Raw genomic sequence first — 125,523 nt, 5'->3', positions numbered from 1 at the left:
TGGTTTTAAGCTTGAAGCAAGCTGCATGGCGTAAAGGTCGCATATTTTATTAATTTGTTAAAATAAATGGCCTTGACCTTCATTGTTGGTCACTGCTGTAGTAAAATGGACTGAATTGTTTTTTTATCAAATTCTTTTCATAACACAATGTCTGATAATAACCTGATGTTGGTCCTAACTTTGATATACTTAAACACTAGACTCTGTAACAGCAATATGATTGTTCAAGTGAATGATCTTCTTTAAAGGTCACATTCTGGGATTAAAGAGGCTTAAGGTCTAGACAGCTGATAGGATCAAGACTTGGTAAGGTGAATGGACAGTATAATGATGCAATTCCTAAAAAAAATTTCCATCTATATGTGTGTTAAAGAGTTATCTGCCCTGTACGATAATTGTGGTGTTTCTCCTTGTTACATGTATGATGATACACTCACAAAAGGCTTTTACTTTCCAACATGTGAAAATATTAAAATATGCATATGCAGAATTTGCAGACTAATTTTGTTATTTCTAAATTGGTTAATTAAAAAGCTTCACAGCAGAAATTCTTTTGATACAAAATTACAAAGTCTAATGTTTCATACACATTTTCTGGTATTCACTTTGTGAATTGTTGAATTAGTTTGAATTATTAGTCTGACTAATAATATTTGTAACTTATAATCATATTGATTGAAAGTTGCATGCTCTGGTGAATGTAGAAACTAAGCTATAATTAAGATTTTTTTTAATATGAAAAACACTGCAATACTTTATGGACTTCCTATCTCCTAAAATATGTGTTTTGTTAAGTCATAAACATTGCTGTATGGCTGGTTCATTTTATACCAAATTCATCGACATTTTCATACGCATGAACAAAACATGAAGTTTGAAAGAAATAAATCTTTCGTTGTTAATTAAAAAGTGTTTGTTTTTGTCTTAAGTTAAAGGAGTAAAAGTATATATATATATAATGGCATACAATTATTGTAATTCAGATGATTACAAAAACTAAAAATATTTTGCCATTAAATATTGCATGAGCAAGACGCCCACGATGGCCAAATGGGAATTCTTTTGTCAATGGTCTGCCTGCAGACAAATAATAACTATGTATATGTTGGTATACATCCAAATTTTGTACTGTATTTTAGGTTGAGATAAATAATGTTCAAATTATGATTTTTTTATCAATGTAGGATTTAAACAGCTTGAATTGGTACTAGTTTTACACTTGTCAGGCCAGGATCTCAGTTTCCCTTCCTCTTTCTTATTTGATAAACTGATACAGCTGCATAAAGAAGCCAGGGAGGGAGACAGAGACATGTATTTACTTGGCAGTTTGGACAAAGAATGGAAAACTACATGACAATTGACCACAAGGATATGCAGTATCTGGTGTTGTATGGTTTAGCAAAATTGAATTTTCTATATACGAGCTCTGGTAAGATTAATGTTTCATCCATATTAAACATGAAATTCTATTTTTTTTTTTTTAATTTGGGTTTTATAAGGTAAACATCCTATTAACATCCTGGGTCATGTAAGGACGTGCCAGGTTTGTTGGTGGAGGAAAGTTGGAGTACGTGGAGAAAAACCACATCTAAAAGTCAGTACCTGACAACTGCCACACATAGGATTAAAAGTCGAGGTGGAGGGCTTGTGATATTGTGTCAAGACATCTTTTTAAACCACTGCGGCCCCCATTTCTAAAGGACTTCATCAGATTAACACAAGACAGCAAAAATAATTGTACATTTATACCATCAGTTTAATGACTTCAATATGAACATATCTTATTCTTAAACATACGATTAAAATATCATACAATTTGTTCCTTGTATACAACATTCACTATTCCTTGTGCACAACACATTGACCATATTCCTTGTATACAACACTTTCAATCTTCCTTGTGTGCGAAACATTCACCATTCCATCTGTATTGTCACCAATTCATACATACATGATCACTCTAGCTCCTTTCAGTAACTCTTAAGACTAGATCTTTCTACTTATTTTCTGGACACGTCACAACCCATTGTTTAAAAGAAAATTTAACAATGATCTGAATAGTGACCACGTTCTACAGCATGACAGTATACATTATATATTTTCTCCAGTATAGTCACCGAGCTTAATTTTTTCCCATTATCGTCAGAAGAGCTCTGACTTACAAACAAAGGTTAATGTAATAATACTTTGAATTGTGATGGTCTATTTGCATGGTCTGCAATAATAAAACATTGCATCATTTTAACATTGCATCATTTTTACATTCTAGACTAGGCCATTTCTTTTCAACATGACTATTAATTCAAGTCACAGGTATAAAATATAAAATAAAAGCCAATTCAAATATGCAAGTTAAAATGCTAAAACATCAGTTCTGCTGCAAAACAACAGCCAAATAAAACTGGCTGTCTATATTGATCTTTACATTTCCTTTGTCACCATGTTGTGTGTTATAAGGAGCACTGTACTCTGGAGTTTACTGTCAGTAGTAATAACATTTATTGTAACAATTACGGGAAATGTCCATAGGTTTCACTTGGTGTCAGGTTACTGGGTCCGCCAGATCTGATTGGTCAAAGTACCGTGACACTAAACAGATGAATAGGTTCAGGGGCGCCAAGTGGGGATTATCAGCGGAGTCCTGAAATTGATATATCAAAATTCATCATTAACTTGATTTTACTAGATCAAGAAATTAGGACTCGTTGAATCCATTATTTATCAAGTATGAGCCTTATGCTGTAGTCAACATGTCATATTTACGTCGGTCCTTCCAACTTCAACTCATTAAGATTTTACCTAAATGTGGGAGATCAACTTTCAAAAAAATTTCCTGGTATGCAAAATTTATAGAAAATAAATTGCACCCAAACTTAAGACAGTTGACTAACAGTGTCTTCATTTCTTATCCATAAGTTGAAGACACAAAATGTTTTGCCACTGAAATTACATAGGATACAGGAAATTTAGTGATTTGCAACATCACATGAAGTAATACAGTGACAGTACTTTCTTTAAATTAGTTGTTATTAACACTATCCATGACATGTGATAAAAGGAAGGAAGTGGAGATTGTAAGATTTACCAGAGTTGCTCTGAGATTGGCCGCCCCTCTTGCTAGTGACCGCAGTAGAGAACAGGCTTCAGGTGTAAGGGGTTTCTGTAGCCAGGCTAAAATCGCATAGAACCAGCAGCCCTGTAACAGGAGGAAATCATTTCACTAACGAGTGAAGGCCGTGTAATTAAAGGTAATCATTTTTCTATCATGTAAATGTATATAGCTTTTCCCTGCTTTCCAACTGATAACTTGCAATTGCCTACAAATTGTTAACTTTGTGTTTAGAATTCAAAAGCTGAATAGTGATACTAGATTATCTTCTTAGTTTGAATCAAAATTCAAATTACCTCACTCTATTTTGAATCAAAATTCAAATTATCTCCCCCACGTTTGCGTCAAAATTCAAATTACCTCCCCCTACTTTGAATAAAAATTCAAATTATCACACATTATTTAAAGTCAAAATTCAAATTTTCTCCCTCTCGTATGAATTAAGAATCAATTTCCCCCTTGACTGAATCTAGAAGTAGACTGACCCTGACGCGAAAATGAAAATCTGACGTTTGTTAAAGATTTTGATTTTCTTTAGTCAAAGTGAGTTTTGCTAAAGCATAGTAAAGTTTTTTCATTACATAATTTGGAAGCTTTTACTATATTTAAACATAAAAAAGATTGAATCAAAAAGTGGAAAATATGATACAGACCTGCCTTTCTGTAAAACCAGTCGCCTCAAACCAGTTGACATGGTACTCTAGGACCTTGACAAGCACAGCCTACAGACCCAACCAAATATCTCAGTTAATGATAATATACATATGCTTACTGTTCAACCTGTACAATGACCTGTATACAGAAAAACACTGTTATAACGAACATCTGGGACCCAACAAATTCACTTCATTATAAACATAGTTTGTTATACACTTAGTACAGACATCTTCTAGGGACATGGACGGGGAATAAAAATCACTGTATTTTAACCATGTGTTATAAGCGTGTTCATTATAAAGATGTTTTATTGTTATTTTCCATGATCATAGAGGTTCATTATTTCAAAAATCCATAAAACATACATAGCACAATAGGAGAACATATTACTTTGAACAAATAATAGTATTTGTTTATTTAGTTTATAAATACAAATTTGTTTGTTTACTTTTATTTGTATTTTCGCATAATTTGTTACTGATAAGTTTCCTAATACAATGTACCAGTACTTAAAAAATGTCTTCGAATGAAGCATTTTATATACAGGTTAAGGAAGTAAATAAATCACCTGGTCCATCCCCATGACGATGCTTAGATAAGGAAGAGTTCCCCTTTCTATTTGATCTTCCGCTTCCTCTGGGACTACTTCCTGTGGCCTTGACCCTGGTGGATGTAGCCTCCCAAAACAAAGACGACACCAGCCTTCAACATCATTGCCTGCTGGCTGTCAAATTATTAATTCATAAAAAAAATTCTACAGAAAATGAATCATATTTTGTAATAAACAACGACTATGATATCATTGGTGCATACATAAATTAGCACAATTTGGTGGTTCTCTCCTTTACAAAATATAGCGCTGTACATGAATTAGGCACTTCACAGATAAAATAAAACCACCACTAATATATGAGTGCGTTAACTATAACTACAGTGTGTATCACATCACCAGTTCTATCTCTATGTTTTAATCCCACACCTGCTATTTCTGCATAATAACTACCCCACTTAGGCCTCAAGTTACAATGTAAAGATAACAGAAAGTACATAGACTTTACATGTAGGTAAATCACTGACACTCATATTGGCTTATCAAATTAATCTTTTCAGGGCCAGTAACTTAATAAATCTACAAATCTGTATTAACTTAATACGCAACTAACAAAATAAGTAATCAAATACATTAAAATGATTCTTTAACTTTATAAATTAAAACTAAACAATTCTATAAATTTCAAATATTCAAACAATTTGAAAGACTTGGTTGATTTTTGCTAATCATATGTTGGGCTTTTGCTTTAACATTCATGATTTAAAATTAAATTGCTTCTAAGACTTGAAATATGCATATTGAAAGTTCTCAATGATATTCAACATACCAAAGTCCTTTTCTCGGCAACAGCATGCTTTTTCCTCAGAGCTTTTTGTCTTGCCAAATTCTACAAATGAAAACATATGATTGAAATATAATTACATTGTAAAGAAATATTCTTTATAAAACTTTAATGTAAAATTGTGTATAATGACATAGTTTTTGAGATATTGTGATTATCACATTAATCATTTTACAATTTTTTAAATTGCCTGATTACAGGTAAATATATAACATTTTTTGAATAAGTTTGCTTTCCCTTATCCTTTGAAGAATGTGTTACTATGGAGACTCACTTAAACAAAACCAATCAGTGCTGATGTCATTGTTCAGGACACTTTATAACCCATACTGGTGAGTACCAGGCTTGAAATAACATTTGTTATAAACTGGCCTACATGTTGTAACTTTGTGTTTAAAATTCATAACCTGATATCCCCCAATGTGAATCAAAATTAAAATTATCTCCCCCTTGTTTGAATCAATTAAGAATCAAATCATCGTTCGGGGTCTTCTCTATATACCTGTCTCAACTCTGCAAAGTTCGCCACTTGTGTGCGTTGCCAATCAATATCAAAGGCATACCCTCTTGGAGCAGGGTGACAACCAGTTACCTGAAAAATATAAGGTTTAAATACAAATTCAGATATCTGTAGATTCATGTAGTTTACCCACTAAGAATTACTTCAAGGATTTCTTGTTTTATATACAGTATGTACTGTATGTTTCATTAAACATTAATATACACATTCTGACTTTGCCATGAAAATAAAATCTCTGGGATCATTTATCATTATTTCTTTAAACATGCTGACTCCATTTATATATAAATATAGACTTTGGTACCATTTATTCTTTCTGGAAATAATTATATGAATTTAATAACAAGATAGGAGTAATATCAGAATGTTTATTTTACCTGGTTGATGAGAACAGTTTGATGAAATCCTGCCTGATCTATCTTTGCTACTACAACTTTAGGACATCCTTTAGCTTCTTGTCTACAACAGGTTAATAAAAACTGTTATTGACTACAACAGATAATAAACCACAGGAGTTTAACGTTCTCTCAATAATATATAGTATACATATATAAAAAAAATACCCCTATATACTATTATATAGTATATAGGGGTATTTTTTATACATGTATACTATTTATTATTGACAGAACATCAAACTCCTGTGAATAAACATATGTTATCAACTTATCTATGACATTAATTTCATGTAGGCTGAGGCCTACATCTGTTCATGCATGAACATACATGTATGTACAGTAATGCAGTAGTTAGGTTAGCACGAGATACTCTAATCCAATAGTATTAGATCTCGATATTGAGAAACTTCTGATGGGTTAGACATGACGTTAGCTAGCTACTGTTGTAGCGGAAAAGATATCACCTGACTGATGTTTCCAGTCAGAAGGTGATATCTCTTTTCGCTACAACAGTAGCTAACACGACGTAATGATCAAAAGTGTCTCGTTGTGCTATACCTCTAACATTGTTGGAGTAGAGAGATACTCTAGCAACTGTTGTTGCAGAAATGATCAGAAGGTGATATCTTTTCTGCTACAACAGAAGCTAGATATACTCTTGCCCTGACACCAGTCTGCCAGACTTATGGCGAGAGAACGTGTAGGACTACTCCAACAATGTTAGAGGTATAGAACGACGAGACACGAGTAGGCCTTTTGCCCATCAGAAGTTTCTCAATATCAACGTCTAATATTATTGGATTAGTGTAGGGTCGGATTGATAGTTAGGCCTAAATCCAATAATATTTGCTGTACGTAAGTGAGAACATTCTAGTGATATAGGCAATATTGACGCATTAGACCCATAAACTTGTTGGAGTAAGTCTCGTATATCTGTGCCTACTACATGTACTGAGTAGCTAAGGGTATTTTTGTTTCCAAAACCAGAGCCATGGCCGGCCACACACTTTACCGAACTCGCTTCAGATATTCACTTCCCGAAGTTGGCGGGATGTCAAGATCAAAATCATCTCCGATTCCATCATCCACCAGAAGAGCAGGCTGCATGGCATCGTCATCAGAGCTATCTCCATCCATCCTGTAAAGTTTAAACAGTATTCAAGCACACACGTTTTCAAAACTTCCTGGAGAAACATTCAAAGGGAAGTAACTCTAGTCCAACAACAATAAAGATGTCTACTTTCACTTTGAGTAAATCCGGAATCGTGCAGTATTTAATAAATTGTCTTTTATTGATAAAAAGAACACAACTATTTTAGGAACTGGGAAATAAAAGATAGAAGAAAAAGTGGAAATTTATTTCTCTCACTTGTATATATTGCAAATTACTTGAACATGTCATAGTCAGTAACATCATGAACCACGCTGACAAAAGTAACATACTCGGTTTTAGGCAGTCTAGATAATATGAGAGCCAGCTCATTGAATTCATAGATGGCATTACAACAAATCTAGAACATGAATCTTTATTTCATTTAGCAAATAGGCTAAAAAGCCTTTGTGCAAAACAAATACAGACATGACAATGGTAAACAGACTTTTCTGGAAAAAGGATGTACACTATATATATATATATAAATAATAATAATAAAGAAATCAGCGAAAGGATGCACATAACAAATATATCAATTATCAAATAATATTGAATTTCTAACTTCATTAATTAGGCCTCAACCAAAATTTCTTTTTAACAGTTTTGATCTAAAATCTACATCAATAGGACATTCCAAGGTAAAATGATATTCATCTTCAATTTTTGCACAATTAAAACAATATCTCAAATCGACTGGAATTGGATTAGGCTTGTGCCACCGACCTGTTTCTATCTACAATCTATGTGATGATGTTCTAATCTTTGTTAGAGCTTTTCTATATTTTTCAATATTTACAGTATCGAGATAACTCTTATATCCAAATTCATTTGTAAACAATAAATAACATCTTGCCCTTGGCGAATCTACCAGCTCACTATGCCAGTTTTGTATAAAAATATCTTTAACTCTAGTTTGGAATAACTCTAAAAATACCTTTTCGTTTCCAACTTGTTGTTCTAACCAAACATAACCAAAACCATACGTACATAATAATTGTTTTACTAATTTTGCCCAGTTAATTATTCTATATGATTCAGCTTGTTGATAAAGTTCATCATAGACTGACTTCACCAGTACATTTTTTTATGATGGACAATCTGTAGCCAATACTTAATTATCTTAAAATATCTCTTGAGTTTTAGTGGCAAACATCCTAATTCTCCGTAAATAAAGTTGTTCTGTGTCGAAGTTTTCACTCCAAGCAATCTTTTACAAAACCTTAAATGAACCTTTTCTACTGCCAACCCAGAGTGAAAACCCCACACTTCACACCCATAACTCATTAGAACATGGAAAACAAACAGAAGGCTATGGTGTTACAGGAAAAACTAACACTTGGATACAAAATTTCCTAAATAATAGATCCCAACGTGTCATTGTCGAGGGGGAAATGTCCAACTCTGTCCCAGTAAGATCCGGGGTCCCCCAGGGCTCGGTTCTCGGTCCGAGTCTTTTTCTTTATTATATCAATGACCTTTGCAGATGATACCATCATGTATTTAGCAGTTGCACCCACAGATGTTGCCACATACTTGCAAAGAGACCTAGACAAGTAATACTAGTTGGCCCAATTAATGGGAGAAAAAATGGAAAATGGCTTTCCATCCTGTGAAATGCCAAGTCACCGCTGTCACTAAAAACACCAAACCCACCATCAACCCATATGTACTTAATTCATGGTCAAGAACTAGAACATGTGACTGAGGCGAAATACTTGGGTGTCACCATTAATTCAGATCTAAAATTGGACACCCACATTAACAACATCAGTAAAAAAGCTTATTCCACCCTTGGCTTCCTGAGACGGAACCTCAAAGTATCATCGTGTTCCATCAAATAAAAGGTCTATAAGTCCCTGGTCCAAGGTCCGCCCTCAGGTTGGATATGCTAGCGCAGTATGGGACCCCGATTTAAAGAAAGATATAGATAAGGTGGATATGGTACAGCGCTGAGCTGCCCGTTTTGTCTCCAACCGCTTCCATAACACATCTAGTGTCGGAAATATGTTGGAAGTACTAAACTGGCGCAGTCTGGAAGATCGCCGTAAAGACGCGAGAATGACCATGATGTTTAAGATCATCCACCAGAAGGTTGCTATTACAACAAAGCACCTCATTCCAATCAAAAGATCCACAAGACACAACCACCACTTATCATTCCAATTAACATCATGCAGAACAACTTCCAGAAAAGAATGTTTTCCCTAAGAACAATAAAAGAATGGAACCACCTCCCTACACAAATTATATCTTCTGAAACTGTACACTCATTCAAATCCGCAATCTCAAAACACAAATATTAATTTCCAATTCCCATATTTCATGCTCCACAACCACTCGACATAATCTTCATCATATTGAAGTAGGTCGATGACCGGTAGAAGTAGAAGTAGAAGTGTCCCTTCATTATATCTTAAAGATCATAAGTGAAATTGTTATTGTATTCTCACCTGTTCCTAATCACAGGGACCTGGCACGAAATTTTTTACCCTACAGTATACATATATGATACTATAATATATATGTATACTGCTGTGTAAAAAAATTCGTGCCAGGTCCCTGTGTTCCAAATGGTCATAATGTGTCTTTATTTACGAAGATCTATAAATATCTGCTTCGCCATGCATGCTCTCTTTCTCTTATTTAACCATTCAGCAGTTTTTAATTTTCGAGGTAAGATAGAAATGCGTTGACTATAGTCATATGGCTTTAAATATACAGTTAAATGTCAATAGCTTCTTAATGTAATTTGATTGTATAGATGTAATGTATTAAATTTAAGTAATTTAAAGTAATTATGTAATGTAGAATAATTATGCAATGTAATGTAGTTAGTAATACGATATATATTATGATGTCTTATATTAACTAAAAAGTGTAAGAAAATTAGGCAGTATTTTAAATTTTATTTACGTAATATGTTGCAAAATAGTTATGGTATAAAGAGTAGAGTACTCATGTATATAGAGCGTGGTAACAAATGCATATACATATTGCATTATACTGATATGTATTGAAATGCTAGTTATGTATGTAGATAATGTATATATACATATTGCATCATATTGATATGTATTGTAATACTAGTTATGTATGTAGATTATGTAATTTATGTATTTATTAAACGCATTTGTTTGATTGGCCTAATTTTACACTCTCCTCTGAAAAGAAATAAATTTAAAATGCATTTTGGATGCATGTACAATTACATGTATAACTGTTTACATTTATTACACAATCCGAAATAAAATATATTACAAGAGCACATATATACCAACCGGATAGATACAAGCCCAGATATTTTGAGTTCAAAACAGACTGAAGACAAACATGTTGACATAAATTACATCAGCTGGAAATGTTTATACACAAGGAATATTTATTTAATATAATACAGCATCGTATACTTGTGAATATGAAGCGATTAAATCGTGTTTAGTTTTATACTCAATTACTGTTTTAAAAGACAAGTATGCTGATTTAAATCCTTTTTTATATATACCGGCTGTAAATAGTTGTATTTTTATCGTGAATTGGTATTAAATGCCCACTACCTTTTCGAAACTGTTTTTAATTTTCAAAATGGGAATGTAAAACAGTATCGATAATTTTGTAGACTCGCAAAAGGTATTAGCGTACGTTCAATTCCACTCTTATCATCACCCTCTGATGAATTTAATTAAAATAACCAAAATGTAAATTTTCAAAACGCGGGTTGTCTTACGTTTCCCGCCGTCGTCCGAAATACCGCGCGTTAATTGACAATCACTGTGCCAGACGCACTGTGCCAGACGGCAAAATAGCGAAATGAATCTCCACTATTATCATGTTTGTGGTTATAACTTCATCTTAGGCCATCGATATATTTTTTTATGTCATAAATGTTTTTAAGAAACCTTAAAATTTTGCTCCGGAAAGGTAGTGGGTCTTTAATACATATATTGATTGTCATACCATTCACATGTTAATGCTTAAAAGGGTACATTTGTTTACTAGTGATAATAGAATAGCACAGACATTTAGCTAACAAGGAAAATCAACGTTCCATGTTTAGTAATTTATGAGTCTAGTCTGGTAGCTATCTATAATCATGTAATGAATATTCATGTGTTAATAAATAGACTACAAAAAACATTATACAAATCATGGTATTTGCAATGTTATAGATAATAAGAGAGATTTTTTGTATGAATTACAAATGCATATTTACGTAATATATATGTACATTATGCTTATATTATGCAAACATACTTGTAGTTTTTCTCTGCTAGATAAAGTCACTGTACACGTTAATCATCTAAACACCTGATATACGGTCTTACCACATGCGTTTGGCTTTATAAATATACGGATATCTCTATTATTTACGTGTAATGTTAGCTGTGTCAGGGACACCGTATTGAATACATCGATATATCTAGTATATACGTATATCTATAAAACCAAAAAGCTCGTGGTCTAATTTAAGAAATTCTGTTTCTAGACCACCATTAGCTCACTGCATGGTGTCATACCGGGTTGCGCAATTCCTATAAGTTAATTCACTTTAAGTAATCGATTACCCCGATGTTTACAGTGGATTTAATCCATTCTCGAGAGAAATTGTGGGGTAAAAGAGATTTACATTTAAATATGTTCAGTGTCAGTTTTAAAAAAAAATTCACATATATGCTATAGAGAAAAGATTCTAGTAACACAACAACGCGTATAAAAACACCCCATTGATAAGCAGTCTAGTAGCAGTCTAGAGAACATTTAAATGGATAGTCCGTCCAGAACTTCCGTTCAGATTGCATTAAAGTAATTGTGCTTAAATACTAAGGGATTTACATCAAGTAACCAATATAAAAAACACGTGAAAAATATTATCAAATCAATTAACAGAATTACTCGTGTGATCAATATCACGATCAGCCCTTTCGTTATGATGTTGTGTGTGCATCACAAAGGAAGGAAAATATTATATTGGTTCCCGCTTCAGTTACCTCTCATGCGGAAGCTTCATAGACTCGTTCCTCTACTCTCCGCCAGGCTGCGCTCCGCTCATATCACTAGTGAAGCTTGCGCAAGGGAGGTAGCTTCACGGCGAGCGGAGCGCAGCCTGGCGGAGAGTGGGGAACTTTGGGAGTGGGAGGTGTATCTTAACGAAAAGGTAGCACTTCACGATAACACTACATGAAAAGCACATCAGCATAGTCTTATAAACTTTCATCCACACAAGGTACAATAGTCTGTGCTAGAAAAACGAGCAAGGGCGAATTTGGCACATGTTTCTGTTCTCCTTCGGTCCCCTTGCAGGCATCGAGATGAACATACGATCTGTATTCCGGTCGATACTAACAGCCTCTCCACTGGCCTTGATCAAATTTGATCTCGGTCCTTGGGTGTAAATACGCATGTCAAAGTTATGAAACGGACTTGTGAGGACAATGTTTGATCCAGACGCGGCGATACCGTAGGGGCTTTCGTTTCCACAATCTTGCATGCTGATCAGCTTCAGTGTTGTACCATGACTACAGTCAACAGCGAGTGTGGCGATCTGGTTTTCAACTTCGTCTGCCACATACAATATGTCTCCACGATCGTCGAATGACAAATACCACATTCTGCTTATTGGTGAAGCGGGTTTCTTTTCCTTGACCCATGTACCCAGAGTACGATCTTCTGCTCGATCAACGACATGCACTGAGGTACCGTCTCTGTTTGTGCAAATGAAAGCTAATCTCTGCCCCCGTATGTCGATCCCATAACAGCGACCAGGGGTTTTGATATTTCCTTCCGAGCCGCTGATTTTCCCATTCTGGACTCTGAAAAATTGTATGAGGTTGTCGTCTGGGAAACTCACAGCTACGACGTCACCACCGGCGGAGCAGACATCCCAAGGATCGGAGCTGAAGCCCATTTCTGACAAGAGGTTAAAGGATGGGTCGAAGAACTTGATTTTACCATTGCTTTGGTCTGTGATTGCGAGGGTGCCGTCGGGTAAAAACGCACTTCCAGTAATCAAACAGTCGTCTTTGTCACGGCTAGTACGGACGCTGAATTTTCCTCTTGGCAGGAATTGCTGTGCATGTGGGTTTAACGTTGAAGCTCTAAGAAGAATATTCTCACGAATGGCTTCTATTGCGTCTGCCTTGTTTGACTTTTCACGTCCCTTTTCACGCGGGTTATAATTTTTAGATGCAACTGCATCTTTAAAATTGCCTTGTTGTTTAACAGATGTACCATTGTTCTGAGGGGTAACTTTAATCTCACCAAGACGTGAGAGAGATTGTTTGACAGATTCATTTGGTTGAAAGCGAAACAGTAGATTAGTATCGTCAGAATCGCCGGATTCAATAGCATCATTAGCCTCGCGAAGAACGGTGGCAATACTGGATCTTGAATCAAGAATCCACCGACTGGTATGACCACCTCCGAAGATATCAGTTTTAGCGTTATGGAGGTTTCGTGCGATCTGTTCCCCGCGTAAAATATCTTGCTCCAACCGACTAATTCCTGTAGCTGCAACGGTCTGCACGTGCTCTGTCACGTTCGACTCCCATTGGTCCAATTCATCTTCAATGACCTTTCGCCATGAGCTTATGCTTGTTTCGGCCTCACGTAAACGTAACTGAACTTGTTGTCGTTTACTTTTCTTTTTTTCCATCCATTTGTTAAGCAACTGAAGCTTTTCCTCAAGTTTCGAACTCTTCTGTTTGGTTTTCTCAGCAGCCGCTTCAATAGTGCTAACATCATTACACTGCCTGTGCTTTAGAACCACACACATGGAACAAATAGTGCGTTCATGGTCAGAACAGAAAAACTCGAGTTCCTTACCATTATGTTCATCACACATGTTGTCGGAGTCCTCCATTTTGAAGTTATCCAGCAAGGTTCTAATCATGTGGTTCGAAGGATAGGAATCCGCCCATCGTTCCAATGGCACATCTTTCGGACCATAAACCTCCCTTCGACAAGAAGGGCAAGGGAAGCACTTCTTCACATTTGACTCCATAGACTTGAGTATCAGCTGCTGCAGACATTCTTTGCAAAATGTATGAAGGCACGGCAGGGACTTCGGTTCCTGAAATTCTTCATAGCAAATTGCACAAGAGACAATATCTCGGAGGTCTGCTGAAGGCATGTCCATGAATCACTAGATGGACTGCTGTTGGCGCACTGAAAATAGAAACATTACGTCATTATTGTCTGATCATCGTTCAGCATTACGCTACACTAAATAACATTTGATAGGTACATCTTATGAAAGTGAAATCTGAACAAAAAAGTGGTAGCACAACCTGCTATATAAATGCTAGCATTCATGATCCGAACGTGCTGTACTCTTTCGTTTGAAACATTTATTTTCCCATTTTAGCATGATTAATTTGAGTTATGGAATTGTATGATGCGTACTTACACCTCATAAAGTAAGCATCTATAGCAAGCCAAATCGTGTAACTTAAAAACCGCGAAAAAATACTTTTCTCGTTTTTGGTTCCATTTTACCCGTGGAAATGACTCTCTAGAGAGTACAGTATTTCATTTAGAGAGCTTGAAATATGTAATATTCTGGTACCAGAAGAAGTAGATTTATGTTAAATGTCCACAAACAAAACTACCAGTATAGGGTATATATTTATAGAAGACCCAGCAAGTTTAAAGATTTAGAACTGATGAAATCAGAAAAAAAAATTGAAATTTATCAAAATATCTTAGTTAGTTGTAGAAATAGGGACAGAAACTTGATTATTAGTTAACACATATACACCTATATAACCGATTTCCTCTACACTATAGCAAGGTGATGAGTGGGTGGGGGAGAGAAATTGTTTTTGCTTAATTTTGTGTGACACGTGTATTTCATGTTTGTATATATGTTTAAACTGATCAGCCAAATGGCTTAAAGTAATAAAAATAACTTGAACACATTAAAATACAACCATAATACGCATTTTAAATGTTAAAAACGCTTTAGGTGCTTTATCAGCGAGCTCAAGTACTTGACATGAACTCTATAAATAGATTTCTGGTATTTCCTATTCTAACACAGAGGATTACGTAAGATTTCCATTTATAAAATGATAACATATATTAGAGTAATACTGTATTATTATAAACTTATGCTACTAGGCAAATTATCAGCGAAATTTTTATTACCGAAATATCATCGTAACTAATTCAATGTGTCATACATTAAACCATTTGTACTGTAATATAACATATCCCGAATAGCTTAAAACGTTTGTTATACTAGTAATAAGCGAGTTCAAGTATACTATGTTACAACAATGATGAAAAGAGCGAATAACATTTGATGACATATTAAATTGCAACACGATTGCCTTGAGCACCAACGATCAATGCCCAGGATCTCAAAAGAAAAAAAATATACTTGTATATGTTTTCATGCTAGAATATAGTACATGAGAGAAATAGTATAAACTACCTCAGGAAAACTTACCAGTTAAATCAGCCGACATTAGAAGAATGCGGATCTTCTAAGTAAACATTGAATGATGTATATAGAACGAACGTGTCCGCGCATGTGTGCACGTAATAAACATACGGTTTGATAATTATAGATATTTCCTCATGTCTATCTATAACTTGGGTTGAAGCTAAATTCATAAAGAAATAAGTGCTAATTTCAAAGAATAAAGTTTATAACAAGATAGTTTTGACAATAATAAAATAATAAAATGTATAATAAATGAGCTACATTACAATTTAATCTGTACATTTCAATAAAATGATTATAAAATGTTCTTTTTCATACATGAGTAATCGACTGAACTAGCAAGGCTTATTTGGGTCGTATATATCTATTAATAGACACTGGGGGATTTCTCAACTAGAAAATGAATAACTATCACGATGTGTTCACGTGAACACGTTAAAAATAGATTTTATTCATGTAAGACAAGGGTATCAACATTGTCTCAATTCACATTTGAAATTAAAATAATATGTTTGAATTTATATTAGAGCAAAAATAGCATTACAACGGACATATTTCGACATCATCTTATATAGGAAAATGTAAACGTTATATAGATATATTTATATAAAATGTATAAGATTTATACTGAATGTACAGGTGACATGTTACATTATAGTTAAAGTGACATTATATGCATGACACTTAAACATTTTTATGTTTAATCACTTTGTTCAAAATTGAACGTTAATAGCTATAATCATTTGTAAGACAAAACATGAAGCTTAAATCACTACATATTTATTTGTTGAACTCAGTTCATTGGTGTCTCGATTCTTCTGCAGTATACAAAATTAACAACTTGTAGTAGGTATTTACTGGTATCTACATGACCGTGGCCTGTCAATAGGAATTTATTCTATTATGGAGAAAGAAATGAAATTAAACAATATTACTGAAATACAAATGTATACGTATGGTAAAGAAAAAGAAAATATTAAAGTAAGCTCACCTTATTTAGACAACCACACAATCAAGTTAATGTTGACTGGTTTATATTTAGACTTTGGAAATTCCAGGCATAAATAAATCTGTTACCTGTACCTATTTTTAGATATTGACACATCCAACCTATGCCAGTAACGGAAGTAAATGTACTAGTCTGTGTATACTGATAGCTTGTCAATATATTGAACTGACGATATATTGCACCAACATTTTATCTTCCAAGATGATAAGTTTGTTTTCCTTTCACTCAGAGCAGCAGAGAATAACTTTTCCACCAGCTGACTGCATGTTTTCATTTTTAATCTGACTGTAACAAATGCCAGTTTAAACATCTATTGAACACATACAAACACGGCGATAATTTAGACAATTAATCAAATCAGTCTTGCAATATGAGACTTTCCTATAATAGGGATGGTCACAAAATGATGTAAAACCAGAGGCTTTTGAGGGATATTTACAACTTTTTGTAATTCCAAGGTTTAAATATCCATATCCATCATATACATATACGAAAGAATATGTTTTTGAAATAAGTTTGCAGAAACACACGACTGCGAGTCAATTTCCCCAAAATTGTGTGATATTTTAAAGCAAATCCTATCTGTTATAGTAAAACTAGCCTAGTGTTTTGAAACAAACAAAAAAAAAATGTTGAAATGTTGAATGATAATTTGCTTTGATGCAATGACGTCATTAGGCTGGGTATTAATGTATAACAGCATCAGACGACACCGAGGGTATTGCATGGAATAAACCAGTAATATACCCGTAGGTATGAGAGACATCCGTACATTATCCATGTCAACATTTTATTGATTCTGCAAACCTCGATTCGTTAATATATTGGTCACGGTTTGTCATCATGTATTGTCGGTGTGTGTGAATGATACCGTTGATCGTTTCATCGATCATGAGCTAGTATTCAAACCATCTTCACAGATCCATTGTCTATTTTTGTTTACTAATGCTAAAATGTTTTAGCATGTAAATGTATATAAAAAGTCACCCCTGGTCTAAAACAATATGCAAGGTCACTACGAATAGGTATGGTAACAATGATTTCAGCTAATTCCGCAAATCGATCCAATTCTCATTTCGATATGTATATGTATATACTGCTGGGATAGTGCTAAACAATATACTGATTTAATTTGAATATTTGCCTAATGATTGTATGACATTTCCCATTGGACAATGGCCCACTGTCATCTTAGTATGGTTGGCATGTTGTGTACTCGGTGAGTGACACCGCTAGTTTAGTGTTGAGGTTTCGTCTGCTATTTGATCGTTAATTATCGATTGTAAATTAAACATTTTGTTTGAATCCATACTAAGTGTATATTATGTTTCATTTTTCAAACCTCTCTGACAATATACAGAATGTATTTGCTGTAATTTCTGCTTTGATCAATTAGGCTGTATTTTAAAGACAGATTACCTTTCGATTTAAAAACTATTTTTTACAACAACATGCAATATGTAAATTAGATATTAAAAATAAATGATAAATTCAGTATGTTCCTCTATTGAAAATTGACCTAATGAATCTGAGTCTATATTTATTTTTTTAAATGGAATGAAAATGAAGAATTAATAAGATTGGTAAGATTGTCTATAAAAATGATATTATAATGAAATATTTTATCCCTTTTGAAGTGGGAGGTGGCGTCACCTAAATAAGCAACATGCTAAATACAAATGTGTAACTGGTTTACATACAGATTTAAGTGAAATGATTTTAAATAAATGATTTTTTTATGAAATAATTAAATTTGCAATGTTTAGATGATATGTAATTTTAAAGGTTGTCATAATTTAAAACATTTTTTTCCTAATTGAAATAAATCATACAGGAATGCGCTATTGCGAGGAGTCGCATATATTTTGGTGAGTCCAGGACTCACAAGAAAAATATCCTACATAAATTGCTGGGACATATTTACTACAAACTTGTTGTGGAAAAGGTAATACTAGGTAGCGATAACTTGTGCCTGAGCAAACTGTACACATTTGACAATAAAATATATGTAAATTGAAAAAAAATAAATGTAAAAAAATCCAAAGTTTAAACGGGTAGAAATTGCTTTGAATTTATTTATATTTTATACCCATGAAATACATAATATCGATATCTAAGAAAAATTATACAGAAACATTAGGTACAAAAAAGTTGTTAAATTTTTAAGTGTCTTCTTTTAAGAATTCTTTGTAACGGGTGGTCGATATTTGGTATAAACTATTTGTAATCTTATCATTCATTTAAATGACACAATGATCCGTAACTTTTCCCCCGTAACTTCCCTTTGTTCTTTGCACTATTGACGAGTCCTAACCAGTAAATTTTCCTTTAGAAGCGCTTTGATCCGTGAATCCAATACTTTCCCTCAGAAGTTTAAACACATTCGGATTCTGATAAAATTCTCAATAATGTTCCAATACTGAAGAGACATATTTTAAAGAAAATCTTTTTAACTGTAATATAGCCGTCTTCTGGTAAGATACAGACACAATAACGTACGACCGGATAAGCTTTAAGCCCACTTCCCTTTTCGAAACAAAAACTAAAAGTTTTTTTATAACAATAATGACATAAGAAATTATGCATATATATCGATTGCCTAATATGAGGTTACAACACCAAGCAAATGATTTGCAGCGTAATCTATGTTAGCAGTGAAGATTTATCTTTTGGCACAGTGATACTCAACTAACGCGCGTAAATTAGGACGACATCGATGATCATAAGGACAACATGCGTTGTGAAAATTAATATTTGATTTATTTTAATCAAATTGTGCGGAAGATGGTGATTAATGTAGTATTAACGGCGATTTTTGAAGACCTGATCTCCAACCTTGACAAAGTTCAGACGTACTTTCTGGGACATGATTTTTTTTTTTTTTTTTTTTTTTTTTTTTTTTTTTGAAAGAATAGTATTAACGGCAAGCTAATAACTTTTAATAACTTTCGTGACTCTACAAATTCATCAATATTTTACATTCCCATTTAAAAAAACCAACTAAAAGTCGTTTAAACACGGTATGGTTTCGAACCAGGAAGTCTACTGGTATAGAATCAGGAAATTTAAATGGAATAACTAATACATATATCAACCACCACATCCACACAAGGCTTTTATGTGTAGGTTTCAGAAGATAATATTTGAAAAATAATTGTGATTACAGCCATTATTATCTGTTGTGAGAATATATATTTGCTAATTAACATCCCTGACAATGAAACCGATTAATTACGTTTGCTATATGACAGGACAATATGACAGCGTTTTATTTAATGGATCGCCAAATGTCGTGACTTTGCAGTTCGTATTGTGTATGCTTCAGTATTTGCTCCGACATTGAATATATGCACGTGCGTGTGCGAGCACGAGGCGTGACTATCTTATACCTGGCGATCTGTCAATTGGTAAAGGGGGACCGTCTTACTGCATTTTTAGTAAAAGACTATTATTGTATTTTCACTCAAAAGTTATTTGAATAACCCTTGACCAAGCATGTACGTTTGTTGTCACGGAGTGTAATTGTACATAGTTATGAACCTAACTGATTTATATGTTCCTTTACATGTGAAATGTATTACACACAGGTATTAACTTTCTTATTCAAGTCATTTTCGCTTTACATTTCGGTATATTTCAGCATTGCACCTTTGCTATTTGCAACAAATTTTGAGGTAATGAATGTAGATGCCACAAGTGTTGCAATTTATTCCCAGATCTATGTATTCTATTTCAAATTATGTAGGTACACCAGTTACCTTCGAGATGAATTGCAATATATGGTGTTCCATGTAATGTATAAATATCATTGGTTTTATTTTATGTGTTTAGGTACACTCTCCTCTGGAAATTTATATTAATATTTATCGCTAGCGAACAATGTTAATAGTTAAATGATATATGTGTATAATATTCCGCTGATGCCTGTCATCTTTCTTTAAATACATGTAAATAATAAATATAATTCTTTTCACGAGTTACATATTTATACATTGTACGATTTTGAAATGTTTATGTAATTTATTTTGTGTATGAAATCTTGTTATTTTTAGAGGAAATAAAGATAATGGTGGTAATTATTATTCATTCATTTTGATTTAAATTTCAAATTATTGACAATTATTTGATTGACATTATATTGTTGTTTACAAAGGAAGTTACATGACATCAATATTAGCAGCTCAACAAAACAAACACACATGGTACACTATGTATGATAGAGGTATCATCCCTTCTTTCAACTGCACCAAAGAAAAGATAGAGGCCTTAGTTCGAACCTGATCTTTTTTATGATAAGGACAGTCACTTCCTTTGATGCATTGTGGATAAGCAGAGCGAGACGACAAAATTAGACATTGTTGTTTGATAACTAACATTCAATTTACATTTTGATGTTTACATGTTTACATTAGTACGGCCTTGATAATGGAGATTCCTAGACATATATATCAATAATTCAGAAAGAACTAATGCAATTATTTAATTAACACAACATGGCATTGTCATTCTCATTAACAATGTCAGATACACATCGGGCATTGCGAAGAAAATGTTTGGATTTATTTACCTGCATCTCACTTTATTTCTTTTGACGAACAGATAATGTTTCCAATTACATCAGACATTGCGAAGGAAAGGTTTGGATTTATTTACCATTTTCTCACTTTTTCTCTTTTGTCGAAGAGATAACCGTTCCAATTAACTGCAACAAACAAAGAATAAAGCGTAAAGCTAGAGATGTGTATGGGAATTTTGTTCTAATGTATACACAGTGGCGTAGGAAGATGAAACGTCATGGGGGGGGGGGGCAAAGGTCCTCAATATTTTGTAACCCCCCCCCCCCCCCCACCTACAGGAGGAGATTAATTCAACTCCCAAACCATATAATATATGCTTTATGTACATTTTTCATATATCACTAAATTTAATCCTTGTACACATTTATAGACAGTGGGGTCGCTAAAAGGAAATTAACGAATACGCAAATTGGCCAAATTAGCGTGTGAGCGTCGAAGGTGCAAGATTTTGGTGTTTTATTAGGGGTCTGAGGGTGGCCCCCGGGATGAGTTTTATGTATTTTGATGATTTTGCGATCGCCCAAAAGCACGAGAAATTTGGTGTTTGGGGGGTCCGGGGGTCTCCCCCGGGAAAAAATTACAATTTAGAATGGCTTAGATGAGTTTTACGATGCATTTTGATGAATTTGCAAGCGCCCAAAGGCGCGAGAATTCGGTGTTAGGGGGGTCCGGGGGGTCTCCCCCGGGAAAAAAATTACGATTTAGAATGGCTGAGATGAGTTTTACGATAAAGTTTAATGATTATAAAGCGTTCTTAACATGGTAATTTTTCGATTTAAAGCTACCTGCATTTAGAAATGATAATTGTGTCGTCATAACATTATGGAACCCTACTCGATCTGAATATACCGGCTTCACACCATCGGTACATTGTTGTGTAACAGAAAAAAAATGAATTAATTGTCTCGCTAAGACATATAAACAAATTGATCTTTTAAGAGACATTTTTTTAAATAGTACATAGAATCCCTTGATGGACATTTTTAGTCTAGTTTGTGTGTATTGAATTTTTACAATTTAAGGTTTGACATTATGTGCTTGAACCTTTTAGGAAATGCGCCGCGCAGCGGAAAAATTTCTAGAATGAAGTACGAAAAATGTGCAGGAGGACCCTTTTTTCTTTCAAATAAGCCTTTTTTAGAAAATTTCAGTCCTGGGGAAAATGGGGGGGGGGGGCAAAAAGACATGTTTGCCCCCCCCGTCCTGGGGAACGGGGGGGGGGGGGCAGTTGCCCCCCCCCCCCCCCCCCCCCCGCTTCCTACGCCCCTGATACACATTAGCAAGTATATTGGCACAATATGCATTGTACTAGATATTCTGTATTTGCATATTACATACATGTAGATATCTGACCTTGTGGGTAGCCTAGCTATCGAATTGTGACATAATGTGTATGCGAACGTAATGCCATACTTTTCAAAGAAAACGACGCTCAAAAATAATATCTTACGCGCGGTAAATCTGTAATATGCAAAGTATTACGCAACTGCTAACAATACTTTCACGAGTTTTCAATACAGAATTCTCTACTCGAAGCTAGTATCTTTTTTTTCAAAAATAATGATATCTTCAGTGCACCCTGTACGTTTTGTAAACAAAACGAAGACAGTTTTATTCATACATTTGTTGACTGTAAATGCGTAGAGATATTATGGTTACTTATCGGAGACGGTTATGGATTAATATCTATTAGATAATTAATTTTTGGCAAAGTTGGAACACGATATTACTTATCAGCACTACTTATGATCCACAGAGTGATGAAAAATACATTGTACATGGATGGGATGGCATTATTTTAATATATACAGTACCAGGAGGGAAAGATAAATGCATTGTGAGTAATCAAGACCAAATCAATTAAGCAACGTGGGTATCTATACAGCAAATACGATATGCATCAGTAGATAATATTTTCAGTGAATAAATGAATCTATAAGAGAACTTTGACCCATTTGTTATATCCAATGACTATCACTATGGCAGCAACTACTGTCATGCATCAATGATGCAATCTACCATTATGATGGAATATTATGTAGAGTAACGTTTGTGAAACGGTCACACTAATGCCTCCAGTATTTCCGCAGTGGTATAGTTGTATTACTTGTGCTAAATTCATTTCGAGAAGGTTCGAAGCAGACAGGTACAGCTTATTAGGATGAGGATACACTATATGTTATGCGTTTATTTGTGTTGTTTAAAATACAGTGTAATTGCTAGTAGCTATTATGCTGTATTGAGTGGAAATGCAAGTGAGTCTGATCTACTGTCCAATACAACTGGCGTTAATGAACTACCAACTTGTGCCAAACGATGTAAGACTCCAGAATGCAAGTCTTTTATGTACAATTTTGAAACCAAAGTGTGTAGCACATTTTCCAGTGGAATTTCCAATTCATCCGGAACTTCAAATGTCCAAAATAGATATTTTCAAAAAGGTAAATAGAAAATTAAGTGGAATTATAATAACTTAATGCCATTGAATTATAGTATTATGTATTAAGTTTTGGTTTGTCTTTTATAAGTTTTACTTATGTGTTATATATCCATACCTTAATAGAAACTACACTAGTATTCCAGCATATTTTAGAGTAAACATAGTTGAAAATAAACTCTTGAATTTTAGCTTTAAAGGTCCACTAAATTTGTGAAATAAATATTAAAAGGTTTTTAAAAACAATTGTAATATAATAAGAATTATATCCATGACCTAAGATGAGGATACAACACCAAACAAATGTGAAATTCTCTGCGTAATCGATGTTAACAATGAAGATTCATTTCGCTGTTTTTGTTGTCTGACACAGTGATTGTCAACTAACGCGCGGTAATTAGGACGAATGCGGGAAATATAGGACGACCCGCGTTATGAAAATTAACATTTTATTTTAATTTAATTGTGTAGAAGGTGATGATGAGTGTTTTACTAACTGAAAGCTTATAAAAAGTTTTTGCACAGTTTTTTTTATATTTTACATGTCTTTTCTCAGTATTTATTATGATGTAATTATTGTGCGAGCAAAACATAACGTTGTACTTTTCCCAACAATAATATTTATTAATTTTATTCTAATTAATTTACAAAACCATGTCAATCCATTTTTGAACTTTTCCACCTTCAAACTTTTAACTAAGATGATGTAGAGATAATGTCCATCTTTTGAATTAAGTCTTCTATGACTGATTATTGAAAAAAGTAATGTAGTTAAAATGTAGATACAATGCAAATATTTAAAATTTTAGACCCTGCTTAAACAAGTGATATTTTGTATGTCTATATATCACTTCTTGTACTTGATCATAATATAGTTGATAAAAAGTGTCTATGAATCGGCCCTAATCTTAAATGTTACTGTTGAGTCGTATATTGTTGTGTTGTTTGTAAATTTTGGCAAAATATGCAAAACAATATCAGTTTAGCTTATTCACAGGGTTCGTTATATATTTCTGTCATCAAATCAGCATGCCAGTGGTTTTACTAGTGTCTATAGCAATCTGGACGTACAATGAGCTCTTGTTTGACCGGATTATATTTTACAAAACATGCATGTCGAGTCCATTTTGGCAATGCCATGCAAATGGTATTGTAACTAAGACAAAGCAAGAAAACCTATCTGAAGTTCATTTAAATTAAAGATGCTCCACCGCCGACAGAGCATAAGTGATATTCATCATTTGAACAAAAATTGGTGTTTAATTGTGTATATATTTGTCTAGTTAACACAAAAAGTGATATGAAATAAGTTATTTTGCCTTAGGTGCAGGCGCATTAAGTAAATCATTCCATATAGGATACAGTGCCACGGATTTTTTTCGGGATGCAATTAATTATTTTAAATATTTTAACTTGAAGTAAAATTAGAAGCTCAAACTTTTCAATGATAGTAATGGTGTAATGTAATTAACTTTTGTAACTGAAGAAAAATACTAAATCGTCTGCTGCTGTTTTTGATAGTGAAAAATATTATTTGTCAGCGGTGGAGCATCTTTAACGTTTGTTGATACACCGGCCTATTCGAGTGACATATCCAACCATGAATGACTAATGCTCCCTACTGGGATTTGATTGATTGCTACAAAATTGTACCAACCATAATTAAAGATTAGAAAGAATTAGAGAATAAGTGTTCTTGTTGTCATGCGGTTGACGTTATCAATATCCACACAATAAATTGCATGAGTTATGGAAACCCGTCAACAAATACTATTTTTTTGTGATAATAACCGGTTCTTCCTTATCTCTAAAAGTATTTATATAATTAACACTGTACTAGAAATCATACCAAATTAGTCGACCTAGCACTTTCATTCTTTATAATCATGTCTGTAGAGAAGTTTTAAAAGGTAAACATAGCTTGCTAAAGTATTATAAATAACAATAAAATTGTAATTTGCTTTTAGATTCAAATAGTCTTATTTGTTGCAGTTGGAAAATCATTTAATACCGACCAATTTTGTTAATTAACTTAGTCAATCAGAAGTGATTGCAAAGTTAGCATAATTAGCTAATTGGAACCGAATCTGAACCGAAAAGTCAGGATGATCTTTATATTGCCATATCGTGTTTCGTCCGCTACCATGCGCCGTCCGCCGCGCGTAGTATCAACTCCTTTAAAAGCCTTTTTCTCCTTTACTCAAATGTAAATGACTACCAAATTGTGTCATAATTTAAGATGGTTTGTTAAAGCTCCATAAGTCTGTACTATAAGACAATAACTGTTTGTGTAGATATAAAACAAGGTTCAAATTTAAAACTATTACTGTTATTAAAGAGCTTTACTTTCGTTTGCAGTACTATTTTGAATTTCCTGTTGTATCTCTCAGTCAGTAATAATCCCGGGTAGTTGAACTGATCAACAACTTACATTTATCACCTTTACGACGCATTGATTGGTTTTCTCTAATTATTCTCCCATTACCGAACATTACATCTTTAGTGTTAAAAGTGATAGCAGTTACCTCTCATTTATCTGTATAATTTTCTAGAAAGTTCGACATTTCTTGTAACCGTACTGAATTTTCTGCTAAAATCACCACATTATTTACATACACTAGGATAGTGACACTGTCACGCGCAAAACTTATTTTTGTTTCTTATTTCAGGAATTAGATGTCCTACGGTCAACGTGCATGGTACATGGGCCAACTGTGAGATTTACCAGTCCAAATGCTGGCTTGTAAGTATACGTCTATCACACGAATTCCCTTGACCCTCTCTAATCGCTGAGCGATGCTTTTTTAATGGAGCCAACCGAGCTCTTTTATTGAGTGATTTTATAAATATGAACAATTTGTTAAAATATCTAAAAAAAAATGTTGTCTCCATATAATTGCAACAGTTGTGAAAGGGAACTAGTATTTTGTTCTGCTTTTATTCATTAACTAATGAATAACTTTTTAATATGTGATATACTAATGAATAACTTTTTAATATGTGATATTTAGTGTTATGAAACAACACAAGGATAAAACGTATCTGTTTTATACAAAATTGTGCGTTTTATACAAAATTCTGTCATTGTGCTAAAACGAATTATGTTTATTCTAATATCACGTTGAGGATGTACACCTCTGAGAAGTCAAAACTTTCCTTTATTAAACATTTTTTTCTTATATACATTTTCAAAAAAGAAGCTCATACCCTGGCAGAAAAGCAAAAAAAAAACCAACATATATCCGTATGACCATTTATGAGCTATTGTCACCCATACCCATATATATATATATCTTCGACAAAATATTTGATTTAATGGGATTTATGGCCACATACACCATATATTAAAGTTACTTTTTCCTTATGGGTTCAGTGACATATATGAATATTTGCAGGATTTATTGTACATTTGTCTGCTGTAATAATATAATAGTTATATTTCAATAATTGTCTTGTTTTCCTAAGAATAGCAACATATTATCACCCTTACCCTTTATTTGCAGTTACAAAAATTACCATTTTTAGCCAACCAAAATTACCCTAATATATATATAAAATTATTCAATAAAGCTAAAATTGTTGTCAGAATGACGATTTAGTAGAATTAATTAAAGCAAAAAAGGTGAAAAGTTTACTCTGCGCCAAAGACATGTTTTTAAAATGGCCGCCAAACTGGTCTATTATTTGACAAAGTTTGCAAATGGCAACGTCCAATAGATTCTATTATTTTTCATATCTCAAAACTTACTTAGTCTAGATCTCAGCGAAATCTCAACGCGACTGAAACATCATTGGTGTGCATCTTAGGCATTTCTTTTTTTCTAAAACAATGACGACAAAAAAATCTGTTTTCAATCCGATATGCCGTTCTATAAGAAGCAAAGGATTTCTTCTCACATATGATAAAAATTACCATCTCGTTCTTCTTTTATTAAACCTATGGTAAAGTTTTCCCAGATAAAAAAATCAAAGTTCTTGCTCATTCAATCCTCGGCATATGCCAAATACTTTAGCGATATCAATTAGTATTGTACTATAAATAATCATGCACGTTATTCAAGACTAAAATATACCCCTTCGAGGAACATGTCCGGTTTATTTTACCCTGAATGTTTGTTTGTTTCAGATTGTTCAAAGGAGGTATGATGGGAGTCTAAAGTTTGACAAAACTTGGGACGAGTTCAAAGCAGGGTTTGGTGATCTAGATGGAGAGTACTGGCTTGGTAGGTCGTCTATGTTATGTATTTCTGCTGTTTAAATGAAATGCAATGAAAGTTCTTACTGGCTCTCTTTCATATTCCGTCTATGCATTATACAGAGTTAGCTCCCTTGCGGGTAGGTATCGATTGTTACGTCATTATTTTGTGAGCGCAACTCACGTCGTTTTCTCAGAAAAAAATATGACGTTACGCTCGCAAACACATGACGTCACTTCAATACCTACCCGCAAGGGCAGATAACTCTGTAATATGCAAATAAATAATAGCTTTGGGCTGGTGAGGACGGAATAACTAATATTAGCTGAACTCAATATTGTCAGCGCCGCACCGCCTAGTATTCTGTGAATGCAAAGCTGATTTTTTTTATATAATTATGCACATGTTGCAAACTATAGGGTCAGAATGATGTTGCAACATTTTGATGAGATTGAGATTGTAGGTATATGTAAATAAATAACTTGTAATAAATGACATTTCTTAATTATTACCCGACATTAACTACTGAATGGCGGGGAACTTGACAGGGGTATATTGATTTGATGTTTAATTTATTTTTGTGTAGCATTAATATTCTGATGTATTGTTTATGTATAAAAGCTCGTCATTGATATGGTCACATGAACACCATTGGTATGGAAAAAGTTTGAAAAACAATAATAAAAATGATAATAGCTACCCTACAAAACAACCAATGAAAGACACAATATTGATGTGATGTCAGGACGGAAGACAAAAAAGAATACATGTCAAAAATCCGGAAATACTGGTAACCTATGTTCCCAGCTTTTTACTATTTAATTACTTGAAGAATTTTAATACCATTTCATACCCATAGTTGTATGCATGGTAAATGAGTTGTTTTAACAAGCAGGTAACGATATACAATACGATATATACGTTTGAAAATATATGTCCTAATGGATTCATTGTCTAATACCTAATGTGCCACTCCGCTGGCTACCTTTGTAAGCTTTACTAAATGTTACTTACCGTAAATTGCTTACGGGAATACTGGGATAATATTCATCAAGATGAATATCTAGCACCTGGAAATCGGTAGCTGGACATTGATCAGGAAATTTGATATTTACACCAGGGTATTGAATTGGCTCAGCAATAATTGAGGAACCATCGAGGTTAGAATCATATTGCCATTTGGTGATTTGAATTCCGGAGTAAATCATGCTTGAAGTAGTACTCTAGACCTAATGGTTTGCCCTAAATGACATTAGCTGTTGATGGGTCTAAAACTAAAATATTCAATGATTTTAAGGTTTTAGGTCGAATGGGTTCCATTGGTTATAATTTGTCAAAATATGATATAACGCCATCCGCGAAGAAAACCTTCTTGATAAAGCGGGGGAGAATACTTTATCATTTTCTATTCTTTACGACGATTAATTCCCTGTAGTACAGTAAGAAAACATTTTTTAGCTCAGAAACCCGCGTTGTTCTTCAAGAAGAAATAGGTTTTTTTTTCAAGATTGATTCTTCCTATTGATTTGTAAAAACACCATCCTCTTTAAGAAAGCTCTCCTTTTGTTCAAATTGGAACCTTTTACGAGTGCACGAATAAGGCATTCCTGATGTTCAGAAGGAGGTCTTGTTGTCATTAAATGAAGTCATTTTACTGCATAAGAAGAGATGTTTTCTCATTTTAAAGAAAGCAGCCATCTCGAAGAAAGTCTTTCTATCGTTCACGTTGGAAGCATTTCTGCAATTAAGAAGAAATTGTTTATGCTGTTTGGAAAATGCACCCCCGTCGTTGAATTAGAAAACCCTTTTGTGTTAGTTGTGTCATGATTATAAGCATGTACACGTATCCACTAAAGGATTTAACTACTGCTAGACCTGAGCATTGTATTCATCTGATCTTATGGTGAATGTTAAAGTAAGAGTATGAGTCACAAACGATTAGTAACTGTGTATATTTCTACGACCTAATATTAAGGTCATAATTATTTGTCGTATTTTTATACTAGCGAATCGAGAAGAGCTTTTAATATCTTATTCACCACCAAACCTTACCTTGTAGTGTACAATTTCATTTTCAATTTCACATTTTACAGTGTCTTAGTAATTGCAAAATGATTTCGGCAAGTATGTTTTAATCTAAATAAACTAAGAATTTTACAGTGTTGTACCTAATGTTAATAAGGCATCATACATGTTTGTCTGTGCATTTGAATGATTTCACGCCTGAATTCATCAAACCTGATGTTTTCCAATATATTACTGAAGAAAAAAAATATCAATAATTTTCGCAAAGTTATGGCACATGCAACTTTAATGTTCATTTTACTTTTTTTCCATTCTCGATTTCAAACTTAAAGTTATATGTGCCGTATTTTTTTTACTCACGAATCAAGATAAGCTTTTTATATGTTATGCATCACCAACAGTTACTAACATTTTGAAAATTGCAGTACTTTAAATACATTGGTTTTAATTTTACAAATACAAATAAGAGCAGAAAATAATTTTAGCAGTACTGCCAAAAATCATTATATGTACGTATCTATAATGAAGCGAAACGAGCACCTACGGTCAGACCATGAAGCCAAATTGTGGTCTACAATTTCATTCCACATTTTTACAGTATTATTAGTAATTGTAAAGTGATTTCTGCAGGAAAGTTTCTATCTAAACATACATAAGGCATAAAAAACAACAATTTTACAGTACATAATTTCGGTGTTGTAATTAACGTTTATAAGGCATCTGAAGCCATTTGAATGATTTTCACGACTTAATTCACCAAACCTTATGGTTTTCAATAGATTAATGAAGAAAAAATAGCATGTCAAAATGTTTGCTCAGTTACGGCACATAAAACTTTAACAAAATATATTTTAAATTTAAATAATTAATAATATTGGTGTTTAATTCCAGGTAACGAGGTTTTGCATCTCCTGACACATGCCCGTAATCTATCAGCCATGTTTGTCATCGAGGATTGGAATGGAGTAGAGAAATACGCACAATATGACAGCATCAAAGTTTCATCAGAGGCGGACAAATATCGCATGACAGTTTCCGGGTATAGCGGTACGGCAGGTAGGTCACGTGATTTTTTCTGAATTTTTTGTTTTTTAACAAGTAAAGTTAATTCTGTCTCATATTCTCGAAGCGTAATATTTAAGCAATAAACTGTTATCAGATTGGACATACAGTTGATATGAAGCCCATCCGGAAGGAAGATAAATAGAATGGCGCCCGTTAGTTTATTACTTATATTTCCATTATGATAATTCAAATTCAAAACTATGCACGTATATCCTTTGAATTTCCCGCTTGCGCTAGTGTTGACGTCAATAAGTTTAATAAACGGAACAGCCATAGCATCAGATTCTGAATATAGTCCAACACAAAACATTTTAAAACAAGCGAAAAAATTAAAATTATGCCATGATATTTTTTATACATGCTATTTGTCAACACGATAATACTATTAGATTTCATAAATTATTTGACCGTTATGTATAGGCGTAAGTATACACTGTATACATTGTCAGTGACGCGACGGAAACGTTAAATATTCATCGATTGACCAGATTGGAGTTCATAGCGTGATATTGTCCATCTGGTTTAACATAGATCAAACGGGAAACTGAAAGTAGAATGGAAATATATATCATTATGCATCCCTTCTAAAACAACACAGAATTTTACATATTCCACGGTGAACGATTTGGTTGGAATTCTTAATCTTCTAACTGTACGCTATATCCATACCGAATTCACAAAGTTTACAAAACATATACCCACCTAGGAGCCTCCTTTATCGATTAAGAGTAATTTACCTGTCAGAAGTATCACGTACGAACAAAGGTAATTATACTACTAAGGATAATTTCTAAACATAAGGCGCTGTACGGAAATGTACAGAGCTACCACCAATTTCTGATGGCGGTGAGCGAACTATTTTTTCATTGCATATACTGACCCTAGTAGGGAACAACCAGCTAAATGAAAAAAAAGACCTTCGAAAGACGTTTGTTTACTAACAGATTGATGACTTAATGAATGTGTATGTTTCTTTGAATCAGGGGACTGCATGTCATACCATTCGGGGATGCAATTCTCCACCAAGGATAGTGACAATGATGGTCATGGTGGCGGTTCATGTTCTTTGGAATACGACAGCATGGGATTTTGGTATAACTTGTGTGTTAATTGTAATATCAATGCAAAGCATATCGTTGATACTGGAGGAACAAATACGCACGCACTAATATGGCTTACATTCTCTAATAAGTTTCAACCGATGAAAAAGTCAAAAATGATGATTGGACCTGTCTCTTAATCTATTTATGGAGTGGCATAATATATAATATTGATTTAAGCGCAATATATGCGTAGTCACTAAAACTCTCGAATTCTTATCATCAACGAAATATTCAGAAATCCATGTATTGACGTATTGCATTGCGTTAAAAATATGGACTTGCAAATTGAAATGGCAATAAAACTGTTTGCTCTGAGCTAATGGAAACACGGGCGCAAGCTTGACGTGAAATATACCTGTGTAGATTGATAAATCTATGAAAACAATCATTCAGTTTCTAACATAACAAGACAAATCTATGCTAATCATTAACTGTTTGAGAATGAAGTTGCATGTTGACTTCGGGAATGTCCTATATGATTGTATTCTTGTAATAATACATTTTTTTTATATAAATTTAGGAATGAAACTTGAAATTCGATTATTTATGTAATATTTATGTTTTTACGACAAATGGAAACAATCCAGCAGTATATTGAATGTACAGGCCGAATGGACAGTACAAGCTAAAATGTATGATAAAACAATTAAAATATTAATTTTGAATGTTCATTTGGTCGTTTTATTTAAATTTAAGGCCATTTCCTCAGGTATGATTATACCATATTTACCTTGAAAGAACGATGCGTTATGCATATTATCAATTATAACTTTATATTTACAGTTTGCACTTACATGGACTCAATAACCATGCTTTCTAGTATTATCATTATCAGTGTATAATGTTAGTCGATGGCGTAGCAACGTGGGGTCATGACCCCACTTTTGGCGGGAACATATGAATGACTCGATTCCAATCAGCTGTTCAATTGAATTTGTTGAAGATGACGGAAGAGAAAAAAATATGGGTATTTTAATAAAAAAAAATATGCAAATGCTGCGGGAATAAATAATATTCATTTACTTGAAAAACTGTAAATATAAGGAATATATGTTTATTTTGTTGAGGTAATGAGGATATAATGATAATGGATCCCGTGTAAATTTTATGTAACCCGGCTTCAATAGTTTTGAAAGTTGATCAGCTAGTTTCCTACAAGTGGCAAAGTGCAAAAGCAACCTTGTGTTCAAGCATGGAACGTGGTCTGCAAATATTGGGCGATGGGACAAAAAAAATAAACAAGCCAATCAGTGATAAGGTTATTTTAGTGAATTTCGAATTAAATTGCAAAGTGTTATAGATTTAAATATATAGCATGTGTCCATTGTTTGGTGTATACTATTCATCTCTGCTTTCTATAATGGCAATTTTCTGCCATCTTGCTATTTTAGGTCACGTTACGGTAACTCGACTATGTCGAGATAATTATGTCGATTAGTCCAGTTATTACACGATTTGTTGAGATATTTACGTTGAAATGTCGACAAATATATATAAGTTAACTTGGTTTTTTATGACAAGACCCATCATACCCTCCAAGATTATGTTATAACTCGACTTGCCGACTTAAATTTCCCAACAAATCGTTTTATAAATCGACTGATCCACATAATTATCTCGACAAATTCGTGATACCATAACACGACCAAAAAAATTCGATGACGGCAATATACCACCATAGTTTTCCTTTGGCAATAAATTTCTCAATTCTTAAATGCAATTTAACAGAATTCATATTGGAAGATGTAGTGGTTTACTGTATAACAATTTACATAAGACGACCAGGGTTTGGTTATTTTATCGATGTACAGTATAACCCCACTAACTCGAACCTACATTCCTCGAATATCCCCCTTTCGTCGAACTGATCGTTTCCTCTTACATTTGTGTCTTTCAAATGATATTTTGATTAGCAATTTTTACAGTGTTTATGCATTATTTTTTTAAATAATCTATGAAATAAGAGTGTCGAAAGTAGGCCGAGCGATATAAAAATACCGTATTTAAACACACTATTGTATATCTATAATCAATTTGTATTTATTTTAACGCATCTCACAGTAGTAATTATTAGACATACCATTACGTTTGAGAATGACGCTGGATTCCCTGGGGTAAAGAAATGTGATAGACGACACGTGATTTATTGATCCTAGACCAATATTGTGTAGTGAGTGTGTAAGGTCGGTCAACCACTCAGTAACACGTATATATCAATACATATGGATAGCAGATCAATAGATGATTCCATCTAGGTCTCGCTTCTACATTTTCGACTTGATTATAACTCATTTATAGTTTTATTTCGTTTGAGGCACCACGAATCACTATCCAAAACAAATATTCACACCATTACGTCATAGCATCGCCATTGCCGTGTCCAACATACTCTAAACTTATATTTACCTGACAAGTGTATGATAATGTACTGCAATTTAAAATAGTAATTCACAAACACGAATCTCCACGTGGTAAGGTAACTTGTTTAATAAATGCGAATAACGATTGAATTCACGTAAGACCTCCCGCATTCGTAAATAGTAAATAAGCGGAAACTATTGAATTCGCGAAAGGACTTTCTCATTTATTCAAGTATATAAGCAAAATGATTGAATTCATGAAAGACCTTCCTGGTTCGTTAACAAAAATAAACGAAAATGATTGAATGCACAAAAAAGTTCCTCATGAATTAAAGTAGATAGGCGGAATGAATTGAATTCGCGACAGATATTCTCTTTAATTCAATTAAAATTAAATAAGAGAAATAATTGAGACCTTCTTCATTAATTGAATTCGCGAGATATATTTATCGTCCATTTAAGCAAATAAGTAGAGAAATGATTGAATCCCTGAAGGACATTTCCCATAGATTAATGTAAATCTGATTTTTACTTGTCACAAATATTTTAAGTTAAGATTTTTTTTCTATTAAATAAAACATATGAAATGAAATTGAATAACAGATATTTTGATAATATTTCAAATCGAATGGCGTCAGATTGAACGTGGATTGCAAATTGTAGATACCGTTTGTTTTTGGTTTTGGTGTTTTATAAATCTCAAATTGAATAGAACATCAAACAAGCAAAACATCTTCGAAATAGATATCAAGACTTTTGAACGACTAAGTAATTCAATACCATACCAGAGGAATACTTGATAAACGTGTATTTTGATAAGTATAGTTGTCAAATGAATGTATCTTACGAAATACAAAGACCTTACATACGTCTGTTGTTGCCGTCATTTTCTCATTTCACCCGTCCATGAAGCAGATAACAATTTTTCATTCAATGACTTACATTTAATTGATTTCAATTCTACAACATTGATTAATTACAATGCGCGTAAAAAGTTGAGTAACTGTCTCCGAATTTCCGAGATGTGTTAGAACTTAGATAATGCAATATACATAGCGCATTTTAATTTGACAGCTGTACTTTTTTTAATGGCCAAACCTAGAAAGTAGTGTAGAGGGACATTGATAAAGTTGCACATTTTTGCAATAAAGGAAAACTGGATAAATGACGAGAAATGCCTTTTGATTATATTTTTGCTGCTGAACTTATAATGTAATGAAGAGAATTATTATGCAGAGATGAAAGGATTTTTTTTTATTTAGAGACATTGATCGACTGACTAGTGGTACAAACATTCATAAATTATTAACCTGTGCTAAACTTTGTGATACTTCCGAATACTAGTATTCTATGTACAAAAGCGTTACGGAAGTGTGCATCCTCGATATTTCAGGGGCTCCGATCACTTACGATCTCTACAACCCTGGACTCAACTAATTGTACTAACAAGACTAATCCCATATATGATGATAATGTTCAAATTACGGGGTAAAATAAATGAAGCTAGACACAATACATCCGTTCAGTATGAACAATGTAGTTGTGGGATTAATTCTGACATCAAAACAAATAATAGAAAAACTAGTAAACAATGAATATTTGATGATGACAGAAACACGACCTCAATGGAAAACAATAAATTGATTGTTCCATTTTCCCAAAGGACTACCGCAGAGTGAGGTAAACCAATAAAATTGTTATTGACCGTTGACATTCGTTATTTCGGTGTCAACTGAGCTATAAAAATTTCAATTTATGAAATATGTCCATAGATTATTGTATACGTATTCTCTCAATAAAGTCTCATATTCTATAATCAATATCCGGTCACGTCTCGGTGCGTGTCTCCATCTCTCGGCGGTGGCAAGGATAACAAATGTTCACATAGTCATTGTTATCAACTTAAATATAATCAATAGCGGTCTAATATTAGACAATATCTAATATAATCTAACAAAGGTTCTGAATAGTTACTTTGAACAGAGCTTACCAGGAAAGTTTTATCTGAACATTTTGTATTTAAATCTCACGCATTGAGAGGATAATGAAAAAAACTATTTATGTCATTTTCACCATTTATCCATCAGAGAAAACTACAAAAATGTCGATGTCTCAATTTCGTGTGTTGATGAATATAAATAACACTTTGTGATGCATATACCGACGTCGACGCTTACGTTAAAATGGTTCTAAAGTTATATTTATGTAAATTTCTAAGTGGAACAACGTTGTGGAAATAATTTGGTACCCCTGACGCTAAGCGTACAACGGTAAAGCATACAGTACGTTTTTTATGAGTTGCCTTTGGCGCTTTGCTATTGTTTAGCAAAGGCTTGTGAAATATTTCAAAATGCCCAAAAGTGTAATACAAAGGTATTATTCACTAAAATATAAATGTACATCTACTATTGTTTTAGGAAATGTTTCCTTTACTAAACTAGCTGTTAGTATATGCCACTTGTGATAACGAACACATTTTATTTAAGCATTAACTTGAGTAGATTTTTTATGTTATGGAGATAAAACACAAAAATCTGAGTGTACTCTAAATCGGTTTATGATGAGAGTACAAACAGATTTTTGTGTTATATCTCCATAACATAAAAAAATCTATTCAAATTAATCCTTATAATTCAATTTACTAAAGATAATCTCTTCAATACTCAAAATTCTTTTTGTTACCCTTTTGTCTATGAAATCATTACGCCGTAATCTCCAATCAGAAGCAACGTCACAAACGGCGACGCCATTTTTTTCTTTATGGGCTGATAAAGTAATTTTTAAGCCAATGAAAATGCTCGTAACAAGCAAAATTGAATTATTTTCCTAAACACGATAGTTCCACAAGGGGATATAATCATGATACAAACAATATCACAATGTTCGTCGCAATATTCTGCAAACCAATTTCGTTCGCGGTTACTGAATTTCGTGATTTCCGTATCAGAACACCCAGCAAGACATGAACGCCTACCGCAGATATGTCGCGTACATCATACAATATTGCAATGATACCTTATAACCATTAGTTACAACACATATTTAGCTGTAGTAGCAACTAACTAGCTACATTTAGTACTATTGATATGGAGTGCCACACACCTTCCTTACCTTACTTTACAAAGAGTCCAAATGGACATGAGGTCAACTGAAAGGAAGCATTAGATAGACAAATAACTTTTTGTATCTATTGAAAGATTTATTCTCCTTCAAACACTGTGTGTTAGAATTTTTATGGAAATATGTATCGTCAATACTCCAGGGGTTACTTTTACTAAAGAATTTTTATCTACGTCCTTACTATTACTGTCGCTATATGTACCCATAGACTATAGGAAAACTGGAGCCAACAAAACAGGTTAAGTTCTTTGATGTACATCAAAAGAATCGTATAACGGTACACTATGGTTGACTGTGGCTTTGAAGTTGGGCGTCACTCTATCTCTAGTCTTCAAAGGAAGTCTTTGCAGGCCTGTGATTCGTAAGATTTTTTCTCTTGAAAGTCTTCAGTTTTACTATACGATAGTCAAGGGGTGGAAATAACGTAAGTTATAGCAACCCCGGAGTATCGAAGATGGGAAATATAACAAATAGATTATTAATTCCATGCGATCGATATGTATAATGTATAATTACAGAGAAAGTGTACTTAATGATGTCAATTAGCTTAATGGCAGTCATAGTACATGAAATATGCATTTCTAGCGGATGATATATTCTAAATGTTTTGCGTAACCTTAAACCGCCGGCAGAGCTTAAACGATACTCATCCTTTGAACAATAATTGGTGTTTAATCGTGTTTATATCAATATCTAACTGACACAAAAAAAAATCATATAAAATAATTTATTTTGTTTCTGGTGCATGCGCAATTGGTACTTCATTCCATATAGGATACAGTGCCACGGAATTTTTTCGGGATTAAATTAATTATTTTCGATATTTTTATCTTGAAGGCAGAATAGAAGTAAAGTTAGAACCTCAAACTTCTCCTTGGTAGTAATGGTGTAAAGTAAGTAACCTATGTAACTGAAGAAAACTACTAAATCGTCTGCTCCTGTTTTTGATAGTGAAAAAATACCGTTTGTCAGCGGTGGAGCATCTTTAATTTTTTACTTTATGTACATCACCTACTCTATGTGTAAAAGTGACAAAGATCAATATTTGCTTTCCCTATGCATGCAAGTTTCTGAAGTTATGATGACAATTACACCAGACACTGCAATTGAAGGATGCAATTAGCTTGAAAAGAACCCCTTCGCCCTACATTCATGGCATTGTAGGTTTAAACCAATATGAGATTTAGGGTAACTTACGTCATGAACATGTGTTATAAACATTAACAGGTCTGTACGGATAACATCACGGCAATAAGAGTAAGTAATAGTAATAAAATGCCACAGTTAAAATGAACTATTTATTTGACATCGATTACGACTCTAATCATATTAGAAATATATATTGGAGTGATTGGCATCTCCACCAGTTTTACGTTTGACGGATGTACCTCTGTATGTGCCCTAGGATTTTTTTTAAACATGTACTCCTAAATATATAAATGCAGAAGGATAAGTTTGATATGTTACAAACGTTCAGTAATCATCAGATGGGATGAGTACTTATTTGGAAAGAAAAAATAATATTTTAACTTTAATACCAATCAAACAAAAATGCATTTCCGGTTTTGAATGTCAGGTTTTCGAAAACCAAATTGAATTGCTTATTTTCATGCTTTCGACCTACTTCGTAACCACTACAACACCCGATCATCCCGCAGTATCATACAATTGTTTTTATGGCCATTTATTGTCATAGAAAATAATAAATTTTCATACGCAAGTTCAAAGTTCAATGTTACCATGCAGTTATGGTAAACAAAATCGGCTAGTACTTGCGTTTAGTGATCACGCCTAGCAAGTGTAAATATATACCGATATGCATACAACTAATAGCATATTTAGCATTAAGCAAATCAGTATGAACAAACTGTATTTCTACAAATACTACTTAAAGAAGAATAAAATTTAAATACTATATGATTATATGATTCTAGCTAAAGCTTGGTCGAATCACAATATCAGATAAAGATAGAATGAAAACAAATCAATATCATGGCAAAGAAGTTCTGTTTGATTTGTAACAAAATGGTCTCGTTCATATTCAAAGACGTGCCAGGTTTAGGAAACGAGGAAGAAAACTCACTGACCTACCCCCACATATGATTCAAACATGCGACCCAGAAAAAAGGTTTATGGTAATTTCAGTAGTATTGGCATTTGTTTTCTATATATATTTTTCTTTCGGTGGTATATAAGTAAAACTATAGAGTTATTAGCCCCCCTTTTTCTTCATTTTTCTCTTTTTTTCTCTCTCTCTCTCTCTCTCTTTTTCCCTCGAGTTATTAGCCCTTGATACGGTATTATTATAGAGAGAGAAAAATATCTATAAAGCCAAACGCTTGTGTCAATACGTCGGTATTTTTTCTATATCATATATGTATAATAAGTTTAAAGGACAAATCTTATCCTAACCACTTGGCCACCGTGAGCCCATTAAAGAAAGTATTTAACCAATGTAACTCCCTATCGATCGAGGAATTCGATATCACGGCTGATTTACTTCAATCGAACGGAATTTCCAGAGTTGTTCAATCTTTAAACTGCTGTTGAAAATGTCAACTAAAATTTTAAAGAAAGATTTTTCTGTAAGACATGATTACTTAAATTTCAATAAAATCTGCTCTGTTATAGATAGAACGCTACTTTTTTGGTCAAAGATAATCTATAACACCTCTAGGGAGAATAGCAGTTCTTAAATATTAAAAAGAAATATTCCGAAAATGAATCATTTATTTATACACTCTACCTACTCCCAGTAAAGAAACTATTAATTCACTGAATAAAAAGTTTTACAATTTCTTCCGTCAATCACCAATCGATCGAATTAAACGCTCAACAATCATTCAAGACTACTGTGAAGGGGGAAATTTTATATATGGCCTTTTTAGTCATGGATCAGGATACTTACTAATAAACTACCGATAATGTCGACCGAAAAATAGCAGATTTTTGGAGATCGTTTTTTTTTTTTTTAATCAGGACACAAAACATAGTTTGGAGAGATGTCTTCGAAGCATGAAGCAAAGCAGAAGAAAGTATAACCATCAAATACTTTGAAGATCTTTTAAAATCGCAAATTCGGTATAATAGAAACTTTAAAGATGCTCCACCGCTGGCAAATGGTATGTTTTCACTATCGAAAACAGAAGCAGACGTTTTAGTAGTTTTCAGTTACAAAAGTTACTTACTTTACACCATCACTACCAAGGAGAAGTTTGAGGTTCTAATTTTACTATGTGGAATGAAGTACCGATTGCGCATGCACCAGTTACAGTTCAGTTACAAAAGTTACTTACTTTACACCATTAAATACCAACTTTAAAAAGTTTGAGCTTCTAATTTTACTTCAAGTTAAAAATATGGAAAAACAAATTAATTGCATCCTGAAAAAAATCCGTGGCACTTTATACTATATGTAATGAAGTACTGATTACGCATGCACCAAAGTCCAAATAAATAATTTCATATTATTTTTGTGTTAACTAGACATATATCTACACGATTTAACACAATTTATTGTTCAAATGATGAATATCATTTGTGCTCTGTCGGCGGTAGAGCATCTTTAAAATAAATCATTATCATTTTTGCTAAAACGGATGGTATTTACAAAGCATTCTTATTTCAGAAGATATATTTAAAGAGAATTGTGATTTTTAAGTTAGACAGATTTTAAAGATAAGTTTAATATTGTCACTGGACTCTTTTTACAATATAGAGAGTCAATAAATGGACTGATTTATATGAGATAATCAAACTACAAGGAAGTATTGGCATGTACATTATTCTCATTAATGATTAAAGATGCTCCACCGCTGACAAATGGTATTTTTTCACTATCAAAAACAATAGCGGACGATTTAGTATTTTTCTTCAGTTATAAATGTTACTTACTTTACACCATTACCACACCATTAAAAAGTTTGAGGGTCTAATTTTACTTGAAGTTAAAAATATAACAAATAATTAATTGCATCCCTAAAAAATCCGTGCACCAAAGGCAAAATAAATTGTTTTATATTATTTTTTGCGTTAATTAGACATAAATAAACACGATTAAACACCAATTATTGTTCAAGTGATGAATATCATTTACTCTTTGTCGGCGGTGGAGCATCTTTAACTTCCGGCACATATTTAACTTTAATATAACAGTGACACATAAAAACTTTTATCTCGACATAAAGGAGGATACGATGTCATATTTGTATGTTATGTTTGGCATAAATCATAAGGGAGTATTGGTGCATAATCAAAGGGAGCTAACTATCATTTCTACATTTTATATTCTTTTATGTGCAAGAATTATGCCCCTTTAACTGTTTGGGAGTAAAACATTATGACTCCTTCATTATATCTCGTGTTCACTGTAATCGAACTAAACTTAAGACTGTGTGCATACTTTTTGTTTTGCTATTGTCAAATGTCTATGAAATGATGTTGTTTCACAAACAGTGAAAGTTATGTGTAAAGTTTAACTTACTTAACGATGTGTACACGGTCACCTTCATCAGTTTTTTTGTCTGATTGAGGTGACAGTGTACACATAGTACTATTCATTGACACGTCACTTATAACATTTCCACTGGTTCACAAAGTATTCAGTACATAAAACATACTTCCCAATCTCAAGAAAATGTTTAGAAATATGGATATAATAGTATTACCTTTTACATAGTTTCATTCAAATATTTGTCACAAATTTATTGTTGGGAATAAGCAGTACTAATTAATATTTCATGTGCTAGTCTAGATAAAGCTAAAACATTTAGAACTGAAAAAATACATTGCTGTTGCACAACATCAAATTTGATATTTTTTTTAATGTAAACTATTTAAATCCATCTTTACATCTTTATGCGCTATTTGTGACACTGTACTATATGCGCTATATATTCTATATTCTTTGTCTGAATACAATCTCTAATTATAACTATTACATATTTAGAAAAAAATAAACACGTCAAAACAACTATCGTGGTTTATGTTTTGAATTTGTGGGAAACAACGTAATTTGGGCGGGGTGATAAGAGTAAAAAGATCAGCAATCGTTTATCAACTCCGTTTCGAGAGGTGTGGTTAGTAAGTAAAATGCATGCATGGTTACTTTCTACTTTTAAAATTATACTATGTGCGCGTTTGTTATCTCGTACTCAGGAATGCACACACTAAGCAGAAATTCTAAGGTGTATTATACATTTTGCATTAAATAATATTCAAATTTTTGCTGTTTTCCTCTAAAACTTCATGAATAATTCACTGAACAAAAATTTACTGTTGATGCATTGACATTACTAAATGGTACAGCCGGTTACTGTTGATTTATATCTTTCTCATATATCACGTTAACTTATTTAATTTTTGAACAAACAAATATATTTATTTGCATTTCAAAGATGCATCATGTGATAGATTTTATGGATGTCAACACATTTAGTTTTTAAATCAATAATGATTATGATTTAGTTCTCGTTGTCTATAACATACATTATATATTATTAGGAATGTGATATCGCAAACACTTTTAATATTTGGGAGCTGACTTGATGCCTATACTAGGATATTCAAGAGAAGTCCTTACTTATAATGTATGCATTATTATACAGCTAATTATCTTCGTCGAAAAGTCAATCATCCAATTGGAGATATCTCCCCTCTCTGTCTCAAATACAATTTTATATTTTATGTATTGTATATCCAATGTATTTATAAATGACATCTTGTCGCGAAAATGTCATCCGCACAAAAATAACTGGTATTTCTCATATCTTCTCATATCCCGAAACCTTATCACATCGTTATCGCCGAATAAGTGTCTAACAGACCATCTAGCAATACTTACACCTGATATATCCACAAAGGGAATTTCTCATTTAAATTATCAATCTAAATTTTTTTATTACACTTCCTAACTGACGCTAAACCTAATGTATTGAAAAAATATCTGGTCCATTAAATAGACGATATCAGTTATCCGTTACTTCCATTTGAAATTATTTCTTTTTATACCTATCTCCGTATTTCTTTTTGACTATTGATTACGTGTTTACGACTTCGATAGAAACGTGGGAGGCATAAATATATATGATATATGATCTTAAAACGACCAACGTCGTCTGATCCAATCAAAACCACATTTAAGGTCTTTGAAGAGTCAGTTTCCGTAACGCCTAGTATATAATACTGTTTGGAGTTAAAATCGACCGATTCATCAAGTCCAAAAGATAATTCTACGCTTGAGTGACTGGCGTGATGGGAGTGTTACTGAATGGCGCCGTAAATGACCAAAGTAATTTTGTACTCAAAACATATTATAATTTAAATCGTTTGGTATAATTATCATGGTTTTGACATATTTTTGTTTTTATAAGTATCTGATTGAATAAATATGGTATTGATAGATTGAATTTTTTTTTTAATTGCAATCTTAAAGATGCTCCACCGCTGACAAATAGTATTTTTTCACTATTAAAAACAGAGGCAAACGATTAGGTATTTTTCTTCATTTACAAAAGTTACTTACTTTACACCATTACCACCATTGAAAATTTTGAGCTTCTAATTTTACTTTAAGTTAAAAATATAAAAAACGATTAATTGCATCCCGGAAAAATTCCGTGTCACTATATCCTATATGGAATGAAATACTGATTGCGCATGCACCAAAAGCAAAATAAATTATTTTATATTATTTTTTGTATTAATTAGACATATACATACACAATTAAACACCAATTATTGTTCAAATGATGAAGATCATTTATGCTCTGTCGGTGGTGGAGCATCTTTAAACCTTCATAATTGTTTTGGAAGATGGAATTAGAACAGAGTAAAAGGTGTGTAGGCTTTTGATATATTTGACTATACACTTCTTCCAGACAAAAGACTCTTTACCCTTCAAACACATTAATAAATCTCAATATCGATTATTTTTTAATACAACATCTTTTAACATTATCATAGATTCTAATATATATTTATATTTACATCTTCACTGCAGTCACACTATGTAACCTTACCAAACGTCGTGTCAGCGATCACGGAAGACGGCTGTTTAAATGGCTGTTCCATCCATGACGATAACGAATGATTATTTCATTATATAGGCAACTGAAAGACGTTCAATGCTTAAATGAAAACACAATGAATACACTATGAATACAACGATTCTCGTGCATCGATCAGCTGATTTCAAACAATATGCCAGTTCCATATCAATAAAAAATACCCCCCACAACATTTTAATGTATAATATCTATTGTGTTGTTTCTTGAAATAGAATCAACTACGGTTTCCTGAAATAAGTCAATCAAATCTTATTTTAACTATATTTTTTGTTTATCGCTTGTCATTTGCTATAAAAAAAGGCGACCGGAAGGCGGAAGCTTGAAAACGCGACGTTGTGGAACGACTTCGTCATCCAGCTGTTACATTGATCTCGTTTCCTGGGTGTCATAATTTAAAACAAAACCTTTCAACAATTTTTATTTTCATAAATTATTCTAATGTAAATATCACTATGGTGTACCCGATCTGGAGTGGACACTTCAAGATGGCGGCCGGTTCAGAACGAAAAAGGTAGGTGTCGGATACAAAGTGAGCTTTCTGCAGAAATAAGGAGCCGATTTTTCTATAGCATGGCTAGATTTTGAGATAATTTGACAAGGAACACGCACATCCATTCCTCTGGATCCATCATTACGTTTTATGGTTGTATCACTGCTCAGAAGTGGGCGTTAGTTGCGATTTTAAAATCGAAGCGTAACAATCATTGTAAACATGCGATTTTCGGACTTTTTGATGCTTATGAATGTTTCATCACGTATATCACAAAATGGCGTTTCCTTTTAATTCTGCTAAAGCACAACTCATTTGGTTAACTTATTAATTAGTTATCGATGTTTAAACAATTTCGCATTGACATGGAGTGGACCCTGAAAATTTACGATCTTTTAATCACGGAGTGGACTCAAAATTTTGGGTACGGAGTATACTTTTTGGATACGGAGTGGACTGGGCAATTGTAATCTCAAGAGGCACATGGAGAGCCCAGGAAGCATTAATGTGTCCGAACCGTGACAAACATTTTACTAGGGCCGATAGCAGAGGCGTGTCCATCACTTTGTGAAATATCCATGTCGACACTGCGACAAGCAGTACAGGTGGGCCCCTGGACTTTGAACACACGTTGCGTAAGAACATCCTAACCCATGATTAATATCTTCATACATGTATTTGGTTGGAACATTTGCAGAACAGATGTTTTTATTATTAAAATATAGCTAGTCCTTTACTTTTCTTTTTGACACAAGTTCACTTTGATGACTGTCTGTGCTTAAAAGATATAATTTTTACTGTTATTTGATTTTCAGAATTTACGTAACCCGGAGTCAGAAATAAATTCAGTGTTTTACAGTGGAGCTCTCGCCGACTTTTGGTGTTTATTCTCACATAATATCATTTTGTATTATAATAATTGTTCATAATGTCATCACAATTAATAGTGAATCATAATGATATACTTTAACATGGCTTTGGAATATTTTATTGCTTCATAGTTTTACGAAATATTTTCCAGAGTTTTTAATGACTCAAGAAGAGAAAGTTCTCTGATAAGTTTTTTTTTCGGTTAGGTGCTGTTGTGCAAAAATCATAATCATACATGTCCATGTATGTTGATTTACTTGATAAAGAAACCAAGTTGTTTTACAAGTGAAATTGTTTTATTCTTTCATAGCATCGATCAACACTGATTATTGTTTTTCACAAAAAAAGTATCGCTGTCTTTGCGATTTGGACCTAAATACACTCATTCACAGTCTTAAAGATTGAGTCCACGTCTAACATGTGAAAGGATTTTGGTGTCGTGGGCTCGGTGAAATTCCCTAACTAAAAAGCGGCTTTCGGGAAGGTTCATCTGGCTTACTCACGTTTCCTTTTCTTCGTTACCTCGCACCTCTTGCCCTTTAACTGCATCGAACTCATGGTCCCTACAAACATCAATTATTAATTAATACAATAATTGTTAAACGAAAGTAATTTAATGCAACTCGAATGAATATCATACCGTACACATGAATGGATGTAATTATTATCATTTACAATTGTCCACTCCGTATCCAAATGTGTCCACTCCGTATCCAAAAAGTATACTCCGTACCCAAAATTTCGAGTCCACTCCGTGATAAAAAGATCGTAAATTTTCAGGGTCCACTCCATGTCAATGCGAAATTGTTTAAACCTCGATTACTAATTAATAAGTTGATCAAATGAGTTGTGCTTTGGCAAAATTAAGTAGAAACGTCATTTTGTGATATACGTGATGAAACATTCGGTATATAAGCATCAAAACGTCCGAAAATCGCATGTTTACAATATTGTAAGATTGTTACGCTTCGATTTTTAAATCGCAAATTACGCCTACTTCTGAGCAGTGATACAACCATAAAACGTAATGATGGATCCAGAGGAATGGATGTGCGTGTTCCTTGTCAAATTCTCTCAAAATCTAGCCATGCTATGGAAAAATAGGCTCCATATTTCTGCAGAAACCTCACTTTGTAATCGACACCTACCTTTTTCGTTCTGAACCGGCCGCCATCTTGAAGTGTCCACTCCAGATCGGGTACACTACAGTAAATATATGATTGAACGTATTTTTGTAATTTTCATAGCAGCTATGAAAAGCTACAGCTATCTACATATCTGCCGAGGAGCGCTAACGAGCTTCACGGAATATGTAGATAGCTACTGCTAATAAAATAACACGCTTCCCTTTTTCAACTCGCCCAGTGGATTAGCATCGGTCAACTGTCCTTTTAAAATTCACACATACAGTTTTATCTTTAATATCTTTAAACAGGTTTTCAGAGAGTTTAGGTAGAACTAAAAATATAAATAACATCATGATCTTAAAAAACATATAATATAATATAGTATAATATAGTATAATATAATATAATATAATATAATATGATATACAAATGTAATGCGATTCAGTACATTAATTACCAATCTTAAACAACAAAAAATGCTATTTTGTGGTTAACGTTTTCACAAATGAAGAAAGGTTTACCGTAAATATATAAAATGCGAAATTTTATCAAATTCAAATTTAAAAATCTTCAGAGCAAATCGACCTGTCATTTAAATACCACCCATGCTATCTGAGTATATGACAATGGTACATGTAACAATTAGAAGCAAATAGCTGTCTGTTGTCTGTTCCCTTACACAAGTGTCTGTATCGAACAAGCACTTATTGTCGGACTTTAATCAGATACATGCCAATTCTCTTCTCGATTCTGTCATTAAAACAGATATGTATTTGTTGTTTTCGTGGACAGGTGTCATTGCTTTATCAAAGGAGTTTAATTTAAATCTCATTTAACACATTTACGGTAATTAATTGAATTTATAGGCGTTTAAAGGATTTAAAATCGTTAAGACTTATAATGCAATCGATTTATTGTTTTGTTTTGATTAAATGTGAACAATAAATTTGTTTATCTGTAAACAAAAATAAGACAATTTAGATTTGAAACTCAAGATTCCTGTAATGATATACTCGTGAGAGATCTACTGTGGTGAGAATTAGGAGTAAATGAATGAGATAGAACAAGCAATGTCTAGACTCTCATAAAAAAATATCTAAAAGAATGAAGAATTTAGTCTTGCGTCAATTTATTACAACTGACACGCTAATTATTCTACAAGGACAATGCGAATAATTATCATTATACCCTCATAACCTCAACAAAATAAACATGTATTCCTTATACATTTTTTTTTGTATTGACATTTTTTCAAGTAAATTAATATTATTTTTCCTGCGGCAGTTGCATATTTTTTATTAAAATACCCATATTTTTTCTCTCCCGTCATCGTCAACGAATTCGATTGAACAGCTGATTGGAATCGAGTCATTCATATGTTCCCGCCAAAAGTGTGCTAACATTGTACACTGATAATGATAATACTAGAAAGCATGGTTATTGAGCCCATGTCAATACAAACTGTAAATATGTGCAAATAAAGACGTTGTACCAGTTAAGGTTCAAGGCCTAGCCATAGCATTTTCTAAGACAGCATGATGACTGGACATAATGCTTCATGCGTGCAATGACTATGCACATATTAAAAGACGTGGTTCTTTTAAAGTAGAATTGATTATTGAATATCAATTATTTGAATGTGACGCAAACATCACTGCAACATGCCGTTATTCATTATTATGAAGCTGGCCTTAAGCTTATGTTATTAATTCTTTGATTAAATAATTAGGTAATTAAACGTTTTATTCAGGCATATAATAATGTTTAATATGAATTACATCGTAATTGTGGTAATTATAGGCACTCCCACTATATTAAGGCTATATTCCGGGTTTTTATCATATCTAAATACACCTTAACCATCTATTGAATACAAACAATGCACTATCTTGTCCTTGCGACTTTATTGGAAAACCTGTTTGATCGGACAAACAGGAAATGCAATGACGTAGTTATACGATTGTCCAACCACACACTCTCAAATAAAGAAACAAACAGGAAATTTATATTAGGTGATGTCAAATTAAACTGGACGATATGGAAGCATGCCAAATAGACTACCTTTTATATTAGGTCATCGAGTACTCTGTTTTAAAGACATTTAGTATGTTTAAATAACTTGCATGGGTTTGTTCGTCAATTGTTGATATTCGCACGAAATTAAAACTGGTCGCTATGAATCGGTGAGAAAATGTGACCAAATCAAAATTGAAAGTAGTGCTCAAAGTTCACAATTGGAACATAGAAAGGAATTATTCTGTAACACCAGGCTTGTTTTTTTTTGTTTTTTTGTTTTTTTTTATTATTTCTTATTTTAATGCTTCACCCTTTATCGGTATGTATCAAAGTGAACGGCCTGATGATATGTACATTTATATACGTAGTAAACGTCAGCGGCAGCTTGCTTTTACACAGGGGACGAAACATCGCCATTTACTGCAGTCTCCTAAAACATATAATGTATCAACATTTGATAGACCGCTAAACTATGAACATTCCATTTTGTTTACAGGAATAAATGCATTAAAAAGCCTATAGCTTATAGAAAATAATATGGAAGATTACTTTCGGCAATGTCTATTTCATTTACTTCTCATCACATTAAATTTTTTTTTCAATTATTTGTTTACTATCAGTTATCAAATATATTCTGTTTTAACGTTAAAAGTTCTCTGAACTACTTTAGCTTTCAATGTGTTGTGTTGGCTCAGTCGTTATCAAGACTATTCATTCTTTAGCCTTCAACCAAAGAATGTTACAGATTTGTCTGATTCTTTTTCAGTGTTCAGTTATGTCAATAAAATTTTAAAAATTGTGATATCAAAATCAAGGAATATGTGACATAGCATATATATAAATGATTACATGTATGAATAAAAGAGAAACCCTCTCACTTATTTTAAATTTGTAGATATATATTTGTGCTCAATTTTATGCCACAAGAATTCAAAAAAAAAAAAAAAAAAAAAAAAAAGATTTCATAATTAACAAATAGGTGACATAACATCAATAATAGAAATGATTACATGTATGAATACAAGAGAATCCCTTTCACTTAATTTAAAGTTATATACATGTATCTACATTTTTATTTGTATGAATGAGTTTGGAGAGTGAATGGAGCAAATCAAATGTGATGAATGAAAACGATCGAGTAAAAGGAGTGAAAGAGACCTCCTGTGAGAGGCTATATGTTGTAAGAGGGATGAACCCAGGGTCCCAACCCTGGCATCCCTCTAATTTGCTGGGGAATAAAATCAATTTTGAAACCTTAAAAAAAACAAAAAAAACCAACATATTGATAGACCGCTAAACTATGAAGATTCCATTTCGTTTACAGGAATATATGCATTAAAAAGCCTATAGCTTATAGAAAATAATATGGAAGATTACTTTTGGTAATGTCTATTTCATTAACTTCTCATCACATAAAAATATTTTTTTCAATTATCTGTTTATTACCAGTCATCAAATATATTCTGTTTTAACATTAAAAGTTCTCTGAATTACTTTTGCTTTCAATGTGTTGTGTTGGCTCAGTCGTTATCAAGACTATTCATTCTTTAGCCTTCAACCAAAGAGTGTTGAGTTCAAACATGCATATGCATGGCATTTTTGTCATATTCGAATCAGAGGTAAGCGGTTTTTTTGGTGGGAATTCCGGGTTTGCGCACCGCACATATCATGAAATGGCATTTACGTTGAAGAATGTACACGTAAACGACGTCAAATTCAACTTTTAAGTAATTTTAATAAACAAAAAAATATTGAATCAATATTTCTTCAATTAAGTCTTGTTCTAAAAAGAACATTATTTTGCCAATCATAATCGGTCGTTATACATATAGTAATAGATATTAAAAGGTACATTGTTTATCGTCACATAAGTATGTTAAGGTCGGATCATGCTAAATTTAAGATCAACAGCATGTCAAGTAATTACATGATTTATAGGTATAGACTGTCTTACAAAGTGTTAATGGCTGATTTGGTTAAGAATAGTGTAATTATGTTAATATACAACAATGATAGATCGATTTGCGAATCGGCGTTCTGACATGATTGAAAACAATAAAAACGCAATGATATGCCGAATAGGTGTACGCTTGAAATGAATTACTCAATACATCGTTAGACTGCGTGGGGCGCTTCTATTATTGTTAATTAATTAACAGAATATGTGTTAATTGATATTTAATTACCCAATTCATTAGCTGATTATCAGACTCGGAGTTCGCATTCAATGAATTTAACACGTTTTAATAGGCAGGATTTGCAACATCAGGTAGTTCACGTCAAAATGTTACTTTCTTGGGTCTTCAAATACGACAAAATCACTCTCTGAATACTGCGTATTGTCTATATTTACTCCGTGTTGAATGTGCGCTTCAAAGTATATAAATCTGCATCAACCGGTATACCAATATCTTCTCTTGTGGGCTGAAGTTGGTTGCGAGTTCCTAGTTCCTAGATCCGTTTAATAAACGGAACTATAAAAAACCGCAGACCCGATCGAGTTCCGTTTGACACAAATACTGGTCAACGAGCATTTCCATTTATTATGATTCCTACCTCTACTAGCATGTTTAATTACATATATAACACAGGAATCGATCTTAAAGCTTTCATTAATTACATACCACATAATTAATCTCTATAGCACAGATCTACTTAAACGGATCTGACATCCAAACCTGAGTTCTGTTTAAGCTTAAACGGAACTCATGTCTGGTTCCTAGTTCATTTCAAGTCAAACGGAACTCATTTATGGTTCCTAGTTCATTTTAGTCAAACGGAACTCGTGTCTGGTTCCTAGTTCGTTTTAAGTCAAACGGAAGTCGGGTCTGGTTCCTATTTCCATTTAAGGTAAACGAAATTCGGTTCTGGTTCCAGTTCCGTTTAAGCTTAAACGGAATTCAAGTCTGGTACCTAGTTCCGTTAAGCTTAAACGGAACTGAAGGTTAAAGGAACTCGGATCTGGTTCCCATTTCCGTTAAAATTAAGCGAAGCTCGGGTCTAGTTCCTGACACCTTCTAACACGGATTTCTAACGATGGCTACATAAAGTCGGCAGTGAAATACCTCCTTCTTTATAACCTGTATACATCAACAATAGGTAAACATAAATGTAATCTTAAGATTGAACCTAAACTATATTTAGCTACAAACAAAGTTCATCAAAATTAAATCTAGATTATGAATACACTTGACACGATCCGTTTTTGAAATCAAGCCGAGTTAATTCTTGTTTTTTTATTCGTTAAGAATAATCCGCTAACACAATTGACAGAGTTTGAAATAAGTTCGTTGACACTTCTATTTCTTTTCTTTTACATGTGTGTTTGTTTAGTTAGATTATTTTATTTTCAGAACTGAGCAGAAAAAAACCATATAGCATTCTCTGACCACTGCCGAATCGAGCACTAAAATAGAGGATTTAACTTCACTAAAATAGAGGATTTAACTTCTCTAAATACATTGTAAATAAAATATATTATTGGTTTTGTCCTTTGGAATTCGACGATTTTCTCAACTTGAACATTAAACGTAAGGCAACGATGTAAAAAAAGAAGGTTTGATTTTTTTTGAAATTTTGCAAGTAGGGGGGGGGAGGGGTGGTGACAGAACGCGATTATTTCATACCAGTGATATATCAACAATATCACAACCGCCTTTAAATAACACATCAGAACAAAAAACATGAATTCATTCTCACAAAAAGTTTTGCAATTCAAAATTCTTTCGATGAACAAGAAAATGTGATACTTGCAACTCCGTCCTGTATCTGGAAATACAAATCAGCGCTAATGTATTAGCCAATACACTAATGTGGACAAAGCCGGTGACATAGAATACGTGATGGTATCTGGGTATAATTATTTAAATCATTAACAACAATGTTCTACTAACAACATAAGTTTAAAATCAAGCAAAATTAAAAGCAATTTAACGAAAGAATTCACCTGAGACACATATCACAAACTTTATCTTTTATCATAAACTTGGCATCTGGTGATCGGTCTAAGTGGTGGTATCATCGGTTGAATTGTCTCGGTCATGCTCCACTGACAGTGATGGTCAGCTTGGTCACGTTTGAACGGTCACGCTGCAGAGCAATACACACTCACTTAACTGACAGGTTAATGGCAAATAGGAAATAAATCGCAAAGGCCTTTACCTATATACCGATATTTTATCTATATAGTTTCCAGAATAGGAACATACATTCTCTGACAGACATGTTTCCTAGAAGGCACTTCTCATTTAGACTCATGGATAAATATCATTCGAAATCGGAGGTTGAATTTCCCAACAAATAGTTTGGACTAATTCAACAATGGATCATATTAATCTCTAACTTTGGAGGTGGAAATTATTTTTTGGATTACAAAGTGAAATAATTTGTGAATATATATACAATTTTACGCGTTCATTGGAAGTTTTGAAATGACCCATGATTCAACAAGTCTCATTATATGTCTGGTTAATGTCACAAGATTGACGCGTTGGTATATGGAAAACGAAAAACGAAAATTCGTCGGATTTATTGTTCGGTTATTTGAAATGACTTCTTCGATAAAGTTGATTCCGTAGTGTTTTCTTACGTAATGGAATGTAGGAAATAATTTTTCCGACAGAAAGAGATTTCAATACAAGAATATTTTAACGTTTTGGAATATATGTGAAATTCCGGATTATGGAGATCCGACTGTTGTTTTTATTAATACTATTATCAATTATATTACCATCCCTATCTCAAAGAACATTTGGAACGGAACGAAATGTCAATGCGAGAAATAATGGGGTGGGAGTTTCCCGTGTTCAAAGGCAAAACAGAGGTATCCGAAATTTAATGAGGATTTTGAGGGCAATACCAAGACCTGTTGTAGAGCAAATGTTCGCGGAATTACAGTTGGAAGATCGCACCGGGATACAAAACATCGGAGTAGAACGCGGACAAAGCGGAACTCGGGTAATCGGGGTTGGACGTAATCAGGCCGGAAGTCGGGATATTGGGGTAGGAGAAGATCGGAGCGGAAGTCGAGGTATCGGGGTTGGTGGAGATAGGGGCGGAAGTAGAGGTATCGGGGTTGCGGGAGATAGGGGCGGAAGTAGAGGTATCGGGGTTGAGGGAGATCCAAACGGAACTCGAGGTATCGGGGTTGGGAGAGATCGAAGCGGAAGTCGAGGTATTGGGGTTGGCGGAAATCGGGGCGGAAGTAATGGTATCGGAGTTGGTGGGGTTCAGGGCGGAAGTAGAGGTATTGTTGGACGAGATCAAGGCGGAAGTCGAGGTATCGGGATAGAGGGAGATCCAAGCGGAACTCGAGGTATCGGGGTTGGGAGAGATCGAAGCGGAAGTCGAGGTATTGGGGTTAGCGGAGAGCGGGGCGGAAGTAATGGTATCGGAGTTGGCGGGGTCCAGGGCGGAAGTAGAGGTATTGGTGTTGGACGAGATCGAGGTATCGGGATAGAGGGAGATAGGGGCGGAAGTAGAGGTGTCGGTGTTGGAGGAGATCGGAGCGGAAGGCGAGTTATCGGGGTTGGAGGTGGCCGGAGTGGAAATAGAGGTATCGGCGTTGGAGAAGATAGGAGCGGAAGTCGAGGTGTCGGGGTAGGGGGAGATAGGAGCGGAAGTAGAGGTGTCGCAGTTAGAGGAGATCGAAGTGGAAATCGAGGTATCGGGGTTATAGGAGGCCAGAGTGGAAATAGTGGTGTCGGTGTTGGAGGAGATCTGAGTGGAAGTAGAGGTGTCGGGGTAGGGGCAGATCGGAGCGGAAATCGAGGTGTGGGGGCAGGGGGAGATCGGAGCGGTAGTCGAGGTATCGGGATAGTAAGAGATCAGAGTGGAAGTCGAGGAATCGGGGTTGGAGGAGATCGGAGCGGAAGTCGAGGTGTGGGGGTTGGAGGAGATAGGAGCGGAAGAAGAGGTGTCGGGGTTGGTAGAGATCGGAGTGGAAATCGAGGTATAGGAATAGGAGGTGATCGGAGAGGAAATCGAGGTGTCGGGGTAGGGGGAGATAGGATCAGAAATCGAGGTGGCGGGGTAGGGGGAGATCGGAGTGGGAGTCGAGGTATCGGAGTAGAAGGAGATCGGAGTGGTAGTCGAGGTATCGGGGTCGGTGGAGATCGGAGCGGTAGTCGAGGTATCGGGGTTGGAGGAGATCGGAGCGGGAGTCGAGGTGTTGGGGTAGTAGGAGATCTGAGTGGAAGTCGAGGTATCGGGGTAGTAGGAGATCGGAGTGGAAGTCGAGGTGTCGGAATAGGAGGAGATCGGAGCGGTAGTCGAGGTGTTGGGGTAGGAGGAGATCGGAGTGGTACTCGAGGTATCGGGGTAGTAGGAGATCGAAGTGGAAGTCGAGGTATCGGGGTTGGAGGAGATCGAAGCAGGAGTCGAGGTATCGGGGTAGGAGGAGATCTGACTGGAAGTCGAGGTATCGGGGTAGTAGGAGATCGGAGTGGAAGTCGAGGAATCGGAGTTGGAGGAGATCGGAGCGGAAGTCGAGGTGTCGGGGTTGGGAGTGATAGAAGCGGAAATCGAGGTATAGGGATTGGAGGAGATCGAAGCGGAAGTAGGGGTGTTGGGATAGGGGGAAATAGAAGCGGGAGTCGAGGTATCGGGGTAGGGGTAGATAGAAGCGGAAATCGAGGTATCGGGGTTAGAGACCAGAGTGGAAGTAGAGGTGTCGGGGTAGGAGGAGATAGGAGCGGAAGTAGAGGTGTTGGGGTAGGGGGAGACAGGAGCGGAAGTAGAGTTATCGGGGTAGGAGGTGATCGAGGCGGAAGTAGAGGTGTGGGGGTAGAGGGAGATCGGGGTGGAAGTCGAGGTATCGGAATTGGAAGAGAACGAGGTGGATCGCAAGGAATCGCGGTAGCAGAGGCTCAGATCCGAAATCGAGGTATCGGATTGGCAAATGATCGACGTCGAAATCGAAATGTTGGGTTGGGACGAAATCTTGGCGGAGTTCGAAGCATAGGTGTGTCACGGGATCGGAGCGGATCACGAAGTATTGGAATAAGTCGAGAACAAGGAGCAAGACGCGGTGTCGCGGTTGTACGAGATCCAAGTGGAAATCGTAATATTGCGGTGGCACCAGATCAGGTCAGAAATCGGGGTATTGCTGTCGACGACAATTGGGACAGAACAATGAGTCTAACACGAAGTAATGGTATAACTGGAGACATGAGAAGATTTAGTAATACTGAGATACAAAGACTACCGGAAATCTCCGAATTTACAGACCCTGTGGAACTTTTAGATCTTTCTTCCTCAAACGCAAATGGCAATGCCGGGATTGATGATTCCTTGAGTAAACTGAGCCTTGTGACAATCGTTCCAGAGGAGCCCTCACAGGCCCAGTGCGAGGCCATGGTAAGTGTTAAAATAGATCGGTGTTTATTGAAGACCGTATTTCCATTGTATGTAGCTTTAATGCGATGTAGAGCTATATACGTATACATAACCTGCAGTTTGTAGTATTTGTATATGCTTTTCCATAAATTACGCACTATTTTTGCATGAAGGTCAAAGTGTGCGCGTCGACTTAAGTTTTTCAACCTTTGACAAAATCGGACGTTAGAGGCTAGATGCTATCAAAATAATGACACTTGCTCTCAAATATATACTAAACAATGTCATGTGATCATTGATTTCAATCAGCCAATCAGCATTTCGATTAAAAACATTGCAAATATGAGTCGTAAAATCAAGTAATTAGAGACAATTACATCCGCTCACAATGTTTTTAGACGGTGATATTACTTCAATGGATTCGAACAATGCTAATGAATGGAAATGGAAGTAAAATGATGTAAACGTTACTTTTCTGCTGCATGATGCAAACATTGGACGAAAAATTACATTTATTTGGTCGAGTATGGATCTGTCAGACCAATCATCGCCGTGAAAAAATGTAACATACCTCTGATGTGTGTAGACACATGGTTACCATGGTTACCAGATAGTTCGATCTAAAAATGAGGTGTTTACAACGAAAACGTGATTTCGATAAAAAAATGAAATAACAAAATGATATCTAAACTCGTTTTCTCGATTTCGTTTTACTCGAAGACCATGTTAGATTCGCGATTTGTTGCTGTCTAGCAATGCTAACAAAATTAACGATGTACAATTATACATAACAACACGAATTATTCGAATAAATAACATGACTAACTACAGCCAACTTCGAAATAACGAGATTGGGATTTATTTTCAATTGCACATGAAGTAATTGTTTTCTTCTCCACTACATATTGTACAACTCGGTCCTTTCTCATACATTTATAAATTTCGTAACTTCGCCCACTAGTACCGACAATATTTACAGTTTGGGTGTGACCCCTCATATCAACACTGGTTATTAGAGAAATGTTAATAAACTTATCTTTTTTAATGAATAAACCGTCTGTAAGTTTGTCCTGATCTTATCCGACCAAATGATTATACTATGATTTATATTGAACATTTACTCACTCATAAAAGAAACAAAGACTATGTAGATTTTAAAGTACATTACAACCCGTGTTTGATAATGAGTATATTTACATTGTACATACGTTATTAATTAACACGAGGGGATAATTTAGCCAATCAGAGTGCTCTAAACGCCACTCTTCGGTATTTGAATGGCGGACAAGTGTAAATATTAGCATGAAGTTGTGTACAATATGGTATTGACAAATTATCAATTAAACGATCAGTGAGCTGTAGTACCACATAATTGTAATTAATTCAAAGACGACCTTGTGTCCTCGCTGGCGAAGAGAGAGGCAAATATTGACATACAGTTTTGGAAAGTACGATAATTCCAAAAGTAGCTACTTTAATTGTGTAACCAGGTGAATGAAGTTCAAACTAGGGTCATTACTATTACAACTTGTAAATAAATCACGTGTGAAATATTTACTCAATGTATACTTAAGTTTCGGTTTGTGTATTGAAAATGAATTCATATATGTGAATAGAAACGACAGGTGAAGCTTTAATAACGGCCTATATTTGTAGTTAATTACCGGTATTTGATTGAAACAAAAGGAATATCAGTACAAGCGATGAAGCAATACACAGATCTCTAAGATAAAGCTTCACTTTGTCTTCAAGTTGTCATCTTACTTATTTGTTACCTACTATATTTATTGGAATGACCTACTTCGGAGGGTGGGGTGGGTGGTGTGTATCTATGGTATCGTTCTAAGGATTTTGTATTTTGTAAATGTAAGAAAACCATTAGGAATCACGTTTGGCATTGAACGACGAGTGGCATCGATATCGTGAAGGTCGTCAACTGTACACATATTCGAGGCTAATTTGGTGGGGTTGGGAGCCGGGGTGGTGGAGGACTACCATGTACTGGGGGGGGGGGGGGGGACTGTCATGTACTTGGGGAGAAGGGGGGGGTTGAAGGGACTGTCATTTACTTGACGTATGTCGTTGTATAACAGTCCAATTGGTCAAGTTATTGTCATCAGGAGCTGTTATCTTTAAATAACTATAACTATTCACATTCCGCATCCTACAAAAATATTAGACAGATAGTGCTTATAAATATCTTGTTAGTTTGTGTTTCTTTTGAGCAATAATATAAATACTGTAATTTATGATTTCTATCTAGAAGTAAAACAAGAAATCGTATATATCAGGAAATAAGAATACTATATATAATAGTTTACAATTTCAATATTGTATTGTGTGATGTGTGTGCATTATAGTGTCCTGCGATCATACTCTCTGGGCAATCATTATGTTCATTGTTTATCACACGACTGTGTGTTTAACTACCTGTACAATACTCGCTATAATGTAGTATGTAGTGTAAAACAATAACCCAATATATACAATACTCATCAGTATTACCTTCCGACACGTTAACGTATTTCACCTTCAACTTAGCACATGTCTGTAATTCTATTATCCGGTATTTAATTACATTATCCGGTATGAAACTAAGTATTTTCTGAACAATCTTTCTTAAAATATCATCTTTAGGTTCAGGGTTTGCTTGTTGAATTTTTTAAGTATTTTATATAATGTACGGCGCGGTTGACTGATGTTCACCTAGTACTCGTACGTACACCTCATAATGGTCAATTTCCCTTCCATTGTTGTCCTGAATAACTCTGGCTGTTAAAAGGATATCAAGTCAACCCCCCAAAAACTAAACAAAGTTAAGGTTAAGATACTTGTATAAACAAAATATTTTAATTGCTTCCAATCTTCACGATGGCCTTAACTCGTGAAACTATAGATAGGACGTTTGATAGTTACCATATTGACATCCTCGATACTCCAAGTTTTACTATCATTGACCTTATGTCCACCACAGGACTATCTCATAGTAAAATTGTAGGAGTTCAGATGAAAAAAATGACCAATCACAGATCTGCAAAGATTTCCTTTGAAGATTACAGGGAGAGCGACGCCCAACTTCAAAGCACGATACGTGTATATTAAAATTGACGTAAGTGTACATTATCGTAAGTTTAGACTGGGCTGTTGCCATCACATGAATGACACATCATATTCAATCTTTAATGATAAAATCGGTACAGTCACTTCAAACATAAATATTGCACTCTAACAGATCATTATGACAACTATACCGTTACGTAATCAGGTCTCGCACGTGCTAAGTACTTTTGAAATAAACACATCAAAAGTTTACAACAGACACTGTTCTCTGACTCATATTCGTTTCATTAATTAACCGCTGCATGTTTGCGATAAATTTTTTTATAAAGTTGAAACGGTGAACTATTATTTTACTATTTTTTCATTCGTCTACATGGGCGGTAGAGACTAATACCCGAGACGGTTCCGGTCTCCGGAATGTGCCAGGCATTGTTTTGCAGACTGAAGTAGATCTGTATCTATACCGACCAATTATTTAAATTTCTTTGAAGTTTGATTGACATTCTATTGTTAAGTAAGGCTTAATTACGGTATTTTGTTATTGTTTACATTAATTAAAACGTACCTGGAGTATTAGTCATAGCAGTACATTTAAGATTTCTATCTATTTAAATAAAGTTATTTCACTCCCATATTTTGTTATCCTAACACACGCCAATATACACCGAATGTAGTGGCGTCTATCAACACTAAGTGTGTATTTATATCAACTCTTTATATTTTGAAGAGATATATCTATGAAAATAATTGTACACTGACAATATATGCAATTATAGAGTTACTTGAATTTGTTTTAATGAACGGTATTGTAAAGAGTCACATTTCTTTTCAATATTCGACTAATTACTTTGCCTGTGACACAAAATTAACTACAATTGAACCTTTCTAACTCTTTAGTCTCGACTAATCCATATGCTATTAATTCACGTTACATAACGAAGTTCACCTCACCAAAATATACGGATAACAACGATGTCGAGATAATAAGGTTTAATAATACGATAATGCATTAGTTCATTAGAACGTATTTGTACTAATCAATCGCTTTTAGGGATAAATCTGAATTATCTCTATTCATTTTTTTTGAATTATATTTCTTTTCTTTTTGAACTGTCTTGGGATTTCTCATAATAACGCATGATTTTTTTTTCATCGTTGAATTAACTACAGGTAATGATATATCTCAATTTAATTATTTGAATGTTCTAGATTTTTCAGTGATAGGTTTTCTAACAATAACCCGTGATTTGTTCATTCTTCACTTATTTACATTTAATGGTATATCTCAATTTAATTATTTGAATACTCTAGATTTCCTCTGTCTGAAATAAGTTTTGGTTAACCATGTAGTGGTGTGTAATACTTCACATAACCAATTGATAAATATTGTCTAAGACAGCAAAAACCCAAATTGACATTTAGTTCAAAAGTTCACTTTACAATTCCAATTGTTTACTGCCTTTCGTTTTTCCAATATCTGTCCTTTTTACAGTATGATATTGGCTCCGTTATTGGTTTTCGTCAAGGCGGAAAATGCATCGATTGTGACATGTCCTTTTTCAAGGTTTTATCGGATACAACGCGATTTAAATATCAAAGAGAAAATATACCGTAAATTTGATAATAAAAGGACAAGGAATCATCAAATTGATATCAGGTTCTCAATAACTGTTCTGATTTTTTAATATATTTGCAGAAGTTTGACATCATTTGATGTTTTTTTCTTTGATCTTTTCCAATATACATGTCATAGGAATCCGAAATGAATTCACAGCAAGTATGAGTTATGGTGGAAAGTGATGGATAGAAGTTGAAAAAAAAACTAAGCGATTGTACATTTATAAACTGGCTACGAAAAAATCTGCTTTAAAATATCAGCAAAATGCTTATTCCGAACTTGTGATGTGAATTGAAATTTACATCAATGAGTGTTAAACAAACAGGACATAGATTGTTATCAATATTTTTTTCAATATCTAGAAAATATGTCCCCGTCTCCACGAAAAATATAAACTTCTGGAAGAATTGATGATTTGATCAAGACAAACAGTAAACAGATCATAATACAATTCTAGCAAAATTACAGATAACACTTCCAAGGTATAGACTGTATTTATTGAAAGTTTGAGTATAGATACTGTCATATATATATTATATTTTCGCACACATACCGATCTCACTTCGTTTCTCCCCGATATATTGACTTTAAATCACCCCCGTCAAGCCTCTGACGTGTAGGACCTGTTAGGATGTCCTTTTAATGTCCTATATTACAGAATTTGACCTTATTTGACCTTGAAGGGTATTGATTTAAAACCAGTAAAAGGCAATTCAGATTTATTGCCTCCGTTAAAGTACAACAAGGTCATGACCTAAAAACATTATAAAACCAATCAATATATTTGATGTTTTTATTTCTTATCAAAATTGATTTGAAAACACGAACTGCAGGAGTGTCTATAATGTATGTGGATTATCTCTGGTGAACAGTTTCATTTCTGACTTGGTTGGGGATTTATTTGATTTCTGTACTTTGCTGTTGTTATTGTGATATATTGACAATCCTTGACAGCAAACAGCTATTTGTCATAAAATAATTACTTTTCTTATCTGTACGCATATTACCTCGTACTTAAAAGTGCTAATATTGATTTTCATTAGCTCGTGAAAATTTCAGAACCTATAGTATTTGACAATTTTCTTCTCTGGTACTATAGTCTTATAGTTAGAGTATCTGCTAATATCGTAATACCATTTGACCCTTCTGTACTGGCTGAGTCCTTATAAGGTGGCAGACATTCTATTCTTAATTAACATTTTAGATGAACCTTCCACGATTAATACGGCCAGAACATTTATGGCGATACTAAGGATATTATAGATGATGGCGACTTCTCTTTAAAATTAATTATGATCATATTCCATCACTGACTTTTGTTAATTAAGAACAATGGGATGGAATGAAAACAGTTTTTCATACCCCTATGGAATTGAAAATAGTGACATGAATGCTTTTAAAACCTGGAAATGCATTGTGACGTCATATCTTGGATTTCTGCAACATATTTTGACGTAGAAATTCTTCTAAATATTAGCTCTTGTTCTGGTGTGATAAAATGACCATTTATTGTTCACATACACCATAAAATCACGCACCTGGTACATTTGATGTGCGTTGCACACCTCCGCATATATAGTCCCTCGCCTGTCTGTGTGTCATATACCTCCGTCGATATTTCATATAAAGTAAGTGCATTATATATATTATATAAAGTATAGCATCGTTCCGCTCCATGACAGAAACCTATTACCATGACAATCAACGGACCGTGTCTACATACCGATAAACCAAGACAAAGCCATCGATTTGTCTGCTACCATAGCAAATAATAGTATAATATATATAATATTTAATGTTCATTTCCAATAAAATTTTAAGAAACGAGTCTAAAAATTGTTATGAAGTTATATGAACTTGATAACTATATCAAGTGTTCTCTGGTTTGGGGTCCTATTGTCAAAAAACATCTACTTTCATTTTGACCACCAGTTTGATCAAATAAAGGATATAGGTGTTGTATGACAATGGCGAGAATCTCAGTGAGTGTGGTAATAGTAATGTATAGGTTATGTTACACGAGAACAGTATGTGTAATTGAGTATACAAGGAAATGTGTTAACGTTGTTTAATAGTTTTAGGTAAAGTTCAACTACTGATTGGGGAAAATGATTTGCTATAAAAGCTCGTACAACAAAAAATAGGACGAAAAATATTCGGAATACGTGTATTGTGGCGGTGAATACGGATATAACGCATTGAAAGACGATCTTGTTAGTATTGGTCTAAACAATATTTTATTCAATTCACTAACGATACAGTACAAAAAACATGTCATAAAATGTTGGATACAGAAACAAGTACAGTTTACTTTTATCAATTATATTGATAATATTGTGGTGCTGAACCATAGTTCATTTTGTGGAAACATAATTTTGTGGTATTTGCGTCTTCCTTCTAGAGGTAGACAAATAGTTCCAATATATGTGATGTTGATATGTACTGTTTTTAAAGCTTGAAAGAAGGAAGAAGTCGTTAGAAGCTAGGTCAGTATAGAAAAATGCCCCATACAGTATCATATGATACCCGCTTCGGTCTTCAACACCCATTGCAATCTTCCAAAAGTGGACTCTTACGTTGCCCTATTGTAGCAACCCAGATTTAAGGAGCTGTCCTTAGCATTTTTCACAGATGACTCTTCTCAGCTGGTCTAGAAAGTATGTATAATAGATTCCAGTTATTGTACTTTCTTTGGGTTAAATATTCAACATAATGATGTCTTTTGCGTCCCGAAATACATGTACTGCGGCCATCACCTTGCCAGCAAATGGTTTCGTCTTGAACTTCTTTGTCCTCACTGACCCAGGCCCTACTCAATTTTCTCTTTCCAGAATTTAATCTAAACATACATTTGTACAGAAGACTCAATAAACATCAGTTAACTCGCTGTGCATTTCCTTGCATGTTTTACCTTTTTAATACGAGAACCGATCTATAGCACGATACGCAACTTTAGATGGAAAGTATGACTTTGCATCACTAACCATGTTTGACATTCAATATCTGATTAAAGAATGACTAGATACGAGTGAAAATTTTAATTTTACCAAGATATGAATGAGATAAGTTGTTATTTATCGACTCACCCTCATGGTAAACACACTTTTTGTTATTGGACTGAAAATTAATCACAGGCTTCCAAACAAACACGAAATATAGTTGATATAAAATTCTGAAGTGTCGCTTTTAAATATATTCAGACTTTTTAATAAACCAATAAACATATTGTTACAGTCATCATTCTTAAATTACTATAAGATTATAAAACAGACAATCGGCTAACAGTTCCTTTCATTCAAGAGAGATTGTTGTGGTGACATTAGTGCACTTCTTGGCTTCCCATCTAATGACCTTATTTATATGTACATACATGAATAGATTCTTCACGTTTAATTATGTCAAACTACATTTGTATGTACACCATGCTGGTTGTTACGTGCTCTCAGTTTTATTATGCATTGATGTTAATGTCCGGCGAGCCCACTTTGCACCTAACATCGATTCATATACTTGACCGACAAATTAATCACGCTTCCATTTCCGGGAAATAATACCTCCACAAAAACTAATGATGTAATCAATTCGTGTGCACCTGGTAATTGTAGGTCGGTCGTTAACATACATTTCATTATTAGAATGCAAATACCATGAGAACAAATTTATTAATGAAAATGATTTGTTCCAATAAATTGACAGCATCCGGATTTTCCCCAATAAACTTTGATCACCAGTAGGGCGAGGTGGAAGGGGGGGGGGGGGGAAGTAAAACCGGATTTTGTTTAGCTGTGATGATCGTGATCAATTTGAAGGTTGGTCATGAAGATTTAGATTGGGTATTTCAGTATAAAATACGGCAGTAAAGATACATACCTTAATCGAAATGGGTTTTAATTTAAAAAAATGTAAATATGAAATATTTGATAATATTTTAGTGTCACAAAATTTATTACCTTACCGCTTACACTAAACTCATTATCACTTCCTAAACAATTGATAACATAAATAGGGTGTTAATTCCCATAACGCGGGTCGTTATATGTTTACTCGAATCGTCCTAATTAGCATACAGTAGTAAACTAGCAGTTGACTGCTCAATTGTTAACATAGATTCACACAAAAAATGTTACATTTGATTGATGTTGTCACTACAGTGTGTGCATCTTGGACAATCGATATAAATGCTTTGATGTTATGAAATTAATTTTGCTTTGACGTTATGAAATTCATTAACGAACGTTTAATTTTTGTTTCGGAACCTTTAAAAATCTCGCTGGTAATATGCATACTGGTACCAAAATGTGATATCCAATGATACGGACCAAAACTAAATATACCAAAACTAGCCATTGGTCTGGATGGTTGACTTTCCTTAACTTTAGTTCTCCAAGTCTTGGTCACTATATTCTGGTTGATGAGTTAACCGAAAATCTATAGACACCAGTTCATTAAAAACCGCGTGATGTAGTGTTATGATACTGGCCACCGTTTGTTTACTCTGGATACTCCGAATTTCCTACAGAAATAAACAGAATGAGTCTTTATAGAAAATTCCATATTATTTTTGAAAGATATAGTACTGTATATTAGTACAGAATAAAATATGACCGAGATTGTCTGTGATCCAACATTATACAATATATATATATATACCAAATTCAACATCAGAATGAAAACGAAACAAACCAATTTATTTTATGGAAATAGGAATTCTCTTAACAGTAAGAAAAATCTTGTTTGTCTATTACTTGTATAAAGTTTTTTTTGTGAACATTTGATTGCAGAACTATGGTTTTGATAAAAGCATAAAAGAATTCAAGGTTAACTACATCTAGTCATATTTATGAATGTCAAAATGACCCCAGACTGTGTTAGTGAAAAGGTGTTATCAATTGACGAAGATCAAATTACACTATTACTAATTAATGTTATTTATATACCTACGCAGCACATAGGTTTAAATATCAGGCAATTCACGCATGTATTGTTAGCTTGGCCTTATCTGTTGAAACTATATAATCTAACCCATTAGAAAAAAAAATTACTTGATTACAGGTAAATTTATGATATAGCATTTCAAGTATCTGTAGTCATAAACATATCCGTTCAACATAAAATATAGAGGACAAAAAGCCAGCCAGTATGGAATTCAAACATCTGTTAAGTTGACTATGCTTTATATTAATTCAACTTTGACAAGTGACAAACGGTAAGTTCAATAGGACTTTGTGGTAAGACATTTCAAATAACATTATATTCTAGGTTAATTGGTCCTTAGATTTGAATAGATTTTCCTATGGGTATCGGCACATTATTGAATTTAAAAACTTTTAACAAAAAGTACAGAGGGTTAATATTATTGATTGAAGGTCACATGATTCCATAACGAGGCCATCACTATGTCAATATGAAAGGTCTTTTAAAACTTATAATTAACATTTGGATATAATATCTTTCTAGTCAGACCATTTCAAAGAGAGACCGGTGTGCTTTATTAGCACGAAACACACCGTGAGCAATTGGACAAAGTGTATAGTTGGCAAAGAATAAGCGAAAACAATATAAGGCTTCTAGTCTAAAATAAGAAAGTTTATATATGGTAATGAATACCTAATTACCGTTCAACTGTATAAATCAATGTGACAGACATTCGGAAAATTATAATTACTTTCCAACCAACAATTATAGTAAAGGTATAACTAACAGAAACCATGTACATATTACCATGGTAATTCTTACATCGCAATAAAAGTTTCTGGCGGGTGAAGATACACCTGGCGATGAACAGACATATGTAAAAAATAGCAGAATCACGAAAATGGAGAATGTGGTCAGTAACCATAGCCAGTTAATGGGGGACATCATGATACCATAAATCACCACCTGTGTACCAATAATAATGTCGTCGTGATCGAATCAGAACAATGCACATTAACTGGCGTCATTGTTTCCGTTATTTCTCCTGGAAGATTTCATTGATGCGTTTTATGATTGTGACGTTAACGTTCTGTGTACTATTGATATCAGTTGTATTTACTTCCTATCCTTGATACATTTTGTTGTGTAAAAGACTTACCCCAAACACAAAAATGTATCAATCGCTTTTGTAAATAAAAGATATTTCTAATTTCACTCTCTTTACAAATAAAGAGTAAAATATCACAATAACAATATAAGGAGGTCAGACGTTTTTGTAAATATTGATTAAGAATAGAAAGCATGAATATTGATCCTATTTTTTCGAGAAATACATTACTAGTAATTGCTGTATGCGTACTTTTTTGACACCCTTAATTAAGTTCGGCATTATGGTAATTAGACATCTGGAATGTTGTGTAAACATTCATACTATATTCTGTTTGGAAATGGATTGTTGTTAGAAAATCCAGTTACCTAGCCTAGATAATCCATAGACCGGTTCTCATTTATATCAGTATATTTGTTGATAATCTAACCGCAGCTTTATCAAAATATAAATAGGTAATATTACTACTCCAATAACGTCGGTATCAAACACATTGAACTTACAGTACATACACACGTTTGTCATAATGGCAAGATCTTATTTATTATATTCAGTAACAAGTCATAAAGATTTGATTCGTGTGATTTCGCTACGATGAAAATTACTACCTATGCCATTACAGTGGTATTAAGTTTCTTCTACCTAAAGTGAAACAGTATAGCTCACAAAAGAAATGTAATCGTATGCTGGCTTAACTGATATATTTCAGTTAATAACAGATGTAATGTATCAAATTATATTGAAGGATGTATTTCACTTACACAAAGCGCATTAGACAGACAACCTAGACATGTCAGATAATAAGACGTGTGTCTAGAAGATGATGGTCGTGCGATCACGATATCTAGGCATTCTACCACTAACCTTTTTTTCTGGTCATACTTCCGATACCTATGTGAGACTTTTGTATGGTACTGACTATGAATCATTCTTAATCACAAATATAAACGCACACTCTGGAATGGTTTTAAACAAGATTTTTTTTTGCACAAAGTGTATTTTAGGGATTAATGAGTGGACAGTTATAATAAATAATAAATAAATAAATAAATAAATAAATAAATAAATAACTTACACCATACAATACCATATGAACGTTTTAAATAAAAATATATAATTATTATGATTCTGTTTTTTTTTATTCAAAACAGACATGAGTATGATGTCATTTATACGTAGCTATACTGTGTAATTACATTAGAATCATCCATCGCCCGGTTTATATACAAGACCATTACTTAGAAGTACTCATCACATTTTTCTGCGATGAAATAAAAACACCTAAGTGAACTGCCATTAAAGAAGTTCATTAAGATTAAATCGTACATCGATCCATATGCCTCTTATGACCCAGATTACAATCCGAGTATACTTGTTTTTCTTATTAATCCGGACCGTGACATGGATTAGAGAAAATCGCAAGCGTATGCGTATTAACGCCATCTATAGCTAGTTTTGTAGCCTACCCCCATTTTTTACCCAGATTAATATTCATATGAATGTCAATATGATTTTGGGTCAAAGGGTTCGAACCGTTCAACAATAACAGATTATGTGATTATTATTGTCGAGATTTTGTATTAAACATGTGTTGGCCAATCATAACAGTTAAACATGTCGGACTTAGAGCAGATGACGACACGTTATGTTGAATGTAACACTGACCATGTATGGTAAAAACTGGACATTCAATATACCTGTTATGCCACACAAGTGGTCACAGCAATGTACACCGTAAATAATTAGTGGTTTGCCTGTCTATGCATTGCATAAAAACAAAAGACATGCTACATGTACCCGTCACTGCCATGGAATAAATTCACTAGCAACTTGAGTAGCAAATATTTTATAAAAATGATTATGATCCAGCATTTACTTGTTTGAAAGTTACGTAAATATGCCAATACAATATACTAGTGTACATTGCAGTAATAAACGATGACCTTTGCACTCTGCTTGTCAACATTGATCGGTACACTAGAATTGCAACTTATAAGACGCCAATCCTTTAGGGTACTGTTCGGATTTTCAGAATGTTTTAACTGTCAGTAATTTTTACAAGTCAAATCTCAGGGGTGTACAAACTACTGTATAAAATATTAGAAGCAGAAGGAACAAGAATACCAATACATGTATATTTAAGAATTCGATCAATTTATGTTAAATATATTGTTTTTGTTTTTAAACCAGGAAGCTACTAAATGTTTGTTATTGATATAATGATATGGAAATTTATTTTTTTTCCGTGTCTTGAACAAATATGTAAATCATGTAATTGATACTTTCATTATCTATGCATGAGAATGAACAATTCACAATCTATTTTCTGGTATCCGTTCCTTGTTCACAGAGTATTAGCGTATTATGTAATTCGACTGCATAAATCACAGCAAATGTATTTTTTGGCGTTATTTCTGTTGAATCCTGCATCCATGTTGATATATGATTATGCCTAATGCTGGTTATAACCCAACCATCAGATTTAAATTTGTTCGTAGTTTATTAGGTTTAAAAATGGTGACAGAATTATACAATGTATGTCTGAATAGTCCATAGAGATTGCATTCTAGATTTAAGGAAGAAAAGTGTGCTGCAGGTGCTTTACCTTATAGAAATAAACAAATATGTATGCTTAGATATTGCAAAGACAAATATTTTGTTACATAAACATATTTAAATTTACCAAATCTTCCTTGATGTGAAAAGTTTCCACAAAACTAAATGTATGTGTGTTGCGTATATTGCTATTGAATGTGATGATGTTATGTGTTTTCATAATTGACGAATCTTATTACAAAAGGCAGCAGTAGTATATTCACTGTATCGTGAAACCGTAGGGTGTGTTTTAGCTATATCATGTAAATCAGGAGAGAAACTGACACTATTGATAACGTGAGACACAGTATAATTAATATTATGAATTAATACGTAAAATATAAAAAATAATTGACATGCAGGACGACAATATCAAGTCTGCAAATTTGATACACTTGCCCCTGCTACACTATGTAAAAATCGTCGCGTTGGTTTAGACAACGATGGTCTATTCAAACTTTATTAGGTGAATAGTTAACCAAATTACGTGTCGGACATCGCTTAATGCTTCGTTTGTATAAAACATGATCTCTTCAATGTTATCTAACTTCAGTAAATCATATTATAATGAGTTCTCTTCAGTTAAAACTTTTTTGTTACTAGCATTGATGTTATCTTAGCCATTCAAAATACGACTTATTTAAGTTTTGGTTAGAAGTGTACAGAGCTCAGCAGGTGGGTGATATACTGCCAATCGTCTCCATGCCGTAACGTGAGACGCAATGCACTGAAATGAATATTCGCTGCAGCCCACAAGAAACCATTGTGACTCCATTTTACCAGTCAATTGTACGGTTAATTTGAATATTTTTGTATCACAAATCAAAATCTATTCACATTCATCACTTTGTTGAAGGACCTATTAACAAGCTGTTAAATGTCCAGATAGACAAAATATCACTCCTTCAAAATAATTTACCTTATCGGACAGAACAATGAATGTAATTAAGTGCTTTTCTATGTACTATGATGATATTATGAATAGTGATAAGAGTACATGTAATAATTCTATTTGCCAAAATTATAATAGAAATCCTCCACATTAAACTAGGTCAGGAATGAAATCCGAGATCTGTATCATTATTGTATAAAAGTTGTAATAAGCATGGTAAGGTATAATATTTATCTGTATTATTTAACCTTTATTTCATACAAAAGACGGCATGACTACGATACTTTCTCTCATTATCTTCATTAGTGGCAGCGGTGACCGAATGAATAACGTGTTCAGGCATATTGCTATAGCCCCTCCCCCATCTCTGGATTTCAATTCCCATTTGTGACAGTTCTCAGTTACTAACCGTAAGTAAGTAGTTTTTCCCTAAGAACTCCGGCTTTTCTCGGCCTAGAAAAAGTCTGACACGTCCTTAATTGACTGTAGCTATTAATAGGACGTTAAAAAAATAAAGACTAAGTAATCTTTACGTGTTGCTAGTTTAATTTCTTTGAGTATGTCTAATTTGAAATTGATCTCCAAGAATCTGTTGCCAACATTGTGTATGCATTTTATTAGATGTAAGTTAAATTGTAAGGTATAACTGCAATATGTATTTCATATTACTTCCTGTAAGAATGTGAGAGAATATGTTCACATATTGCTTACATAGTACGTCCACACTAGCATTGACATGATTTCATTACTGTTATGCACTGAGCATGACTCCGATTAAGGCATATATCTTGACGATTCAATTATTTATATAGTTATGAGAAACCCGAAAACGATTTCATAACATGCGGACAACTCTACACCATGACCTTCGAAGTAATATTTCTACTCTTTCAAAGCTTCTGTTCGATTGAATCTTTGCGTTGCAACGGACGCTGAAACCTTTAAAGCGTCATTGAAAGAAGCCAAGTCTTACCTAACCAATATCGATTACTCTTAAAACAGACGTGTGAAGTCATTAAGTCCATAGCAATCTTTTACGATGGCAGCTATCCGGCAAAGGACCTGTTTTAATAGGCTCGTATTTTATCTCTCTTCATTTCTGCACCGCACAAGGACGCTCACTTCCTGTATTTCCACGTAAAGCAAACATTCTAGGCGATTTGCAGCAGCACAGCTATATCGGACCGGTTATTAATCGCAGCCATTATTTGTTTCACAGTTTAGTTCGATTAGAGAGCCAGTGTTGGTGCTGATATTGTAGATGTTTTAAAAGAATTTGTATACAAATATATCAACTCGTGTCAAAAATATTAAATGTACATCAATATATCAAACGTTATGTGTATCCAAGGTAACTTGACTTATATGTCAAAAAGGCATTCTCAAATGGAGTTCCCCAAGAACAATAATGTCTTAATAATACACATTAATGAAGAAACAGATATTATGTAAAAAAAATTCGTCCTTGAAGCTTCAAGATAAAGTGATCAACTTTAAAACTTGTCTTCATGACTGTAAGGATTAACAGTTAAAGATTATAACATATTGATTATATAAACAAGAAAACAAACAACATTATAAATATGCTTGATGCCCGGTTCATCGAGGTTCCATTAGAGTTTGCTCTAATGACGTCGCATTGCGTATGAATGTGTATTATTGTGAATTGCATAAGATTCAATCGTTATTTTAAATATATTCAGCTTTAACCTCAATGTATAAATCTTATGAAGAGTCCATGTTATATTTTGTATAAAAATCATTGGAATCAAAACACCTTTTTCTTCGTTACAAAAGCTATATAATTTACTTAGCACAGGCGGTACCTGGCCCGAATTGAACTAGCCTCAATTGCTAGTGATTCGATTGATCAATGGGGAAGGCAAGTTTAAGATGGAAAATCAGCAGGGTGGTTATTTATCGAAATTGATAGGGTTGCGATTCTGAAAGGCAAAATAATAAATCCAAAAGTGTTTTATTTCCGATAAAAGTATTGTATGACTAGATATTGATTTTGAAATCACATAATGTTAGAGGTTATGATTGAAAATGAATAGTTATAGTGGAAATTTAGAATTACATGTAATTTAAAGTTGACATCGCACATGCATCAGGTATTTGATGTCTAATTGTATACTCTAATGAACGTTTAAGTATTGTTACATAGCGCTTTTCATTTCTTCTTTTATATCTATTTTCAACTATTAGGAACGGTTATTTTACCGTCACGATGTCATGTAACAAGGAATTGTTCAGACATTTATAAACTTCTACGCTACGTTGATTTATAAATAATGATTCATCGGTTGCTATGCGATGGTACAAGGATAGCAAATTAAAGAGAAATATGAATAATATATGTTAAATATATCACTATTTACGTATTGAAATTATAAATACAATTGATTTCAATACGGCTATTCAAGTGAAGAACGGCAAGGCCGATACATACGTCATAGAAATGGTCATTATTTTTTATCTCATGATTTATTAACGAGAACAAAGCAGATTGACGCAGAATTTTGAATTAACTCTTGCTATAAATAAATATAGTACCTTTCCTTACAATAGTGAAAAAAATAAAGGTGTGCGAAATGATGCGTAAACTTTGGCCTATATCCGTCCGAGGTTCCAAACAACGCAAAACTGATCATACGAGATATTTTTGAAGTTTAATGAAAAGAGCCTTAGAGACTCTCTCCAAGTATAGAAACATAGCGACCAACGGATTGGTTGATATAGAACATTCATTATCAACATATGTAATTTCAATAATCAAAATGTCTAAGTTTCAGAAGATATACTGTATTTATATTTGAAGGACTTCCTTTCTAATATAAACACAATTTCAACCTTTCTGTCTGTTAAAGCATTAAATTTAAAAGTTTAAATCTCTTAAATAAATAAATATACTCAAGTATACTCGAGGCAGCTTCTTAGATATAAATGTAGGTTATTAGTTCTAGACATTCACACAAAGGATATTCCCGCTTTAGGTGGGACCCTTATTCACCTTATCCCAACTGACCATTGTGTTCTGTTATTAGTTACAGGTAAGCGGGATCTACCTGCACAATATATAAAGCAGGTGATAGGTCGGTGGTCATTCACAGGTTCAAAGACATACTTTACTTATTAAATAAGACATTGTCAATATCACAATAGGGTTCAATACAGTTTAAATACCGTCCAGTATCTTGAAATGAAAATCGTATTTGTCATAAATAAACAACATTTCTCCTTCAACAGGTAGTTTGAATGCAAAAATTCATTTCCCCTGTGTATAAATAAAACACACCATATTGAACTATGGACACATTGTCATGGATATATCGATGAGTATTCTTATACTAAAACAGTTTGACTAAATTTCAGTTTATTTGACAAATTGGTTTGTCCTAGTGGACCTGGGCCTGTAACTATTCATGTAAAGTGTACTCCGTCGTAAACAATTAATAATAGTTATTTTTACCTTTTATTTATAGTATTTTTTGTATTTGCCATGATGCATGAACCTGGGTATGCATTTATTACCAAATCGATATATGTAACTTAAGATAAATCTAAATATACATTTGTGGACCAAAAGACCTGACGTCATCTCGTGTTTAAGTATCTTTGTGTGATTTAAAGCATGTGTCGTCTGCACCAAATGCTCTTATTAAAGATTCTATCTGTTTCTTGCATTTGATATCAACTTAAACTCAGTCGGCATCTAAGTCTATACTAAAGTGTATGCTTAAACAGTTTGATAACCTCAGTGTCTAACTAATTCAGTATAATATGGTTTTTTTCGATTACACCACATTTTTTTCCTTTGATTGATGCTTAGAGCTTGTTTGTGATAATTAATATGTTCCATGATTCCAAGTGAAAGGACTTTCAACCTTTGTTAAAATGTTTTTTGTACGTCGTCATAATGCCAAATCCTTTAACAATTGCCTATGAACTTTGTTACCCGATACACATCATCAATTGATAGTTTTAACAGATTTATAAACAAGTAGTCACACAAACTCAATCAAATTAATTCTTCTCAATTTTAATGGTAAAAATGCAGGTATCAAAATGTGTGTAAGTCAACCATTCAATGTAAAACGTTTTTCTTCATCTAGTCATAGCACTTATCTGATTGTACGTGTAGGCATATCAAATATCTGCATGGTCATCTGGGGAAAATAGTGTCGTAGGCATTTTGTAAAATAATCTTCAACAATAACATTGTAACTGACATTGACGATCAATTGTCGAGCATATTGTAAGAGACTTTTGAGTCTATTGATTTTGTAGGGAACAGCCCTAATGTTAAATGGCCTAGTGTGGTAACACTGTTTATACGAAATAAATGCTTTAGGATCGCATCCGTTGTCTGTTTATGCATGGCATGCATTATTTGTGTTCTATCTTGAAAACAAGACAGGCTCTTTTGTGAGAATTACAATGCATCTACTGTGAATGTCAACATCTTCTTTACAGCTGTCTTGTCCATACAACTCGTCCCTGTCATTGTTAGCCTGGTGGCACAGTGTTTTATTACTGTAAAATCGGGTCTAGACATTTCCGTGCCGTATCAAACGATCAACGTATCTACAATATGCACAATAGCCGTTATCTTTCACACGTTATGATTTCCGATAAATGCCTATTCAATATGTTCTTGCTGAAAGTCCTAACCATGACTTTACGTTTCGACAGATTTTGAGCGTTTGCCCCTGTGAGGAAGGCTCTTGGTTCTGTAGAGAGACACACCATCTTGTATAAAGTGGTGGTTTCTGCTTCTTCTAACGCTCGGAATAAACCGAGAGAGACGACTGGTTTGTCGCGTTAGCATGTGTGAACAGATGAGGACGTTCTGCGGTGTCTTTGTTGACATGCTTCAGTGAGATAGTACTTTGACATGGGCAAGACTAGCACTATCACAAGGAGACACCACACTAATATACCATAATCTCCCTCTACATAGATATTCACAAACGCAGCGCATTGCATACCGGAAAGGTCGTACATGCATGTCTTTATCGATGTAAATAGGACGTAAATCCCTATCAATCATCCAAACTTAAGAAAAACATTTTGACAAAAAACATATCTTACTTTTGTAATAACGTAAAATGCAGTTTGGATTAAAAAGTATGGTCCCACTTCCCCTACCTTAAAATAATCTCTCTGAAGATAGCATATCCATTGTGGTCATATATTGTACCGAAGGAATCAATCGTACAGGAATTGTTAAGATTAAATAAAGCTTACATACACGTAGGAATATGTTTCGTATCTGAACCCTACCATGCAGCTTCTCAGCTTCATCGGTTACTCCCGGGTACTTCAAACGAACGTTCTTTCGTGGTTACTAGATTTCGCGATTTCCATTTCAAAACAAGTTCGCAAAGATTACATTTGTGGATTTAAAAATTGAATGGAAATTTCTTTCAATATATATGATATATATATTAATTGCCCGAGATAAAATTTCGCGAATTTATTCTGATCGAAAAATTCGCGAAAGTTTATTAGTAAACAGTAAATATGACGCAAAATAAAGTTGGTTTTTAGCACCCGTTTTCTGCTGGCAGGAAGACATCTCACACTATACACTATTTTCTTTCATACCTACGGATGTAATACTGGCTGGTCTAGGGCAATACACTCATGCCGCCTGAGGCTGTATTGCATGGGTACCCATGCAATAAAGCCTAATGTGGCGTCACAGCGTTAACAAAATTTCTATTTCCTCCATAAAATTTGAACATTTTTTTCACAAACGTGACTGGTTTTACTATAAAAGATGCATACAACGGAATTTTTGTTGAAAATATCACATAATTTTTCGTGTATGAAAAATTGACTTTCAGCCGTGGATTTCTATGAATTAATTTCGAAATGGCGGGATATTATAGTTGTAAAATTGCAATAAAACGTCGAGGTATGAAAGAAAAAAAACTCTTTCATAAGTGGATATGAAGGATAGAGATATTCTACCCTCTGGATCACAAAATGTTGCAAAACCCTCGGCAAGCCTCGGGTTTTACTACATTTTGTGACCCTCGGGTAGAATATCCCTATCCTTCATATCCACATATGAAAGAGTCTTATAGTATTCATAACACCAAATGTTTATATTCGTACTTCACATGGGGATGTTTACTGAAGAAACGGAATGAGAAAACTTCATTCTTCATATTAATTCATCATTTCAATGAGTTTATTGGCTCATTTTGATGTTTCGATATTTTGTCTAACCGTCTATATTTGTTATCTTTTGCTATAACATTAGGACATTGGCACATATTTGAAATATGATATTGATGCAGGTCTAGCCTTGCCGTCTTGATCGTCATAAGTGAATTTCTGGGTCAGTTCACGACCTATATCAATATTTCATGACCTCGTGTAATGAAATAAAGTCGTTGAGTAATCTCCCGAACTGGCACTCGCTCATTGGTGCTAGCTTATGCATTATATATACATGAGTCTTGTGACCTATATGCATTTAAGGCTGGCACAGATCATCATACATGCCTTCTTACACTAAGTATGAAAGCTGAAAGTGCACGATATAATAATATCATCATTACATAACATTAAACGACATCATGTGACTTTGGTTTTTTCGATTGTTAACATCCAGGGTAAAGAGATGCCGAGGTTTTGATCAAAGAGGAAAGTAGGAGTATCCGGATAGGAACCTGCGATTATAAACATGAAACTGCTTATTATTGCAATAAAACCTCTAATGATCTATAAACCAAGAACGTCGGATACTACAGTTAATTCCAAAATACAGTTGTCATGGAAACATACAAATATTCTGCCATTTTTTGTCAAATGATACATTCATTGCTTTCTTTATTTGTCAAAAAACTTTCATGCAAACAGAAATCGTATTTACGTATCCGAATCCCATATATACAATGAGTTTTTTTTAACTATATATCATTTTAAGGATTATTGCATAAAGGCACATAATTTTGAAAAAAATAGTATATGGATGACTGAACCCATGGTTTTCAACAATAATTTTACTACAGTTTGATTTGTGTGTTTTATTTTGTTACTCGCTACCAGCTTTGGCTGTACGTCGGTTGTTTTCCTGTGGTACTTCAGTTTTACGACACCTTAACGTTTGTTCCTTACTTATAAAACACAAACCAAGATATACAGGTATCAAAATAATGTAACAATGGGTACCGATGGGATTTGGTGGTTGTCTAGAACAGTGCAACAGGATTAATTAAATTACCTTTCTATTATAGGTAAAAAGACGACTTGTACTAATTAAGGTTGTTGTTTACGGCTATGTATAGGTAATGATTGTTACTCACCTTGACTACAAAATCAATGACTTTGATCACTTCAAAGGGAATTCTTTATTTTCTTTTGTGCGTGTAGGTGTACTCGTGTTCTGCAGTTCATTCTATATAGAGGTAAATGGATCTTTCGACGTTTTAATGGGGTAAACAAAATATAGAATTATCCTTTGTTTTGTTACGTATTAAACAATACGGAATGCTTACTAATTATACGAGATACAACATGAGTAAATTCTTAGTAGCAGCTTTTTCTATAGTCTTCGGTCGTAATGGTTCATAATTAAATATACATTCATGTACATGTATATAAAGCACTTAAAACTTAAATACAATCATTAGTTTGTGGTATTTAATTATTTAAATAGAGGAAATTGTTTAATAGCAAATGCTTGTTATATGGGGCTTACTGTTTAAAGAGAAGGCATCTTACAATGTACAACTAATTAATCTGATAATTGATAGTTAACGTTCTTAAAATGTAAAAGAACATTTTCCCGCTTAATTCTCCACTTCAAAGACATGTTATTTTAATATGGTCAGCTAAATATTGTAAAAGCGAATGCTTCTTCCAAAGATTTTGCCTTAGGCATCTCTTAGGAGCTTCGAAAGATGAAACAATAGTTTACAGTCTAATTTTCAAAGCAGGCTTTTAGTCTTTTGCATAAAATTTAACAAGATGTTATGAATGCACAATATATTTGATTGTGGGTGTAATTGTCTGCAACCGAGTATGGTAATTCATATCAAAACAAGTCACAAAAACAATCATGTCATTGTCATATGATTAAATTACTTGTTCTTTATATATATATATATGTACTTATGTCGTTATTCAATTATGTTCTCTCATTAACATACTTGTAATTAGCAAAATAAAGATATGTCCGATAACAATATTACACGTGCATTTGTAAAACGCCTTTCAGGTTATAAATAATCACAGTTACAACCTACCATTCAATGCATTGTTCGAAAATATTTTGTAATAACCTGGCGAAACGACAATTCAGTTTTTTTCGGAGTTTTATTTTGTCTGTTCTTAACTTCTTGTACAATGGTATTGATCGTCTAATTAAGATTCGTAATAAATACACAACTTATCGTATATCTAATTAGTTAATTAGCCATGTAAAGTACAATGCTGTAGATTTGTGTGGATAGACCTTGTTACCGTGCCGCTAATATTGTGACAACAGGTTCCAAGCATACACGTCGACATTATAGACATTTTTTTTTAAAATCATCGGCTGATTTGTTTACTCTGACTAGATTTATTTATTTATTTTGCTTCTGAATCTCGTTATGGAAGCGGAGTTGTTATGATGTCCTACATTCTGCCAGTATTACGAAATTATACCGCGACGGTCATGTGTATAGATTTAATGTAATGCAGGGAGATTAAAATATTTGTACCGTGAAAACAAGAGGGGGAAGTGGGAGAGGGGGTGCAGGATATTTCGTTCCTAGTTCGTCGTGACCCCTTACCAATACAACTTATTGGTTAAGGTGTCTAAAAGTGGGCCCTGTCCATTTAGGTCAAGGTTGACAAGTTATTAAATCACCAGATATTTTAAAACCAGCCTTTCTAACCTAGTTTTTGGATAATTTTCGGTAATAGAGGTTAGTGTGTTTCAATACAATTACTATATGGATTTACCTGTGATGTTTCTTTCTTAACATCTCTAAGCGACATTAGGCGAGGGATAAAGGTGTTTGAAATCCCTAAATTAGCCGTTCATCTCTGAGAAATCGACACAAATGGGGAAGTGTAAAACAATGCAGCTTTACACGCAGGCTTAGTGTATCACTTTTAGTGTTATCTTACCTAAACAGGACGTAGGCACATAGTATAAATTATTCTTAATCCTTCTAATTGATTTCTTATCTACAGTCAATATACCCTGTTATACCACCAGGGAGTAGTCTTATCGGGAAATTTTGTAACGATTTGAAGTAAATTGAAAATCGAAATATAGAAACCATCGACGGTGATTTATAAATGCATAATATATTTCTTTCAATATTTCAAATACATTTGAAAACTTATATATGGTGTTTTCAAATCTGTGTGTATGGACAACACATTGGCAGTGCATGTAATATATATTGTCGTCTACAGATTTACTCACTTAATTTCTTAACTTTTATTTTTTTCCTTCTTTTGTTCTTTTTTCCTTCTTTTATTCCCGTTCTTTTTCTCCTTGTATTTTGCAAAGTAAATAGATAACCGTCTGTTTATTCTTAGTTTCTTAAATGACACCAACATTATGATAATAACGAAATAGTCTTAATGGCCTTAAGATAGGTCTTGCTGTTATAGTAGAGGAATTTTCTTTCAGTCGATTTGAATTGTTGGCAACACGTTTGAGAATGGTATGTTTAACCAATTTTTGTCACATACGCTCATTTTTTACGCTACAGGATGTATCCCTATTGAATATTCGTGAAATACATGTATTCTTTTGACATTAAGGACCGTAGATAGATATAATTTCAGATTGGTCAAGCTGATAAAGCTTTTTCAAATGTTAATTCTGGCGTATGGTTACCAGTGCATTTAAATGAAGTTGTAATTGGCCGTCTCCTCAGTTCAGTCAGCTTAACTTTCATCAATAACGTCTCTTGTTATGATATTTTAGTTGTTAATCTTGGCTAACTAACTAAAGTTAACTGTTTATTATCCCAACCGTTAAGGAAATAACACCATTGAAGGTGTGTTTATGACATAATTAAACAGTATGTATAATTACAAGCTTCTTTAGAATTACAAGATATTGTGGTCTACATATATCCTTGTTATGTAATATCGCTCGTTATGGTATTGTTAACATAAAAGTATCGAGACGTTTAATCCGGCAGACTAAGTGTTTATATATTTTATGCTAAACTGTCAATAACATAATATTCATTTATAAAAGCATTTTAACTCGTTTTTTAAGAATTTTTTATCAGTTTTCTTTGAAATAAACACGTGTAAGAGTTGATAGTTGAAAATATCATTCTACTTCATGCAATTTGTCCCGTCATACAAAATAAATTTAGCTGCATTAGAATAACTTGTTAATGCTCGTTGAATAGTATGTTATTGACAGATGAATACAAAGCAATTTTTTCAAATGAAAACATTACTTTAAGGAATGAAATAATGACAAAGCTGAAGTATTTTTCATATTATATTTGAGCATATTAACTAAATATAACAACAATTCTAACAATGATATTAATACTGAGAGGTAACATATGCACTTTTATAATAATAAAGGATGTTATATTTAACAACTTATTTTCCTGTATTCAAATTTGCGTTATTCAATTGTTAACTACATTTACGTAGGAGACGCATTTCCTACGGACGAGAATGAAGTCAAATATTACGTTGGCAAGGGAAATAAATACCTCATCACCATTTCTGCCAATTATGCATCTGATATATATAGATTTTAAAATCTAATGAGCAGATATGATAATTCATGGAGTGAAATGAACATGTTTTGTTAGGTATTTAACAGTAAATAACCATTAAAATTATAACAATCATTAAATGAGTGAAAATGTAATTAATGAACCTTTCGTCATAGAATATAATGATAAGTAATTAATAGATTTTAACAACGAACGAAAACCTGGATAGGAACACACATTCTAAAATTAGCACATATATATATATTTACTTATTGTATAACACGGAATATTATCAGTGTGGTTTTGTTTGTTTGATGTTTTGATCAATTAAGTACCACATGTTAGGAAACAGAACTCCAATTTTAACAGACACTGTGTATGTTGTACAGGTGAAATAGCCATTATATTAACTAGTATTCCATGTCATACAATATGCAAAACTGAACTCGAATTAGATTGCACTACTAAACACCTTATGATTGTTGTGTCTTTCAACTTTCTTTTGACACAGTGTAGATTAATAAAAAAAAACTTTTCAAAATAAAATGAATACCTTTGAATATATTTTTGCGTTTCGATGCATCCGAAGAGCTTTTTTTTATATTGGTTCAATTTTACAGAAAACAGGTTTTGTTATGACAATGATTTCGTCTAACAATGCATATATGTAATATGAATCATTGAACGTTATCAAGGATGCCAAATTGTCTTGTTCATTGATTTTTATTTCAAAATTAGGTACAACCTTTTTATATGTCAATTTAATTCGTTAACATGATCCACATTTTATGTTCAAATTATCAAAATGATGTCAATATAATGAATATGCGATTTCGGGGATTTCTTTGATCAAATCAGGAATTTTTTCCACAAAATAGAAGCTATCAAGGATTTCAAATATGCCGCTCAGGCACAAATGCTTATTGAGCTGATGAGAATAAGATAGGATATAGTAATTTGCTTTCAATATGAGGAGTTATAAAAGAGAACTTATATATCAGCAAGGAATTATCATATAATTCATAATAACAGAATATAATATATTTGGATTATAACTTATAATACTTATATCACAGTTAGATGACTGGCAATTTTCTCAGAGATCACAACAATCTCTAAAACATGTCAAGTTTTGTTGGGTTCAAATACTGTACGGCCGGTAATTAGCGTAAGGATAATATATTCAGAATTTTGTAGAACATTCACGTGGTCGTAAAAGGATACACGTGCATTTCAGATTCCATAATGTTTTCGTTTCTTTTAAGCAAAATTTGGTTTGTTTAAGATTCACTTGATGATCGTTAAATTATCCCCGAACATTGCCAGCTATACTGTGTCAATGTCATGTACACAGTTTAGCGGTTACGTCATTTCATATAGACTGAACAGTGTTTTGATTGCGTTAAAGGTGGTATCAACGCAATGGGATACAGACATATTCAATGTAGCGCGTTATCACTCAATGTTTGTACCTCAATTCAGCATTGCGCTACTCATTTAAAGTTGCGCTAAAATTTGCGTACGCTAAAATCAGTAAATTGACAGCATTATTGTAGCTATGTTCACGTCAGTAAGATAATGTACATAATGAGTCTCAATTGATAATGGAAAAAACGAATCGAATTTTTCTCACAAAATTAAATAATAAAATAAAGCTGTAACTTGAAAGAACTTAATACGAGATACCCAAAATCTACCTCGGCGTGTATCTCGCTAGCCATTCCTGACACTTTTGCACCGCTCTATTCCGAATGTCTGGCGGCGGCGTTTCGGATTCACGTTCTTCTAGCACCATCATATCTTTGTACCTGATGTCAAACCCAGGTGGAGTTATTTCGAAAGTAGCTTCACGTTTTGGAGCAACATTGTATCTCCCTATACCGGGCAGCGTATACTGCAAAGTTTTAAGATGTTGCAGAGTAACATATCTCCCATCTTCAATGTTTGGTAGCTTTGTCCTATTTGTCAACACAGTAAACGCATGCTTTCTATGACCATTTGAAATCTCAGAATCACTATATGCATTTTCATGCTCAAAATCTGCAATGGCATTGCCATCGCTGAACATGTTGTTATAATCCTCACCGTTATATAGCCTATCCACCAACTTGTCATGCGAAGATTTCCTTTCCTTCTTTAGCACTACATCTGGCTGTTGGTCAATCTCTTCTTCCTTTTCACTGGAAGATTTTTCTTCAGATTCAGTTTGTTTTTTGCTGGTATGGTTGCGTTGTTTTTGCTGGTTGTGATGATGTTGTTTTTTCGATGAATATGGTTTCTTTTCTTTGAGAATCTCTGTCCTTGCGTGCTGCGCTTCCATAGACATCCGAGAAAACATATTTAAATGTCTGGGTCCTTTTGCAGATCTCTTAGAACTCTTGCTTCTGGTGTGTGTTTCCCTGTCGGTATGAGGGTGTATGTGTTCTATAGTTGCTGGACATGACTTGCTTGTTTTGTGTGTCTGAATACTGCGGCGACTTGTCGATGTTTGAGGGATTTGTTCCCTTCTTATAAACTTTTCTGGCTTGTTCTGATAGTGTTTGCCCAGCTGAGTGATAAAGTGGGTTCTGTGTTCCCCTTTCACTGTAGATAATTTATTAGTGTCCCGTATGACCGGCGTTGGTGTACAATCTACGACTTTACCGTCTTGTTCCGAAGAATCTTGGTCAATCAATACTTCGCTTTCTTTCGAGTTCAATCCTTCCTCGACTTCTTTCACGTCGTTTGTATCTTTTTCATTTTCATCGTCGTCATCTTCATCAGATGGTTGAGCACTTTGAACATCATCCACACCTTCTAACACATAACCTATATTGTTTTCGTCCTCAGCAACTGAACTATCGGAGTCACACTCACCTTTATTATCTATATCCTCGCATAATTCGATCACAGCGTCATCAAGCTTCACTTCAACTTCTTCAAAGTCATTTTCATTTTCCTCCTCTTTCGTTGGGGCAAACAAAACACCTTCTATTTCCTTGGAATTGTCTGCAGATCCTCCGGGGACTATATCGGTCTCCGAGATCCGTGGTCTGTTTACACCACGCTCTAGAGACGAGGCTACTCTGCGATATTGCAAAGATTTCCCAGTGGAACTGTCCCTGGGTTTAGCAAGCGAAGCCTTGAGTACACTTTTCTCCTGGATGTTACTTCGTCCTAAAGAGGAGTTGTAGATATTTGACATAGCAGTTGTACTGCGAGCAATTTTCATGTGAATCCTCTGGTATTTTTCTTCCAGTGAGCGCATCCATTGTGGGTATATGACTCCGCCGTTATACTGGCTCCTGGTCGTGTGAATAGGTCTGCCTATGGAGGTACTACAGTTCTGTTTGGACCTCATAATGGCAGAAGTTGTCATTCGTCCAATAAATTGGTATTATTCACAAATATATTGAATAGTATATACTTCTATAGTCCGTTACAAACAATCAGTCAAACATATTAAATACCATTGTTGAACAATTCGGTACCAGTACATGTACCTTTGTACCGGGGAGTTTTAAACACCAATCGAGTTATTAACGCCACGGGAACAAACGTCTGCGTGCATTGACGAATTACAGATACACAAACATCACACCTGTCCAATTTACAGGTATGAATGACATGGTCCCTTACCTTATTTAATCAGGCAGGTCGATTTACAAAGATCCGAAAATTTAAACATCCAATAAAAGTCAATAATATCCTAAATCAAAGTAGCTTTCCTTTTTACGCAAATTGAATTCGCCACGGCGTTGTAATACCATTCTGGTTTGTGAAAGTGAATATAATCTAAAACTGAATAGGTCACTTCCTTCGATGTAGTACATAAATGGGTCACGGCTATCATTCACCATTCCGGTTCACAAAAGACAATACAATAATAAAGAGTAGACTTTTTCCCTCTGATGTTGATTGTGAACTGATATTTGCTTTTCATTCAGAGTTTTGGAGGCATTTGTGTTGATTTTACTTCTGTGAAATTTAAACTCCCACCTCGTCAATAATTAGTTTCAAAGATCATTAAATCGACATCCCGAAGAGTCCAGTACAATTTATCCGGCGACGTTGCTGTTTAAACATAGAGTGAAACGTCTAAACACAATCCGGAGAGCGAAATGTACACTTTGTCCAACAGTGAAATTGACATTAGCAAATCAATTTCCTATTCCGGCGTAGAATAATGTCCGTTTATATGCCTGCTTTAGTGGTTTAAACTTCCATGAATATCCACATTGGCTCGATAGATAGTGAGAATGTCACTTAAGTGATGGTAAATAGATTGCCATATAAAAACTTTAAAAATTTTAGCCAGTGTTTTTATGACTATCGGTAAAACATAGATGAGTCCGTCGCTTTCACCGGTCGTTGTAAGACTGACGGCGGTGAAGTGTAGCAGAATACCCTAGTCTTAAGATCCGTTTTAAATATGACAAAGCGAGCGGATTTAAAAAAGAGCCCGTATGGAACCGTCTATGTGTAATCCGTGAATTCTCCGATAATCTGTGGTATTTAAGGCGCTTGCCCGAATTGTAGTCACCACATACACTTACATATATACATTTAAATTCCAACCACAAGTCAGATCAGATTTGATATAATGTCACTTTAGTTCCGAGTTGATTTCTTTTTCTGTAGGTAAATACACACACACTGTGTACTGTTCGCCGAATTAGTCAAAAATGAAATGGAATTCTCTCTCTGAAATCTCCCTCATGGTCTGAGGGACACCAGATGAGTACAGAATTGATATTATTTCCACTCATTTAACCCGCAATGGGCGTCGCTGTTATCTGAATAGAACTATCATAAATGGTCTTCCAATCAGACACGATAAGAGTCAAACTAGACATATTCATACCACTGGTATCAGAGAGCTTTAGGAGCCGGCTGACCCGCGAAGAACGCTCAGGTGTCTATGCATTATTTTACCGCTGTCAATCACGCTATCTGCAGAAGCCCAGGTAGAAAAATGCATGTATATATATACACGGATTTCAATCAATTACAGGTGTGTACCAAAATAGGTGCATAGCATATATATACACAGACCTTGTATACCATAGTCCCACACGTATAAGGACTAAACTTCACAAGGTGCTAAGGCAAAAACCAGGTATACATTGTGATTGAAAGTTAAACAAGTGGGATTTTCAGGTAGATGGTCTCGAGACAGCAGATATGGGAAGAAAATAGTTCGATTGTCAGATAATTTGCTTCTACACCTGACTACTTCAAATATAGTGTTTAAAAGTATCTGGTAGGTGCCAAAGCAAACATTGCCCTACTACCGATCAGCCTAGCCAAATATCTCGCATATCCCTTTTCATTGTGCGTGCATTTTTCACCTGTCACGTGGTGTGTATTGATCACCTTACTTGGCACTGTACACAGGTAGATATTTAGTCGACAGGTGAACATACACATATCCAATAAATATTAAAAGTAACTCAATACCACAGGTAAAATATTTAACATTTGGAATTAAGGTGTAAGTGAAAATATTTAAATTTTAGCTTTACATGCTCAATAAAAGTTCGGGTTATTTTAGGAATTAACATCGTCGAAAGAAAACATTTAAATTTAATGTTCACGTGGATTTTAGATCTATAGTACACATAGAGAGGTACATGGACGGATTATGGAACATTTTAACATTCACAAAATATTATTAAAACGTTTTAATTGTAAGACTTATCTGGCGGAGAAAATATTTAAATGACAGGTGAACACAAGTTAAAGTCTATCTAGACTACTGTGTTTAAATCCAGTGACATTATAAATAGACATTGACCCAATTAGTTTATAATATATTGTTCCAAATCAATATGAAATTTGTGAAAAATGATGAGTTTCTATAAATAGATACACTGAAAATACATTCAGTAACAAAAGGTTGAAATTGATCACATCCCCTATTGTTCTGGGAAGTCAATAATCATAACCTACCTTTCAATTAGATTTGTTGTGTTTCAATTGATGTCTCAGAAACAATTTTGGAAACATACTTCATCCTTTTCAACCTCTAATGTATGTTTTTACTAACGTTCGAAAAAACATAACCTTAAGTCTATCAACACCTATCAACCGAGTCGGGAGTATAAAGTTTATATACAAACAGTGAGAGCAAGATTACCAAAAAACACGTACTCAAAAAACATTTGTTTGCATGTTAAATGGTAATGCGAATAAGATCAAAAACTAGGGAATTAAAGACGGCTTTATTTGTACACAGACTTAGATAATATAAATGGATATTAAGTATAATTAAATATCCTTTCAGGACGTGTATGATAAAATCCCTTTAGATATGTTTGAAAAGGACACTTATATTTTTTGTAAAGCCATTATCTGTATTGCGGACTTTGGTTCAGTTTTCCTTCAGACAGTTAATAGAGAACTACAGTAGAATTAATCAAAACATATATGCCAAATCATTGAGTAGGAGACTCCACGTTTGGTTAAAAACTTGGTGAAGTAAATGTCAATTTGTTATCTATTTTGTTATACAGTGTATTTTACATTTTGACAACTGTCTGCGTTGTATAAAGACCACGAGTGCTAGAGACAGATGGACATTTCATAGCGTTAGCATACTGCATGACCTTAGCCTCCCCCCCACACAAACATGCAGAATCCTGAAGTCACAGTCACATGAAGTTACGGGTTAATAATCTTTACCCATGCGCAATTCGATCAGTGAAATGAAGAATTTATCGTTCAGTTTTTGCAGAGAGTAGATTATCAATTTAATATTGGGGAATTGTATTTTGGTAATGGCGTGTATATTGCCCAATCCTTATTGTATTAAATATTTGACAATAAACTATATAGCTAGTCTGGAGTGAGACGCAGTGACGGGTAATACTATTAATAAACTATCATCATGCTGCCAAAGAAATGACGGTCCAAAGTACTTCGCGTATTCCACATTCAATAATTCCCTCTTTCAAATATAGTAGAGATGGAGCTATTATATATTATATGTATCTCCCCTTCATTTCAAAACTGCAAAGTGTATAATGTTTAAAAATATGTTTTGTAAAAAAAATGTTTAAATATACAGTACAGTTAAAATATTCTAGTATTTCATTAATACGTTTTTAAACCAATATTAAATGCATTATAAATCTTATTTTAAACTACTGTCGGAAAAAATATTGCAATATAAGCATTATTGAAATGAAGTTTAAGCAGCTTATTATGTGCAAATGGAATAGCTTCAAGTTACACTATCTTTCTCCTTGACAATATGATGACAATAGCGATAGAATATTTTGATAAATAAATGCTGATGATGGCATTTACTTCCATGTATGAAAACCTGACACTTATAACATTCGATATCAGTTTGAAAATACAAAGACGATATAATACATTAACTAAGGTCTATCTATATTCCTATTCCTTGGATTATTTGTAATCCTATTTTTTTGTAAACAATATCTTTCCAAACATTCGATGATGATAGTCTGATATGAAGTAACTGATCTTCACATGTACACTATGAACGAGAAGAAAAATAATATCAAGAACAGAGAATGTCCGAGTTTAACTAATTTTAACTTATGATATGTAACCAATTAAGTTAAAAAAGCGTGCTATAAACAATTTTAAAAGTATTATAAGGTTCAAAATCATATTTTAATGCGTCCTTGCACAGGAGGAGATTCATTCAATTCATCTAAATATATAATTGTCATACGTTAAAATTTCTTTGAAATTTTACTTTTTACATTATATATTGGTACCTCTCCAACTACAGGGGTATACTAAACAAAGTATATGGCTGATGAGATTTGCCTCACGTAACCTACTGCTTTCATCCTTCGGTAGTAATTAGATCTATTTTGAGACAAACGCGAAAAAAACCAAGATAATTTCATTACAACGTAATAATATTACATAAAATTCAAATTATCACGCATAAAAGTTATAGAATGAATCGTTGAGAAATATAACTGGCTTATTCAAATATATATATACCCAATATATGTCACAATCCCATAAACCACATTAAGCAATGCTTTGATAAAAAATGTTATCAAAACTTTTGACAATCCCATAAATTACACAAAGCCACTGGTTAAAATATAACAAACTTAAATCTAGATAATCAATACGGTTAATACTTGTATAGAGGATACACGCGGTTATTCTAAGTCGTTATCTTGAAATTTGATATACTGATTTTGAGAACAATTAAAGAATTAATGTTATTTGTATTCTAGTTATAAATCTGATTGCATTAGGAAATACGTCAGACAAGTGGTATGATACGCGATGTATGACGAAATTAGTTTTAAATAATTAAGAAATGACTATTGATTACATATTGAGAGTTAATGAAATATACTTTATATAGATGTGTATAGCACGAGGTTATTATAAATACAGTTTATTAACCGGTCGGATTTGTCTATCAGACAAAATAAGTAATAATACATAATTCTAAGTATTTCATAAGTAAAGTAATTGATAATAGAAAATTTAAATCCAAACTTGTTTAAAGGGACAATTTAATTTCAAATGAAAAAACAAGTTATAATTAAACTGCATTTAATTCATGTTGCTGTAATCTCGTCAAAACTAGAAAAAAAATATAGGTTTTTAAGATCAATGTTGACAGAATATTGTACATGTATACATAATGTCGGAAAATTTAGAATATTTTACTTAAAGATCCGCTTCGCTAAAATCAGGTCAATTATATATCACAAAAATGCGGCATTTATATAAAAACAGTATTTTTATGATATGGATATTTGGATCAAATTGAAAAAAAAATATTGGTCCAGATGATGGGTGACTTGATCATTCGGCACTGTTCACCATTATTTAGTTTTAATGATTTTTTTTCACAGAACGTTTCGAAATATCTTTAGAAACTATGTAAGAATCAATACCGTACATGCCCAAGAAGCGGATATTAAAGGTTTTATTGATATCACAGATATATTTAGACAATTACATAACTGTACAAAACAACATCAACACAACGCGACCACTTACATGTACTTTTCTTGAAACATCAAGACTTGTTTACATCTTACTAAGTATTGCCAGATTGTCAAAGTTGTTGATTTGAGATTTTAGCACTAAGCCCCGCATATTTTGTGTCTGCTTCGTCATTTTTTCTTCTCTTCTAAAAGTACACTGTAACCATTTTGGCATCACAAGTGGGGTACAATATGTATATGGATGAAGCAATGGTTCGTACATATATACAAAAGCAAATGCTTATTCAAAACGCAAATTTTATTAACCAGATACAAAATAGCAAAATAAGCATATTGCGAAAGAAAAGAAACAGTTCCTGGATAAAAGTACGAGTTACCGACCTAGTCGAGAACAATTGAAATCGAGAGGGCAACGAAAACAATCATAATCTATCGCTAAACTTTAAAATCTCTCTATAATAATACCAGTGACACACCTCTTATTTAACCCCATAAATAATATAAAACGGTCTATATTGTTTCCGTTTAGCTTGAATTAAAGTCACATATATTTCGCTTCATTGGATCTGCCCATTAAATATCACTTACATGCCCTGCTCGTCGTTGATATAACCTTTACTTTTATTTCTTCCCTCTGACCTGGAATACAGTTATACCCAAACATTTATGTTTTAGGTTGATTTAACCCCATGAATATGAACTATGCGTGATAACTATGATGTCCTAGTGTTGAAAGTTCAATCAATTCGGACTGGAATGTTGTATTACGACATTTTACACTTAATTGTTTCATTACAAAGATCAAACCGGTCATGCGTGAAATAGGGCTGTGCTATTCACTGAGGGCACAATACGCCTATTGTTATTTATCAGCGGTTCTTCCGATTGTTTTTTGCTCTTCTAGTGTCACTTGAGAATTTATTGATATATGTGTACACACGCCATGTGCGTTGTTTAAAGCAAGTATCCCTAATCAATAGATATATCTATTGTATTATAATTTATTGCTTTGTCAATAAATAATGTATTCGAGTTCTTCTTGCATCAATAACAGTACATTTGATTGTTTATTTCACCGTAGCTGCGGTTAAAATCTGCGTACACACATTATTGTAAAACTTAATTGATAAACGTTTTAAAGAACATGTAAACTTGTCCTTGGTATATATACATGTGCCAGTCAGATTTCAGAGCTGACAATATGATGTTTGTAGATAACAAAATGTATACTATGTATGTATAAAAAGCATAAACACAACAGATGTCTGATTTTCAGAGTAATAATACAATGGGTTTGAGTTTCCAATGGTTACAATGGGTATGCTTGGTTCGCTACATACTGTGTACAGCTGTGCACCATGCACTCGATTGTGTGCAGTGCACCGAATGCAAAGTCAAGTATCTTGGTGTAACCAGAGCAGGCCCATATTTCTCGTAAGATAAAAAAAAAAAAAAAAAAAAAAAACATACACGAAAGACAAACACCCCCATACGTAACATATCTAAGTTTGTTTCGAGGAATCATGACCAGCAGTGTATATTCTTTACCTTTTCCGAGATAGAGAGGCTGTTAAATTCCATCTTTCACATGGTTAATGATTGGTACAGGGACCGCAGTAAAGTAAAGGTTACAGTGGTATTTGTTTACCAGTCCATTAACAGAACAAGGTCCTAATAATTCATATCGTTTCCAATACTTTATTATATAAATGTATCTAACAAAAAGACAGTTAATCTCGGTGATTCAGAATTACCCAAAATAATATCATCTGCAAATCCGACGGTCACTTCAATATGGCGTAAACGATTAATTTTAAGCGTTAACTTGTTCCTCAATGAAATTTACCTTTATGTAATTTTAACAGAACTAAATAAAAGAAAAATGATATACATAATATAATATCCGTCGAGCCATTGTACATACTTGGAATATAAAGGAATTTTGCATAACGTATTTTAATTTTTTTTTCCAAACGTGCAATCAAATAGTTTTCAGCTTTACACTCAACCGGTTGATTTTTTCTCGGTACATATCTGGTGATACGCCTAACATTTAAAGGATCTCTAACACTATCCAGTGAATAAAGTGAGGGCCTTCACATATATATGTAATACACACATCTATACTAAAGTATAGTATTACAATTTACAAACCCTAATTACTTTTATTTGATACTTCGGATGTTGATATGATAAATTGGGATATAATCGTGTGCACTTGAATATACTTATTATGCGCCTGGGACAATAACAAAAATGAACGATGTATATTGTTTAATAATAATAAGATATTTAGTTTGATATTTTATTTCCATTTTTGTTGTAAATAGGCAATTTCATTATTACCGTTTTCTTTTTCACTTAAATAAGAAGTAACAGATGGTTGCAATAATGTGTAATCAAGATAAGCAGTAACGACTAAACTAGTTTAAATTAGAATATTTAAATATTAAGTAATATATACACGACAATATACTTATCACGATCTTAATCAGTGTTAAAATATCATCAATATAGCTCTGAGTCATTGACCTACCGCGACAATAATAAAGTTAAGATTGCGTCACCCTGCCACACACCTTTATTACAGCATAAGGCGGGTCACTGGGTCAGCATGGGTTGGGCACGCGTGTATTAATTACTCACGCAGTAAAATACTAACTAATTTGTTATCGCCTACGTGACATTGCTTATTCTTAGGTTTCGTGTTCCAGACGGCCAACTAGAATATATAATTGTGTTCGAAAAGACATTGCTGTACATCAGATCTGAATTAGATATTGCTTAACGTTTGCAGGAGTTGAGAGTATGGCATAGACCTAAGAAAGGGATATACATCACTTGAACTGTCGATTTTTAACCTTATGAGCGGGTTGCAAATGCATGTAAAGTCGATACTGGTAGCAAGTAAATGATTCATTCGCTCGAGTAAACAACACAAAGCATCCTTTTAATGCAATCAAAATATGGGATTGAGCAGATTTAAGATCATGCTTCTTTGAATGAAAAACTTAAATAGCTGGGTTTCTGTAAGGATTAAAATCTCCTGACAGAATAAATCAAAGACTGATTTTCTTATAATAGCAGAGCTTTTTCTGACTTAGGGTTCTTTCAAAATCGTTCGCATGATATAAGAATCTTAATGCACTGCAAAATGTAATGATCTTTGATATGTACTTTGACCTATATGTTCAAATATCGATATCCACAAAATACAAAAAAGGAATGTCTCCTTAATATCTTACTCAGTGAACAAACTTAATCATAAAGTTGAGTTATCCAGTAAGTCCCCGTTTTCCACATAGAAATTTAAGATTAAAAGTATATTGAAGTAACAATCTCACAAGTCGTTTTTGGTTACATATAGCAGTACCATATCCAATGATGTGAGTAGTCATTTGTTTGCTCTGTTTGGCAACCAAGCTGTTCTTCAACAGTCACCCTAGATGAAAGACAGATAGACATACATGCATTCTGTATTTCCTTTTTGTTTGAGTTTATGCCAATCAATGCATGTTTTACATTTTAATTAACAAATATTATGTAATTAACAGAATATTAATTAGAAAACAAGAAAAGTGGTGGAAGTATGTCCATCTTTATAGACATATTCACCATTATGTTCCTATTCACACTCTTTGGTTTTTGTCCTCATTTGAATTGATTTGTAAACACAAGACCTGAGGGGACATATTTTGGATCTACTATTTCAAAGTTGGTAACTATATATATTGATATCCTACAATTATCTGTCATTAATTACAAAAATTCAACAAATCCTTTTCAATTTCACACATCTTTGTCAATGACTGCCAAATTAAAGCTAATCTAAATAACCAGTAATGATACAACAACAGTTTTATCAGTTGTATCCACAATTTAAACACATGATGTCTTTAATTCGTAAGACATTTTGCGTTGGAATGTTGACCCTGAACATTGACGCAATTGACACCGTTTACTCCAACGTAACAAAGAAGAAAATAGAAAAGAAATAAATTTGCTAAACACTTACCAGGAATTTATAATAAATGAATAACAAACACGATGAAAAGCATTCACTTTAAAACGTGTTCGGCCTAAAGCAATACAACTTGTGACCAAAGTATATCACGGCGTAAACAAATATTGAAGCTTTACGTTCATCCGAAACACCCAAAACATTATCTTCAACTATCAAAATATGTCTGAAGGCAATTTTACACAATGTAGTTGTGTGAAATTAATCTGAAACGCAACACTTGAAATGACTTTGCCTTTTTCATTAATGATTTAATCGGAATACACATTTTTGTTGTTTCGCTTAGTGGAGGTTAATCTGTTTCAAAAACAGCTACGCTGGACTGGAACGTCATGTACAGAAGTTAATATATAAGCTTTGCCTTTGGTCACGTACACACACAAAAAGATGATACGAAATCACACTCTTACACATATTGACGTACGTTTTGTATTACATTTTCGCACGAATCAACACTGTTAATTATGTAGAAAAAAGATCATGTAATAATATAACTTTTACAAAATTCTATTCCTCGACGATGAAAGGTATCAAAATAAATTTGCATCTTTCAATGTATGCATAACTTTCTTTGCGATGAGTTTCAATAATGGTTAATGGATATATGGTTTTAACAAAATTAGGAACAAGGATAAATAGTTAAGAGTTTCTTAACATGCTCTTTATTTTTTACTTACAATGAGAACAAAGCAAGCAGACAAAATAAATATATTGTGTACAAAATATTTCTTTGGCTCCTGAAGTATGAACACGGCGAAAGTCACAAATCTTAAACGTGATAACGTTACCTATATTTCGTGCATTTATCGAGTGTCAAGTCGATAAACCTAACATCATCGGAATGTCTTAGGTGTGTAACGTTCATACATACATTTGAAGACTTGACATTTTAAATCGAAAGGAATTAAGCTTGTCAATAGTATCAATTACAACCTTTTAACGCATGTGACGAACGGTTACGTCACCACTGAACATGATTGGTTAGTTTTACCTGAACTTATGCAAGTTTCCGCCTTGTTATAAGGAAAGGCTTCTTTAAAGATTAGTGGAAATCAGAGTGTAAACTATACAGTATCATATTTGTAATAAAATTATAATAGTGAGGGGCGTTTTTCATCACCTTGGCTTACGCCCTTCGGTTTTAAATCTGATATTATTGACCTTTGACCTTTGGTTTTCCATCAACGGATATAAACAAAATATTTATTGGATATCGGTAATTATAGATCAAAGTCACTCGGAAGTGTTAGAGTCCCCAAACCGTACTCAAATCTTTCGTCTCAAATATTGTGCATGAAGTATTTTCCGATTTAGTCTTAATATATTGTGCTTATTGAACCAGACTTTTTCCCGCTATAAGTAGATAAAAATGATAATGGGACAACTCCTATGAATATTGAATAAATGAAACATGCAAACATTGCACTGAAGGACAACCACAATATCATAAGTTACTTAATCAATAGCTAGATAGTTATTTTGAAAACTGGTAAACAAATGTCTATTGCTATATGTATAAATCCAGTGATTAAATCAGTAAACTAAGATCTAAAAATTGCTGAATTGTTGAAATTGGTACTGTTGAAGGCGAGTCCACGACTATCCATTGGGAAGCGTTATATCTGGACACGGATAAAGTACGTGTACCCCGGCGGCAATGGTAGATACCTACCCATCTCGCTTATTTGACATTAAGGCTAATGAATTATAATTAATTAATGAGGTGTAGTGATTAGTGGTCATAAATTCTCTATCAGCGTTATCAGCGGTCTTAATGGACGTCCGGTCAGGACAAATAGACCTGGTCAGGTAACAGCTCTCTATAGGCAAAGGTTCTGATGCCTGACCAGTGATATTAGATCATAGGACAGAATAGATGTAGTAAATCCCTATAACTAAGATAAAACCACACCACAAAATCGCAAGATATGGGGGATGTTATTCGCGATCTATGTAGCACTGCCTTGAATGTGACATGACGACACGGGTAATACTAGATACACATTTTGTTTATCAATATGAAAAATAGATAGTAAGTATGCTTATCATAGAGTAAAATCTCGATACATAGACTGTGCGTTCAGAATACTGCCATTGGCAACCAAATATTACCAGTGGGACAAATATCTATTAATGACAAGCCAACTGTACCACGCAAATCTGTCATTGACAGAAATTATTGTAGACAAAGGTGTGTTTATAATTAGCGATGGTAAATATCAGATATGACGTAACAAAGATGGCGGCAAAACTTGATTTGAGTGGAAGCAGAGATTTAGTAAAGTGGAGTTAAGCAAAATAGGATAGTATTTTTACCTGAAAGTATGGGAATAAAATGCATTTATTGAAATATTGAACTTTGAGTGATGTGATGCGAATACTATACCATTTGAGACCACAGTGCCAAACAAAAATATGTTTCTGGAATAACCTTTTGGGCAGGAGATTTCATAGAGAGAGGTGATCGGAATGAATCGGAGCCTGCTTGATGGGCATTTGGGTTGTGTTAGTTTCAAGACGTTACTTAGTAATATGTGGTTGGACAATACATTTACATAATTATGTAAATATTCAGTGTATAAAGATTGTGGTTAATATTTTGTCCGGAATTCAATAAAATATGGCAGCTCCCACGTAAAAGTTAAGCAAGATGGTAAATTTTTTTATAATTTCACATTCATTGGTGTACAGGATAATATTCATCGCGATACATCTTAAAACATAATTAAGCATTTCATCAGATACATGATTGGTCAAGAAGTGTATGAATCCCTGCGTCAGAGAAATTGCTATTTACCGATCAGCACCAGCATGTGGTGAGTTAACATTTCACGAGCATGTTGATTTCAGCATATTTGAATTGCCAATGTACAAACTACGCAAAATTGCACTAATAAATGTTATGGAATGATAACATGATCCCTGGGGCGATGGGATTCGACAAATATCTTAAAACCACAGTCGCATTTTCAAATGAGTGAGAGCGCCCCTGAATATTCAAGATAAGGAATGCAGAGTGAGTTGATGTTGTGATAAAATTCTGTGCCAGGTAAATCAAAATGAAAGTTGTTTATATGTTTCGTTTCTGTCCATATTTAAGCATGTCTTTAACACGTAGAAGAAATTTATGACGCAATTTGCATATTTTAAAGACGAAGAACGTGGGTTTATGTTTTAAAAGTCACCAAATTGGCCCATGAAAGAATTGATTCCTTGAAAAATTTGGAATTCTTCCATGGGTAATGGATTCTGAACGTAAAGTTGATCTCGTTTATTACTTAGAGTAGAGTCTGTTACATAAAATGAAAATGAAGCCAAGTATATAAAAATTAAAACTACATCATGTTCTAATATACTTATACGTATCGAGCATGTTGGTACTTGAACGAGTGACTCTCCTCTTATCAGGCTGATGTAACAAGGAAGGGATATCTTTAAAATAATCAATCTTCCAATGACATTTACGTCTTCTCTGTCCACCAGAACCTACAGTTGCTAACACTTGGTGAACTGTATCAAGGGTATACATGTATTTTTCTAAAATCATTTTATGTATTTTTATGATGTTCTGCTAATTACTTTCGCGATTTACTTAATCATACATCTTCTGTAAAGTTGCGTTTTCCAAAACACCTGATTCGGGATGTATGTTGTATTCTCTCATACCTACGGGTGTAATATTGGCTGGTCTACGGCAATACACTCATGTCGCCACAGCGTCAACAAAATTACTAATTTCTCGGATTAATTTTTAACATTTTTTAAAAGATACAAACAATAGATTTGTGTTGAAAATATCACGCAATCATCATGCATGGAGAAATGATTTGCATTCAGTGATTTTTTTCGAATTCATTTCAAAATAGCGGAAAGTCGTAGTAGTAAATTAAAGCGGCAATTAAATGTCGATGTATGGGAGAAAAATACTCTTTCATAAGTGGATATGAAGGATAGGGATATTCTACCCTCGGGATCACAAAAATCGCAAAAAGCCTGGGGTATTACAACATTTTGTGACCCTCGAGTAGAATATCCCTATCCTTCATATCCACATATGAAAGAGTCTTATTTTACGCCTATGTCGTTAGTGAGATTATTCGGCTTTTCTTTTGGACTACGAATGTTTTTTTTTGTAAGTTGCTGTCTTAAATATAGTTTAAAAACACACACACACAATCATTCGGTGCAGGTTTGATTTATTTATCTGTCTGAATGTCCGTTCGATCGTCGAAAGTAGAATAAACCGTTTTTGCCTATGATAATATATGTTTGCCTAATTGTATACGTCTCACTCAAGCGTCTAACTGTCTAACTGTCTGACTGTCGGTCGGTGTGCCTCAATGTGTCCCTACCAATGAACTGTTATACAGTTGAATACAGACTATAGAACAGAGAAAGTTAGAAAGCTGTCTGGTGTATTGCATGTAAGTTTGTTTTGTTACGCACAAGATGTTGAATCTTGGTATAAATGAGGACTCCTCACGGCAGGATTCAGTACAGAATTTACTCTGAAAGGAACAACAAGAACATCGCTGCTGATTATCCTAACCGGCAATCTTGAGATAACATTTCAATTGTGTTGTTTCCTCGGCGAATACAATTACTTTCAATCTCATTAATTATATAAAGAATCCGGCAATATAAATTCTATTTTAGGAAGAGAAAATCATTAGAAGAATGTTACATTGATAAAGCGATAGAGGTGCGCTAACACGTGTTTCTTCTTCAAAAACAAAGACAGTTATGCCCAAACGTTACAAAGGCTAAATTTTTTGTTTTTATAGATGAAATTCTATCCTTGTAATAAGTTTTTACAACACACTCATTCGTGATGGTCACTTCAGCTTCTATAGCTAAGTGGTTATGGTGTCCTCATATACTACCACAAACATTTCATCTCTCGGGGTTTTGTGTCCGAATACCTCGCGTGACAGTTGCCAGGTACTGACTGCTGGTCAGTGTTTTTGCTCTGGCCTCGCATCCAAGTCTTAAATCTGGCTCGACAAAATGACCCTTGATATTAATAGGAAGCTGTGTAATTATATGTCATTTGTCTGTTAATAAAAGTGAAGTTCTAATATAATTTATAAATATTCAATATATCTTAAACACATCATATTAAACTATGCTTCCGGTCATGCGTATTCACCACTTCCTACATTAGATGTTTTTATGAAATAATAATTATTTTCAAACATTTATCACATTTATAGATACCCTAGCTTCCTATTACCCCAACATCAAACATAAAACTGTATGGCAAAATTGAGTTCATAAAGGTTAATCGTAAATGTAAATATAAACATTAAACTATCTTCCTACCGAATCTATTGTCTATGCATATGCCAGAAAATTGCAGACAATCAATTCATAATGCGCTTGCGCTTGTATAAGTGATATTCTATAGAGATTATATATTCAACAAGAAGATAGGTTAATGCTTAAATATATTGCTTTGCGAAAGCTTTTAATATTGTTTTTATTTTTTTTTTTTTATGTATTTATTGCAATACACAAAAGTAGGTAGCTATCTATGAGTTGAGAATGATAAGTCATAGAAAAAAAAACTGTGGAATATTATAAGACTCTTTCATAAGTGGATATGAAGGATAGGGATATTCTACCCGAGGGTCACAAAATGTAGTAAAACCCGAGGCTTGCCGAGGGTTTTGCAACATTTTGTGATCCCGAGGGTAGAATATCCCTATCCTTCATATCCACTTATGAAAGAGTATTTTTCTTTCATACCTCGACGTTTTATTGCAATTTTACAACTATAATATCCCACCATTTTGAAATAAATTCGAAGAAATCCACGACTGGAAGTCAATTTTCCATACATGAAAAATAACGTGATATTTTCAACACAAATTCCGTTGCTTGCATCTTTTATAGTAAAACCAGTCAATTTTGTGAGAAAAAAAATGTTGAAATTTTTTACCGAGCATATAGAGATTTTGTTGACGTCATGACGTCACGAGGCTTTATTGCATGGGTAGCCATGCAATACAGCCTCAGGCGACATGAATGTATTGCCTTAGACCAGCGAGTATTACACGTGTAGGTATGAAAGAAAAGAATATATAGCATGGTTAAGCATGATTTAGCATTGATATAGTATCATGAAGTTCACAGGTGAAGTGGTTTTGTTTTTCCCGGGTTGACTTTAAATGAAAATATAACAGAAACTACCGTTATAAGTGATTCAACTTGTTTTCTAAAATACATTAGCGATAAGTAGTCAAAGTTTAGTTAACTTGTCAAAATCAGCGTTGATATCTCTTAAACCATTCAAACCAATTTCCGTACATTTTCACACATAGAAAATTTTGAAAACTCTCTAACCAATATATTGTCAATTTGAAGCAAACAAAAATAAGCATTTATATGTTTTATTTTATAAATTATTTAGTTTTTGTTATTTGCTGATCAAGCTGTACATAGTGGGTATAACATTCTGAATACATGCTACTTTAACCGTCGAATTAACTTAATCCGTCTTTTTTTCGGATTACGCTCTGTTCGCATGAACTTATGTCATTTTTGTAAACTTGCAAATGTCAAAGTGATCTGAATAATAGCCCGTTAAGTAAATAGAGATTTAATACATGTGTAACCTCCAGGTTCTTAGGTGTTAGAAAGCTACTGACGTCATAAAAATACAATTTAATTCGAGTAATTGACGAACATGGTTGTTTTCTCTTTTACGTATTACAATAGCATGTCGTGAAAAGTCACACTAAAGCAAATGGGGATTTGATGTTTACGTATGAGCTTCTACATTACATAATGCATAGGTAAATATAATTCACAATGCAATATTGAGAAATATGTTTTTTGTTTGTACAAGTTGAAATGCGTCGTGGTAGTTACACGTTTATCAAGTGTGGGCATCGAATTAAATTTGGATAAAAAAGACGATAAAAAAGACGATAAGAAGAAGAAAAGAAAAAGACAGTGCGGTTTGCACCTGGTATCGATGATGGCACTATACCTAATTAATGAGAGCTAGACATTTACTTTTAGTTTTTCAATTGGTAAATAAGATAATAATAACGAAAGCATTAGGAAAGGTTTAATATACCATAGGTACAATATATATCCATGCCGGTGTGAATGAACAAGTGGATCACAAATCCACCAAACCTAGACTTTGTTTAAGCTATTTTTTACCATCCATACTAATCTTCCTTTGATCATGCATGGTTAGCTTTGTTTGAAGACACATACATACAATATACATTTTTGAGAATATGTTGGGTTTTTTTAAATTTTTTAAGATGCTCCATCGCCGACAGACCATAAACGATACTCATCATTTGAACAATAATTGGTGTTTAATCGTATATATATATATATATATATATATATATATGTCTAATTAACACAAAAAAATAATATGAAATAATTCATTTTGCTTTTGGTGTATGCGCAATCAGAACTTCATTTAATATAGGACATTGTGCCATGGAAATTATTCGGGATGCAATTCATTATTTTTAATAGTTTTATCTTGTAGTAAAATAAGAAGCTCAAACTTCGCTGTGGTGGTAATTGTGTAAAATAAGTAAATTTTGCAACTGAAGACAAATAATTTATCGTCTGATCCTGTTTTTGATAGGAAAAAGTACCATTCCTTAGCGGTGGAGCACCTTTAAACATACTTAATAACATGAATTTGAATATTTACATAAGACATCATGTTGTAAGTTAAACATTATTTCTAATGTTTGCTTTTAATTTTACAAAATCAATTTCACTTTCACTGACCGGAACTAAAAGTTCACACAAAATTCTCATAAAATAATGTCTTTTGAATAAAAGAATCCTTGTTATTTTCTATGAAAAATAATTTGAAATGATTATGCTGAGGTGTATTAAAGGTATTATTTGACACGTGTCACTCGGTACACTAATTGTTTGACAGGTGGGATATATACAATGAATTTCTAATCTGGATTAACGATTTACAAGAGCTGGTGTATGCTTACCAAATATGAACATATTTCTGGTAAGATGTACATATGTATCTTGAATTTTAAAAACAAAATGATAAAGTCATATTTCATTCAAAGTTGATTCAAATGTGTCTGTGTTCCTCATATTAAGATATGACGACATGATGGTTCCCATTGGATAGAATTAAACAGAGTTCTTACAACATTGATCAGATAACATTCATCATGTACATTTTTGTTATTCAAAATAGTTCTGGATATAATTCCTTACACTAAATGTTTGTTATTTTTTGGATATATGAATGAGTTAAGGAAACTTTGCTCATTTAATAATGCTTTCTTACGGAAAATTTGTCAAACGTTAGGGAACATTATACTTTAATGATGTTTGATGGAGGGTGAGTGTGTGTATTTTACGTAAATCTGTGCGCTATATGTGTGCAATCTTAATGCATGTAAACAAAAATTGGAAAAATGAAACAATTATAAAAAGGAAGGAAGACATACATTACAAATATGTGTAATGTATATGTGTGCCATCTTTTAAAATATATATAATTATGAATAGACAAATTCGTTGGAAATATCTTAACTTAAGGAATACAGATTAAACTTGGCCTACATTTATTGATCAATAACGAGTAATGAACTGATATGGTGGCAAGAATTTTTCTCTGGACATACTAATGCATCATGATGCATTGCTGGGAGCATTGCCTAGTATAAGTTAGTAATTGAAAATCGCTTTGTAAATTAGAGAGGCATTTCACCGACACAAAGATATCTAAAATGCATTTGTACATAAAAGTATTGATAATATTATGTAAATGCATGTTACAAGAATGTACATTCTCAGCGCTGCACCGAAAGCTTTTAGCTTGTCCGTCACGAGCGCGCGAGCTTACGAGTGCAATAATTGCAACGACCTAATCGACAGGAAATATTTAATGGGAAATGTATGTTTCACACTGAAAGAAGTTTGCATCTCTTTAAAAACGCGTATAGAACACATTCAATGTAATTTATTTCAAATAATGCATTCGAGAAAAACTGGTTGAAGCAATCAGTTGAATTCGTTCCGCCAGCCTTTCTACCGACGGTGGGATATTTATTCAATCTACATTCACACAGACCTCAGATAAAATGCCAGGGTTAAAAGATCGCGCCGTTTTATAATATAACATAATGCATTTAAATCTGCTGAAAAATCGGGAGAGTTTTGCGTCTCCGGTGAAACATACATAAGACTATCACACATTGTGGGTAACAATTAAGTAGTAAATAGCCCATGTTTTATCAAAAGGAATGGAATGCATTGAGATACAATAACCAAAAAGTGACAATTAAATTGATTTGTTTACAAAAACATAAATCAAACATGAAATATCTCCGTCTGGTAAGGCGAAAATACATCATCATTAATTATCGTCAGCATAAAAGTAGGCTTAGGATTTCCCTACAATTAACCAGCATCAAATACTCATTTTGAATAAGTTCTTTTTAGTCCGGTGGAACATTTGATGACCACAGTATTCAAACAACACTGTCGGGCTAAGTGGGACTTGTGACGAAGCAGCTATAAAATGAAATCTGATTCATTTCTGCGTTCTTTCTTGTTTGACATGACGATACAACAATGCTGATGGATTTTGAAGTCCATGGTGTTAAGCACCATACACTCCTTTTCATTCCATAAGCCATATGGTTACACATATGCACCGTCTATATTAGTCTAGTCACTTAAGCTTGCTGATAGGTATTGAAATTACCTTATTTTAATTTGCTATTCCTTTTTCCGTACATATTGCATACGGATCATTGATTGCATGTATAAAATTGTTTGATCATTATGGTTTTGCAAGGCAATTTGTTTCCTTTTAACTGTTTTCTTCTATGTTGTGTTTGTTTGTTTCGTTTTTGTTTGTGTTTTCGCTTTACTTTTTCTTCTAAGTTCCCTACCGCTGCCGTTATTACAGTCAATCTTTCAAAACGTATAGGGGTCCATGAGTGCTGATGGTTTCTAATGTTCTGGCACTTGTCTGTTACTACTTGGGATAATTTTAATGTTGGTTTACAGTTGGGAAATAAGACTATCACCGATCAATCCTTCGTGTTCCGTGCAAGCGGAAGGGAAATAACTCGCATATGTATGTACACCTTAATCATCAACAGCACAGGTATCACAAATAGTATAAAATGTCAAGAATGTGACCTGAATGTGACATTCAGAGAGCGCCACTGGACGGTTGTACTTAAAATAGATATCAACATATGATGACTCGAATTTCTGCTTTGCTATAAATTAATAAAAGGAAAATGATGCTCACAAGCTGTCACGTTTTTGAGTGATGCTAATTAATATATTACTCAACACAAAGTTAAGTAATCATTCTGTGTCCGGACGTCTGTCAAGTGACAAAATATAAACGCTGAAATAAATTAATTGTCAGAAACGTGATATCAATTTATCATGCAGAAATAATCCCTTTTCTATGGATTTGATATGACTGAGATATACCTTGACAGATAGATAGATGATTTATATTTCCTCATTTTAATGAAATTACAAACATTTGTTTCATTAGTCTGGTTCTCGATATGTTGTTTGGGTTGTGTATTCAATCTTTGTCATGAAATTTCATATCATGCATGAATAATGTTGAATGAAATCAGCATCATAAATAAGGTTTTTTGTTAACATGGATTCGGGACTGTTACCCCGAGCAAAACGCTTGCTTTCTAGTTGGAATAGCACTGATTTCTGATTTCTAGTTATGTCAATACAAAAATCATAAGTTTATAATTATATCACTTTGGTTTTGTCTTGCACGTTATGTGTTTTGAAATCAAAATTCACATTTAAGCCCATGGTAGAAGTTTTTAGTGATTTAAGCACTGTAAATGGAACCCGGTTTTTACTCCAATTTTACATGTACATTGCGACAATATATCATTTATTTATTGGAATCCAACATAATATTTTCGTATTTATTAGTATTAGACTACTTCACGACAATACGGAATGAGAATGCAAAAAAGGAAAGTTTTAGCTGAATAGTCTTACTTTATTTCATTTTTAAATAATATTATTTTAACATGAACATCTGACATTGAAACAAACTTATATGCTGATGAATATATTCAAACTTTGTGGGAATTACAGTTTTACCGACATTTACAACTGAATTTAACCTTGTTTTCTTTTTCTAATTAAAGAAAGATTTTTTGACTAGCTGTCCAACAGTACTTGTAGTAGAAGATTACTAAAATATTCGATTGTAAATATTATTGTGTGGTTATCAACGGTGGTAAATTCAGAAACTTCCTTTTTGAGGATATGTTAATTGAAATACATGGAGCTCTTCCCCTAGGCCTGTTTTCGCCTGCGTGGTACCTGTCGCTGTCGAAAATAGATCAGTAATACTAATTCACCTTCACCAGTGTTATTACCATCCTCAGAAAGGGTGGACTGCAGTTTGGTTACTCAAATACATATAAAAAATCATAATTACCTATCTTGTATCAACTACATATTAAGATTAAATCAGTAATACATTCACATTGTACGTAACAGTAAACAACTAAAAATGTCGAGATGCTCAAAACTTAGTCGAAGATAGTAGTTTGATATTGCAATGGTTGGTCATGGACAAAGGAAACTCAGGCTACTCCAGTTGTGCCAGGTTGTTCAGTATAAATGAAATACTGGAAAACCTGGCAAGTTGATAGATAATGGAATATTTTAGAATTTGTAATTTGGAAAACCTGGCAAGTTGAAAGATAATGGAATATTTTAGAATTTGTAATTTGTCCTTGTTTTACAAGGAGTTATATGATCTTGACTTCATAATTGGCATTAAACCGTGTTTCGCCGAATTGTCCCTTTAACAACTGGATATGCATGTATCTAAATTATTAAAATATCAAACTCATTGTATTTTTTTCTAATGACCTATCTAAAAGAGATTTCTGATGTAGAGTTACTTTCTATTGATGTCATTATTTCCTCGACAGAAATATAAGTACTTTATGGAAATAGTAGTATAGAACAATAATGGTGATGCTAAAATATTATTAATCTATATCGTATACTTAGAACAATGTGCAATGACGTCATCAAATTATATCAAACATTTAGTGAATCATTAAGTTTAAACCACAGATTACCGATGTCACTTCACGTTTTCAAATATTAATTTCATATTTCAATTAAAGACATCAATAGACACCGCTTGTGATTTTACGTTGGTCGTCAATTTGTCACAGTTCTCTGTAGTTCACAGCATTAGTCGTCATTTCCCTGACAAATATCAATATTTAATTTCAAATGTGTGATTAATATCAAATGCTTGTCATATACGCCCGAAATCATCAGGGAGATACAAAATATACATAAGAGAAAATAAATATCATCTAATAATCATTTATTCAATCAGTAAATTTTATCAGCTTTTTTTAATATAGGATTTGTCATAACCTTTTTTTCATAATGTACTTGTACGTTATTAAGATGAAACTTCAACATTTTAAAGTGTGTTAATGTTAAAATTATATTGTGGAATAAAACAATCTTACTGGTGATATACATTTGTATTTTCTGTAAAGTTTGTCGTAAACGTTACTTGATATTAGTATAAAATTGAATATACAGTGATAACATTTCGATTAAATGCATAAATAAGCGGTGAATACATGGCAAACATCTTAAATCTTGACCTTAATCGATCCGTTTTTTCTTTTGTGAAGATGAAATGATATCGTGTTTTTTTTCACTCATCAATCAATAGATCGATAAATAAAACAAAATCAATAAAGTTAACAATCAATCAATGAAATATACATGCACGTGCAAATAATGATATGATGGATGTATTCTTATTACAATGTTATACATATAATTAAACAATGCGGTTTTACATTTTGGTCACGTGCATTAAATGGTCATAATCGTGACATTTCTTTGGTATACAGTTTCTAAATAAAATCGAAGGTGTCTAAGTTTTAGTTTTTTACAATATTTATTCAATAAATAAATATGTCATTTTTATATCTCAATTGTTTTTTTAAGAACATCACTCCGTCAACGTCGTAAATAAAATTTATTCAAATTATTAATTAATGCAATGGTACTTTAACAGTTGACAGTCAAACTTTTTTTTCTTTTTCCATATTTACATAATAAATTACAATCAATCATACTGCAATTATATCGCGAATGCTGTAAAAACGAATCTTCATCTACATGTAAAATAGCTGTGGTACAGTATTTTCTATTTTAATTATGAAATTAATATGATATAATAACAAATCATTACAATTCTGTTGCATGAGATTTTTGACAGACCATTATGTAGTATCAGTGCGTTTTGATTTATTGTTGTAGAGTATCTTACATACAGCAAAACGCAAAGATTGGTGTAGCAAATCGCAGATTATTTTATTTTATTTTATTTAGTATTATTAAGTAAAATTATTATTCTTTGTTTTGTTTTCTCCGAATTTTCCATAAGTTGACATAATGGACCAAGAAAAACTGGTGTCATAATATAATATGATACATCTCATTGATACTTCAACCTCACAATGTAATCTTACACAGATGGCAAAGGATGTCAATGGTTGTTTCTGGTGTGTCTCAAACAAAATCAAAATAAATATCTACTCCTACATAGATCGACGATTATTAATTTTTGTACGGGAACATATACCTTGAAGATAAATTGTAATACTAACATTTACAATGTTGACAATGTCTTTTTTTCACCAACTGATCCGCAAAAGGCTCATGATACGATGATAACAAACCTGCGTTTTCCTATTGTCTTATACTACTGTGAAAGATAATTGAAGTCTACAACTCAGTCGCTATTTTCGTAATGCTAAACTACAAGCCTGCATAATGATCAAATATTTATCGAGCGTATATATTTTATACTTTTGTCACAATTGTGTATGCATAAATCATTTTATTGAAATCACACACCTATATAATGAATAAGATTGCTTGCTATTTTTATATAAATTAAACATTTCATATTATTTAATGTCATCCGTAGTGTAATAATGTATTAAAATAAAACTTTTATTCTGTTTTCCTAGCTGCACTTTTCTTTTGCTGTCGCATACAAGGGCAACATAATGCATAGGCCTCATATCGTAATTTGTCTTAAGAACTTTTTATCATCAAATCCTAATTTTGGATCCTCGATATTTCATATCATCTTGTCTATCTCAAAGGAAAATATTATAATTGTGGTTTCTCTGTTTTTTGCATATGTCGGTAAAGATCTTTTCTGTGATCAGGACGTAATGAAATCTTATATAAAGTTTGCATTTACCAAATGAACTAACAGTGGTTGATTTGTCGGTGAGAGCGCATTCGACTCTGTTTAAAGATACATTTCAGAATAAAACAAAACCAAGTACGCCCTCACTAGCATCAAAAATATAATGATGATAAGTAATCGTTATTGTCATACAGAAAACAAAAGGCTGCCAACCGGTTATATTGTGTTCCAGATCAGAACAGAAAGGTTTTGGACTAAAAGAAATTAGTATATTTTAACTTCAAAAATTTTATTTTTGAAGTGACTAATACTGTTAAGCAACTTATATTCGCGGTGATTTAATATCGCGTTTTCATACTTACTGACTCTTTTGCTGGATTTGTATTTTCGCAATTTAGACTGGTATGACTCTACCTTGACTTTACTGTACATATTGTCGCGGCGATGAAAATTCTTGATTTCTTACTTTGCTTTATGAAAAAAATACACGATATTTAATGAAAATTGGTTTACAATATCTCAAAATGTTGATGAAGACTACAGGTTAAGAAAGTTTTTCAAGGAGAAGCAAAATATATTCATTTTCTCGTAACTTTCTATTTTTCTATCCCCCGTATAGCAGATGGAATATACATAGTTATGAACAAGTTTCCATATAACAAACCTGACAGCGTTAATATGACGTAAGACAAGTTGTCAGTCACTGTTACTAATGAGAAACATATATTTCCTCATTTAAACTTAATTAATGACTCAAAATCACTTCCAGTCGAAATGATACTAAATCAGCAATTAAAAAGAACACAAATGCAGATGATCTTAGAAATCTGTCAATCAAAAATGAATTAATTAGATTATTTGATGAAGCTATATAAGCTTGTATGATGTTCATTTTTCTGCATTCTTATTTGGTATTTTCTTTGATGAGCTTGTGTTGGAGATATTATAGAGGATTACTTTATTACTTGAGCAAGATGTTGAAGAATAAAATGGCCATGTTGTTGCTGATGCAACTGAAGAGTCTGATAGAGCACGGAGGACACAACTGGGAAAAGAACGCACTGAAAACGATCGAACAGGTTACATTTATATATTTCATTTTTAACTCGAAAACCTTTATCTTCTTTTTTTTCTATGAAGTTTGGAAAAAGGATTTGAAGGCAAAGTTGCTTTGAAGCACAGTGTGCGTTTTCTTGTTTTCTAAATTCAAATAATGTCTTTCAACACTACTCATATGTCTTTCAACACTACTCATATATTATTACTGTTATAGATTTAGGAATATTCAGCATTGCATTCAAAATTTTGAAGGTAGCGAATTTTTTGTTACTTACTTGTGTTTTATTGTCTGTCATTATATGGGTAATTTAAGTTCTAACATTAAATACAAAAACCGCTCTGGTAATATCCCATCCCGATAAATCACTATTGGAGAAATATTAGTAAAAGTTTTTTTCGACTTATATTGAACGCATTCTTAGTGCGGGCATTTGTAAGCATACCTAAATGAATCATTTACTCGGTGCATTAACAATAGATCAGCTTCTTTCAACTTAAATTGTATTCAAGTACGTAGTTTTGAATAATTTTACGCCAGCCATTTGGTAACCTTTTGATGTTTATGATGTTTTTCCGATCTATTTTTTCAATTTATATTAAATTTTTAATTTGTTCATTATTTTAACTTTATTCTGAAGCCATTCCATACTTGTTTTACAACGTTCGTTATAAATATTATTATAGATATTATCATAAATTGTATGAGGTATACCCCATCAGCAAGATATAAGCCTATTTATTCCTTTATTTTTTGCAGCTAATATCTTTCATTTAAGTTCTGAAAATTGATTACAATAAAAATAAAGATCATGTATGGTCCTTAATGACATCTTTCCTATTCAGAATTTTTTTTCTTAAATAGATTGAGTTATCATACAGAAACTAAATCACAAACTTTAATCAAAACTGTTAAGAAACTTTTGACAGATTTTTTTTTTCAAAATTGAATGTCTCTGGAAACTTCGTATAACTAAAAAACATTGATAGTTTGTATTAGTCATCGATTAGTTTTTAAATCGTTATTTTAAATACACGCCCACTCAGAGACTTGTGTAGTTTATTTTTTATTTAATCTTCCAAGGTTAATTTGCCACATTTGATATAAAATTATGTAAGTGCTACGCATCTATGTCGTCTGCTTCGCCGTAAGTGACAACTTACAATACAAGCGTTCCTGTGATGTTTCGGTGACATCGACCCGACGCTTGTCATAAGTCAGAATCCATTATAGTGTCTTCTTGTATCGTTATATCTTGAGCACAATTTCCTTTTCTAGTATAAACTTGGATAAACGACAGCAGAAAGTAATATTATGTTTCCTTTTCAAACGAAACGTAAAGTTTGAGAAGTTCTGTAAAACCTGGCCGCTGCCAATAGCTAGATTGTAATATTCAATAACAAAGACATGGAATTAATATCAATTGCATATGGGGACTAATACGCCCTTCTGAAATTTTCTCATGTTGTTGTCATCTTAAAACGTGTAAAATAATCTCGATATAAAATAGCCATCTTTCACGTTTTCATGTTAATCATGTAAATATTAATAATATTCATTATCTAATGCATGTCTTTAATATATATCTGTTATTCAATTATTATTATCAAAAATGAATAATTTCATTCTGTCATCACCACGAAGAATTATGCCAAATCCCAAAAAGGCAATGAAAGTCATACACTAATTAAGAATAGTAGAGAAAAGAAACTATTGTTTGACCATTTGAATCATTAACAGTCTTTGACAAACTTTGTATGCTCCCCAATTACGTATTATGTCTCTCAAGGTCTTCAACAATATCAATATACATTTTCAATAAATTATAATAAGACTAATAAGATATATATTTAAAAGGCACGTTATATCAGGTTCTTTTTTAACACTTGCATATTTATCTTGCATAAATTAAAAACAAATGCATAAAGATGGCAAACACACAAAAAAGTTGTATTTAAACATTTATAGTATTATATCTTTTGTTATAAAAGTTTATGATAATTTCTTACATAACTCGTCTGAATCGCCAAAATTGAAAAACCAACATTTATATTTGCATAGCCTGAATTAAAATATCCTATGAGTAATCAACTGTAGATTTCCATCCGGGCTAGAATTAATAGGCTGTGTTGTAGACTTGGACCTGAATTCTGACCCGGTCAAGGGTTCTCGTGTCCGTCTGTCAGACTTCAGAAAGACACGGTGACATGACACTAGACGGTTGACAGGAAACGCTCCCACTAGGAGAATCAGGATATATATATAAAGATTTAAACACAAAACTATAGTTCAAAGCATTAGTTTCCATGCTAGTGACCAGAGTTAAGGAACTGTAGTTTATAATGCTTATTATATTATTTCTTAGTTTATATAAATAATGGGCACTGTATTTTGGAAATCTAGCTGCGAAATATGTCCGAGATCTGCGCCAGTTTAAAGACAAAATGCAAGCTACGATTTGTTCTTTCGTCAGGAAATGGACATAAGAAACTGCTCAACGTATACGCGTTACTTTAGATTTTACCACAGATCGCTGGAGATCAACTTCCTTTTTAATAGCCCATGACGTGCGATCCAAGACGACGAAAATAGTCCCAGAAGCGTCATCTTCTTATACATCGTGTCGTCTGAAAGAACAATAACTTTAGATCAACCAAACGTTTTGCGCTTGTCCTACATCCAATCTCCCACGATTCTTAAGTTATGGATAGGAGTATTATCACGATGAATACCTTGCTCAGTGTTGTGTTCATTTTCTTGCTACAGTTACAATCCGGCAATAGTAGTACTGTGGTGAGAGTAATCCCAGACAAAATGGAGGTCCACTCGGACGAAATGTTCTCATACGATGCTACAGCAAGAACAGGTATGTAATGCACGAAAAATTAAACTAAACTTTCTCCATATGGCGTCATAGCACATATATCACAAGTAATTTGACATACACGATTGGTGTCGTTAGTAAAGCAGAAAATGCTTGCTATTCCGGAGCACTTGGTTCTTTTGTTCAAAGTACATGGTTTTTTCTGATTTTGGTTTATCTGTAAATATTTTGAGAATTATTAGTCAAAAAGGTCTACACCAAAGTGCACATTATGTATTTTACGAGTCAGGTTTTATGGCTAATGTTAAAAATATTCTACACAAATAATATGTTCATCACATGGTTCTTCCTACTAATATCATTATAAAATATTTAATTGTATCACATTTTGATATTCCTATTAAAACTAAGATTTTTCCCGAAACAAAATATTGACTCTAGCCAATGAAAACTACAATATGGTTGTCTTTCAAAGTTATCATACAATAATGACCTCAAATGCACAATAATCTGAAGTGTTGTGTTATAGTGGACGACCACAGATAATTAAATTCTAACTTAATCGTGAGTTAGCTGTATCTCCTAGCACTTCTTAGGAATCTTAGTTTTACAAAAATCTTAGATTTATAGATAACAATGTAGCTAAATACATGTACATATATTCGTTAGTTTGTTTCCATATGTGCTACTTAGATATACAAAGAGATGGGATACTGGTTAAGGTGTCCCATCGGCATTCTATCATTTGCACCTCACTGCTAAATTTCGAGGTCAAAGCCCTTGTATGACAGAGTCAGTAGATAATGAGCATAGGTCGCTGCATATTCTCAGAGCACTTAGTCTTTCATAACTGATTGATTGTTTGAAAATAAATAAATAAACTAGTACTACAGTTATGATGAAAGTTGGAATATTCATGATTTACAGTGCGGCTGGTGTTTTAAAACATTCGATTTTGCGTTTGCGTGAGTATAATTTAAGTGTCACATAGTTTGTTATTAGTGCACAATAAATCGGACAATGTATAGCGCATTTCTTTATTCAATCATGTTTTACTTATATTCTTACATAGGTCCTACTAAATGGCCAAACTTCTGGCCTGAATGTGGCAAGGAGACCCAATCCCCGGTAAATATCAACAACAGTATGGTACAGGGAGACAAACGATACCAGATACAGTTCAGTGACGAATTCAGGAAGATGTCTGGGGACCTTGTCAATAACGGTACGTATGGAATCCTAATTTGGTAGGTTAATCACAAGCGTAGGTAGGATCAGTTATCTCACAAATCATTGGTGTCCTAGACTTACAGCAAATGCTGTAGTACTACAGCAGTTAATGTTGTGCTTAAGAAATGTAAATATTGTGGTTGAGTACAAGGAACTTTGTATATGTATGTTTTGTAGTTTGAAAATTCTTATCAATTTTGTATAATTTGATGTATAATAAAAGCAAAGACAAAGATTTTATAATCAGACCCCAGGGTCATGAAACAAGTTCAAAACTGTCTTAAATTTAGACTTATTCAATCAAAGATGTTCTTACAAAAAGTTACGTCATTTTTGATTGGCCAAGTCTAAACCTAAGTCTAAAATTGTTTCATGATCCTGGAGCCTATTGCAATAATTATATCCTCTTTAGAATTAAGCAGTATCGATTTCATTTTAACCTGTGGTCTTCATTTAGGTATTCCATACACTATATAAACTTTAATTTCGACAATCTAAATAGCTTGAACTATAAGGTATGCTCTAAAAAGAAGTAAGAAGTGATGAACTTTTGTGAAGCAATAGTTTTATAAAAATACCATTCTGATTTGTTTGTTAATAGGTCATGCTCCTACCTTTTATTTTGACCACAAAAGTCGCTTGCTCTTTGGAGCTCCTGGTCTCCCTGATGAAGTATTTGTGTTAGATCAGCTACATTTCCATTTTGGGGATAGGTTTGACACAGGTTCCGAACACGCCATCGACGGTATCAAATTTCCCGTCGAGGTTAGTATAAGTTATCAGAAGCATGGATGCTGTAAATCAACGTTCTTTCGCGGCTTTCAAATTTCGCGATTTCCATTTCAAAAACAAGTTCGCGAAGATTATTATTCGGGGATTTAACAATCGAAAGATAAATCCTATCAATATACATGGTGTAGATATTAATTCGCGGAGCTAAACTTTCGGGAATTTACTTGGATCATGGAATTCACGAATGTAAATCACACGCGAATGAAAATTAATTAACAGTTGGATGATTTACAGTAATTGATTAATCAATGAATGAAAAATAAAACACAACAATGTTATTAAAAAAATCATTCCTTATCGAAATAAAAATCAATAGTACTAAAGAAATCAACACAAGATATAGTTTTTAATATAAAATTCAAAGATATTTCTGTACCAACTAATGTATGTATTTGTCATATTTCTATTGTCTTTATTCGCCCCCTACTGACAGGTTCATTTTGCACACTACAACAGAAGATACGGGAGTTTAAACAACGCCACAAATAAGCCTGACGGAGTGGTAGTCGTGGGTGTATTTATGCAGGTAAGGTTAGGCTTGTAAACCATATCCCTTACTGTGAACGCGAAAATTTACGCAAGGGGAGAATTTTCGATATTTACGCAAAGTTGTTTTTATAGCGAAAAATTCTACTGCTCGTAAAGTTTTGTGAATATATAAATTATGTTACCAAAGATTCCAAAGTTTTAAACATATCGTAAAAATGATACCGACGCAAAATGTCACTTTATTCTTGCATATCGCGAAGTTAAACACTCGCGAAAATATCCATGTGTACAGTATTGGAAATACACATTTTGTCAAAATCACGATGTGGTATAGTTTATAACCGTTATAATTAATTACATTAATCATCCTTGAACTTTTTCAATCACCTGTTCTGCTTCACTGTCTTGGGGTTTTTCTTCACTTGATTGGAAAGAGGTCTTTTGAAATCATTTTGCAGAAGTAAACTGGTAAAGAAGGGCATTTCACGAACAAAATGAATTTTGGGACTTTTGTTTAAATTTGAAGTAATTTCCATATATATGGAGTCCAATACTGACTCCATAAGTCCATACACGACAGACTAAATTTTGGATCATTGATTTACATTTTGTATGTCTGTGTTGGTGTAGGTTGGCTTGGGACCCCCAGGGGAACTGGATACATTTATACAGGATCACATGACGGATATCCTAGTCCCAGACAGTAAGTATTGACCTTCACGTTTAGCTATAAACTAAATTACTCCGGTAATTAAAAAACATTCACAGTTAAAATATACCAATAACATAATATAGTTTTTGCGAGTCGAACATTTCGCAACTGGTTTCAGAGCAAATTGTCTTTTATTTTTTGCGATCTTATTAGATCAGCTGAACTCTCCATCTTATCTAATCTACTTACACATCATTTGTCTATTATTTCAATAGTCTTCAAAAGCCAAAGATAGAATATAATCAGTTATACATAATAGAATAAAAAATATATTTCATTAAGATACTGGCATTATAGTTCCGAAAGTAATCACGCGTTGGTCTATTTAACAAATACTCTTGGTAACAAGTAAAAAATCATAACAACTGCAATACATACTGTTTACTAACGTATTTCTTATTTCAAATTTACAGTATACAAGATAACATTTTATCATAAAAAAATGATGTACACAAATGATGTATAAAAATCAACATGCATAACTGGGATCAATCTGTGTTTAAAGTTGAATTTCTGTGGGCTTTAATTGAAGTTACATATCAAATAATTTGTTTCTGTTCGCAGTGAAGGGTATTCGAGCCTCTGTTAACCCTAGTATAATGATGCCGTACAGTCGGACATTTTATACGTATGAGGGATCTCTAACCACACCGCCGTGTAGTGAGCGCGTCCGGTGGATCGTCATGAAGACACACAAATCCATATCTCTCAGGGTACGTATCTATAACAAACCGATCTCTCAGGGTACTTATCTCAGGGTACTTATCTAAAACAAACCCAGCTTTCAGGGTACTTATCTAAAACAAATCCATCTCTCAGGGTACGTATCTAAAACAAACCCATCTCTCAGGGTACGTATCTAAACAAACCATCTCTCAGGGGACGTTTCTAAAACAAACCCATCTCCCAGGGTCCGTAACTAAAACAAGCCAATCTCTCAAGGTACGTATCTAAAACAAATCCATCTCTCAGGGTACGTATCTAAAACAAACCCATCTTTCATGGTACGTATCTAAAACAAACCCATCTCTCAGGGTACGTATTTTTAACAAACCCATCTCTCAGGGTACTTATCTAAAACAAACTCATCTCTCAGGGTGTGTATTTAAAACAAAGCCATCTCTCAGGGTACGTATCTAAAAACAAACATCTCTCAGGGTACGTATAAAAAACAAACCCATCTCATAGGGTACGTATCTAAAACAAACCCATCTCTCAGGATTCGTATCTAAAACAAACCCATCTCTCAGGGTACGTATTTAAAACAACCCATACCACAAGATACGTATCTCAACCAAACCCATCTCTCAGTGTACGTATAAAAAACAAACCCATCTCATAGGGTACGTGTCTAAAACAAACCCATCTCTCAGGATTCGTATCTAAAACAAACCCATCTCTCAGGGTACGTAAAACAAACAACCCATACCACAAGATACGTATCTAAAACAAACCCATCTCTCAGGGTACTTATCTAAAACAAACCCATCTCTCAGGGTACGTATCTCAACCAAACCCATCTCTTAGGGTACGTATCTAAAACAAACTCATCTCTCAGGGTTCGTATTTAAAACAAATCCATTATTCAGGGTACGTATCTAAAACGAACCTATCTTTCAGTGTAAGTATTTAAAACAAAACCATCTCTTAGGGTACCTATCTAAAACAAACCCATCTCTCATGAGTTTGGCGAATATGCTATTATTGTGATTATATCATTATGTACGAAAAGCAACAAGCAACCCAGGTAAACTACTTAGAACCACTAGGATAGTGTTAAACATAGGTTTTACCATACAGATATCTTTTCCGCATAAAAGTCGTCCGTGATGCTAAAACACGGTAATATAGCACTGTAAAGTTGTTGTTATTCGCGGGAGTATGGGGATGGGGGTTACAAAATTACGTATAGTTCGCTCTATATAGGCGGTCAATGTGATTTCTGCTAATTCAAATATCCGCCAATGAAGTAAAAAGAAATTTAGTAACAAGGATAATCACGATTTTCTCACTGCGAAATTACACAACTCTAAAGTAAACGTTTTGAATTATAAAATTAAATACTAAACTTAATTAGAATTTCTTTGTTTTTACCTTGCAGGCTTATAACCTCCTTCGGAGTTTACGTGATAACAACGGAGAACGAATTGCTAGATACGGAAACTGCCGACCTTTACAAACACTCGGATGCCGTATAGTGGAATCGACCTAAATTATTCACTGAAGAAGAAAAAGTCTTCAAATATGTGTCAGATGCCAAAATATCACTATGAGATACCTTTACAGATTTTAAAATTCTTAAATATTACCATTCTTGAAATTAATATTTTCAATACTATAATAGTGAATTTTGTACGGCATTTTGCTGCATTTTGGCATGGTATGAGGAGAAAATGAGATTATCGATGGAATCATTAAATTTTGGTATAAAGTGTGTTACAAGATGCATTTTACTTTGTGTTTCTTGTAAGAAAGTTAAGAATTTATTTTAAAGATTGGATGGAACTGATAGAAACTCAAAACTGCATTTTAAAATCATGTTATCAAGAAATGTTAGAACACAAAAATGTCTAGGTGATTTTTTTTAATGGATTGTTTAGAATATAGGTTAAGGTCACCTTTGGCAAACAAGAGAAAGAGATAGTATATGTAACTCATATTGCAATATCAAGCTTAAGTTTAATAGACAATATTGTCTTGAACAGATAAGAACATCTTCAACATAATTCTTTACTCATGTATTGACCACGAATTCGATATACAATGTTATTCAAGTTCATAATTTTCAAATTTCAAAATGCGAATCTTTTTGCACAATCGTAATGTAGAAAAAAGTCGATACTATAATATACCATAATATTAAAGAATAATTATTATGTACTTTGTGTAATTTATATAAACAGATGTTTTATTCTTAAATGTTCATATTATTCTGAGAATTCATGAGATATTAAAAAAACAAACAAGTATGCATTAATTATTACAACTTTAAAATGTAAATAATGTAAAAGAATTGCAGAACTCATCAAAATACCTCGAAGTTGCTAATGCAAAAACATATTTATTGATTGAATAATTCTTCCTAATGTAGTAAATACTCTCTGTTTATGTTTACTATTTTAGAGTATTTTATTTTGAATGTTGTGTAATAATGTATATCTACATTGTATATATAAGTGGTGAGTCAGCAGACTCAAAGTAAATAAAACATCAAACTTGATAACTTCAATGTCCGGTTTATCTCGATATTTCAATTTGTCCCAGTGGAATTCGAGATATACAAATATTATTGTACAGACATATACATTGTATAATAATGTAAAGATGTTCCCCATAACTGATACATATAGCGTGCAATGTCACATGCATTACACATAGTTATCGTAATGAGAAATATTTACAGTAGTGCATGAAGGCGGGAGGCAAACACATCTTGTTATCAATGATTCAAATCTACTATTGGCGAACAATAGTTATATAATTGAATGATTTTAGCTCAGGTAAGTATGTAACCAAAGTATTTTGACTATATAATAAGGAACATTTTACGGGTTCGGTGTATTTTTTTCTGTAATTTGCTAAATGTTTTAAAGAAAGTATAGCAGTACCAGACGTAAAGAAACCCAGAAATTATTGCTACCAAAGGTTGGGTACAAGAGTTTATTGGCGACGCATATTTAAATTGAATTATCTATATGTCTTAAAATATTTATTTTCGTGAGGAGTGAGCCCATCTCTGTTGGTAAATTCCTCATGAATGTGTTGAAAATTTCCTACGAATATGACGTCAATATTAAGTCCGTCATCATCGATTCCGGAAGACGTTTGCGAAATTGCATATTCGCAAATGTCTTTTCGAATATACGTTATTTATTTTCGAAAAAAAGTTCGAAATCAAACCGATACAATTGCATATGTTATTAGATAATGTATATCGTTTGTGACATCCATTTTCATAATTTGTTTGTTTACATTTTAAGTAATCTAAACATAAGACATATATATAAAGATCCATTGCATTTCATGTTCAGCTGACAACACTCTGTATTCCAGACAGTACTTAGTATAATTTAGTGCCTTTGGGGAAAGTTGAGTGCTACTGAATGTAATGCTTGAAAGTTATTTATGCCGTATTTTTTATATTCACGAAAAAATATGAGCTTTAAACATATTATTTATTACCAAAAGTATTTTTTGAGTATTGCAGTATTTTCAGTGCATATGTTTTAACTTTACGAGTACAAATGAGAGCTAAAAAGTAATGCCAAAAATAATTTTTATTTACATCTATAGTGAACTGAAATCAGTATATCATCAATGATGAGTCAGTGATTTCTGCAGGTATGTTTCCATATAAACATAAATAAGGCATAAAAAACAACAATTTTACAGTACTTAAATTTTGTGTTGCAACTAACGTTTGTCAGACATCTGAAGCCATATAAATGATTTCCACAGCTTAATTTATCAAACTTTATGGTTTTCAATAGATTAATGAAGAAAAAATAGCATGTCAAAATTTTCGCCTAGTTACGGCACATATAACTTTAATTAGGTCACGAGTCACATCTTTTTTACAAGTGTGAACCGTTTTAACTGTTTTGCTTACATATATAAACATCATTATTCATGTATGAAATAAAAACGTCAAAACACCATACTAATCGTTCTTGTTGCTTTCACAATGAAATAAATATAATGTTTTATGTTAAAAGAAATATATGTGGTATTTTTCGCCCGAGTGAAAATATCAAATTTGCTGGGACCAAATAATTCACAATTTTGATTGACCTTTGGCCATGGAAGGTTTCTACAATATTTCAACAAATTTGCTTCAGCAATTTTGGAGAAGAGTCAAAAATATAAATTGTTTATTGCCATACGACGCGCGACGCATGGCGGACGACGGACGACGATGGACAAAAGGCGATTAGAAAAGGTCACTTGAGACTTCGTCTCAGGTGACCTAAAGAAACTAAATAACAGAGTTCCAAATTGTTTGGCGAGGATGAAAAAGTTTGCAAGAGATCGAAATATTAGAATAATTTTCTTGTATTTCGTCCTTTCATCCAAAGAGCACAATGCATACTGGGACGAAATGCCTTGTAGTTGGATGAAGCTAGGTGGAGAAAATACATTTTAAAATGTGTAAAGGTCATCAGAACGGGACCCGTAATGTGATGTTGTCAGATCCTTTATAAAACAAAGTGACAATAAGGATACGTATTTTGATATTTGGTTCAAAGACACAGCAGCAAACTATTAAAAGATACAAATAAACTACAATGTAAAAGCCAATCATGATTATTTAAACCAGGATCATGCGCGTTTTTAAAGTTTCAAAGCGATACCCCTCATAACATCAAAATTGTAAGCGATTCCACCCTTGTAACATCTAATAGGGATATTAGTGACGGCATTTTCTGTCCTTTAAATGATTCAGTCGGGTGTAAATGGTTTTATACGATACCCACGATTAAAAAAATCCATTAACGTTAGTCGGCACAAGATATCAGCCGAAATTCTGCTGATTTTTTTGTTTTTAGTTTTGAAATGCGATAATTCCCCGATCTGTGTCAACTTAACAAATGTTTCTGGACTTGACGTGAAAACTACCATGCCTTTTGCGGAAATAAAACTACTGGAAAAATGCTCATGGATAAGTCGAATGTTCCATGGCACACACATTTGTATGACAAGTAATCTCAGATTAAGGAACAATTCCCAAACCATAAACCGAACATTCCTCAAATTGTGTAAAAAAGCGCCCCCCCCCCCCCCCCCCTCGTACAAGCACAAGCGATTTTAACGCAGTACCGCCTACACCCGATGTATTATGTACGAATGTGAACTCGAGACCAAAAGTGTTACGTACAGTTTCATCCAAAAAAAGAAGGAAGTCACAAGACCAGACCATCCGAGGATTCATTTGAAATGTTTCATTCTTATGTGCTATTAGCAAGTCTGAAAACTTATTATCAACAGTGTAAATGATCGTAACTATGCCATTAAGCAGAATTAATCAAATATGCAAACACATTTACCGATTCGGGATGTCTATATGACTTGACGCCTGATGCCATTAAGCAGAATCGATTAAATATATGCTCAGTAATATATATCATTTTATTAGCAATGACTTTTAACAACAAAAGAGCGAATTGGAATCATCGTCAAAACATTTCTCTTCCAAAGGAACCGACCAATAATCCAAAACATATTAATACTTTATGGTACTTTGCGTTATGGTGATCTGGGAAAAAAATATATCGATCTTTTGGCGAGGATGATAGAAAGAGCTTTCCATGGTTTTTTTCTTATCTAAGCTTAATAAAATGCATTTGAACAATATGTCTTCAGAATGGAAGACAAATCATAAATGTAAAAAGCAACATAAATATTTTCTTTGTACCTCAATATTCAATCAAACGAGTCGTCTGCTCATAACAAGGAGAAAATAATGCTGTAAATTTAAGTTTTAGCGGTCTCTGATCTGGGAATGATCAATTCGAGACCGAAAAGTGGTACAGTTTCATCGAAAAAAAGGAAGTCACAGGATAAGACCATCCGATAACGCACTTGGAATTTTTCATTCTTATTAATTATTTGCAAGACTAAAACCTCAGAACCAATAGTATGAAAAGCAGTAACTGTGCAAACACATCAACCGATTCGGAATGTCTATATAACTACAGGCGCCTGATTCCATTAAGCAGAATTAATTAAATATAGGCTCAGTAATATACATCATAGCATCAAAAATGACTTTGAACAATAAAAGGCAGAGTTGGAATCACCGTTAAACATTTCTTTGCAAATGGAATCGACTGATAATGGGAAGTATATTAATAATGTATGTTGCATTGCGTTATAGTGGTATGGAATATAAGACTCTTTCACATGTGGATATGAAGGATAGGGATATTCACAAAATGTTGTAAAACCCGAGGCTTCATATCCACTTATGAAAGAGTATTTTTCTTTCATACCTCGAAGTTTTATTGCAATTTTACAACTATAACATCCCGCCATTTTGAAATAAATTCGAAGAAATCCACGACTGAAAGTCAAGTGATATTTTCAACAAAAAAATCCGTTGATTGCATCTTTTATAGTAAAACCAGTCAAGTTTGTGAAAAAAAAGTTAAAATTTAACCGAGGAAATAGAGATTTTGTTGTTGCCGTGACCTCAGGAGGCTTTATTGATGGGTAGCCATGCAATACAGCCTCAGGCGGCATGACAGGCTGGTCTAGGGCACATGTAGTATCTGTTCATGTTCAAATTATATTTCATCTGTAGCGACAAATATTAAAGAAAGATACTTCCATAAAGGTAAGAGAAACAATAACTGTAAGCAAATGGCTGATCAATACAACACTATTCCTCGTTTGAGACTGTTTTAAGTAAGACCAAATATGCCAAGAATTGATCCATGCAAATTTCGCTGTGCCATAAAATACATAAAAAACATTGGATGTACAATCTCCTTTGATAACAATTTACTGTTCATCTCATAATGTACAAATTTGACCAATCAAAACAATCTATTAAGTTTTCATGGTTACCATTATGTATCCATGTAATGAGTCAAATTATATGCATTTTTGTGTAATTAACTTTGCACGATACAAAGTCTTAGTAGGTTTAAAATGACATTTCACAAACCCCATGTTAATCAACTTGGTTTCCTTGGCAACATAAATTAAATTAATGATGTATGATGTCTTGACGAATTATATCAATTAGTTATCTTTTGGATCATCCTTCCTCCATAATCACTACTTGACTTGCCATCAAAATTAGAAAGCGTCTCCTAGACATAGATCTTTTGTTTCCACACAGGAAAGCGGTAGGGACGGAACTATTTGTGGCGGAGAGTGATAACACTAGAACTATGATAAATGATTTCGGACTGAAGAAGGCCCTATAGTGGCTGAATACATATTCCATAGAAATGATTTTGATTTTACTTTGAATTTATTTATTTTGGCCTTTTATTTCGGATTATTAATATACTAGCTTTATACCGTTTTTCCTCATTATGATAAATTATGATCCGTCATTCAAGGCGGGGTATAAAACTAACCATGGAAATAGACGCAAACGTTCCGTAAGAGGAAGCAGCCTCCGCTACTACAGTATAAACGACCCTTGTTGAAATGAGTATGGTTTTTTTTCAGGGCAAGGATGCTCTCCTATTAATGTATATGGTGGAAAATGTGATATATACAACTCAAAACGTTGGACGGTATGTGTAATATGAAATGCAGTAGTTACAACCGCACGGAGTTAGACTTTTAAATCATTTCAAGGAACATTTATCAATACGAAGTTGTTCAAATTGTTTTGAGGGTAATGAAATATGAAGCATAGAGTTGTTCAGATTTATTAACTGCCATATTCATACATTCTCTTTATTATCTTATTAATATTACTCTTCTTTCCGTATCCAAACTCAAACAATCCTAAATAGAGAAATTGGATATCTTAATGCTTGGGCCAAAATCTGGTTCGTTACTGTAACGCTGATAAAAAGATATGTTTTTATTTCGAGTAGAAATGAAATAGACGAAATTTTAGAGTTTGAAAATGACGGAAATATTTTAAACTTTACAATAGTAACTTTAAACTCTAGTATAAAATGGGAGGGACCATGTATAAGCTATATACACTTCAGTAATGAAGAAAGTAAGTGCTATGAGAAAATTGAAATTTATATTTAGAATTTAGTTAATTTTAAAATTTTGAAAAAACTCAAGCTTTAACTTTCAAAACATGAACATTAATTCAGTAATGGTTGTTTAGATAAACATTATAAGTAGCAGTTGTTTACACACCTTGGCGACACGATGCTATAACCTGGTGTCATGATGCAATAAAACGGTGACATCATTCTATACCATGGTGACAAAATGCAATAATATGGTGACACGGCTCACCGGTGACACGATGCTATAACATGGTGACACGATGCAATAACATGATGACATCATGCTATCATATGATGACACGATGCTATAACATGGTGACACGATGCAATAACATGATGACATCATGCTATAATATGGTTACACGGTGCTATAACATGGTGACATGATGCAATTACAAGGTGACATCATGCTATAACATGGTGACACGATGCAATGATATGTTGACACGATGCTACAACATGGTGACACGATGCTATAACATGGTGACATTATTCTATAATATGGTGACACGATGCTATAACATGGTGACACGATGCAATGATATGGTGACACGATGCTATAACATGGTGACACGATGCTATAACATGGTGACACGATGCTATAACATGGTGACACGATGCTATAACACGGTGACACGATGCTATAACATGGTGACACGATGCTATAACATGGTGACACGATGCTATAACATGGTGACATGATGCTATAACACGGTGACACGATGCTTTAACATGGTGACACGATGCTATAACATGGTGACACGATGCTATGACATGATGACATGATGCTTTAATACGGTGACACGATGCTATAACAAAGTGACACATGGTGATGTAATGCAACAAAACATCTAGTCTTATGGCAGCTACGGCGTTCCGTACTTTCGTGTATGAAGTTCAGACTAAAGTTAGCTTTTCTGCAAGTATGTATGATGAAGTGCAATATATGTGCAATATATAGGGTATACGTAAAGTGGGAAACAAAATGAAACATTAAAACACTTTAAAACGGCTCATGCTGCTGGTCTGGTTTTGTAATTAGTAAACGTCCTATAACAGCCAGGGCCATCTATGGACGTGTCAGATTTGTTGGTAGAGGAAAACCGGAGAACCCTGAGAAAAAACCACCA

At 33.5% G+C, this 125,523-nt stretch overlaps 5 protein-coding genes across 6 annotated transcripts; 2 read left to right on the top strand and 3 right to left on the bottom strand.

Annotated features, from left to right (window-relative positions):
* Positions 1 to 1,735: 1,735 nt before the first annotated feature.
* Positions 1,736 to 7,712, bottom strand: LOC138314415 (gem-associated protein 2-like). Its single transcript, XM_069254734.1, has 8 exons — positions 7,091 to 7,712; positions 6,058 to 6,139; positions 5,663 to 5,752; positions 5,146 to 5,205; positions 4,335 to 4,490; positions 3,763 to 3,831; positions 3,086 to 3,196; positions 1,736 to 2,641 (listed from the first exon to the last, which is right to left on the bottom strand). The coding sequence occupies exons 1-8, from the start codon at positions 7,213 to 7,215 to the stop codon at positions 2,543 to 2,545; spliced, it is 792 nt and encodes a 263-aa protein (XP_069110835.1). The 5' UTR covers positions 7,216 to 7,712; the 3' UTR covers positions 1,736 to 2,542.
* A 2,731-nt stretch (positions 7,713 to 10,443) lies between these two features.
* On the bottom strand, positions 10,444 to 16,770 carry LOC138314414 (tripartite motif-containing protein 2-like). Of its 2 annotated transcripts, none has more exons than XM_069254732.1 (2): positions 16,666 to 16,770; positions 10,444 to 14,392 (listed from the first exon to the last, which is right to left on the bottom strand). In XM_069254732.1, exon 2 carries the CDS (start codon positions 14,361 to 14,363, stop codon positions 12,468 to 12,470), a length of 1,896 nt encoding a protein of 631 aa, XP_069110833.1. In that variant the 5' UTR covers positions 14,364 to 14,392; positions 16,666 to 16,770; the 3' UTR covers positions 10,444 to 12,467. The 2 variants fall into 2 exon arrangements, with proteins under 2 accessions (XP_069110833.1, XP_069110834.1); XM_069254733.1 differs by lacking the exon at positions 16,666 to 16,770 and adding an exon at positions 15,678 to 15,829.
* A 6,545-nt stretch (positions 16,771 to 23,315) lies between these two features.
* Positions 23,316 to 32,690, top strand: LOC138316879 (fibroleukin-like). Its single transcript, XM_069258526.1, has 5 exons — positions 23,316 to 23,701; positions 26,367 to 26,440; positions 27,824 to 27,920; positions 30,810 to 30,974; positions 31,967 to 32,690. Exons 1-5 carry the CDS (start codon positions 23,422 to 23,424, stop codon positions 32,221 to 32,223), a joined length of 873 nt encoding a protein of 290 aa, XP_069114627.1. The 5' UTR covers positions 23,316 to 23,421; the 3' UTR covers positions 32,224 to 32,690.
* Positions 32,691 to 54,014: 21,324 nt separating this feature from the next.
* Positions 54,015 to 120,338, top strand: LOC138316431 (spidroin-1-like). Its single transcript, XM_069258125.1, has 8 exons — positions 54,015 to 56,492; positions 112,402 to 112,501; positions 113,532 to 113,684; positions 114,291 to 114,454; positions 114,915 to 115,007; positions 115,601 to 115,673; positions 116,247 to 116,395; positions 117,784 to 120,338. The coding sequence occupies exons 1-8, from the start codon at positions 54,015 to 54,017 to the stop codon at positions 117,892 to 117,894; spliced, it is 3,321 nt and encodes a 1,106-aa protein (XP_069114226.1). The 3' UTR covers positions 117,895 to 120,338.
* Positions 81,129 to 86,272, bottom strand: LOC138314413 (myb-like protein X). Its single transcript, XM_069254731.1, has one exon. It carries the CDS (start codon positions 84,726 to 84,728, stop codon positions 83,064 to 83,066), a length of 1,665 nt encoding a protein of 554 aa, XP_069110832.1. The 5' UTR covers positions 84,729 to 86,272; the 3' UTR covers positions 81,129 to 83,063.
* Positions 120,339 to 125,523: the final 5,185 nt, after the last annotated feature.

The sequence above is a fragment of the Argopecten irradians genome, chromosome 2 (genome assembly GCF_041381155.1).
Source record: "Argopecten irradians isolate NY chromosome 2, Ai_NY, whole genome shotgun sequence".
Classification (NCBI taxonomy): Eukaryota; Metazoa; Mollusca; class Bivalvia; order Pectinida; family Pectinidae; genus Argopecten; species Argopecten irradians.
This window is presented reverse-complemented; position numbering and strand designations above follow the sequence as displayed.

Coding starts and splice junctions, on each gene's coding strand:
- LOC138314415 (XM_069254734.1), bottom strand. CDS start 7,215: ATGGATGGAGATAGCTCTGATGACGATGCCATGCAGCCTGCTCTTCTG. Junction 5,753..6,057: donor AAACTGTTCTCATCAACCAG/GTAAAATAAACA, acceptor TATATTTTTCAG/GTAACTGGTTGTCACCCTGC. Junction 5,206..5,662: donor ACTTTGCAGAGTTGAGACAG/GTATATAGAGAA, acceptor TTTCATTTGTAG/AATTTGGCAAGACAAAAAGC.
- LOC138314414 (XM_069254732.1), bottom strand. CDS start 14,363: ATGGACATGCCTTCAGCAGACCTCCGAGATATTGTCTCTTGTGCAATT.
- LOC138316879 (XM_069258526.1), top strand. CDS start 23,422: ATGAGGATACACTATATGTTATGCGTTTATTTGTGTTGTTTAAAATAC. Junction 26,441..27,823: donor ACCAGTCCAAATGCTGGCTT/GTAAGTATACGT, acceptor TGTTTGTTTCAG/ATTGTTCAAAGGAGGTATGA. Junction 30,975..31,966: donor CGGGTATAGCGGTACGGCAG/GTAGGTCACGTG, acceptor TCTTTGAATCAG/GGGACTGCATGTCATACCAT.
- LOC138316431 (XM_069258125.1), top strand. CDS start 54,015: ATGTTCGCGGAATTACAGTTGGAAGATCGCACCGGGATACAAAACATC. Junction 56,493..112,401: donor AGGCCCAGTGCGAGGCCATG/GTAAGTGTTAAA, acceptor TTCTTGCTACAG/TTACAATCCGGCAATAGTAG. Junction 115,674..116,246: donor GGATATCCTAGTCCCAGACA/GTAAGTATTGAC, acceptor TTCTGTTCGCAG/TGAAGGGTATTCGAGCCTCT.
- LOC138314413 (XM_069254731.1), bottom strand. CDS start 84,728: ATGACAACTTCTGCCATTATGAGGTCCAAACAGAACTGTAGTACCTCC.